General features: G+C 38.7%; 1 protein-coding gene across 2 annotated transcripts; it reads right to left on the bottom strand.

Moving 5' to 3' along the window:
* Positions 1–24,392: 24,392 nt before the first annotated feature.
* On the bottom strand, positions 24,393–100,127 carry CFAP20DC (CFAP20 domain containing). 2 transcript variants are annotated; one of them, XM_009955305.1, is made up of 16 exons: positions 100,107–100,127; positions 97,685–97,774; positions 97,096–97,189; positions 95,210–95,282; positions 79,942–80,056; positions 76,947–77,103; positions 74,094–74,258; positions 68,580–68,716; positions 67,218–67,398; positions 66,552–66,698; positions 60,226–60,557; positions 54,940–55,353; positions 49,303–49,506; positions 42,451–42,512; positions 28,322–28,410; positions 24,393–24,502 (listed from the first exon to the last, which is right to left on the bottom strand). In XM_009955305.1, exons 1-16 carry the CDS (start codon positions 100,125–100,127, stop codon positions 24,393–24,395), a joined length of 2,391 nt encoding a protein of 796 aa, XP_009953607.1. The 2 variants fall into 2 exon arrangements, with proteins under 2 accessions (XP_009953607.1, XP_086326416.1); XM_086470290.1 differs by lacking the exon at positions 66,552–66,698.
* Positions 100,128–144,179: the final 44,052 nt, after the last annotated feature.

Below are 144,179 nucleotides of genomic sequence, written 5' to 3'. Positions count from 1 at the left end.
CAGCAGCATCTCTCTTCTCCTCTCTACTGCTATTCCTCCCAGAGGAAGGTAACTGTGAGCAGGAATCTGTCTCTGCATGGGGGTCTGACACTCGCAGCCCTTCCCTGTGCCACCTTGTCCTGGCCCACCCCAGCCCCCTGGCATGGTATCCCTGAAATGGGTTTAAAACTCGTGTCGGAGCTGGCATGAACAAGCCCGTTTCACTGAGCTGGTGGAAAAGCCACATACCCGAATATGGACCGTTTAAAGGTTTTGGAGGACAAATGCTGCCTGTGGCTGGATCTGGCAGGACAGCACCGGGCTCTTGCCTTTTGGTCCTTTCAGAATGAAGTTTTGCTTTTTAAATGCAGGGAGCCTCTCCCATGCCTGGCCCCCCAGCCCAGTGCCTGATCTGTTGATGGGTGTGATGGGGGCAGAAGAACAGTCCTTGAAATCCCCCTTGGCAAATTGCAAAGTCCTCGAAATTGATATTGGTTTGCTTTTGGACCTTGTTGAGTTTCCCCCCAACCCCAAATACCGAGAGCAGAGCCTGGAGCTGGCAAGGGATCAGACCTGGGCTGTGATTCGGACACAATGAGCAGAGCAAAACTCCACTGGGTTCGCAAAACCGTCCCCATTTAGTCCCTGCCACTGTGGTGGACGCCGGCGTCACGTGGGCCCGTTGCACAGGGCTCTCCTTCACCGAATTAATGTTTTTTCTATGCACATATTGATTTCATTGCAGAGGAAGAGAAATGGAAAAATAAACCGATAAACACTAACACTTTAGGGAAGTCATGTATTTATTTGGGCTATTTGTCTTCACCTTAATCCCAGGTAAAATTTATTCGGTGAAGTCCCTGGGTGGTGAAATTCCTGGAACCTGACTGCATTATAAGAGGGTTGCCCTGTCCTGGGATTTCTATTATATTATCTTTTAATTGTTCGGATTTTTTTTCTTTTTGCTAAGGCTGTACTGGAAAAAAAGACAACTGTGCTCTGGCATCTGTCAGAGAGTGACTCGCAGGAGAGAGAGGGACAGGAAGGAACTGTGGTGGGTGATAAATAGAGTTTAATAAACCTGAAACATATTTGCTTAAAAACCATTCCAGGAACAAATATTGCAAATATGCTTTGTGCCTTTGTAAGGCAAAGGCTCCACCCCAAGACTGCTCAGGACTAAAGTGCCTCCTGGCAGTGCCAAGTTATTGCTGTCAAGGCAGATCCTTGCCCTCACAGGGAGGTTTTCTAGGATGCAGTGGGTGAATGTTCACCTTTCCTCCCAGTGCTGCAGAAAAGATTCACTTCTCTTCCCCTGAAACTACTGCCTTTGTCAGGTTTGTTTTTGTTTGTTTGTTTGTTTTTTTTTTTGACTGCTTTTGAGCCCCACACATCCCTCTCTCTCCCCGCAGGTCCCTGACCATGAACAAGACATTGTTATAGTGCAGGGTGGGGAGGCAGCTCCAACGAGGGGGGCTGCCAGATGTCACCTGTGCCCACACCCAGTGAGTCACCTCTCCAAAAGTCTGGGGTTTTCCTGCAAAACTGAATGGAAGGGCTGGTGTGGGATGGGTGCACATCCGCTATGTGTCCAGAGCTGGTCCCCCCACAGGAGAATGGAGGATGCTATAATGCCATTTGTAGTCTCAAAAGGAGTCAATCTGACTGAGTTTTGCTGAGTTACTCAATGGGAGAGTGCCGTTTGCCAGAGGGCTTATAAATTCCACAGTGCATAGAAATGCTTGGCCAGCTGCTGCACCTGCCAAAGGGCTGGAGAGGGTGTCTTGTGGTGAAACTGCCCCCAGCACAAGTCAATAGTTAACTGGGGTGAGGCCCTGATCCTGAAACAGAAGTCAAACAGGAAGCATGGCCGTGCTGGGCAGGGGTGTAGGGCTGGGGCCAGCCGTGGTGGCCGAGCCCGGTCTGGGAGCAGGATTGCAGCCAAGGTGGGATGTGACATGTGGAGATGCCACCAGGGAAGCTGGGCTGTGGGGCCGATGTGAAGGGCACAGGCTGGTTTCGGTGCCTGATGGAGTGCTATGGGGCAGGCACGGCCCCGTCCTGCGCTCAGCTGCCTGCGGCTGCTGGAGAAGCATCACCCAACCATGGCTGCCACTAGTTCCAACTCTTGGTCTTTTATTTGTCATTGATGGCCGCTTGTCTGGTTCTCTGTATGTGTCACTGAGCACGAAGCTAAATCACTATGAGCTCGCCTCTCCAGTGAGGTTTCCCCAGGCACTGAATCAAGAGCTGCAGCAGCAACAAGAGATAGAGTGGAGCGATTGCATCCCCTCCAGCACAGGAATAGCAGTTGGCAGCTCAGTGGGGATCCCCAGGATGTGGATTGCAGGTTGTACCAAACTGGCCTGTGCCAAAACCCCGGGGCAAAAGGAGGGAGACAAGTGATGGTGCTCAGGGCTGGCAGCAAGCTGTCTGCTGGGAAGAGGCACTTCTTGGGGATGAAAGCGCAGGGTGTGGGCCGTGCGGCAGTCCTTCCCCTGGGCAGCCACCATGAAAGGCTCTGTTTTTTAGTAATTGCACATGTGGGAGGACCTGAAATGCACCTTTAGCAGCTGCGTGCCAGCACCCTGAGGGCTCCTGGTCGGTGCCTGGGAGTTGTCTTGGCAGTTGGGGTTGTGCACTGGAGCGTTGTATAGCGAACACCCTGCAAGTTCATCCAAAGCCATGATGAATAGAGGGGTTTGACCCGGACAACACATCACACAGCTGATTCCACCACATATCACGTAATAGGTGGAAACATGGATTTAACCCTTGCTGTTAACACAGGTAATTCATTAATTCTGTCTATGAAACTGGCAGAGCTGCACCTTGCAGAAAGGATGCCAGTGTGTGGACTTCCACCTTTGCCTCCACACTACAAGAAGGAGGAACTAAAACCTTCCCTATGCAACCCCCTAACCTGCCAGCAAGTCAAAAGAAAAGTGCTGCAGAAAGGCATTATTACAGTCATGCTCTAGAAACCTCATTTCCGCGGTCAGGGATGGGACAAGCCTACTTACCGCTCAGTGTCCCAGGGGCACTGTCCTTCTCCACAGGCTGCTTGGGTGCTGGGGCATCCCGAGGACCTGGGGCACCATGTGCTCAGCAGCGTGGCAGTGTGGCTGCCCAGCCTGGCCCAGCCCTCTGTGACTCATGGCACCTCCCCAAGCCTTATTTTGCTGCCTGGCATGGGGCTGTGTGTCCTGATGTGCCACCTCACAGGGCACAGTGGCCGGCAGTTGCTGGGAGCAGCTGTCCTGTAGGAGAGAAAAAAAAAAAAGTCATTCCTGTGGCCACAAGCTCATGCATTTCCTTCTGAGATTTTCTCCACTTTGGCACTGGTTTTTCTTTGTTGTATTGGAAGAGGAAAACCTCTTCCAGGGTGGGCACCAGTCTGACCCTCTGCACTTGCACTAAACTGGCACATTGTGTTTGATGGGGCAGCATGGCTGGTGGGGGCCACAGCGACAGGAGTGGCTGGGTGTGAAGCCAGGATGAATGTCTCCCCACGTGGGGTAAATCTGGACTAACCCGATCTGTTGGGTTTCCCCGCTCTGGCTGCGCCGCACATGTGCAGGCTGGCTCCAAGTGCTGCTTTGCTGCCTCTCATTTGCAGGAGGCTGGAGGTTCCCTTTTCAAATAAGCATTTATTTATCCAGCAACAGTCCTGAACTCTGGAGTCCCGAGTTAACTGTGGATAGAGATTTAGGCCTTTTTCTTTTCAATCATTTATTGTTATAATTATGTTTCTGAAGGAAGAAATCACCCCTTGGAGACTCCAGCCCTGCAGTTAGCACTAGAGGCCCTATACATTTTCCAAAGCTGAACCTCATTTACCTGGCAGCCAAGAGCAAAAGTATTCCCATTCCTTTTTCCTTTTTCTTTTCCGTTGCCATCACTTAGAAGAAAGGAACAGCTTCTCTTGGAACTTTAAAACTTTCATCCACGAGCCAGTGGAGGAGGCACGGGGCCGGCAGCACCTTTGGGACTGCAGCTTGCAGAGGGATGGAGCAGAGCCCCAGTGGGACCAGCGCTGCTCCCTTGTCATTAGTTTAACCCCTGAGGGTGCTCTCTGCGTAGAACTATGCACTGAGCTTTTCTTCACTTCCCCGCTGCCGGCTCTGGTCTTCAGTGCTGGGCTGCGGCTCGGGTGCTGGGTGGCGTGCCAGAGGAAATCACAGCCTCTACACCAAAACCTTCCAGACAGGGAGCAGAAAAGCAAACACAGACCTGGGCTTCGCATTGGGATAATTATTGCCCTCGGAAGGAAATTTTAGCTGCAGTGAGAGTCTGGGCTTAAGCAGCGCAGTCTAAATCAGAAACCTCCTCCCTCTCTGGGGAAATATCCTTCCTATTAGTTTGCTTAGCTGCTGGCAATCACTGGCTCAGCTCAATAACGAAGTGCCCCAAGTGGCTCCACTCCGTCCCCCAGCTTCTCGCCTGCGCAGAAGCCGGCCCACAACGTGGGGCTTGTAGCACCCTGGGCAATGCCTGTTTCATGATGAATTTCTCCCCCTGCTTCAAGGGACCTGAGGCCCCCTGGGTCCTCTATGGAGATGGAGATGTTGCTACTGCTTGCAGAGGAAATGAGCAAAAAACTTCAGCAGCGCCAGAGGCCTCGTCATCCCAACAAAGAAACCTCGTGCAAAATGTTTCTGCTCTCTGGAACTGCACATTTCATCCCGGATGTTTCCCTGAAACCACAGGAAGGGTTGGGGAGCTGTGTGCTTTTCTCATGGGGCACGGCTGTGGCACAGCCCAAGCGCTGTTGCGGATGTGGGGAGTCCTTGTGTCCCGTCTCTGCATCTGGCTGTAGCCCAGGTTTTACCCATCCACTGTGGCACGCAGCAGAAAGGTGCTTTTAAAGCACACATAACATTAGTGAATACATCAAGTGCTGGGAACAGGGCACCAGCTTGGTCTTGACTCAGCAAATAATTAACTGGTGCATGCAATGGAATTACATCAGTCTTGTCTGCAGGCTCCCTCCAGGGAGATTTCTGCACGATACAGAGAAAGAGAAATTAAGAAAAGAATAATAGATGTGATATCAAAATCTGCCAGGCTGGGGAACGAATAATCTGTGGTGCAAAGTCACCACACTGTGAGGGGCATTGTGGTAGGATTGGCAGGAGTGAGCTGGCAGGCATGGAGCTGCTCTCTTCCTCCTCCTCCTTGTCCTCCTCCTCCTTGTCCTCCTCCTCCTCCTCCTTCTCCCTCCTTGTGCCAGCGCTGGCTGCACAGGCCCATGCAGGACCTCAGTGGGTGGTGGGGAGTGTTGGGGCACTGGTGGCTCCTGCCATAAAATGCCGGTGGCTGCAGGACTGTCCCTCTGAGGAGCTGTTTGCTACAAGAGCTCAGCACCAGGGGAAGGCTCCCCACTGAAGAGCCCTCCTCTGCGGGGCTCTGCAGTGCCTGCAGGGACAGCTTTGCAAGGTGCTTGCTGGGCAATTAATCACAAATTCTGTTGTTCTTAGGAAAGTTTTGGCCACTGCCACTTTGCAAACTTTGACCTGAAAAGTGCCACAGCTGTATGGTTTCAGATTGCTCATGCTGCGCCAAGCCACGTACCGCAGATGTTAAATCTAGCACCTTTAAAAGGAAACAGTCTTTTACTTCTCTGTGTACCTAGCATTTCTTCTCTGTGTACCTAGTGTTAAACACCACCTGCATTTTCTGCACGCCACATGCGAGAGGTGGATGACGGTGAGGGTTGCAGCTGCAGTCCACACATCCCCTGCTGTGCTGCCGCGGGGGGTTATTCACCCACCAATAAACCATCCCGCTCCTATACTCACCTCTCCCACTTTTGCATGGGTTAATAAACAGCAGTATTTCATCGAGGGAAAAGTAAATCACGCCAGCAAACTGACGGCACATCCCACAGGTTTCACCGGCATCCGGGTGACTGAGCACGGGGTGAGCAGCTGAGTGAAAGGCTGGTGGGGTTACCTGGTGGTGAATGGGCTGGAAGAAAAAACGTGTGAGGACCAAGTCTGATAGGAGGGATGATAGGACAATATTGGACATGAAGGTGGAAAAGCAGTTTCACAAGAGGAGAAGGGTGGGTGGTTGGCAAGGGGGTTTGCTGTGCTGGCGGGTCTCAGCGGGCAGCGTGGCGGTGCCGGCTATTGGGGGTGCTGTTGGGTAGCGCATCCCGCATCCCTGGAGCACAGCCCGCGGCTGCTGGCTTTGCCACTAGTAGAGGGAAATAAATAAGGGAAATCAGAACTGCTTTTACCATTAAAAGAGAAATTATCTCGTGCAGTGCTAAGCCCCCAGTCTGCGGGCCCAGCACAGCCAATCTGTTTTTATTGTTTTGCAGGACTCTGCAACCCAACGATGACAAATACCAGGAATTAGCAGAGTGTAATTACTCCGTATTAGCTGAATTCACAGATCATAAACAGCCATTGATTATTCCTAATTTCACATTTTTAGCTTTCTGAATTGCAGCAATTATGCCTGTCCAAGGGAATTATCTTCTCTTTCCACCCCTCTGGTCCCCAGTCACCGCCCTTCCTTTGAGATACTTTTTTACTGCTGAAAAAGAGGACATTTAACACAAATCCCTCCCTGCTTCTGCAACAAGATGCAGCTCCTCAGTCTCCAAATCCTTCTGGCCTTGCAGCCCAAAGGTCGCTGCTCTTGCTGCCAGCTGCCTCAAAACGCAGATAGGTGCCCAATGTGATCTGTAATCACTGGACCACACCTCATTTCACCCAAGTTCATTGCAGAGGCAATTAACAGCCCCGGTTGTCTCTTTGGGCACTGCAGAGATGCCCATGGGAAGGGGCCTGAGCAGGACAAAAGCTCACTGTTTATCCCCTGTTGCCTGTTGATGTTGTGCAAGCAGTGCTCCTGTTTTAAGCATCCTCTCTTTTTCAAAACATGCTTGCAGGCCAGGACATGATGTCCCAATGCTAACTTGCCTCTTCAGTGAAATTGTGCTGGGGGCCTCTGTCTCCAGCCTGGTAACGACTGCGCCCTCCCCAGGCAAGATCTGTGAGAGGGACTGGTAGAACTCAGCATTTCCTTGTTACAGACTACAAGCAGTATTGAAAAACTGAATGTACATATAAATTATTAATATTTGCATGGTAAATTTCTAACCCTATTAGTATCATATCATTAAATTTGTTGCTCATGCACAGGCAGTGATTTCATTACAAAGCGTAGTGGAGCATAATGCCAGCTCTGCAGCACTGATTCGGTCAATTAATGACAAGGGGAGGGGAGCGATCCTGTTGTTTACCGAAGGTGGAGCCTTTTGGTTTGCCCCTAGTAAATACTGAGGGATGGTGAGTGACCACCACTGGCCATGAGCTGTGCTTCTAGATGTGCTGGGGTGTTAGGCTGTGCGTCCTGTGGCTATGGGAAAGGAGGAGGAGAGTATGGGCTTGTTGGATCCCTGCCACAGGCCATGGACTCCTGAGTTATTGCAGACACTTTGGTCTGACCCACACAGCAATTCTGGCATTTTTATCTATTTTGACATGATTTGCCCACCTTGGGCTGCAGTGATGCAAACAGACGAGAGTCCGAGAAGCCTCTGGTCCGAAGCGCTTCCCGCTGCCAGCATTGGGCAGGGAGTAATTTATTCCAGGCAGTGGCTGCGGCCACCGAGCAGCAGCAGTAGAAGTTTTTTATTGCACCCATTCCTAGGACACTGAAGAAGGATTATGCACGCTTCCACCATGCCAGCTTTTTATTAGACTGCAGGCAGGGGTTAAACTGATCCTTGTCAGCACAAATATAATGCCCGGGGTGATGGGAGCAGCACAAATTGAGGACAAGAGGTGGCTGCTTTTACCACTGCTCTCAGAATGCTCTGCTGTTTTACTGCATCGTTTGCTATTTAATTGGGACATTTCCCTCTGGCCAGGGTATGTCTTTCCTTTTTTTTTTTGCCATTGAGGTGCAATAAATACATGGGTTAAGACACAGAATCTGAGAGGAGGTGAAGTGCAGAGGGCAGGTTAGTGGCTGGACCAAACCACTTTGAATCCCCCGAGTTTGTCACGATGGCACTGATTTTGGTATAGCTTCCCCAAGCTGGGGACACAGAGGCTGTCCTGTGGTGGCAAAGGGTCCACAGTAGTACAAATCACACAGGTTCTTCACCTATTAGTCACCTCCTTTTTCCAGAGTACTCATGTGTTAGCAGGAGGCGATGGTCCTCAGTGCTGGGTCGGTGGGATGAGTTTATTTGTGGCCAGTTCTGGTATGTCTGTGTCATTGAAAAGCAGTACTCAAAGGAGCATACGGTAATCCTGCGCGCTGGGCTGGACAGATTTGCTTATCAGTGACAACAGAGCAGGACTATGGGGATGCATCATCTGAATGCTCTAAAACTGCTTGCTATTTGCTGTAATTAGGCAGAGTGAGGCATTATGGGCTGCCTCATGCAGGGAACAGCAGTGGGAAACACGGTGACACCAGGCGTGTGAGCCTGCAGTTGGGGACATGGTTCGGGGGTGTCGGACACTGGCTGGGCCCTTGGCTGCTCTCCCAGCCCTGCAGGATCCCTCGCTGAGGTGATGTGGAGTGCCCCAGCACGCTGACTGGCTGTCGGAGGGGGCTTTGGGGGGTTCATTTGCTCCTTTATGTCTCCCCCAGGAAAAGCTCGTGCAGGCCAGGTCTTGCTGCGCGGGGGGCTGCTGGCACCTGGTGCTGGCAGTGGTGCCAGCAAATTGTAGTAAAATATATTGCAGTTATTGACAGATGTATCTTTTTGGATTTGGTGGATGATGTAGAGTGAAGCCCTCAGAGCCAACACATTGTCCTCCCAGGAACTCCTCTTTGGGAGAGAGTACTTCACCCTCATGAGTTTTTTGTAAGCAGCCCATGCTGGTTTGAACACCCTCCCTTGCTACAAAGTCTAGGTGGGGGATCCGATTTCCAGCTACAACACTATTAAAGAAGACAGCATGTACACACATCTTGGAGCAAACGAGAAAAGCCTTCTAGTTGCAGCTTCCAGGTACAGCTCTCTGGGACCGTGGTGAATTGCCACCTTCCTCATGTGAGTAAAGATGAGAGGGTAAGCAGGTAAACCCACCAGCCGCAGGTGGTAGGTAGCTTGGAGCAGCATAACAGCCCTTTTGCCTTTGGGAACTGTGGCACGGGCTTAAGATTTGCAGCCAGAACCAAACTGCGTTGATTGTAGTCTCTCTGAACCTGGTTTATGCTGAAGTGCAGCCTTAAAGCCTGTGGCTGCCAGACTGGGTCATGGGCAGCCCCCAAAACCCTGCATGCCGTGGGGGTCTGGCACACAGCCACCCCGGACAGGGACTGCAAGGCAGCTAGGGGATACATAAGGTACTTATTCAGCTTTCCTGTTATTTTTGTTTGCCTGCAGTAGTAGCTGATTAATTAGATATCTTCCACCCCCACTCCCCCAGCCTCCCTGTGCTTGCAGCAGAGGAAATCCTACCTTTGTGCTGGTAATGGACCTCACTGATCTAGTAAACCATTACAGTGCAGACAAAATGTCTCTTTAAAAAGTGCAATAGAAATTAAAACTCTCCACTGAGAGCAAAACCAGTGGGGCTTTTTGCATCTACTGTTTTTATTGTATTCTGTAACATTTGTAAAGTAGATCACTTTTATCAAGAGAGCCTGTCTTCTCTCACAAACTGTAATTCCTAGACTTCTTAAAGAAGGTTTCTGCTCACAAAGGAAATAAAGGATAGAAATATGATGCTCTCTGACATTTGAACACACTACTGAGATTCTGAATTAAAAGGAACAAACTCAGAAAGTATCATTTATATAGCAATCAACTTTAAAAAGTCACCATCTGCTACGAGTTACCACCCCGTGTAACTGTGTCTTTATTGCTAGGCAGAGAACAAGAAATAACTCAGGGAACTCTGCCGTGCCTGCTGGGTTTTTCTTGGTGCCGTACACACAGCGAACTGTGGTGGCCAGTGTGCCGCGGGGTGCCTATTGCAACTCTCCTTTTACTCCAACTCACTACAGAATATAAATCTGAATACAGGTGCCATTAGGAGGAATGATTTGGGGTTGTTAAAGTTATAGCATAGTGTCAGCTTTTTGAAAAGTCTAAAGGGCAAAAGAAATTACCAGAGCTGGAACAAGGGACCTGGCTTGGGTTTATATATAGAAACCTGATTTTTTTCTTGCTTGCTGCTCACCTCCTTGCTGCTACCCACCCCAATAACATTTCCTGGCCTTTCAGAGCCCTTTCTAGTTTTGTCTTCCTATTTCATCAGAATTGATCATAATATCATCAAATTCTTCACCCTGTGCAACTTGACTAGTGCTCACCTTGCAGGTTTTTTTGCCTCATTTTGGTCTTCCACTGCTCGTAGTCTCCTAGAAAGGTTGTGAACTTTTTGATACAAAAATTTCCCATCAAATTTTGTGTCCTCCATCAAGCCCACACTATTCAGGCGATGCTTAGTGTAATTGAATCCTCTCTGCTGCTACGGCCCAGTGTTGTGCTCTCTGTCTTGGCAGTTGTGACAGTTGCCCTCCTGCCTCTCCATGCACAAGGCTCAACTATGGCAATACAATTGCGTGCACCATTTCAAGTCTTTGGTTTCTTGGAGTGACCTGGGAACTGAGCTACGTTCGCGAGTCATATCAGCTGAAAAAGCATGGAAATACTTGTGCAAGTTATTTCTGCCCTGCCTGCCTTGAATTTTATACAACAGCACGAGATGCTGGGAAGCTGTAATGGCTTTTCCCCACCATGTTTCCCATCTTTCGCAACGTTTCGCAACGTTTGTCATGGAGTCTGGGTCAGAAGCAAGGCTGGGCCAGAGATGCAAATAATAAACACGATAGGAGAAGCAAACTGATGCCCAGTGGTTTGAAATGAGTATGGGAAAAAAACCTGTGTACTTGCAAGTTTCCCTTGTGTCTGTCCCATCACCGAGCCCCATTGCTGCCCACGCTGCTGAGGGGTGTGATCGTGTTTTGAGCTGATGCACCAACACAGACCATAGCAGGCAATTGTGGTTCTCTCCCCTTTTAAGCCTCTCATCCCCATCCCTCTGGCCACTGCATCCTGTCCCCTTCCCAAGGTCTTGTCCTGCTGCAGAGGCAGAGTCAGGCATGGTAGAAGTCTTTGATGCTGTGTTGCTTTGTGCCTAGGGGGGAAAAAGCCTCTTCTGCTGTCACCCTCAGTTACATGGTCCTGTGTGTGTTTGCAGCACTGTGCTGGGCTTTGGAAATCAGAGTGCTTGCAGTCCTTGTTGACTAGTTTTAAGTGTTTTAATTGCATTTAATCACAATAGTCTAATTAAAGTTTGGAGGCTTTATTTGAGGGCAGCTAATAGATAAATTAGTTTAATTAATTGTGGTTTGCTGTGTACAGACATACCCTTGATTTGGCAGAAGGGCAGCCAACACATGCTCTGATGACAGATATTTCCAACCCGACCTGTGGGTCTGGAGTGCCTGAACCTCTGGGGCTTGATGGCCAGTGTTGCAAGATGTGGACCTGCAAGTGTCTTCTGCTGGCTTTCTATCATCATCATCACTTGTCTGACCTCACTTACTGTGAAATGAAATAACACTTTAAAAGCTGAATGGGAATCTGGTGTGAAGCACATAATCAACCTGCACAAGGGCAATTGCCAAGTGCTGAAATGATCTGTTCAAGTTAAGTTTTACATTTTTAAGCTTCTTTTAAATAGAGGATAAACCTCAGGAAGTTTCAGAAATCTGTGTGACTCTGCCTTGAAGGACACCAAGTAACATCTCTATTTTTCCCTGTAAATCAGCTGCCTTGGGGACCCACATTACCATTTCACTGGTGACCTGCTTTGGATTTATCACCAGGAAAAATCGACATGCACTGAGTTGTCTATAATCCTTCCTCAGAAGGAGCAGGTTGAGTGAGCTGGGATTTTGTTTCTTTGTTGAGATGAAATGTAATTACTTTATAGGGTTTGCATGGTGTGTTAAATTCTGCCAGTATTAAAGCGTGATACAAGTTATAGAACTGTGCCAGTTGCTGGAGATTTATGGAATAAGAGGTATAATTTCGCACTTCACTGCATTTTATTTTGAAGTTGGATGTTGACGTGCTTTTTAGTTGTTTAGATGTGTTTATTTAGCCTTTACTTTTGGTTAAGACAAGTACACTGAGGGATTTGACGAGTGAGAGGCTAGAGTTGCCTTCCTCACTTTCTGAAGGAGATGCCTGAGAGACCATGAAGCCCCATTCTGGAGCCTTGGCCCAGCGTCCCTTATAGTGAAAAAACAGCAACAGGTCAAGCGTTATGGTCAAGTGGGTGAAAAGTCTTTCTTCTGCCTGCTACATTTCAATAGTCTATGTTTTCCCAATAGGCTTGCTGTACTCAAGAGGATGTTCATCAGCGATGCATTTCAAAGCCATCACAGCAGCAGTTTGGTCCCGGAGGGAATGGCCGATGTTACTAAAGGAAATGGTAAAATTTGCAAAGGTGCAAATTCCTTCAGAGGTTTTCAGGCCAGATTGGCCAAACACGAGGGGCACTTGTGTAACACATGTTAAAGAAATTCCCTTATGACTGAGGCAGTGTGAGATGCTGATCTCCCATCAATAAATGGCACTTCTAAAGCATCCAAAAGCTCACCGCTGAGTGTTTGACTCTAGCAGATTGGTGCCAAAGCTAATGGCTCTCCTTAATGAGCGAACACACACACACAATGTATAGTTGTGCCAAGCAGGTTGCAAACTGCCTGCACTTCTGTCTGGATTTCCTTGAAAACTGCATAGCTTTAATATCCATTAACTTCTATGTCGGGCAGCACCACGACCAGTTCATTTTTAGGAACGATTCCACGTGCCATCTGGTACTGCTGGCTAATTGCCTGAAAAACTCTATAAAGAAATTTTTTCATGCAGCTCCACAAGAAAAATTCAGCTTTCTTTTTCCCACCTCTGACAGTCACTGAGTAGCCATCCAGGACAAGTGGTGCAGCTCCTGAGGCAAACTGTCGTGCCAGGTGAGAGTCAAAGCCTTCAAGCTGCCAGGGGTCCCTCACCACAGCTCTGTCATCCTCGGGAGGGGAAAGGGCTAATCCAGACTAAAAAACTCATTTTTCTTCAGCTCATGAAATCGGAGCTGCTTACGCTGCATGCACTGTGGTGAGCTGCTGTTGTTAACACCTCAACAATTCTCTCCCAAATAATGTAACTTTTAAGACACTGTCAAGCTGCTGGTGAATAACTGATAGCCCAGCACATGCATGTTGGGGAGCACTGCTGTTTGCACCAACGTTGCCGTCTGTGGCTGCATGGGTGCATCAACACGCAGTGCACTGGTTTCAGACCAAACCATTTCCCTGGGGCTCGTCAGCGTCTTTGTCCTTTGACTGACTCTCCTAGATCTGGCTTTAAAGCACTCTTCCAGGAGGAACACCTGCTATTTCAAGAAAGACTCTGCTTTTGGACAGGGCTGACTGAAAAAAAGCCTACATCCAAGCCGTCGTTGGTGAGCATCCAACATGCCTCAGCCATAAAGCTCAAATGCGAAGAGACCGTTCCTGGAAGAGCTGTCTCGTAATGCGGCGCTGGAGGAGCGTTACAGGAAAGGGCCACCCTGTTCCTGGCTCTGTGTCCACAGGAGGACAGCAGGTTTAGGTGACAGCGAGCCGCTCCCTGGCCCTGCAAGAGCCTTGAATATGCCTTTGGATGGTGTTGTGGGGCTTTCTGCTGCTGCTGGGCTGTCAGCACTGCCACGCAGCCACCAACACCTCCTCTCTTGTGCTGCATGTGCAGCAGAGCAGATCCCGCAGAGCATCCCTGGGCTCTCCCGCCTGGCCCACCGGCACGCACACAGACCTAGCTGTGTAAGTATCTATATAGACACAAATCTATAGTCTCTCCTGGCAGTAACTGGGCCTGCCTTGGAAAAGTCCCTGAGCAAATCCAGCACTGAGTTAAGTTGAACTGAAGCTGCTTTAAAATAAGGCAAAGGGCTTCTGTGAAAAAGGCGCAGCGGCCATGGCTGAGCACTGTGCCTCTGTACTCGCCTATTAGGGCATTTAGTGCCTTGTTACAGGTAATAAACAACTATTATTAATATAATTTTAACTTCTTCCCCACTAATTCCCTGAACTCATCAGCCTTTTATGGTAATAAGATTGCTCCCTTGTGCCCTGTTTCACCTGATTTAGTATTATTTCACAGGGTTTGTTATCTCCTAGAAGACCTTAAACTTGGAAGGTATTGAAATGTACCAAAGCAATGTGGGGTAGAGCTCTATGGGGTATGTACACACACAGCCCACTGGTGTGCTTCTGCCAGAGTGATCCCTCCAAGCTGCCCCACGCGTGATGTGGTGATGCTGCGCTTCACAGCAGCATCTTGATTTTAAATGTTTAATAAAAAGGTCGCAACTTTGTCTATAATTATTTTCTTCACGAAGTCATTTTGTTTTCACAGGTAAATGCCAATCTCAGCAATTTCCACTTTTAATACACTATTTGATTTAGGACTAAACATCCTCTGCCTGCTAAATAGGTATTTATTACAACCAAGCCTGCCCAACACCCTTCCTCGCCATGCAGTTTTTTTCTCCCATATAATAATCATCGTTCAGGAAGAAAAAAAATGTTGTACCACATGCCTGAGGGGGCCTGAACACTTTAACAAGGCTTAATTACAACATTAGCAAAGTGGGTGAGGTAACCAAGTAAACAAGCCATAAATCAGCCCATAAAATGAGCAAAATAAGCCCCTTCCACACACACTGACTGCAGATTGCGCCAAAGAAATGGTGCCTGGGTGTTGCTATGTGCTGATTTGGGACACCCAGGAGGTTTGCGGGCATAGGTGCCATTGGGCTGGTTGCAACCACAAATGTCCCCAAGTGTTGGGTGTCACCTCCCGTCTCCCCAGGACCTGACCCTCCTGCTCGTGGGATGGGGCTCTCCCTCTCCCTCATCCCACACAAGGCTGAGGCTTTTCCCACGAGCTTGAGGGGTGCCAGCAGGACTAAGGGGCTTCCATCTGCTTGGCTGCGGGCTATTCCACTTATTAACCCACTGCAAACGGTGCGACCTCTCCGTCTTGGTTTTCCCATAGAATTGGTGACACAGACTGGTTTGTCAAGAGGAATTTTGGGAACTTCGATGGCGACGTGGTAGAAGGTGGCACACTGCCCACTGGAGGGAATTGACATCAGATGCGCATCCAGAATGATGTGGTCAATAAACCGTGAATTAGGAAGGATTTACATGATAGTCTGCAAGAGCTGCTTAAGAATTGTTAGAGTATGCTCAGTAATCCAGTTACAAAAATATGCCAATACATGTGCTTGATAAAGGACTGTAAGTGCTTTAAAATATACTTATGGGCTACTGCACAAAGGAGAAACAGTAACTTAACTATTCACAGGCATTGGATGTGCTTGACTTTATCATGTGTTACAGTGATTTATGCAAGACATAAAAAACAATTGTCAAAAACGTGGAAGAAAAATTCAAAGCCAAAAGCACAGCCATTCGTTCTGAATGGTAACATGTTAATGCAGGGGAAGAGAAACATCAGCGCTGCAAATGGAAAGGGACCATTCAGCAAATTAAACTCTTCATTGGGAAAAAAATGCCACAGAATAATAATTACCATTGGCTTTAAAATAACCTCCAAATTAATAGCATCACAATGTTGCACATTTTTCCAGAGAAAACAAATCTATCACTAAGTGCGTTTGTATCTCTTGTGCTTTTTGTGTTCATGATTGGGTCAAAATAAAACCTTGCTGTGGATAGGAAAAAAGATGTCTTACAAGAATAAAAGATTATAATTCAGTCAAGATTTCGTAATGGCAGTACATACCCACTGCAATTGAAAGAGAGCTCTGAGATTGAATTAGTGCCTGAAGACTTTGTGCAAAATCCTTCATTGTTAAGGGGCCTTGCCAGTTCATATTTATGTGGTTTATAAGGTGTCACATAGTTGTACATTTTAATCTTATGGCACTGAATTTACAGCTGACAGGACTGCAGAGCTGGAAGTATCAGAGGACTGGCAAGGGAAAGCAATTCATAAGTTAGCACCGTTATCCTTATTTCGCGGGGCTGCTCTGGGTGCAGTGGACCTGTTTGTGCAGGAACTTGCAAAAGCCCATGGCCGAGGCTTTCTGGGCTGTGGGTGCACACGGACAGTGTCAGGGCCAGCAGAGCCTGAGGAGGGGTACAGCCTGTCCCAGGGAACGAGGACGGGGCAGCAGCTCCCCTGGGCTGCCAGCCTTGCCAGGGCTGAGTGCGGCTTCCCTGCCACGGGTGATGGCAACGCTGCTGTGGTTCAGCACCGCCAGGACTATGCCTGGGGTTCAGTGTTACAGCTCCAGCTATAGAAACATCTCTTTCCCATTTAAACAATGCGTCATTAACTTGTAACAGTGGCAAAGCGTTCCCACGATTACAATGAACGTGATCAGTGCATGAAGCAACATCAAGCCCCATGTTTCAGCTGGAGGAAGGTATAAATACCTTCCGTCTGTGCGCGTGTAGCTTGCAGGTGGCTCTGGAGGGGAAGTCGCAGCAGGAGATGGAGTGATGGATTGATGTGAGCTGACATGCCCCTCTCGTGTCTCAGCACCTGGTGCGTGTTGGCTTTGCTCATGAGCTGGAAGTTAACAGCTGACGTCAGTAAAAGATGTGTCCTTTGAGCACCTTACAGACCGATTAGGTATTTCCCTCTATTGGCATGTGAGGATTTATAGATCATATTAAATAAGGTGTAATACGCTGCAAGAGATCAGGGCGCTGTAGAGTAATGTATCAATGGCACAATAGCTGCCAGGCGCTCACCTCCACCTCTGCATCCATGGCAGACACCCAGGGGCAGGATGAAGCTGTTTTGGTGCAGAGATGGAGGATGCTCGATGTTTTGCACGGGGTATAGTGTGGAGTCCCAACCTTGCTGTAAGTGTACACAGAGCAGGGGAAGGGTCTGTTGCGGTAAGAGACTCTTTGATGAAACATGTCCCTCTGAATAACATCTGTCATTTCTACTCCAGGTACAAAGCCCTGGGCTCATGTCTGGGTGCCTCACAGCAAGGCAAACGTTTAGCTCTGGCCCCTTGGGCATCATCACGCCAGAGAAGGCAGCTCTGGGGTGGGGTACCCTGGGACCCTTGATGCATGGGCACTGCAGGGGACCAGCAACTCACTGGGGATGGTGGGAACCCTTCATGGGTGTCCAGGCTCTCCCACACAGCCCCTGTCCATCCCTGTTTCCCTCTGCCCAGTCCCAGTAGCACAGTATGCCGGGGATGACAGGTGGCATGCCTGTGTTTTACCACACTAACACTTCACAGCAGGAACCTGCCCTCTCGGTTCACCACCGAGTATTGCAAATTAGTTGCAGAAGTGTAAGCAGCAGTAGTGGTTTGGCCCTGGCGGCATCAAGCACCGTCGGACTGTGACAGCGTAGGGTGGAGAGGCCCTGGGGTGCAGGGTGCGGGCCTGGCACAGGGTGGCTCTCCCTGCTCCAAGGGATTTACTGTTGCAAGTAGAACAGGTCTGAAAACTGAGCTGGGATGGAGCAAATGGCTGGATGGCACCTGGAAAAGCAGCGCTGTGTTTCTGAGAGGGCAGGTGGTGCCAAACCTCTCTCGCTGCTATGCCATGATCTGCGTGTCTCTGAGAACAAGGCACTTGCTTCAGCACTGAGAGTGATTTATATCATAGCTGTTGGTCTGATCCTGGCTCGTTCCCAGAAGACATGGGGATACGTTTGGGTAAAGACGCTTGGGCCACAAAGGGGCTGCAGCGGTGCCCAGGCTGCGGGCTGCACCGGGACTGGGCATGTGAGCACACCATGGAGACTCTCTGGTTACTAGAAAGGACAACAAGGACACCCCAAAGCTGGATCATCTTCTGGTATTCGTGTGAATGTCATGCAGCTTGCCCAGGCACTAATGCTATTTCAGAACTGGCTGTTTCTGAAAAGCTACTTGCTTTTTTTTTTTCCTTGGGAAAACAGCAGCTATTTTAATTTGGGCTTCACATGGGTACATGGGAAACGCTGTACAGGTATATGCCAGACCCTTCAGACAGAATCTGTCTTACTGAGGTTGTAATGACAAAATGCAGGGCCACCCAGCTGTGTGTTCAGTACAACAAACCTATTGACACGATGGGATTCCTTCTCAGAGGCCCCTCTTAAGCCCTGGTGAGAAAACAGCAGTCTAATGTAAAGGAAACTCTTGCACGGGATGTTTCCTGAGCTTTATGAACTCATTAGAAAATTACTCAGCACAATAACAAATGCATCCAGAGCTTTGATATTTTGCACATCAGGTGGTAAAACAGTAGCTGTGAATAGATTGCCTGTATCAAGATTTTTGCCTTGAGCGCTGCAGTAGCAGATGGCCTAATAAATATGCAGTGCTCTAAAACGACGTTTGTAATTTCTGTGACCTACAGTTTTTTGGTCTCCCATGCAGATAAAATGCACAATCATCCAATAACAAACTTTTTAATAGGTAAAAACCCTAAGCAGTGTAATGTAAACATTGTTTGAAGTACACTAGCACTACTGGTGTAGTAACAGTTACACTAGGAGCCTAGCTGGTTTTATGAAAAGTATTTTACCGTGGCTGTACCTGGTCAGCTTAGAGGACCTGCTATGTCAGTCCCCAGGAGCACTCCAGCCACACTGCAAAAGCAGAATTGCTTTTTATTTAATGGCTCTTGATAGTATTTTTCCTCTGTTGTTTTGCAACTGTGTATCTTTCAAACCTGTCCACTCTTCAAAACTCCTGGCTAAAGAACACGATAACAAAGAAAAAACCCTGAGGTCTGCTGAAGAGGTTACAGCTGCAAGGATGGATCACCAAATGTTCTGGCTTCAGCAAAATGCTCAGCCCCTCTGCAGACATGCCGGATCATTGTGCCTGATGGCTGGGACCTAACACCAGCTGTTCAGGTGTCAACACCTCCTTTTCTTTTCTAGTGATGAGGGTACTTCTGTGCAGAGAGGTTTGAGGACACCAGCACACGGGCTGCGTGAGCAGAGGGACGTATCTAGGCCACATTTTCACAGAGCTAGGAAAACAACCTTTATCACAAGCACCATTTTGGTGCCTTTAGAGCAAAACCAGAGGTGGAACTGCTGGGCAGCCATGCTCAGCTGGGGCACCTGGTGTTTGCATTGGCCTTGAACTCAGCTCCAACAATTTCTCTCAGGTCTCCAGCATCCCCAGCCCAAGTCCACTCTCATCTGCCGTGCAGACTGGATGGCACACACTCAGAAAGGGATTAAAAGCATCACAAGGCTGTTGGTTCACTGTCGACTTACCACAGGAACCTTCATAATAATTCTTACCACGTAGTTTAATGTCCACAGATTATTCTTCCTCTTGAAAACTGTCAAGCTTGGAAACAGAACTGCTTTTAGAGTGGCTTGATAAGAGCAAAATCCTGCTCAGGTCTTCGCATCGTGGGCAGCTGCATGTGACCCCTTGGGAGTTCATGGCTGTTTCTGGGGTTTCATCCAGGGTGTTTGCATTTGCGCTGGTTATAATGCCTGCAGCAGGATCCCAAAACATCACAGTCAGAACTGCCTGTACAGCTGCTAACAAGCAAGTTAAACACCGAATAAGAAAAAATGACAAGTACTGTTGTTACACTTACATACTCCCATAGGTGTCGTGAAGCCAAGCTTTCAGTTTATCAGGGAACTGAATTTAAATAGTTTTTTTCAAGGTGCCAAAAAAGGTGGCAGATAAGGATGCCAAGTTACTATAGTAACCATGAGAAAAGTGGTGATTATCAGCAATACCACATAGAAAAGACAGACTGGATTGTCTTTACATTTTACATGTAGCCCATTGCTTAAAAAAATAAGCCCTTTTCTAAAATAAAGAAATACCATGGAAAAATAACTTGAATAGGAAATGCATTGCGCAAAATTATTTTAAAGGATTTTTCAGCCTGTGCAAGCTCGCCATTTGACCCAAAGTTTGGAGCACGTGCCCCTAAACAGAATGCTTTATGGCTGAAGGATATGTGAATAATAAAGCATGACTTTTCATGCTTTCTCACCTAGTAACATGGCCGCAGAGGAGAAAAATCAATATTGATGTCCTACTGTAAGCTCCTTAGGACAGGGTATGTTCTTTGTTTGGCATAATGAAGGTCACACATAGAGACAGCACTTGGGTACAGGTGACAGTGCTGCAAGATCAAAGATTACAAAGTCCTAGGAGGAGTCCATGCTGGTGCTCACATGTACCAGGTTGTCTGGGAGCTGCAACTCAGTGCTGCTGCAGCCCACAGAGATCTAAAGGCTGAAACTTAGTTATTTGTTTGGGCTTTGGAGAAAACCTTGGTAGACGGACCTAAGGCAAAAAGAATGAGAAGTGGGGAGAATCATTCCATTGACATAGAAACACACTGCTCTGGGCTGTGGCTAAGAAATCTTTCAAAGTTTTCTTCTTCCTCCTGAACTATATGAAAGCTGGTTAATGGTTTTTAGCAAGTGAAAACAAAGCAGAAATGTCTGTCAAACCTCACATGTGTAAGGAACATAGAAAGGCCTGAGAGACCAATTGATTGACTTGCAATCTGCTGACTCCAGTAGCTCTACCAAGCTAACTTCTTTTCTTCTATATTCAATGCACATCCAAGAAACATTAATGAAGCCTTACTAAAATTTACTGCATTTCAAACTTTCTGTTCCCAAAAATCATAACTGATGTTGGGTCTGCAGAAATAAATCCCTGTAGTTTAATTAAGCTGAAACTTTATGCCCAGACACAGGTCTTTTTACCTATTGGAAAGCACAGTCTAGTGAGAACTATGTGATTCTCATGGACTATAACATCCCACATGACTGCTAGGAGCCAGTTCCTGTGTTCTTCATCACTTGCCATAAATGCTGGCTTTGACAAATTGGCTAAACAAAAAGCATGCTGCGTGCCAGTGGTGCTTTAGTTCTAGGTTCACAGGATGATGATTAAGAAAAACATTGTGAGCAAAACTTACAGTCCTTGTAGCTAAACCTTTCATGACGCTCACATGAGGTGGTGCTCACAGCATTATGGCAATCAATCCCCACGGATGTTGAAGACATAAAGCTGCTAACTAGAACACAAAGGGCAAGGATCCCAAACTGCTGATTTTGAAAAGCAGGACTTAACTATAAATACTACAGTGCTAATGACAGGAAAAGAGAGTGTACCTGGACTTGCCTATATATCTGTCAGGAACAACAGATTCACCCTGAACCTAACGTTGCTACCCACTTGCCTCCTTATCCCATTAAAGGTGGGGATAAGACCGTGGAATCTCCAAGGACTCCCTTTTTCCAAGCTTTGGGTCTCCATTGGTACAGTTTTGTACGTGACCCATTAGTGACTGCCTGCTGTGAAGCCAGGACAAGCATACCTACCCAGACAGGCACTGCCAGACAACCCATTGGACCTTTGCAGACCTATGCCTCATAAACAGAAGACACCCGTTTGCAGCCAGTATTTTTTATTTTCCCCAAAGTAAGCGGTTGTCTCTGTAGCATCAGTGATCCAGTCCAGATTCACAGTGGTGCCCTAGGACATCCAACCACTCCTGTGAGACATGCGGCTATGAAAGGAAAATTAACAGCACATTTTAAATAGCCCTTGCCACAGATACAGGGATGTCACAGGTTAGGGCTGGGCTGGCCACTAACGAATGCCAGACGCTCTCTATTAACTTCTCTCCCCTCCCTGAAGGGGAAAAGAGAGAGAATAAGGGAGAGACACTGATGGGCTGGAAAAGAAAACTAGAACAGCTTTAATGAAACAGTAACAATAAAAGATAACAAAAATAATGAGACACATACAAATATATACAAAACCAGTACTGAACCCAGACCCCTGATGACAATAGGTCACCACTGATGCTGCAGGGCTGGCACTGGACTCGGCAGCAGATGGAACCAGAGGCAGGAGTTGGATTCAGGCACTGGGATCAGGAATCCACAGATTGGGGTCACAGACAGAAGAATGGACAGAGTCCTCCTTGGACGTCGGCCACGAAGAAGAGACCTCGACCCTTGTCATCCCTCAGCTTTGTACCGAATATGACGTATATGGGACGGAATACTTAGCTGGTCGGTGTTGGGTCACCTGTCTGGCTCGCTCCTCCCCGCAGGTGCCACCCTTCATTTGTTATGGCCCCTTTTCACTTTCGGCACCCCAACACAGAGTACAAGGTTTAGCAGTGACCTTGGTTGCTACAGGAGCAAGTACAAGCACGGGCCCTTCTGCTTCCCATTCCTTGGCATTAACTATAAACATCAAGTGCTACCACTGCTAGAAGCAGCCGCTGTCTGGAAAAACATGCTGTTGATTTCAGAAAGTGCAGTTGCTTAGAAGAGACTTAACTGAAAAACAAAATCACTGAACAGAATTAGTTCTGGTTTAGCTCAAACCAGGACAAGGGAGCACGTTCCTGATTACTAAATGATGCTAAAAAGAAAGTGGTTAGATATGCACAAGCATGTACAAGCTAGCATTTGGTTTTTGAAGGTCAAAATTATGATTTAATTGAACTTTTAAACTGATTATGGCATTAGCAAGAAGAGGTACAAATCTTTCTGGGCGAAACAGGCTAAGGCAGGGTAAGTAAATTATCTCAACATAGTATTTGTCTTCCTGTGGATTTCACCGCTACTCTTACTCGAATCAATTTGTGATGATATGTTTGTATCTGTCACAGAAGCCAAATACACAATCTGATCTTATGCCAAGCCACTATTAACAACTGCATTTTCAATTGATTCTAGGATATTCATTAACTGGGATCCATAATTACATAAAATTTACAGACATATCATTTTAAATCACTTACCAGTGAGCTTACTAAGCTCACTTTATGACATTCAAATACATTATTCTTAAAAATTGACTGAGTAATCAGCCTGCAAATAATTACAGTGGAATAGCACTGGATATAATCAAGCAGAAACTTAGAACAAGAACCACCAGAAATGCCTATAGATCACTTGTGATTTTGACATTCTCTTCAGCTGTCTCCAGAAACTGTTCTGTACTGAACTAGTGGACTCCAGAGCTGCTCCACTAACTCCATTACAACACAACTCCTTGGACTTCTTGCTTCATGGGCAATCGCTGCCCAACACCTTCTCTTCAATACCAGGCAGCTGATTTTTTAATGATTTATTTACCCTTTGAGAAAGTGTCCTGTTGGTTGCAGGGGACACTAATGGCACGCAGCACCGCACAATGTTGCAGAATCTCCCTTGTTCTGCGGCTGGAAATGTTGGGCACCGCTTGGAGCCAAGTAGCAGCCATGGCAATGCAGAAACATCAGGATCAGGTTAACTGGTTTTTAGAGCAGACAAAGCTTGACATGTCTCCATACACAGTATTTTATTCATTTCGTATAATGATTTCATTTTCAAAGGTCATATATGGTCTGGTTTATATCTATAGTCTTTCTCCATGGTCAATAGGGATTTTTTATGTACCATAGAAAAAAAAATTGCACAGTGATGCAGGCAATTTAAATCTCTAAGTTGGAACTTCAGGATCTTCACTGAAAACTGCACTGAAACTCAGTACAAATAGGTTAAATAAATTACATTCTTTTATTGCAAGGTGTAATGGAAAAATGAACACAAATATGTAAGACCTGCACTCTGAGCAGCAGCTTCCCACATGAATCATACACACACCTTGCCTTACACAAAATAGGGGTCCAGCGTTTGAGTGTTGAAGCAATCACTCTTACTGCTCCTCAGTCCTACGTTAAATTACACAGTAAAGTAGACAGTAACTGGTACTCCCAGAGCCTGCCACATTTACCCTGTTGTGGTCTAGATTTATAAACCGCCCATGCACACACCTTGAAGTGCAAAGCACTGTGCACACTGTGCCACCCTACAGCTTTGACATCATCCCATTACTGTAATGTGCGACAGCAGAGAATTTCTCTAAGATGAGGAAAATACTGCGTTCTCTGGTGACTGAAGGAAGACAGCAAGCTTATGAAATGGAGGCCTTTGAACAACACAAGGTACATCTTAGAGTACATAGAATAAGATAGCTCAGAACCAATTAAAGTTACACAGTAAGCAAGTAATGAAAATATTTTTTTTTATTTGAGTAAAACAGTAATATACAGATACACACCACAAACCTTCTTGATTCAACTTCATTTGTTTCTATATAGAGCCTCTGAATGCTGGAAATAAATTAGACTAACAAATAAATGTCTTGGTCACAAGAAACTTGAGTGATTTTTCCACTGCATTACAACTTAATACAAAACTATAAAAATAAGACATTATTTACAAAATATATTCATTTCCAAAACTATCTGTTAATTCAAGTTTTAAGTTACGTGATAAATCATACAGCTCAGTCACACTTTACAAACAGTTAAAAGATAAACCTGCTCTGCATACAAAACTATATCCTCTCATGATCTGACTACGCCAATTCATAGTACTCCCCAGAATCTGGATCAAAGTAACAGTTCAGACATGGATCATACAAGAGAGTCAAAACTTCCTCATCTTCAGCACTGAGGTCCTCTTCACCTGTGTCAAAAGGGAAAAAGAATAAATCACTCTTACTCACACAATAACATGGAAATACCTTTCTGTCAGATGTGACAGAATTTTTCTTTAAAGTGTATAATTTTTTTACTTCTGTATTGTTTCTTTCCAGAGAACAACAATTCACATTTTTATTGTATTTCTGAGGACTTGTATTTAGTGAAGGTGAAATGATGTCAGTCAGAGTTTGCTTAACAACTGGACTTTACAAAGTCCAATGGAGCAGTTCACCAGGAGTACCTTTACTGAGAGTGGATCAAAGTATTCCTAAATGGTATTTTTCTCAATGACCTTCTTAAGCAATAATGTTTTAGCACTAACAAAATGTGTACTTAAGGCCTGTAAGAATGAAAGCATTTGAATGTCTGGTATCCAGTATGTCACCTAAATGTTCGGTATAGGTAAATCCATACAAAAGAGCTTTCACTATCAGAGAGGATTTTAGATCTAGCTCGCGTAAAGTTATGTAAAATGCAAGAACGTTTTCAGGTAACAGAAATGAATCCTTAGCCTAAAACACACTGATAAAACCATACAGACTTTTATTAGAGATGTTTTATATATTGTAGCTCCTTTACTAGACCTGTCTTTCATATAAGCTAAACCTAAGTTATATGATCTATAGCTTTTTGATAGGAAATAATTCACACTTGAATGCAATCCGTATCATGAATTTAATCATAAATGTTCATCTTGTTCTCAGACTGCTAATACAAACCAAATGCTTTGTATGCTCTAACACTTCATAATAAGTAATGGCCTGTTATGCTAACGGCAGCAGTTTCACAACGCTCAGAATCTATTTACAGCCAGGACCACACAACGATATACAGGTTATGTTTTCTGGAGACCAGCAAGTAGGTTGGTGCATTTAATGCATACAGAAGTGTGCACTGTGGTGTTTTGGAAGAGATTTCATTTCTCTTTCCTCAGTAGCATTAACAAATGCCATCAGAAAGAAACTCTTTTACTGCAACCAAAGGTAAAAAGGTAAAGCTAATTGTTGCCCTCCCTGCTGTGGGAACTTCATCAGGCCCGATAAGCTAAATGAGGTTAACTGAGATATTTCGTTTGGACAGCTCTTGGGAAAAATTACGCAATGCAGAAAGAAGGCATAGAACTGAACGTCTTTCTCTACACTTCTGATCGTAGTACACAAGCAAATGGTATTCACGCCTCACTCCCTCAAGTGGCCTTACATTTTCACCTGCAACGATGTTGTTATTTCCACTGAATTTTTCCTTTTATTATTTTGCTCTTCCCTGCCTATGTTTCTCTTTAAAAGTGACTCTCTTTTCTTCTCTAAGCTTAAATCTCCTTCCCTCTTTACCTTGGAACTGGCCTCTCAGTATAGTCCCTGGTTTGATTTAGGAATAAGAAATGCTTCATCAATCCAGGGCTAAACTGGAACAGTTGCTCTGTCACCCAGTGACCCCTCACCAGCCCAGAAGGGGAATCAGGAAAAGGAGAGCAGACCCGTGGGTTGAAGTGAAAACAGATTTAACGAAGTAGCACTAATACCGACAAAGGCGCACACAGTTAGACCCAGCCAAATGAACATGCAGCCGTCACAATCAATGGGAGAGCAGTCCTCAGGGGCAGGGAGAAGCCAGAGGAGGAGCAGGAGGGACCCCAGCAGGAATCCCCCAGGAGCTTCCCTTCCTCAGCAAACCTTCCCCCTTTACAGTGACCATGACATTATGGGATGGGCTATGCCTGTAGCTCACTCAGGTCAGCTACTCTGGCTGACCCAAAACTGCCAACAGCCTGCCCGGCACGGCTGGGCTGGGGTTCTGTCCCAGCAAACCAGGACATTTTGTCACACAAATAACTAACCTCAAGTCAAGTGATTAAGAAAAAAAAAAGGTTTTTTTCAAAGTGCTGGAGATATATCACAGAACATGACCTATTTAGCATCACTTTCAAAAATGATACTCCAAACCATCTAGTTACCATGGTCCATCAAGAGTTTTTTAAACAAAGATATTCAGGAAAACACATGGATTCTAATGTTCGATGGGTACGATCTAATCTGAGAGGCATGTATTACACTTTGTTTTCACATGTCACCTATTATGTCCAAACATCTGTGTTTCACCTAGGTGTATCTTTTAGGTGAGCAAAACCATGTCAGTTTTCTCTCAGTATAGTGCAAGGACACTCTTTTCCAAGGACTGTACACAATCAGAAAGGGAGGCTTTGAGTTGCTTGAAGATGCTGTGTATTGAAGATACCTCCTCAGTCTGCCAGTCGGGCCCTCCCTACCCACTCCTGTTACAATTACTCCGCTGCTTGTCTGCTACTTTTATAGGGAAGGGTGTTCAGCAGTTCAGAAAAAATCCAAACTGTCCAGTTTGGGGAGGGAAGGTCATGGAACAGCTTTGTTGTTCTCTCTTATTTCCTCCAAGTTCTTGGGGAAATAAAGCTTGACCACTTCAACACTACGGCAGGTTTTTTGAAGTATTTGGAGATAGGAAAGTTTCTATGTGAAGTTACCAAAACTACAAATACCATGCATATATGAGTCAGAATTTAATTTGATTGAATAAAGGCACAAAAATAAAAAGTCAAAATAAAAAGCTATGGTATATTGAGATTTTCTGTTCTCCAGATGTGCAATCACAGACACATGACGTAAAATATTTCAGCATAAAGGAAAATGAGTTTAGGAATGATTCACAAAACAGTTTGGGAATTCTAGGGTGAATAACAGAAGAAACCCAACAAATTCCCAAGTATACTTATTTTTAAAAAACTTTTTAAAGATAATAATACAATTTAAAAAATCTACAAAAATTTCTGCAGAAATTCTGGCTTTACTGCAGCAAGCCTTGGATTTCATAATACTAACATAAAAAAAAATTCTCAGAGACCTATCGCAAATTTATATCCAACATGTCTTTAACTCAAGGATTACTGTCCAATTCTCTTTGGTTTACTTAGGACCCTTAACAAAACATATTATTTGATTCTTCAAAGCAAGGTCCCTTCCTGACAGCAAAATTCTATTTTGCTGTCATAAACAATTCCAAATATACATCTATGAAAACATTCCCAATTTGAGGGGCATAATCTATTTTAGACAGTAAATCATTGAGACATCTTCATCCCTTGGGCTGCCAAAGCACACAGGTCAGATTTATGAGAGTTCATACTGAATTCCCCAGACTTGAAGAAAAATGTAGATATCTACCATGTTTCCTAAGAAACTGGTAAGAAAATAGGGCATTTGAAGAAAACAAGGAATTTGTTTTATTCTATTGTTGTTGACTTTCCAGTTTTAGCTAAGTTCTTTGTCATTCTCTAAGCAAACACCATTAATAAACAAAAACCTGTAACACTTTAGGTGGTGACAACAGTCTTTACTCAGGAAATCAGGCTTAGATTTCATTTAAGGCTAAATCTGAAATTTTTCTTCATAAGAGAAAGTATCGCTTACAGAAGCCTAATTGTGCTTTTGAATAAGATTGTTTGGTCTTTGTGTTCTTTCTTTCATAGGTCTGCCATCCCCACTAGCATAAATTCCTTGTTTTAAACAAGTAAGATACATTTTTTTATGAGTTAATTTGTACTGAGCCAGAACATTAGGAAACTGTAACTGCTAAGTTATTCTTCTATCAGAGGCAAATAATACTGCCTGGAAAACTCTGATAGCTTGAGCTGAGAATAGTAAATAGAAGAACTTGGAACCAAAGTGTAGCAATACAGAAAACTACAAAGAGGCAGCACCACCACTACAGAAACAGCATTTAGAAACATCTTTCTACCTAGGTCCTTTCCAATGTCTTCATAAATTCCTACCTGGAATACTCTGATTTGCTGAAGATTCAGTGTGCTCTACCAGTTGGCTTCCAGGAATGATGGGGGGACTGAACACATTCAACCAGTCCCTGAAAAACACAATCAAAATATCATTCATAAAAGCACAGTTTGGCTTCCTGATTGTTCTAATTCTTTTAATTATTGAAAAAAAAAAATCAAAGGAAATTGCAGGTTGTCAAGCATGATGAAATAAAATCAAGACATGAAATGGATGCCACCAACAGTTTGATACCAACCCAGTGGTCATGAACTGTGGGACAGCTGATTTGTATTAAATAATTCAATCTTTCCAGTTTAATTTAACTTCAAACTTTTTCAATAGAGGGACAGAATTAGTGATCAGAGCTAAGAATAATACACTAACAGTTTTTTAGTGTTTTTAAGAACACTGGATTAAGTCAGGATGTTATTGTTGATAGTATTGTTGATATTGGAAAAAAGCTTTGTTGGGCAAATACATTATCAACAATTGTTTCTAACAATTTTATTAAAAAATTCGTTATTGAGCATAACATGTAACATGATTTTAGCTACTGGCAAGACTATACTGAGGACTCTTCTCATCACAGCTGTTACATATCTATTTTCCTTCTGTAAAAAAAAACATAAATTGATGGGAACTTTATCATAGAGGAGGGAGTATAGACCTTCTTCACCAATTTAACAGGCAATTTATGTCTCTCCTGAACATGACTTTGTGACAGCTTTTAAAAAATATTTTCATGTTATCATACATTCATGCAAAGTTCAATGTTCATTTCACATACACCACTTCATGATACACAGTCTTTGATTGTTACAGCTCAGAGAAAGGAAAACAGAACAGTTGTTTTTATTGCTGTTGTTACTGCTCTTTATTGCAAAGTGAACTGCAGTTTTTTTCATTCAAAGTCACTCCTATTGTACTATCAATCAGAGAAAGATAGCCCCAGAAGGACACATCTGAGTCAGAAAGTTAAGACATTTCTTATGCAGGTGACCACGTCACGTAATTTTTTTCATATATGAAACTAATCTATGTACACAGATTAGAGTACACAGCTGATGTTTCCTTAAGTCCCCATCTCTCCTCTTCAACAGTAAAGAGCTATTACACATTAAATCTCCCATATAACCCTTAACTAGGCTAAATAATTACAAGTTAACACTTGAACAAAGATTCTGAGGGACCTCAGTAAATCATCTCATTTTGACAGAACCAGATCTATCATTTTGACCAAGCTATTTCACTGCAAGGGAAATGGAAGGGAAAAGGGGTCTTTAAATTCCCTTGTTTGCTTCATGCTGATAGGCATAGTACAGCTCTACAGACTAAATTAAACTCGGTTTCAGCTGATTCAACTTATGTCTCGCCATGGCTGTTCCAACAGCTGGCACAAAAGCATTAGGCTTGCAAACTTGCGCTAGAGGCCAGGGAGATCAGCCAGAGCTGTAGAGGTAACTTCAACATCCACGGCTTTGTCTAGAAGGGACAAATTTTTCCAAAGCTTGACAGATACCTTTACATTGCCAGACTGTAATTGTCTCAACTCAATTGGCCACACCAAGTAAACAGGTAATGTACTTCTACTTTCTGAAAAGCCTTGATGATCACATGTAAGATTTGCTTCTGACAGAGAACTCTGGCAAGGCTCAGTCATGTGTTGTAATTGCTAAAATATGCCAATTGCTTTTTTTTTTATTAGTTTATCTGCTACTTCTGGACTTGTTATTGATTCCACATCATCTCCTGTTGGCATGTACGCATAATCTGGGGTGAATCAGGGGACAACCACCTATCTGTTTGCAGTCAAAAACTAATTTTCTGCCTCAGAAAACAGAACTACTGGTGTAGAAATCCAGCAAGTAGTATAGCAGATTTAAAGGAAGAGATATTGGATTTTCCATCATTTCAATACGTAAAAAACACACTTCAAAATTTTTTTAGACCATCATATTATTTTCACATATATGGCCAACTTCACAACCAATCCTTCTCCTCTTCTGATGTTCAGCTAATGCCAGTGAGAACTGGCACAACTAATCCATGCAGCAATATGCTTGCCTAGACGTCTCATTATTAGCTCTCTCTGTCATTGCTCACCATATTTGCATTCCCCGAATGCAGTCAAAGACTCTTTTTTCACACCAAAAAGCTTCAAAATTTTTTAGGAATAACAGTTAAATACATGCTATGATATCCAGAGGCATGGTAGAATATATTTTCCATTTCTGCCACTTGCACACGTGGTGTGCGCTGCTGCAGAATTAGCCAACATAAGCCTAACACTAGAATCTGCCCATGCTCATAGGATGTGATCAGAGAGCATGCAGCGTTATCACTTACCTGATTCTCTAGAATTGCCCTGAAACACAATGTCAGCAAAGGCAATCTCTTCGAGAAACTTCGGCAATTTCAGAGAAGGTAAGGAAGAACTACTAGCGCTAATCTACATCTCCACTTCCCAAGCTACCCTTTCTTCCAAATTCACTACAGCTTTTTTAAAAGATGGTGATGTTCAAGATCCAGAGAAGAACTAAAATATTTCTGCTAGGAAGGTTGCTGAAGCAGACAGAGGATGGATAGCGCTTGCTTCTAAAGAAAATTATCTCAGTCAGACCAACAAATGTAGTTAGAAAAGTAAAGAAGTTTTAGAGTATATATGCAGTTCTACAGGTCTGGCACAAACTAGAAGTGTTTAAAGATATGTGCTTTTCATATGAAATATGTATCAGAGAATTTCTAAAGAAAATAGTTGGTACCCGGAAAGCATAGAAGATGTTAGTAAGAAGGAAAGAAAGATAAGGCAATTACCTCCAATGGAAAAGAGAGATAATTGATTTAGAGAACATCGAGGGAGCGAGGTAACCATGTGTCATTAAACCAGTATTTCTGTTAAATTAATAGTTCTTTTTACTCAGGAAATTTATGAATTTTAGTTTGAAGTCTCATCTCTGGAAGGTTCTCCTGAAAGAGTAAGTCTCTGAAATCAGAGATGGGATGATTTGTGAGTAGCTGATGAATTTGTCTTTGATTTTGTCCTTCATGTATCGGAGTCAATTCTTGTGTAAAGGAGTTGTTCAGTTTCATCTTTATATTTATTTTGATGTATCTGGTTCAGTAGATTAATTATTACTCTCTGTAGGAGGTGTAAGTGTAAGATCTAGGGATTTTGATGGTTCTAAAGGAAGGCAAGTTTGGATTTTTTTATTTATTTACGATAGAGGCAACAGAGATGTGTTGGCAAGTTTAATATTTCCTATTGAGACAGTGTAGATTCAGTTCATGCTTTTTTCTCTCCATGTCCAAGAAAAACTAATAGTTTTGCTATTCAGATCCCTCCGACCAAGACAAGTAATCAAGACACTACAGTATTAGGGATTCATTGTTGACTTAATATTATTTTTAAGGTTGAAACATTTTACACAATATATATCAAAAACTGGTTTATTACTTCTATAAGATGGTTGGTGCCTAAATCAACTTTTCATAAAATCTTGAAAAAAAAAATTAAAAAAAAAAAAATCCCACGCATGATGAAATCTTTTTGGCCTAACTGCAGTAGAGAGTAAATTCAGCAGTTGATTGATGAACTTCTGAAAAGTGGGTTTACAGTGGCAATTCTGATAGATGCTGTAGTCTAGGAGTCAAGACAGACTCTTCCACAATGAAATCTGCAGTTGCTTTTCGGAAGCAACTAAAACACGTGTGTGTGTGAGACAGAGTGGATGAGCTATTAATAAAAAAAAAAAATCCTGAAAAAATTTGTAGACCTCGCCTAAAAGCAGAGCTCAGCCTGGAGGCAACTGGCAATATTCTGAGAAATGCAGACTGTGGCCTGTGCTCCCATTTATTGTGTTTTTATTTGGACCGAAAAAAGAATATGTTGGAGGGGGAACTTCTTTAGGGAGCTAGTTTATCTGCTTAAAACAGAAAAGCTAATCAGACATTCAGACTAATTAAAGACACTCTATTTATGCTATCAATGCCTCCAGCTACAATGAATACAATCAACATGCAATAAACTACCTAGAGGTTTCCTGATAACAATGTGGAATGCTGAGTATTGTCTTTTGACATTGTGAGTTGCATGGTATGAAGGCTCAGAATAGCTTCCACACACATTCAAAGTATCACGCACCTTTAATGCTTTTAGTATGGTTTTGTCCAACAATCTATACAGGAATTAAAAGGAATATTCAAATTATTTGTTCAGCCTGGCAATATACTTAAAAAAATGTAAGGCAAGGGCTATATTATATGAAATTAGGGAATGAAAAAACAGCATCAGTTTTGTATCATTAACACATCAAATTGACAGAATATTAATCATCTGAAGAGTATCAATAAAGAACACAAAAGATTATATTTAACTGCATAAACTACTTAGTAAATCTTTATGAATAACAGAGAACAGGCTTGTGCCTGTGTGATAAAAAGAGAAGCATATTTGCTGAATTATTTTTTACAATGGATAATCTGAGTAACTTTGTGGAGGGCCACAGAATGCCAAAGTATGAATCAAGAATATAAAAATATTTTAAGGAAAAAAGGACCAACTTTTGACATCTTGTGCAACTAAAATCTCACCACATACTTCTGTTGTATTAGTAATACTTAATATCACGTGAAGCAAATTTTGCTGCAAATGCTCCAAGTGAATACGTAACACCTTACCATGATCCACTGAATGCAAAGTGCCAGCTCATATCAAAAGTATGGTTCAGTATAGCCTAAATATTCAACTCAGCTAAGGTGAAAACCTATTTTCCTCATTTGTTTGGATTTTTCATTACATCTATTTAACAAAGGTTGTTAGAGACTAACTCAGTTCTTAGATAAATCAATAAAAAGTCACCTAGCTTTGTAAGAGCCCTCGCTATTCCCTGACACATGTTTTGGAGCATGCATTACTTGTTAGGCAGATCTAAATTTTCAGTTATTTACATATCTGCTGGACTTCATGCATATGTGTAACTTAAATCAGATTACCTATACACACCTATTTGGGTTCTGCCTTGTGATATATTAATGACGTATGCATAATGGGAGGTTTTGGGTTTTTTTTTATAGAAGTATTTCCATAGAAATAAACCCTTCAATAATAGTTTCAGTAGTGAAGCAAGTACTTATGTAGGCTATTAACAATAAGATTTGGTTTTGTTATGTACAAAATGCAATCAAATTATTTGAAAAAATGTTGAAATAAAATTTCAGGTCCTGCCACTACATATGTCTGTAATAATTGTGAAGTCACCTGAGCCTTGAGTTGTCCATTATTGCACCTAAAATGCTTTAAGCAATTTCAATTTTGGAACATTCTTAAAGTTTTTACATAAATATGCCATAAACCAAGAAACATTCAATGTTAATTTATACATCAATAACTGTTCAGTGCTACTCAGCTCCAGGTGGGAAAAAGAATATCTTTCAAACGGAAAACTGAGGGAGTAGAAGATATATATAGAAGATATACTATCAAAAGAATACAGAGTGTACTTAAACACACAAATCAAGGATTTTTGAATGCACATTTTAATAAAAATATTAAAAAACCCATAAACATATATGTCTATATGACTTTGCATGAATTGAAAGCTCTATTTTATGAAGTATTTAAGGACAATCTAGCAATACACTGATGATCAAAAAAATTCCAGCCACGAGCTACATTGTATTATTCTCCTGGAGTGTTATTGTGGTTTCAAAATATCATTAAATCAGCACAAACCAACACTTACCATTTCCTGCACATTTTTCACAGTGAGCTGCATTCTGACTATGAGTAATCTGTTAATATGTTCTTTGCCTCACGATCCGTCAGAGTGACAGATTCATTCCATCCCTACATAATATCTTCATTTACTGTATGCCTTACTGGAACTTTCTTTTTTTGCTAGCACTAAGATTCAGAAAATCACAAACATATTTACAGAATGCCTTTTTCCTTCCTCCAAACCACTTCAGCAAGTCCAGCCTGCTAAATACCATAATGGAGGCAGGGAGACCTCCTTAAAAATGAAATGATTTAATTTTCAATGAATTAGTAACTAAAGAAGAGATCATAAAAAGTACCAGGGCAACTGTACTTGAATCTGCTTTTAAAGTCTTAAATCTGTTAATGAACTGGCTTATGCGTGCTAGATTAGATTCAAGGGTAACAAAGGGCATGTGAATTCTACTTATTAAAGAAGATACTTAGACAGTAAGGTGCTATCTACACTATGTGTACAGTATAATCACACTGACTAGCAAGTTTGACCTGTCAATGCTATCCCATTTTTCTTTCATTATCAAAGTTCAAAAGACAAATTTGTGCAGGTTATTAAAAACATACACAGCCATCTACATCAGTCTAAAAATACAAATGACCTGAATTTGGAGGTTTAACAGCTTAGTAATTACTATATTGTGCTATTTGGTCAATATTTTGTAGTTAAATACATAAAACTTCTATCATAGCTTCTGGTAAATGACAGTAACACTGGAATTTAGTTACAGACTAAACCTCTAGTTCATTACCATGTTTGCTTGCTGGCTAGATTATAGTCTTGATATTGACTAGCAATATAAATGACACCAGGAGAGAAAACCAGTGTTTTATAATCTAATTTAAGTAAAATACTAGCCCTTTCTTCTTTGCTAGTTTTGATTTGTTTATCAGAAGATCAGCTGTATAAATTTGAAGTAATGAATTTGCAAAGATTCGTTAAAATTCCTTCATGTTAATCTAACCTTAAGCAAGTAAATTCTAATAACTACATCAGATACTCATTGATCAGAGAATCAAATGGATTTGCAAATTTAATGAAGTGCCCATTAGGTAGGATGTGCTTCCTTCTTCGCATATTTTTAACAATTAAATAAACCATTCATTTTAAAAAATATATTTTAATATCCTACCACTTCAGGAAACACCTGAATCTGGTACCTAACAAGTCTTGTTGCAATTAAAGTAATTCCTTTTCTCCACAGCCAGCCACAACAGCATCTTACTATTTTGTGCATCCTGGGTGTAGACTGCATCCCAGTTAACTTTTGATGGATGACATGGAGCCAGAGGGCTTTTAAAAATCCATGGAGAGACATGACTCAACAGAGCACTAACTTTAATGTTATCAAACTTGTTAAAGGTGATGCTGTGGAATGTTCCCAGTCTGTGAAAACTACCTTTCTTTTTCAAAAAAGTAAAAAAAAACCCCAAAACTGTGCAAGAAAACGTTGACCTTTTGGTATATTAACGCAAGGAATGGCACAGCATGAAGTTGGAAACTTAATCATCACTACAAAGTGAGAATTATGCAACCTCAGTTTCATTCTTCAAAAACATCAAGTTTTGTCAATGACAACAAATGTAAAACAACCTAAAGGAATCAAAACCAACACACTTGCACCTATGATACTGGAATAGCAGGGAAGGAATGTGTGGGCATTTGTGCCCTTGAAACCCAGACAGTTTTGCTCTGTAAGAAAAAGTTGTAAGGATACGGGATGTCAGTCAAGGAGCCTGATTTGTCTGTATTTAAATAAGCTTCCAGTTCAAAAGGAGGATGGAGGAATATATATATAGTTCCATAGACAGGGGAGTTGGTTAGTGGTAGTAAGACTTTTCTCTCCAGAAAAGGGAACAATACAAATGCTACAAAGCCATCTGGAAGCTTGCCTGCCCTGTGAACTACCCTAAAATCCCAAGGCTCTAAGAGTTGTCTGAGGTTGGACTCAAACCTTAGATGTTGGCTTGTGGCTGGACTGAAGTGTCTTGTTGCCTGCAAACCCTGGAGATCCCCTGGAAGACGATGTGCTGGCAAAGGGCCCTAGCGACAGCTAAAAGGAGAGATTGCAACACTCTGTGAACAGGGAATCCTGGACTTGTTACACAGAAGACCTGTCTCTTCCTTTCAATGTAAGAGATCTTAAGAGGCATGTAAACTTCTACTGCTTCTTCTCCGTCTCTATATATAACCACAGTCAGACAACTCTGAATGGCCCAGGAATATTCAGAAAAAGGGTGGAACTAATAAAAACTATTCTCAGCAAGTCCTGAAGTAACCAAAAAAAAAAAAAAAAAAAAAAAAGAGAGATAAACTACCTTATATTAACACAGATACAACAGCATGTTTGAAAGCATTTGCCATGTTTTATATTCAAACCCTTAGTGTATATGCTCCCCCATTTTCATATTCTCAGATTCCCATACAACTGAAAGCCATTTTTGGATTATTTTAACAAGTTTTTATGCGTCAACCAATTGGTTCTCAACAAGCTTCCTGCAGCTAAGCCTACCACCATCACGATGAAAAAATTTGACCTTTTCAAGATGTTTCCTGTGCCATTTGCTTCTTTTGTCATGTTCTTTTTCATGCCTATTATAGCCTGACAAATGCAGCAGAACTTCGCTAATTCAGATTAACGACTGGGAGACCTATTGCAAATGACTCTGTTTTGTGGATGAGTAAAGTAACTGAACAATTACAATGAAAAACCAAAGTACATTTTGTGATACATTGTTATTGTTCGCTTATTTTGACAAGTGTGGTGTAGTTTTATAGGACTTCATAATGTAATATGGTCTGTTTTGCAGAAGTAATGGAGTTGTACAACTTTGATCTTGTAATGAATCATAAAAATAAAATAAGCTTCTTTGTTTGCAAGACTCAATCTTTAAACGTGCTTTAAGTTATTCTGCTGTTTAAGCCTTTGCTTGGAAATATGGGAGTCAAAGACCTTTTGTGTCTGAATTTCACAGCATGCATGTTGAAGAAGTTCTGGCGTAGTGCAAATAAATGTTATAGCTACAATCCTTCTTTTACTGCACCATTTTGCAGGTGAGTTTAATCTTCCCGACTCTCTCAATAGTATAACAACATATGCATCAGCTATTGGAACGTTTAGTTTTCATCTGGGACGGATGAGAGTACTTGAATAGTAGTCTCAAAGCTGAACATACTTTTAATACTTGAGAGTTTGCAGGGGATGCATTTTTGTGCTGGAATCATTGACATATTATGCAAATTTCAGGTGCCATGATAATGGCAATATTTATGGCAACAATAGGTTCTAAAAAAAGACTTCTCTAGCAGAAACGTTTAAAGAAAGTGAAGGAAATAATTTACTTCCTAAAATCAATAGTGGTCAGTTATGCATAGAAAGAGGTCTTCATTATATTTAATTAATATACCAGAATTTTACCAATAATCCAAGCTTGAAAAGGAGTTAAAAATGCATTTAGTTAAAGGAACATGTTTATCTATTTCATGACTCGCTATCTGAACTACTGTGCACGCATATCATTACAAAAATAAAAAAATCACATTGTTTGATAAAGTAGTAATTAAGGATATGAGTTCGGCTTTTGTTTTTTTTAAGGTAAAACCTCCAACTTTTTCTGGAAAGTTTATGGTTATTGTCCTCCTCAAACACACTAATCTCCATGTGAATGGAACACTTCTTTTGAGATGACAAATCTCAAATCTATAATATTTATCATCATTGGAGAGACAGTTTTTCCCAAAACAGGAAGGAAATGTTGTTAGCTTTTTTGGGGTTTGTTTTGTTTTGTTTCTGATTGTAGATGAAAGAAGAATGATGACATCTTGATCAGTCTAATGCACACAGGTAGGTTACACTGACAAGACAGCTTGCTTTAGTCAGCCTGCACCAGGCCCATGTGAAGTGACGTCAGTGAGTATTAGTCATCTGTCAAAGACTGCGGGCCCTTATCAGCCAATTATAGATACAACGAACTTTATATTACACCCACAAGTGGCAAAGCTACAAAGGACTTAAACCACAGTACAATGGTGATACTTTTTATAGACAAAACATAAAAGTAGACAAAATTCTGTCCTGAATTGCATCATATTTCCATTTAGCAATTCTAGTAAACACTTCATAACATCATTGGTTTTCCTTAAAATTTTAGGGACCTCATACGCTCCTTAGTTTTAAGAGGTTTCTTTTTTATTCACAACAAATCCACTGATGTAATCTAATTTAAACACATGAAATCCCATGGAAGCAACTGACATGCACATACAGAGCAGATAAATCTAGCTTATTTTACTGGACTGGCTTGAGGATGGTCCTGAATCCCACCACTTCAGTGCAACCGCAACACTTGCTTTTCATAGCAAAACCTATGGAGGTAATAATGTCCATGGATGGAGGTCAGAGGGTCATGGAGAATAAGACACTGGAGATGGTAAGATGGGAGCCTGATAAAATGACATCTCATTGCTTCTTCAGATTCCTGCCGGAATTTTAGGGCTGTCAATCTACAAGCTACCAAGGAGCCTTAAGACTCCCTTCCTGTCCCGATACCGAGTCATGATCATCCATCAGGTGGGGCAAACTCCAACACATAAGGTTGAATGGGTAGTGTACACTACATACCGATGCATACGCACACTTTCACATCCAGCTTGGCAAGCATGAGCTTCCAGCAGCGCAGAGGAGATAGAGGTGGAGCTAACAAGGGAGTACAGTTCTATCTACTCCTGGTAATTCTGTGCGGGGAACACCGAGCAAGCCCACAGCAGAGGCACAGACAATACTTCATAAGACAATTTTCATTGACTGATATACTAATTAACTTCTGCAGGTTCCAATCACCCTTGGAAAAGTTGTCAATCCCATATATATAGAGTAGTTTGGCAAGGTTGTTGATGTAGAGCTGTTAACATATGAAACGGGCCAGCCACTAATAAGAACAACAAGTTAAAATTCAGTTTAACAACTATTTTAATTTATGAATGAAAAACAGCTTGATCACTTATTCTTTAGTTTGAGATAATTGATCAATAGACTTTCTCATAGAGTGATGCTTGTGTTTCATGTGCAGATCTTGGCTATAGTCTAAATCCGGTAGACATTTACTATCACCAAATCTCTGTGCTCACAATTTACCATGTGAATAATCTTTTTTTTTTTTTAACATGTAGAGTTAAATGTCTTGGTAAAACCTAACAGAAAATTTCACTGTGTACATTCTATATGAAATTACTTAAGTAAAATATACTTCTTGTGAAAGGATGTCGAATGAAATGCTGAAATATTTGTGTCCTACTTGAGTGTGGTTCCTGGGGAACAGCTGTTTGAACTTCAGAGGAACAAATTTTATTTGGTAGCTTGTGAAGAGTTGAGTAGGATGCCAAGAGAGGATCTTGTGAGGCAATGCTTATAAAGACACGTTTCAACTTATTAAAAAACCCCTCTCTCAGAGATAGAAACATCAGCTTTTATCAGAAATATGTTTTCCGGAGCGCATCTGCAGAAGTTCAGAAAATCTATTCATAAGATTAGGCTCAAGTGATCTGTTTCAGAGAGCAGCTCTACATTTTGCAGTTCAGTATGGCTGAAATTCCTCGAGAACATTTACTTTCTTTCAGCAGTTCCTTTAACGAAACTTCCAAACCTTCTATGACACAAATATTTTGGAGGACTTACTAAGCAGATGCAGGGTACACAGTGATTTCTAGTCCCTGCATTGGAAGAAGAAGTATCATAGTCACGGCCTCCTATTTGGAGAGAAGAGAGCAATTCTGAAGTTCAGCTAGGACCGTACAGCACATCAGTCAGTGGGACGTGCATAGCTAAGGCTTGAAACACTGCACATCACCTTGCCCATGTGGCTCTGTAGCCTCTGCAGTCAGCCAGTCTCCTTTCATTAACTGGTTCTACGCCTTGCAAAGCAGCATGATGTGGAGGTGATTTGTATTGCAGTAGCAATATTCTTGGCAGACTTATGACCTTTACCCAGTGGAACCAGTGGAAAATGCATCTAGCTGAGTCTTCTTATTGACTGCATTTCCATTATCTTCACAGGTGCTTTCTTTCCTGGCTTGTTCTTTTATCTTATTATGGACAGAAGTTACATTTACTGGACAATAGCTTCCACATTGCTCTCTTTTTATTTCCCAGAAAATATCACTACTACACTTTTTAAAGTTACTTGAGACCTGTCAAATTCTTCATCACTCTTTACACCAAACTATTTGTTGTTTCAGTAAGTGCATCATGTATCTGCATGCCATGACATTTATATCCACTCATCTACATAGGATATATCAATTTTTCAGATACTCTGTGTCTTCCCTACACAGCTACAGTAGGCTTAAAGATTTAGACATTTTCCAGTTGCTACTACATTACTTGTTAAAATTGGCTTTAAAAACAGTTTAGGAACTATGTTGTAGAATTAACATTAATTTTATCTCCCTCTCATTTAGGTACACACCCTCTGTGAAAAACATTATAGAGTTTTCCATTATAAATGAAAGGTAACGATGTGAATAATGGTATTCAAGTCACATCATCTCCAGTTTTTATATCATGATGCAAACTGACCTCATAATTTTGTCATCTTCTGTATTTACAGCCCAATAATGCTTTTCTGGCAGTTCACAAGGGCTACTGAATTTATGAGGCACTTGCAAGTCAGGTATTTTACAAATACTTTGCCTGCATTTCTCGAAAATGATTTCTAGAGAAATTTAAGCCTACTGTGTGTACTAGATTAAAACAGCATAAGAACTAAGTTGTAATTGATACTATTTTGTTTTAAATTTTATTATATGAAAATACAAGTTTTCATTATTGATATTAACTTGATAGAACAAAACGCTTTATTTTTACAGATAACTCTGTTTATTCTGGTTTTCAGTATATAAAATGTACCCAGTACCAAATTCCTTTAGCATATGCATAAAAATAACTTAATAAAACCTGACTCAACCCATGTATTGGCAAAAAGGAGACAAACAATTTAGCTTGCACTAAAACATAGGCGATTCTAATGCCATCAGAATTATGAAATTGATTCTGGAATAAAGAGTCCAAAGTCAGTCACAAGGTACTTCACATCTTACTCTGTGGACTATAGTCAAGTGTCTCCATCCACTTCATCCATTGTAACAAAACAAGGATAGAGGCAGTTCCTTTGAGAACCAGCACCTAAGGCAGAGAGGTTTTCTACACCAACATAAGCACTTTGATTTACATGTGAAAGGGAACAGGAACCATGGATTATACTTTAACTCCACTAATATATTGCGTGCACTAGAAAACATATGGCTGCATGTTGCAGTAACGGATGCATCTGAGTGATCTTGCCCAGCAAGTTTCATAGTGTTCACTTCATAAAATCTAACAGGAAGATTTAAAATCCATAAAAATGTGGATGGCAAGTGAGACAAGTGACTGAAAACATCTGTATGAGGAGAAACGCATATTATCCTGCACAACTGACTGGCAGTGTGCTATCATAAAACATTTCAGATTGTTATAAAAGATAACAAAGTTGTATCTGAAATGTCCTCTCCCCTATCCTTCCCAACATACATACATTGTCCAGTTAAAACTTGGACAAGCAAAATCCACACTAATGACACCAAGTGAATGTGAAATAGGTACATCTCTTGTTCAGCTGTTAAAATCGACAAAATGATGTTAGGGTTTCACATGTACAAGGCAGTTCTGAAACTGGACAATTAACTTTGATTATCTCAATTTCACTATTTCTCCCTAGCCCCTCCCTCCCCTTGTCTTCATCTCACCCTATATTAAAGTCACAGTGCTTTTGTTGCTGATATCAAACAAAACAGATCAAGCTAAAAACTTGACAGCCAAAATATGTTGTAGACAGGATCCCTTTGAACTATCCGTCAGCGTTGTAACACCCTCTCCTGACTGGGCTACCTATTGAAAAATATCTGTCTAAATAAGTAACATTAAAACCTGGAACAAATGGATTCCCTGACACCTACAGTCACATAAAGAATTCTAGCTCTAAGCCTTCAAAGCAGAGAGGGAGAGAGGGAGAAAAGAACAGGTGAGAGTGTACGTATGTCCGATGAGGAAGATTTGCTGAATCACACAAAGCAGATGTAGGAGCAAGGCCTATGTCAGTTACTTTAAATACACAGTGGTACATCCAAAACATAAAGAATCCAGTTCTGCATTCCAGGACAACGCAGACATACTGCAGACAATGACTAAAACAAGCAATAGCAAAGCCCTCTGAGAGGAGGGCAATTGAAAAAAGATTAAAGATTAAATCAAAGAATGTTAACATTTAATATTCAGAACACTAACTGAATCCTTACTGCCTGGGCTATAAATAGAATCTTACCGTGGGTTGGAATGAGAAAGTAGGCTCATTTCTTTCTGATAGTGATGCTCCTGACTGATGGGCTATGGAAAACAAAAAATAATAGTGAGAAAATAACCTTGCAAATATTTTTTCAGAATGTTTAGAATTACGTAAGACATCTCTTATGAGCACACAGATTTGCAGCTTCAGATATTAGAATTTTAGTCTTTTTTCTTATCTGTGAAATTTAAAATGAATATTCAGATCCTACCTGTGCAAAAGTACAACTGAATAGATGATTATTGCCTGGGTGGAAAATACATATGAATTAAGGAGTCAACCACATGGGTCATTTCTCTGCTGCCTGTGAGTGTGTTGGGACAGAGTCAGGAAACTTCAGAAAGGGAAGGGTGGCAAAGTCTTGTCTGATGGAAAAGTCTGGACTGTACGTGTATAGGAAGCATGGTGCAGGAACTCTTGGTAGGATCTGTGCAGAACCAACCATTCTTAAGACTAGACAATACCGAGCCAGAGCTAATAGGGCTGGCAGGCAGGGTTCCTCTCTCCTCACAAGCACCACTAACAGTAATCTTAGCAGTCCCAAATGAGTTTGCTGAAGCACATATGATTCTCTAAGGCACTAACAGCGGACTGTATGAATATTCTTAGAAAAGATGGAAATTTTCCACAGTCTTCAAATCTTACCTATGCGTTGTAAGAATGTGCCCCAAAGGTTTCAAACTACATTAGGTTTATGGCATTAAAAAGTTATTTGAAAGAAAGATCAATATCCATAAACAGGTACAAAAATTCAATAATCCTAAAATTCAGAAATAATTTTCTCTCAGTACATAGGTAGCGCTTCCAGAAGAGACCGCCCTGCCATTACCACACAACTCAAAAGCAGTTCTAAACAAATCACTGAAGGAAATGCAAAAGAAGTAAAAATACAAGCATACATTAACAATACTTGTACAGTTTAGGACATGAAATGCTAAAAATAAATACTAAGCATTATGAAAGCCATGCTTTTTTTACAGAAATCAATATGAAAATGAGTATGTTCTCATGGTTTCAGGAAGTGAGGAGGGCCATTGTAAAATATATGTTCAGGATGAATGACATCCTAATTACTGCCAAATATGAGTCACTGCCTGGTGGTGGATAGTGCAATTCCTGAATGATGACTACTGGAAGACTGAGGATGAGACCGAAAGTGAATTCGTCAGCCTATGAACCAGAATATCTGTCTAAATAATTTTTCATAGTAAAGAATAGTCTGCCTCAGTTTTGCAATTTGACTTGATGTGAACAGATCCCTCCAGGCATTGTCAAACTGAGCTCTCAGTTGAAATAATTCTGGGTTTAAATATCACTCCTCTTGTCTGTCAGACTTCAGTTCTGCCAGACCATTTTAGTGTTAAGCGGCTTTCTTTTCTGAAAGCACCACAAACGAGGCCAGAAGACCTTCCACAAATTAGGTATGAACCTGAAAGTACTCTTTGAAATATTTTGCAGATCAAGGCTTATGTGACTGAATTTATATTTAGTAAGTTGCTTTGGGAATAAGTAATCTTTCTTCTCTGCAAATACTCCTTATTTGAAAGACAGGTCTTAGTAGTGAGCATATTTTGGAGTGTGCTAATGGAGCATTATACCTCTACAAGCTTCTAGGGTATATCAAGACCAATCTAGGAGACTCTTCCTTCTCCTTTGTATTTCTGACTAAGAATCAAGGACCATATGCAATAAGATATCCTGAATTCTCTTATAAATAATCTTTCTCCAGAACGTTTGTGTTACATTTGAAGTGTGGAAACAGCTATCCAAGAAGATGCATGAACCAATTCCCTGACAGGGCAGGAAGGTCTTACTGGATCTCGAGAATAAAGCAAGGCATTTAAGAAGAAATATTTTGTCAGCTTTACAAATTTTCTTGGATAATGCGTATGTGTGTGGGTATAAACTTCACATTATACTCTGCAATATATAGAGCTGCATCTTTCATATTGTTGCAAAGCTAACATGGAATTTCATAGACCTTATAATTAAGACAACATGCAGGTAAGACACGGTCAAATAAAGTCTTTTAAAATACTTAGTTCTACATAACACATATTACTGATTTGGAACTGTGCCCCACACACATTTTACAAAGGTTTCCAATTCTTCTTTGAAGTTAATCCGTTTTAAATTAGAAGTTTTTCGTATTTATAACTGATAGCTATGCTGGGTAATGTATAACACTCAAAGCTATTTTATTCCTTTTTGGCTGCCATAGTTTACAGCAGCTTCTAAACAACTTACATTTCAACAATTTCTCCTGATAGCATATATTCAGTTCTTGGTAAACTATCATAGGATATAAAAATACAGTTTTAGTATATCTGTTTTATAGTTGTTTAAAGACATCTGTTCTAACAGCAACTTTGCAATATGATTGATCTATGTGTCTCTACATTCAGAAGGGTTTCCTAGATTCATTCAAGTCAGTAACATGAGAATTTTCCATGAATGTGGAAATTAGACTGACAATGGCAAGTGTTGAAAAAAATATACTCACTTAAAATGTGTTTTATATATAAAATATTACTTTGATACATAGGCTCACCATCTAACCTGACTATATCCTGCCCTGCCTTGCAAAAACATCATAGGTATTTCAAAATGAAAGATGCACAAAAAGCTGCCTTCTGGTGGTGCTGTTGCCATAGATTCCACTAAGGGACAAAAATGTTGTATAAAATGAATGAAAATTTTGAATAAAAATACTCCTTACTTATCTTTGAGGAACATAAAAGAAAGCAATAGATACTACTGATTTAAATAATCAGAAAGATACAACCTGGAAACACATGTAAGCACGAAAGTTTAATCATGATAAGAATTTCAAGCTGTTCTTAATTTCTCAAACTACAATATGAAGATTATTTCTATTTCTTTTCTATATACTGCACAGCTAAAATAATTTGCCTATGCAACTGGAAGATGTCTACAGATATACATAAATTTTCTGCAGCTTGTACATCTGATTTTGGAAGAGTTGATCATTTGCAAATTCTCTTGACTCAACTCAAACGATGGTACTAAAGATCAGTGACAAAAACAAACTTGCTTTTATTCTACACATTTTTTACATAATATATGTAAGGAATAAATATACATAAGAGGAACACTTCTTGGTAAAAATTGGACGCTGAAGAAACAATGACTTTACTCAGGCTGATGGACGAAGGGATTGAGAGCAGTCCTGTGGAGAAGGACTTGGGGGTGCTGGTAGATGAAAAACTGAGTATGACTGAGCACTGGCACAGAAGGCCAACCATATCCTGGGCTGTATGAAAAGCAGCGTGGCCAGCAGATTGAGGGAGGTGATTCTCCCCCTCTACTCCCCTCTGGTGAGACCCCACCTGGAGTACTGTGCCCAGCTCTGGTGTCCTCAGTGCAGGAAAGATATGGACCTGTTGGAGCGAGTCCAGAAGAGGGCCATTAAAAGGATCAGTGGGATGGAACACCTCTCCTATGAGGACAGGCTGAGAGAGTTGGGGTTGTTCAGCCTGGAGAAGAGAAGGCTCCAGGGACACCTTATAGCGGCCTGCCAGTGCTTAAAGGGGTCCTATAAGAAAGATGGGGACAAACTTTTTAACAGGGTCTGTTGTGATAGGACAAGGAGTAACTGTTTTAAACTAAAAGAGGGTAGATTTAGACTATATATATGGAAGAAATTTTTTACAGTGAGGATGGTGAAACACTGGAACAGGCTGACCAGAGAGGTGGCAGATGCCCCACCCGTGGAAACATTCAAGATCAGGTTGGATGGGGCTCTGAGCAACCTGATTGCGTTGAAGATGTCCCTGCTCACTGCAGGGGGGTCGGACTAGATGATCTTTAAAGGTCCCTTCCAACCCAAACTATTCAATGATTCTACAGTTTTAGGTCTTACAGCAAGACTGAAATCCAGGAGAAGCAACCTTCAAACATGTTCTAATCGTTTCAACTAGGCTGTATTTTGATTTCTCAGTTATGCAGACTACCTATGCATACAGTAACACGTTTACTGCACATGTGAATGCTATGTGCGGGGACTCACTGAAAACAGCTATATGAAATTATCTGACAGATTTATAGATTTGAAAGCCAGAGGGAAGAACCAGATCAACTCATGATCATATGTATATCACGGGCTATTAAATAAAACACACTGAACGGCATCAGATCTAGAATGGAGTGAATCATGAAGTAAGTTCCTCTGAATATACTCTACTCACAGATAATTCCCTGCTGACTGCTTTTCATAGTTGTCAGTTGACCAGTTCTGAATTCGTTCAAGGTGTGCTTTATCAATATTGTATGGTGCTCATTTTTAAACAAGTATGTACAATGGTCTTAGCATGTTACATCTAAGCAGTTGCCTTATCAATTGTAGCTTTAACAATAAAATTAGATTTTTTGCACAGGACACACATTCTATAAAACGATCTTGTCTATCATTAACCATATTACCATCCTTTAAATCTCTGTTAACTGAATCCCACACAAGAGTTCTCACTGTTTTGACAAGGATATCAGACTAACTTGCCTACATTAACTTTTTCCTTTTAGCTACCCATTTGACTACTGTCACAGCATCACTACTTTCAAAGTCTTCTGAAATGTGGTAAGCATATAAAAATATACTAAAATCTAACACTAGCATACTGAAAATGACCCCAGCTACTGTTTTAAAAGCTTCTGCGTTAAAATAACTTGGAGTGATTAAATAATCACCTTCCCTAATGTTTATAAACATCTTAGATATTAAAGGTCTAGAAAATGAATTATCCCCCCCACATGAACACTTTGCATTTTCCCAAATATTGGAACAGAATTACATCAAACAGTGTTAAACAAGTTCATAATCCAAAAACTCAGACCACATCTATGAATAGCTGGTGCTGTGGCAGCTATCTTGGAAAGAAAAATATGAAGCGAATCAACAGATGCTGTGGACTAACCGACATTGTACTGGTAGAGAGTCTCTTTGCGTAAAGGCAGGGGTATAGAGGTACAGAAGACCATGGAAGCTGAATTTCATCAGTCTTCATTGTAGTGAGTGACTAAGTGGTTAGTCCTATCTGAGAAAGATCAAGTGTGCTTTCTAAATTATCACTTCCTAGAAACAAGGTTCTTGCCATTAAATCTTAAAAACTCAGTGCCCACCCCTGCAAAATGCAGAGGAGAAACCTGACAAGGCTGTATGTGTAGACACTTCAGTCAGCTGAATTAAATTTGAAAAACTTCTCTCTCAAAGACAAGTATGTTGCCTTTTACACTTGATTTATGTAAAGAAAGATGACCACAAAGGACTATTATGAGAAACTACAGCTATATTAAACTACAACTTAAATGACTAACCTGTTCTATCTAAACACTTTTTTAGACTGGTGCTATTAGTCTGAAGCTACAGAAGCTGAGCAAGGCAGTAAGATCAAAGAACTGTCTTTGCAATCACATTGTGCTTCACTGAATACTGGAGCAATATGTTTAACTTTAAAAGTTCATTTTGTTTTAGTCATGAAATTTGTATTAATCAAACCTGATGTGTCTAAATATTCTTACGATTTTCCTTATAATTAAACTACTCAAAAATTAATAAGACTGCTATTCTCTTTATTTAATTGAGTTCCATTCATCCAGTCCTGCAAATTTACACCATGTTTGAGTCTATTTAGTGAGCCCTGACAAAACACATTGGAAATATGCTGAAATCAACTAAATGTTTAATGTTGATGTATCTCAGTTAAAACCAACTGATGTTTCCCTGATATCCTGCAAAATATTACTCTGTAAACCAAGTTCCTGTTTCTACAATTACCTGCTTATTGATACATCTCTTCTCATTTAAAACCTTCACTTAGCAGCGTACCACAAAGTTCCAACGCTGTGTTGATCATCCACCACAGAAGACTGCTACTACAGGCCTCTATTTGGGCCTAACAGATCCCTGGAGGTAATTTGCCTAACATTTCAGAGCATTTACTCTACAATAGTTTATATTGGGGCAACACAGCAGTATTTACTCGCCTAATGTTGGATCTGCCTCAGAGTTGTGTTGTGTGCTTTACTTAAGCCACTTTCATTGTTTATTTTTGTTTCACCTACAGTAAAATAAGAACTATGTTACATAGACATAAATGGAGTATGAGATTATTCAGTTTTACAGCAGCTCCTGCAAGTACTTTTATATAGTTGCAGAAATGTTATTCTGTGATTTCATACATTCAATACTCTTCCATGGACTGTAACAAATACTCCTCTGCTTCTTATAACAGTACTTTGTCACACAGTGCAGCTGTGTGTGATTTTGTATCACTTTGTACCAGGACAAATAATGACACTAGGTGTGAAATACAGAAGGATCACACACTAAAGCACTCAGAACTACTGCAGCTTTTTGCTGCTGTTCTCCTGCGACAGTCCTTTAAACAGTTAGCTTTTCAGTAATGAGACTTTATCATTGTAAGAAGCAATTATTTTTCATTACTCACACTGTAATGCAGTTGCTGACTGGCATATCTAGGTTTCATTCATTTTGGAACTATTTTTAAGTACTATATCATACACCTGCAGGTTGTCAGCCACTATTGTCACAAGCTGTACAGCCTACATGATTATTCAGGATTCCAGGAAGGAATATATATAACAGATTTGTTCTTTGTCCATGGTAGTACTACAGAACCTGCTGGAAGCGCATGTGTTTTGGTTGCACATTTTACTTGATAAGTTCTAAAAAACGTTTGGTAATGATACCTTAAATTTCAAAGCTACTCAAAGAAATACAAATATTCAAGACCCCTGAGTGTCAGAATTGATAGAAACTATATAGAGAAAATACTGTGCGTTTAGACTTACTGGTGGGAAACCAGAGTTCCAGGTTGCTGTATCATCACTGCTTGTACTTATACTAACATTGCAGTTATCTATCTGAGATGCGCTCAGTCCATGTGAGATCCCAGTATCCTGTAATTCTTCATTTTGTTGTCTCTTCATGCTAGCCAGCATCTGTAGTTCAGATGAACTCAGTCTATCTGACTGGTAGTTTTTCCAGTCATATTCCTGTGAAATAACACAGAAAAGTCAACAATATAGGCAGGATCATGGAACAGAATATATGAATGAAACAGATACCTTGGAGAATCTCTTGGGGAATCTTCAAGAAGCTACAATACTAAAAGAGAAACAAAATGTTTACTAGAAAAGATTAGTTAACAGATTTCTGTTCAGCTATGAAGATCAAGCATTTACACACATAATTACAGGAAGGAAGAGGAACACACACACTGTTATGGACTGCACTTTGGATCCCGGGTGTTTGGTGAAGTTGCTGTTCCACTGCAATTAAAACCAGAAGATAAAAGCAGGCTTTCAGAAGCTCAAAAATCCAGCAGCTAAAATTTCTTAAGCATTAAATGCAAATCTTGAACAAAACCAAATCACAGTTATCGTGGTATCATAAACACCATCAATGTAACATTTAGTTACTTGTCAAGCACAGCACAAAATTTCTCTGGAAAGCTACACATGTCAGCACCGAATCTTAAAAGTTATTTTGGCAACTTGCTAATGTATACATTTTAAAATAAACATCACTATATTTTCATTTTTCTTTATACCCATTGGTTGAATTGTTAATATAACTCTAATTGTTATATCAAACTTGATCTACAGGCCAAAAGCTAAAAACATGTATTATCTATTTCACAAAGCTTGAACTTTGAAAATTTGAACTGCAGCTTTATCTGAGTAAGTGAAATAGTACAGCCACGTTCAATACCTTCAGGCTATGACAGCACACAAACATGACATTTGCTTTTAAAATCTCATGAACATATATGAGTGATTAGTAAAATATTCTATAGGTTCAACTATTCAGCTCCACAGAGGTAGGATGTACACAGCCCACAAAAGATTCATACATTGGACATTGATTTCCTTACTTTAAGGAAATCATGCAAGAAGATATGTATATAACCTAGATTTTCATGTATATTGCTTAGTATTTCACAGGCAAATTGCCCACTTTCACTAGAAAGATATGAAAACACTGCTGAAAAAGGATGTTGTTTTCAGTGACACACAGCACTTTTTTTTTTTTTTTTTTCTGTTTTAGATTTCCATATACCTTAATAAAACTGTATTTTCTGGGAATCAGAAAAACATTATTGTCCATCTGATCCTTGTTCCTGTCAGCTTTTCTTGTCCTTGGGATCAGAGCAAAGCCAGATAATGAAGGATACTACATTACTTATTTCCCCCTCAGAAGTTTAACTGGGGATATGTTCATAGATTCATTCGCAGTGCTGAACTCCAAGTATATGATGTGCAATACGATGCACACTGGACAGATGGAGAAACCTTTCCTTTTTAATAATGGCATCATGTAATGAACAGAACCTTGAATTCATGTCAAGCTCTAGAATATTATACTATGTATTTGCAAAAATAGTTTTAGAATAAAAATACGTAGCATATTTTTATTTCCTCATGGATGCCACAAAAGAAATCAGTTATTATTTCAATAATACGTAAAATAATACTTCTTATTTTAATTCTAGTTAAGAAATTAAGTACCATTCAGTAAAGATTGCTGCCCAACATTAAGTTTTTGGGACTAGCAACTCTATCATATTTTTGACGTCTCATTCTGACCAAGTGAAATCTAATATCCTGGTGAAGACATTTATTGCAAATAACTGGTCAAAAAGAAAATTAGCACTAAAATAACAAAGTAAACCACTTTCGATGGGAAGTGTGCCTGTAAGCTGACAATCAGCAGGTAAACATACAACACAGGATTTATGACGGAAGGGTGCTCACATGGAAACAGTTGCATGTGCAAGTATGCAAATCTCTGTCAAAAAGACAATTCTAAAGCCTACCGCAAACATTATTGCTGTTTTACTATGTATCTGAAATTCTTAAGTCAAATGTCTTTGCAAAGATTTTTCCTGTGGAATTGCCTCAAGCACTCAGAGACTACGTCTTGGCACAGATAAATGTAGTCTTCCATTTTGTACAAGGTATAAGAAGATGACAGAAGCTGTTAGCACAGCTGCCACCCTTTTTTTACCCCTGGCTTTTGAGGTCCAAGCTGCATTGCTGAATAGTGTGATTATTACTACCATTTTTAATCCTAAATTAATACATGACGTTTTCTCTAGACCCTTACTGAATGTATGCTATTAGCTCAGTTACTATTAGTTATTTGTTCACTTCATACGAAGCTTCCTATATTATGTGTGGAAAGTCTGCTTTGCTCTGATGTATTAGTATTCTACCAGATCTACAGCTGCTATAATTTCTATTGATCTTACTGAAGATTGTGATTTCCTGTTAATTTTCCTATATAGAAGCCTTCTGCATTTATGTGATTATTATAAGACAAGTTTCTGCTTATCTTTCTTACCTCATATAAGAAGCAATTGGCATGCAGTCATTAAAATGACAGCATGAACTAGGGCTATGCAGATTAAAAGCACTAAGCATTGAAAGAACATTTTTCTCATTCTCTTTTTAATAAGGGCAAAACATTGCCCAAACCTGCTAGTCTTTTCCTTTACACCTACGCAGAAAGATGCCTATATTTTTAGAATTTTTACAAAACAATTTAAAACATTTGTTGTCACATCCCCCCACCTTCCCCAGCTTATTTCAAATTGTCATTCTGTTCTCTTTTCTTGTAATGGTCTCACTCTAGAAATACCATACTCAGAAAGGCAAACAGATGTCATGACAATTTTCTGTGTTAAACATACTGTAAATAAACTCCTTGTAATAACAGAGAAATAGTTTGGTCTATTTATTCTGCAGCTTCAGACGACTACTATAAAAAAGCCCCTTCAGAAATTTGATATTGTCTTAAACAATTCTCAAAGACAGAATTTGAAAACTGAATTTGAAATTAAGTTCACTTTGTAATTTAGGAGAAACTTTTGATGTAAGAAGTAGTTCTGCAACACTTGTAAATTAATCTAAAATTAGTATTTAATTTAGTAATTGAAAGCTTATCTTGTCTTTTTGCATATCCTCCCCTTATGATAAAGTATTTTTTTAAGCGCTTAAAACTTGTGCTAGATTGACAAAACCTGTGGTTTAAAGGATTTTTTCATATATAATGACATTTGCATTCTTCTAGGTTCAAATGATTTACTCAGAATTGTTTGAATGTAGTTATACGTGCAGAAAACTTTTAATTACCAGCTATCTACATGTTCGCAATATTACCCAGAGGGCTGTACTTCTTTCTTAATTAAAAATATTTGAACTTAATAATAGAGAACTCTATTAAAACATGAATAAAACATTGCAAGCTACCAGGTCCTTAAAGTGTATTAAGTAGTTAGCAAATCGATTGCAGGAAGAGTTGGTTAAGCACTTTTTTTTTCTTTACCAGTCCTCTGTAGGAGCAGATTAAAAGGGACTGCTTCTCTGTAAACTCTCCTTCTAACTTTCATATTAAACTCTCTTTTCATACATAATTCTAAAAACAATGAACAGTGTTTCAAAATGGCAACAAAACAACTACATGCCCAAAAAGCTGACAAAAAGCCTCCCGTGTGGTCTCACTATACCCAACAATATTATATATCAGCATCTCTTTTCTTGAAATTTGTGGGGACCTAGAATACTAGTTTCTTCTTGCAAAACTGCTCCAGCAGATACAAAAAAGGCTTTACATATCCACGTGGTCAGAAAAAGGCCACATTCAAACAGCTTATTATATTATTTTTAAAATTATTGGAGATATTCTTAATAACAAGTAATAAAAATATATATTTGACTTCATAAATGCTAGGTGATAATATAAACAACGACTGTTTATAAGGCATCAACAAGTAACAGAATCGCTACAGACTAAAATTCCCATAGCACAATGACAGCAGATCCCCCTGACTGGAATGGTGACTGTGGTATCCTGTAGCAGATGAGACAAGCTACAAGGACAGAAAATACAATGATGGAAGATGACAATTTTCTTCATGCAAATGAGGTATATGTCACGTTGCAAGACATTACTGTACGTAAATTTTTCCAAAGAATACATAACTGCTTCATAGATGCACAAAAAAAGAGAAGAATCTATTCTTTTGGTCCTCAGCAGTGTGCAATACTTGGTTCAAGATATCACTATCCAAAGACCACTCTTACATTAATGATCACGCAGTAGCTAGATTCAACATCCTTGGGTAAAAATGACAAAAAAAATAATTCATGAAACAGCAGTCCTGCAACTAAATAGAATAAAACTCTTTGACCAGTAGAAGACACAACTGTGGGGGAGTACAATATACAGCCATCAAACAGCAGGTTGCAGAGGTAAGAATAATAATTAAAAAAAGATTATCCATTTTTTCTTATAATCAACACAAGAATGATAAAGCACCAGGAATGAGACAGTGCATTCAAAACAAACGAAAGCAGATAAATAGCAGTTAAACTCTGAAATTCCCTACCACAAGGCAAAGACTGCTTAAGGAAGCGTGCAGGGCATGCCGGCAAGGTATTGCTGGACGCTTGCTCTGTCCTTGCACTGTTTTTTTTCCCTGAGCCACCTACAACTGACCGTTGCTGGACAGAAGATGCTGCCTATGTAAGCCTTTGGTCTCCTAGGGTATTAGCTGATGTCTGAAAGAAAGATCTCTGAAGCCTGAGGAAGAAGCTTGGCCTGTTCTACTTTCTGATGCTCAGGAATAAATCTAATTACTCATAACACATTTCGAGAAGATGTCACATGTTAGAAGATACGGATCTGCAGTAAGTCTAAGCCCAAAAGTATTCTATCCAAAAACATGGAATAGTAACATACTGTCTCACTTGTGAGTTGCAGAATACAATTAATTCTTAAGCTCCAGTTCCTCATTCAAAGCACAATTCAAAGCACATCATTAAAAGCTGAAAAACCAAAAGTATTTAAGAACATAATTAGCTTCAGACAAACTTGTTCAAGTTACTGCGTGTTTGCATAAGGAGAACTGAGGAAGAAAAAACTGGGAATAAAACAACACTTTGGAGAATGTAACAATTCCTTTAGTAGCCTGGCAATTTGGCCTGTGACATAGCCTTACTGCTGGCCCTCAATTGCATAATTTAGTATTTTTCAGGGCTGTTGCAGAGAGGCTAGCCATGAAGTACCTAGATTAATGCACTTTCTATGGGCACTCATTAATATATCAATTCAGAGTCTGTCAATTTACCTTTTTAATCTTTTAGCCCCAAACTACTAACTCACATATTTCCAAAAGTGAGCTGCTCAATCACACCTCTTATCTACAAATCCCTCTGATTGCTATTTTATTTGGAGTTCTATTTTGTGTGCCACAAAAACCTAGGAAATCAACTTTCAACAGACTGAGCTCAGTAAATACTGTTACGATGAAACCAGAATATATCTGGATGAAAGATGTATTATTTCTCCCTTTGTGCAAATGGGTATATCTAATATAGCTTCTCTATACATTCTCTATCAATTTCAAAGTAAAAATCATCTACATAACTCTGGATTGTCAAACAGGAATCTTCCTTTGAGATTTTCTTGAGAGACTTTTTACTTACTGATCTTTTTAATTGACTAGGAACTCCTTCATATCTTTCAGCTTTTTCAGATCCATTTGGAATTACTTTAAAGAACTCAGATTTACTTCCAGTTGGAGAAAGAGAAAGGGTAGGCTTTAAGCTTCTCTGAGAGCTATCAGAATTGGTTTTTCTCACAGTGGAACTCTGTGGTTTTGATAAGATGGTCTCCTCAAGGTTATGTTTGCTGTGTCCCTTATTCTTCCAGTGTTCATTTCTCCATGACATCCTCTTTAATGGGGTCTCTTTAAAAACTGCTGAATCAGATGTTCCTTGCCTGCTGCAGCTGATCTCAAGGTTCTCAGTACTCTGGATGAATTCATAGTTGTCATCCTAAATTTAGGAAACAAAGTAAAAGCAATTCCCTCTCATCACACAATACAGTTTTACATACCCTTAGAATTTCAAAATGTCTCTTTAATCTCTTCTGCCTCATTCTAAACTTGCAAGGATTCTGAAAACTAGCGGCTCTTCCTGGCAACTACACTGAGCGTACCATAAACAAATTCTTACATCTCAAGTAGTGAAAAGTAGAAAGAACAGGAGAGGGAGACAAGATTATACTTTACAAAATGTGGCCCCAAATTTAGAATGCTGGTAACCTCCCATGTGTGTTACATGATAATCATCATTTCAATAACATTTATTACAACTGTAAACCAAAAGTAAGCAAAAGTGCACAACATTGATGTCTTTCCATTGATTAATATTTCATATTTTCACATCCCATCTTCAGCTTAAACATAGAAGACAACTCCTGCTGAGATCACTTTGCTCAAGTCTGGTAATGTCATTGAATATTGTATTCAGTACCATTTGAATATCATTTAAAACTTTTGGAGGTTAGTTTGTTAACCTTATATTCATGCTTCTAGCAACATCTCTGCAAAACATCCCATGAATCAAGTGTATGATGTTCACTCATACCCCCCCATCTCAACAACAAACAGCAAGTCCGAACACGTGGAAAGAAAAGTAACAGGGAAGCACATCTAGTGTTTGCCTCAATGTTCTTATTCTCAAGGAAGAAAGGATGAGAGAGTCCTCATCTTCACCTCATCATGCTGGTCCTCTGCCTTACGCTGCCACACTGGATGTAAGGCAGTATATATTACAAGATTCAGTAAGACACTGAGATATCATCTTCAGTGTGCCTCGTCATAGCCAAGGTGCAGTCCCACCGCAAATGAAAGTGATCCAAGTTTGCTACTGACTTCAGTGAGTCCAGGACTGGATTACACAGAATGAAATGCACATTCAAGAAAATAATCCCTCAATTTTATTGACAATACACTTTTGGGAAGTTCATAGTTTTATTCCCTCACTTAGTAATTTCCTTGAAACACAAATCTGTATTTCCCTCTTTTTCATGTATTTTTACTTGCCATAAGTTATCTTAATATCTGTGCTGGAAACCTGTATTAAGTTAGGGTAACTTAACATGGAAAATTACTAAAGAAAACATGTATTTTTTTCCCCACACATTAGAGACAAATGGATAACTCAGATTTCTCAGAAGCTTAAATCCCTCCCACCTTTCCATGTCTCTTCAGCCATGCATATTTAGGTTCATTTGTTAAATGCTAAATGGTGCCAGAAACATCAATCAAGTTTGCTTGATTAACTATAGTGCAGCACATGTAAACTGAAGAGATGAATGATTTTCCTGAGAAATAAGCACTTCCACTGGTGTATTGTATTCCTTGAAAGAACATGGAGATGGGCAGTTCTGGATACATAAAACTGATTGTTCTTCCTGGGTTGTAATTTGAAGAAGTCGTTCTAAGGACTCTAGAGGGACACCTACTAGGAGCAGATGGGATATAATCCCTTAGTACGCTGGGCCTTAATATTGAGGTATCAGAGTGAAATTATCTATCAGCCTTTGTAAGGGTACATTATCTTATTTAATCTTATTCCTTTATCCTTTGAATTGTATAAGGACAGAAAAAAAATTATCAATTTCTTCACTGAAGTCTTCATCAAAGAACGTGACTGTTAAACCAGCAGTTTTGATAGCATTATGTGACATGTGGTCACACCTGCCACAGTCACACAAGCCTTGCAATCGGCAAGAGTTCTTGGTTTTGCTCTGAGTTCGACAGAAACCGTAAATGCTGCCATGATAAGTTTAATTATACAAAGTCTCTGACAGAAATTTGAGCAGAAAGCATGGACATTCATATAATTATAAAGTAAGTCACTTGATGGTGAATAGTTCCAAGAGAAGAAGCAATTTTTATCCTTCACTGATTATTTGACTCTGATAATTGAATAACAGCACTGAACTATTTCAGTGACTAATTAGTAACCACTAAAGGGAATTAATAAATACTTGCTGTTTTCAGTTTGCAGGCTGAAACATTTCCGCCCCCAAAGCCTAAAGTTACATAAATCATACAATTCTAGCGGCGTTACTGTGCATACCTTATGGCTCTCTGTATATGCAACATAAAGAAAGTCAATGTTCACTTACCTGAAATTTATCCTGATGCATAACCTATCTATTTCACAAGTAAGTAAATATTTTTTGGACATAATACAGATTTTTCCACAGATTCAATAAAAAAGTACATAATTCTCCTTTGCAGCTCTACTAACTTCAAATATAGACTAGGGTGTAACTGGGATTTAGCCCCTCTAACTGTATTTTTTTTTTAACTCATGATGCAGCGACATAAACCCAGGGAAAACTTTTGGACTTTTTACCAGTCCAAGATATTTAAACGACAAAGATATGCAAAATCTTCCCCTTTTTTTTTAAATTAAAACTAAGTTTTACTCATATTTTCCAGAAGAAAGGCAACTTATGCTCACATGCAATTACTTAAATTGTAGGTTGAGACATCTGTCTTATTTGATACAGTTCAAGAGTGTGTATGTATCCATGTGTGTTATACAGAAACACAATGTATTTGAATTTCAAAGAAAGGTGTAACACAACGATCATAAGAAACAATAATAGTGTGAAAACCTCTAACAACGTAGCTTATTTCAGCAGGTTAAGAAAAACATCTATTTTTTAAAAGGATTGCAAGATTCAGCATCACTTAGTCAAGTATTTCGTCATGTAAGTGAAGAAAACTGGGAATCATGTTATGGTTGGGCTAAAGAATTTTGGTAATTTTGCAAAGATAACTTAAACCGTGCTAAAACAGATACTACTAGGTTAGCAGTTTCATGTTCAGCTACCACAACTTTTCCAGGATCCTCTTTCCTATATTTTCAGTGCTTGAAAAAAACCCAGGTTTTCTAGTTTACTACAATAATGCAAAGTAGAGCAATCTGATTATTAAATGGGTATCCAGACTATCAGTATAAAGCTGACTTCAAGAAGCAACACAGAATGTATCTGTACAAGGAAGAGGATGAATATGGGCGAAATATGACTGCTAAGTAATTTGTTGGTTCAGTGACTTCTTTCACATGAAAGAAAGGCTTAACTATGAATTACTAATGTAGTAGCTGGAGTGAGAAAAAAACCTCTTTGATAATTTGTTAGCATGCTGTAGATTTGTTTAATGTAATTATCTTCTAGCTTTCTAAGTCTAATGCATCTCCAGCTGCAGTACCGATACAATTTAATACAGTTTGCATCCAAAGATAATGAATGAAACAGGCTGTTCCCTAGCACACCTCTGGCACATAGTTATAGAGAAGTTTTTAGTTTATATATGTTAAATTTTTTAAAGTATAGGGTTCCTCTATCAGCCCTCTAGAATGGCCATTATGGTTGTGCCCCAATGTTCTTGTGCTGTAAAAGCAGGAGTACTTGGCCACTGCTTTCTCTTTGTGCGCTTGGCACTGGATCTCTGGGGTAGGACAATGGCACAGAAGGTTAGCTATCTTCTTCAATGAAGCACCAGCAAAATTTAATGAACTGATTGATAGTTTAATGATCGTCATGCCACATACACTGTGTTTTGAAAGACACTTTATTTTCACTCACTTACCATAGCATGGCCTTACCTCTTTAGTACCTCTTCAGAAATTTTTGTTTGCCATTTTTACACTGCATTGGAGACATATTTACAAAGGACTTTAATACCCCCACCCAAACAATCAAATTGGAAACTATTGAAGCTGAGTAAATGACAGTGCTGGAAAGCTTCCTTAATTCTTATGTTATGGAAATACCTTCTTAATCTAGCTTCTACAGTAACCTCTCTGGATTTTCATGAGCCTAACAGACAAAGAAATTCTTTGAAATCCAGAGTTCCATATCTCCAGAATGGTATCCCATATAGTACTGCTCACAAACTATTAGCTTGACTAAAACTGATTTAATTCTGAAATTGTGGAACTTTGTTTGACATAACACTGCCCCAGATAAAGGGAAAACACCCACAACTACAGGAAAAAAAATCTGAGAAAAATTTTATTTCTTATAATTTGCATCAGCATTTGGTTTCCGAGAAATGCAGAATACAGAGCAGTTAAGTTCAGTTCATCTTGCTGTTATGTAACTTGGTTGAGTTTTATTTCTCAGCTATGAGCAACAGATTAGAATGCTAAGAAAATAATTTCATAATTATAAATGAAATCACTAGAACATTCATAAAGGTAGAAACTTTTAGCAGTTACTGTAATGACACAATGCAACTATTCAGTGCATTGACAATTTGGTGAATTTCTACATAGTATCAGCTGATACATTTGTTAAAAATATGTTTCTTTTCTTTCATTGATTTTATGAAAGATTTCCACATTGCAGAAGCTGGTGATGCTGACACAGCTCAGACAGGATATAAAGCAGAAATACCCATCATCAAGTGACATTGAAAAGCTGAAATTTCTTAATTCACTTTTGATAATCTTGGTGAGCAAAACATTCCCTGCTTACAGTTTTAAAAGGTGCAATGAAGCCTTATTTACTGCACTCTTGCCCAACCATAATGGACTTACTCAAATCTATGATGCAGGCTTTCCAAAAATCATTTTTATTGTAATGATGCATTATACTCACATCTGTTAGCATAGGGGCTGACAGAGACTTAGGTTTCCTTTATCCACTTGTTACAGAGCGTATACCTGCACTTTTACTCCTGTATCCAGTTAGACACAGCAACCTGACAAAGACAAATCTACCCATAGGTACACGGGGAAAAGATGATTTATCTTCTCTGGCTTGAAGACAGAATCTCATCCTAGGAGTTTTAGGATGAAGGCTACTTTATCAAGAATTACACGTACAAAGTGTCCTACCTCTTCACTGCTGTCAGTTCCTTTAAAGTTATCTTCAATTTGGGTTTTCCCATGTACTCCGTTACTGTCTTGCTTCAAATCCAAAGGCAAAATGCAACATTCTGCTGACATATTTAGAGACTTCCCATGAGGAGCTGATTGAGGTCTTGATGAAAATGTGAAAATATCTTTATTGTTCACTTGGTGATCACCTGTTTCACTACTGTGATGTTCAACAGTGGCATTCTGTGGTGAGGTTAAATTATGGCAGGCTGAATCTTCAGTAGGTACGAACTGCTCACTCCTATCCAACTGAATACTCTCAGTGAAACTTTCTGGAAACACCCATTCATCTGAAATGTACAAGGTTTATTTTAATGCCAAATATGTAAATTGCATGTTACCCTGATCACTCTTGTTTTCTCTGGAAGTCGTACAGCAAAAGAAGTTTTTCTAATACAGAAACATTTTGCTTATCAGATTTATACACTTGGAAGAGTGACAAGGATGCGACAAAAAAGATCAGGCTGCTTTTTAAGTGAGGGGAGGTTAATCAAAGTATTTCCGGATCACAGCTCAAAAAATCTGCAGGCTGTGATATATGACATTCAAGCCTGCAATTTACAAATCTGAAACTATTTAGCTGCTAAGATTTGAAACTGTTCAACGGAATTTCATTCTAGGAAAACAATTTTATTAAATTTAGCTGTTAATCTTTTTCTATAGGCATTTTTTTTGTGGCTGACATTTTAAAAAAATAATCACACATAGTTGGTGGAAAGTTCATAATATTACAATCTGCTGCTGCTTTATTGCTGAAATTCTACGCTTTCTTTTATGTCCAGAACTTATGGTTTAAAACTCAATTTCAAACTCCAGCTCTGATGAAAAATAGCGTGACATGAAAAATGTATGAAGATATCTATTTCACCAAGTTTCCCTGAATACAGGCAGTACTAATCTGCCAATTTTAACAGTTTTATTTCAAACAAACAATAAATTACAGAAATGGATTGAAAGATTGAATGCACCAAATAAACATGAAAAGGCCATTTTTATACTCTTATTGTTAACTTATATTTTACTGTTTGGAATGATGGTATAGAAAAAAAACGTCAATTTGATTGATTAAAACCAATCTCAAATAGCATCTGAGAAAGGAGAGTTGCTCAAGTATGCAATACTCCCTTATCTTCATTAAAGGTAGTGTGGTGTGGATTATTCACTAGGTCTTGAAACTTTTTGGCTCCATAAAACAAAGTTACCACCAACTGTATTAGAAAAGCCTCAATAAAAAAAATACTAAAAACCTAACAATAAAGTAGCACTGCAATAATAAAATGCTTGCTGTCACAGAAGTCAGTAAATTTACTATGGTCTTCTATTATTTTTAGTTTTGTTAGAAATAATTATCACTTCAGGAAGATTTGGCAGCCTTGGAGGGAAAAAAACCCCAAACAACTGAACCACCACAAATGAAGGCAAAGGAAAGAAGAATGAGACATCAGGAGAAACAGCTGTCATCTTCCTGGGTTGCTGTGATTCTTCCAAGTTTACTGAAGATAGCTAGCAAAGCTACCAAACTCCAGTTAACACCCTAAACTAGTTTGTAAGAGGAACCAGTGAGAAGTAGGGACTTAACACATCTTGTCAAGTCATGGCTTGCACTTACTTGTTCCAGAAGAGAATATGTGAAGACCACCTATAATCAGAAGCCTCAAGGCTTTTCAAGTAAACTCTTTTTATATTACATAATCATGCTGGTTTAAAACAATCTAGTAGATCATTGTCTATTGTACATAATATATAGAAATCTCATCTTGCTTTTAATTAAAGACTTGAAAGATGAACATTAGTTATGCCATTTATTTTACAAATATTTTGGACTAGTTTTTTCAAGAGCCTCAAGAAATGCGTGGAACTATTCAAAACTTCTAAGAACCACCCTTCATTTGTGTAAGCCCAATGACCTTTCATTCTGTTCAATAACTACAAGTTTTTCAAAGGAGGATACTAGGGCAGAATTCTCCTGTCTGATCGCTCAAGATTGTGTCACGCTCCTCTGATAACATATTTTTCTCAGCCAGGCAATTGGAATTACCTGTGAAAGGTTGTACGTGAATAAAACAACAGAAATCATAAGAGAAAACACAGTATTAATCATGAACCCATATTTCGCAGTTTTTATGCTTCCACTGTATTTTAGTATCTACACAAAGTTGCATTTTAAAGTAATCATTTCCCCTACAAAAATGAAACAAAAGAGAGATCTCATTAACTTTTCACATGAAACTGAACACAGTATTAAGATGCTTGAGAACAAAGACTCAGGTGGTTTTCTTCCCAACTCATTTTGTGATGTAACACCATTAAAAAACTGTTGCACTAAATCCGTATTTTAAAGTACTTAACTTTTGGTCCAACAGGAATTTGGCCACCATTCCTGAAATTGTTTTGAATGGCTTTGGCCCTGGAAATGCTGCCACATCTGCAACTTCAGAAACTGCTACGCAGAAATACCACAAAAATGTGACTTACCCCTAACTTCAATTGGCTGGAGAACTTACGTATGTAAAGAAATCTTTTCCCCAGCTATTCTGGACGTTAAGTCTTAAATGCTGTTAAGCCTTTTTTCCTAAGGCAATGATATTACAATTTTTGACTTGCTGCATTTTTCAAACCAAAAAATATCTTCAAAACTTACCTAGCTAAGAAAATTTTTGGATTTTTTGCAGTTTTTCCTATCTCAGCACTCTGCAATCTTGTGACATGTCCAGCACCCACCCTTCCACAGCTTAATCTATACACGTTTCATAGGTTTCAATGGCAGTGGCTTTACTAAGACCAAGATGTATAACATATACTTGTTTAGTATTCAGAAGGCCTTTTCCCTTGTCATGAAATTAGATTTGACATGTATCATGCTGTCGTTGCAGTTTTCAAACATGCACTAATAGCTCAGACCACTGTAATGAGCCCTCTGTGGTATGGTCATACTTTTAGTGTACAACCCCCTTCATGAGAATCTGTTAATTTTTATGCACAAAGGACTGTGAATGAGCAGAGAGGAGTGGCTCAATTTTTATTATGCCCTACTGACTTGACGACAACCAGCTTCCCTAACTGCAGTCTAACCTGTCCTATTCTCATTCCAGAATGACTTCTAACGCAGTTGTTGCTGTTTAATTTGCAGAGGTCATTACAGATAAAATTTTATAATGAATTCTGAAGCAAAATGGTGTTAAACCACTTAGGTTCTGAGATGAAGTCAATTTTGAATGAAGTATCAAAATACGAAAAAAGTCTTAAATAACAATTTTTGTCAAGTGTTTAGAGAAGAGGAGGCAATTAGAAGCTTAAAACTCCCGATTCCTACTTCTGGCTCTGCCACAAACGTCCAAAAACTTCTTAGACATCATTTTACTCACCATTATAAAGTAATGTCTTTACCCAGATCAAAAGTACTTCAGAAATATAAAAAAACTAATTTAAAATATTTAGTGTCTGTACAATATTTAGCCTGAATACTCTGCTTTTTTAGCCTAACCTTCTCTGTAAAGTACAACATTCATCTCCACAGATGTTGAAGAAATATACTTGGGTTAGTACTAAGTTAAATGCAAATATCAGTTTGCATACCAAGGTATTTATTCTTTATGAAATATGCAGGGGGAAACCAGCAAAATCTGTAAGGCTTTAAGATGACATTTTCTGCTGGCTATGGAGTTCAGCAACTTCAGTAACCTGTAGTCAGTGTAGCATTTTGTTCAGAGACTACAAGTGAAAGATAGGCGGTGTTTTGGACCAAACCAAATCCTGCTATCTCCCCACCACAAACTATACTGGAATTTCTTTTTAACTCCACATTTCCATGTCAATTTGGAGTATCTTCTCAGCAAAATATGCAAATCACTATGTAATCACAACATTGCAGCAAACAAGAGAAATGCAAGAACGATCACCTGAACATCTAATTAGTTCTTCTACACAGTCAGACTTATGCTAAAGCTTCTAATTGCAGCCTAACATTTTAATGAAGGTTTCAGCATTGCACAAATAAGATTGGCAAACTATAAACAATGCTCACTCATTTTATTTTTCTCTTGCTTAAAACCAATTTACCTTGGTAAAGGTACTGCATACCTGCTACAGAAGACATGCTAATTTGAGGTGCATAATAAACCTAAAAGATACTGTTATAAACAGCAGTAAGTAACCTCTAAGGCAATAAGAACAATCACTTACGAAAGGTCTGCTCCCTCCATGAAATTTAAATTAATACTTACTCAAGCTAATGGCAGAACAAATGTTGTACTGCCCCAAGATCACCACAGGATGTGGTCGCCTAGGGCTCAAGAGACTAAATGCCTGGTGATAAAAAAAAGAATAGTGTATTGATAAAACTATTTTGACCACAGTATAAATGACCATGTAAGCTTCCACTTGCTTGGGGAATGTGGTTTTGTGCCAATGACCTGGCATGGTGTATGCACACCAATATTTTGTCAGAAGTGTCAGGACTACGCTTTTGGCTGGGTCATCACCACTGAACCAAGCTTGTGGTTGTTCACTATGGGGCAAGATCAGTTGCTGGGAGCTTCCTGACTAGAACGTTGATCTTGAGGTTTATGGGGTTACAATCCTGACAGTGTGCATGAACTGCAGCTACAACGTAAGTTATCACAGAAATCATAATTTCTTTGCTTTTATTAGAGAAGTATTTGTTTTTAAAATGTGAATGCAAATGTGAAACAGTCTGGGAACAAATGGGTAGAAGTGTTTTTGTTCTCCCATCTGACAATGTCAGTGTACACTTCAGATGTGTTTGTTGAATGGTGTATGTTTTTTTTTTTAAATTATTAGGTTCCTCATTTTTTGCTAGATGTTTCTGCTTTTGAATTTCCCCCTTCTCTGTGAACCCTTCCTCAAAGAATGCCTATCAAGTTTATCCACTTTGGAAGAAGTTCAGAACAAAGCATAGAAGAGGAATTTCCTTGACAAAGAGGTTGCCTATAGGGAGCTCTTCAACACAGATGAATCCAGTACCACAGGATAAAGGAACCATTAAGTCATCTACATACAGTTAGGCATCTTCATGTATTGAAAAGAAATTGAAATCTGCAGACTGAGCTACCAGTGCCAAGCAATTAAAACATGGAGAATAAAAAAGTTCTCACAAACTCACATCGTGCCTTTATCTTCCTGTATGCACAATTAAGACTATATAGAAACAGTTTTCATTCTCACAAACACAAACAGTAAAACAGCAGTGTTTACACACAGGTTTCTCTGCTTCTGAAATTACAACAGGGCATTTAGACATGCCAGCCTTCTGCCCCAAGTCTCTGTCTTTTCATATCACCTATATTTACTTAAAATAACAAGTGTTCATTCATTTTTTGGAAATTCTAGCACTAGATAGAGGCCCTAGTGTTCTAGATGAAGAACAAGACAGTGATTCCTGCCTCAGAATCCCCAGAATTCAGGTAAATAGGAAGTAATTTAAATGTTCTTCAGAAGGCTCTACTTGTCTTAGCATCTTGCATCTGTTTCAGTCAAATTATGAAACCCATAATAGCAACTATGGATTCCTGATATTGTCACAGTATATAATTGCTTCTAAACACCCCAAAGGTTAAACAAAATGGAAATAACTCATAATGTGAAGGAAAATTTCTTTGGTCAATTCTGAGCAGATTTGAGTAGTCTGCCCACTTCACAAGTTCATGGCTATGCCTTTTAACAGAAAGGACCACTGCTTTTTCATAGAGACATGGGTTATTTTTGCCACAATAACGTACTTTCCAGACATGTGCAAAGCAAGTTGATTGACACTGTATGATAAAAAAAATCAACACCTTTTGGCAGATAAGTGTGAAAGGGCAAAACCCATAAGCTGAGGTGTCTTTCTGTGAATAAGAAACAAAGAAAATTCACCACTGAACTTTAAAAATAAAACCAAAAAACCCTGTAATTATACGGGTTCGACAATTAATATCCTAAACTCTTTTCTGGGACAAGCAAAATTTCTCATATATTTGACATTTGGAGTGTTTAGTGTTAAATTTAATAGGGATTTAAAGAATAAATTATTTTTAGTTCTTTCCCTTTAATCATGAGAGCATGGAGTTTTTCTTCTTTTATTCATTCACTGCTCTGGTACTCTGCTTAATCCTGCAAATCTTTATCAATGCTCAAAAGCAATTCTGTTTGATTTCCATAATCCCCCACAACACAGACATTTATATTTTATGTGAACTGTTTTTGGGTCCTTTGACATTTACAACAGATAGTCCCCCACCCCGCACATAACTGAGATGTAAAATAACATAAAATGAGCACCATACCACTGGTTATCTCCCATGTGGTTTTGGCTGCATTTTTTAGAGATAATCTTCTATGACTATTCTTCTCTGCTGATGGTCCTTGTGGTGAGGTGAGCTGAAAATCTGCTCTTCCACTCTCAGAGGTTTTCTGAGCCTGTTTTGTAGGGTCTGAAATACAACCCAGAACCTTATGGAAAAACAGCATATGGAGCATTGTCCTGGGATACAAACATCTTCCAAACAGCACAGGTATCTTGTAGGGCAACAGGAATATGACAGTCACAAGAAAGTAAAAATTTAACACTAGGTACAGAAGAAGGGCAAACCACACAAGTTATAAAAAACAGGCTTGCAAAAATCTGCAAAATAATCAAGAACCGCTGCAGTAGCCCAGTTATATACACAGCATGAGGGAAAGTGGAATATGTGTATAACCTGTGGCTACTGCCAGCAGGTGGTGATCTGTGGTTCAAACACTTACAATATGAATACCTGCAGAGAGAATGAGCAGTTATTCAAGCTCATACAGGAAAATAAGCCATGTTTTAACACAAATGTCTTCAGTAATTAACAAGGTAGATAAAGGATTAGAAAACGAGAGAATTAAGTCTTACGTTGTGAAGTCAGAATCATGCAAAAATTCTGGCAGCTTGTGAACTCTACATACTCTTTGCTTTACGCTCTTACCATTTTGACAAACATCTTCAGTTGTTCGGTGAGTGTTTCTTTTACCTTCTTGATCTAAAGAATTGCTGCAGGGTGAGAACGATAGCTCCAGCCTCTCAATATCTTGTACAAATTCAGTTCCCTTTTCTGAACTTTGAAGTTGGCATGATCTATTACTTTTGCTACCCCAGGTCCTTGTTACCTTGAAAGACATTATTTTCTTAATGAAATACAGAAACATAACAGCTTTCAAAATACTCAAAGGTAAACACACATTTTGAATTAAGCTTATTTATCAACTAAATGCTTCCAAATCTGTTTTTTTTAAATATTATCTTTTCAGGAAACTTTATGGTAGGTACAGTTCTGTGTGGTATCTTCAATCTTTATAGTCCAGTAACAGGCAGGGTGTTTTTTTCCACTGAGTGAAAGGAAAACAAGGCAAAGAAAAGGAAAAAAAAACAAGAATCACTATCTGGACAAAAAGACAGTGAAACTTGTGGCTATTCTAGACCTCAGGAGGAGTCCCTTCTTTTTTGGAGAAAGGAATCTCATTTTACATCTTAGCTTTCAATTGACTTCCTACAGAAGAGTCTATTTCCTTTGGCTAGATCCTTTATTCATGGTGTTAAGCTGGGAACTGTAGTCCCGACCAGATTCCTAAAAATCTGCATATTGTTTGCTGGCAGAGTGCGACCAGCTGTTTTCCCTGGCATTGCAACTGACAGCATCACAGGAGCTACTGTATGGCTGACTATTATCCACTTAGAGCATACCGAAAGGCAGAGTCTCTGCTCTGCATCATAGCTCTCATCATAAGGAAAAATATTTACATGCACAAAAGTTTCAGCAGTCTAGAACAAAAGATTCAGAAAAATAACAATTATAAGAAATCACAGAGTAATTTCAGTAGGATGAGACCTCTATAGGCCTCATGCTGTTCCAGTCAAGTTTTGTTATCTTTAAGTTTTGGAATTCCACAGTCTCCCTGTGACCCTGTTACAGTACAGAACCACTTTACTTTATTGTTATAGCCAGTCAGAGCTTCCCTGCAATTCGGGCCTGCTGCCTCTTGAACTTTCAGCACACTTAGAAGAATCTTCTCTATAACCCTGCATTAGTTGAAAATAGCAACTAGATTCTCCCTTAGCCTTCTCGACTGCTGGCTGACAAACTCACGTCACGTGCAGTAACCACACAAGCATTTTACTTGCCCTCTGCTAGATGTTACAGCATCTCCTGCACTTGAGGTCCACAACCAAACACAATACTCCAGCCACAGCCTCACATCAGTTCAGAAAAAAACCTTTAGCCTGACTCTGCTAGTCAATCTCTTCCTTTGTAGAAGTGCCAGCAGTTTTGTTGTAATTTAAGCCTTTTTACCTCTCCAGATATCCTTGTACTGACTCTTCTGTTTGAAGACGGAGGTGGCCCAAGGATCTTTGATCCAAATGCAATATGTGACACATCCTGAGTTTTACTGCTGCGTATATTGCCTTGTCCTCTATTATCCAAGCTACCTAAGTTAAGAAAAATAATAGTTTTTAAAGTTTTATAAAAGTGCATCAACATACAGGCAAGAAACTTTTGGTCTATTATACAGATTTATTTCTAATCTCCTTGCTTTAAAGATTGATTTTAAAAGGAGCTATTTATAAACAAAAAAAAATTTGGTTTGCATGATTTCTTTAGAACTTCAATGAAAACCTAACTTCTTACAGGAAGAAAAAACAACTCTAATAAGTAAGAGAATAAATAAATAGTAACACAAGAAAACTGAGGTGAGACTGTCAAGGCATCACTCACAGCTCAGGAGAAGTATTTCTGTGAAGCATGTTTTTTGAAATTACTGAATCTACTATATTACCAGGGTGAAGTCCTAATATTGCAAACATAGTCTATACCTGTTAAAATGTTCTTCCCCCTTCATTATTTATTTTTTTACTGTTTAAAACGTAGATACATTTTTATAGTTCATTTCAAGCACAGAAAATGCCAACCAGTCTGCAAGACAAATAAAAAGTAAAGAGGGAATGCAGCTGAATGTTCTGAAAAAAATTTAAAAGGGAAGGACAGTAAAATGGTGGCGTATTAATTTTATCACCAGGGTTGCAGAACTGCATGTAATATTAATTTTCCTCTTTTTTAATTCTCCAAGACTGTCAGCGAATTCTCCTTTCCAGAGCTGATAAAAAAGCGTATCTTCACACTAATTTATAGTTAAAATTTACAATGTCTGAAGATTTTTTCTTGTTATGCACTGTTAAATCGCTATCTCACATTAGAGATCTGACATCTTTATAAAGCAGTAAAGTAGAAACAAAACATTTTGTTGATTCTTCTAAACATTTTTCATAGAATTATTTAATCTTATTTCAAGATCAGCTTTGTTTCAGTGTCATCAAGGACATGAAAAAAGATCATGCATTAGCCATCAAATACCATTATTTACTGTAGTAATAAGCACTTTCTGCCATTAACTTCTTCCCTTTTTCCTGATGTGACATTTGGTTGCTGTTAACAGCTGCCATTTCACAAGATTAGATGACCTGTCTTGGTTTAACATCAATTTTATTTAATTTCCTTATTACCTTGGGATGTTGTTAGCTCCAATTATAAAAGCTGATTTGCATGAAAATCTCTCTTTCTGAACACATTAATTGACTGCAATTAATTACCTACAGCTACACATAACAGTGTGTTGATGGCATAATGAAATAATATGTGTAATTAAAAGTGGATAGTACTAAAAATAATTTGGGATTTTGATTATCAAATAAACAAAAAGTTTATTGGATAAAAACAACATTTTCCAATTAAAATGTATTTAAACATACCAAAGCTTCCATTTTCAAGAAGGCCAACTTCTGAAATTTGAAAAGCATGTCTGGAAGAACACATGCTACACTCATAAAACGGGATTAAAAATAAAGACTAAACCTTAAACTGAAGGCATTTCATTTTCATGCAGGTCAGGAATGTTATCATTCATTATTTTACTATATATACCTAAGGGCACTATATATCTTTGTAGTCTGGATGGTAAAACCTGAGTCCTGTTTTAAACGAACATTCATTTTTCTGTTTAGATGTATCATTCACACTTTTGTACTCATTTAAGTTTTACAGTCCCTCATATTTTGACAATCCAGCCAGGAAGTATTAATTTTTGAATACAGTCACTGAGAAACTGAATTCCAGTCCGCTATTTCAAAAGCAAACTTATAACCAAACTTCACAACAGAACTTTGGCTTGACTACTTGTAGGGCGATAATACTCTAAAAATATTATTTGTCCTTTAATATTACAAAAACGGTATTTGCATGTAAAAAAAGCTGAATGTAATTTAGATAACCAAATGTTTGAAGGGTCTTACTCTAAGCAAAAATTTTAAACCCCTCCTATTCATTTCAGCTGCTGTAAGACAAAGACTTCCTTTACTAATGAGGTACACCAAGAGAGAGCAAAAGTTAACAACTTGAAAAAGCATCAGCATGGTAGCTTAGTGCGAATGATAAAATCTTTACAAGGCTTTTTTTTCATATACTGGTCAAAGCAGAAAAAAAGTTGTTTAAGAAGTATTTTCTTAAACCTTTCATCTTATCAAGATTGTTCTCAAAGAAACACTTCTTTCAACGTTTATTTTTCTTTAGAGTTTCATGAGATGCTACACCTTAAATACAATTGTTGGCCGTAATAGTCTTGTCTTTTATAGCATCAAACTTCACCAGCAGTTATCATTCCCTGTAATTCACCTTATTCCTTTAGCAATACTTTGCATTTCCAGAGCATTTTAACAGAAATGGTGGAAGTGATTATTCACTGAATTCAAACACTGAAGATGAAAATCCTCAAGACAGAAAGTACTAAAACCAGTGGAATAAAAACATATCTTCCTTACCTACAGCACCACTTCTAACATTGCCTACACTGATGAAGATGTATTAGAAATGGATTTTTTAATCTAATTTGCTTGTTCAGACCCACTTCTAAGCTACTTCAGACCTACTTCCTTCTCAAGAGATGTTCTACTACCCTGTTTTAGTATGATGAATCAATGACTCATAAAAGGTGGTACCGAGTAAGGGAATATGAAAAAACTTTAGTAAGACATTGCAGTTACTACATTGGCCAAATTAAAGGCTTAGTCTTGTGTCTGGTACAGAAGGCAATAATAACCTAACAAAAGAGTAAAGAGGGTGCCTATAGCGAGATGTCACCTATGTATTTTTCTAAGCTCTAGCAGTAAGAAGTTTAGGTACTTCTCAAGTTTAAGGTGAAAATAACAATCAAATCAACATTTTAAAATGAGCAAAATTATCAGTTTTTCATGAAGGGCAGGAATCAAAGCATACAAAATACTCTAATTTTAAAATCCATTATAACCCTCTTTTTTAAGAAGTGCTGCACACATTACAGGATATTTATTGTTGCAAACAGATCTACAGAATAACTTAAAAAAGGTACAGATTAGTTATGTGCAACTGGATTTACAAAAACAGTAATATCTGGGAGTGAGGAAACTATATTTTTACATGGTTAGAATTCTAATCAATGAAATGTACTACTAGTGAAAAACATGGGCTTTTTCCTACATTGATATATTTTCTCATTGGAAATGTAGCTGATGTCTTCAAAACTCAAGAAATGATTTTAAAAAATCTGATTTTCTTCAACCACAAAAAAACCTGTCAATAGCTGAAAATTTTATTTAATTCTTTAAATAGTTACCTTAAGACCAATACTGCTAATGAATAATTTTACAACTACAGAGTTCCATTAATGAGCACAATCTATATCTTTTATTCTATTGCTGTTATTTAATGACAGCCTATCTCATTAGAAAAATGTTTTAAAGAGATATTCATTATTTTGAATCAGAACATTAAGGACTGTAAAGACATCTGCCTTAGTGATGTTTTGCTATTGACTTTACACAGGTAGGAAGCAATATAGTTTTAAAGCAAAATAGCAGCTTTAGTAAAAAGCAGTCAATTGTCTGACCCAAGTCTATTTAAGCAATTTCACATTCAAATCCTTGAATATGCTTCTACAATTCAGTTTTTACTGATTCTTGGCTTACAAATCTTATGCGGACAGACATACCAATTTAAATACAAAATCCCAGGACGTGCTGTTCTAGAACTGGACAATAATCTAACAGCCAGTTTCAAACAATGGCCAAAAACAAATGCTTCAGAATTGGCACAAGAAAATTTCAGCATGGACTTAAGAGATAATCTGCCTTCAACACAACTCTTACAGTAAGGTTGGAAAAATTTAGAAGTACAAGATTAAATTTTCCCTTCACATTTTTACTGGTGCTAAATACATGCCATGGACATTACCCTTACCCATATAAATGGCTAACTGATTTTGGAGTCCAAATTTTTTCACTTCACCATCTTATTGTAGTAGTAGATTCCATATATTAACCATATTCTGTATAATATGATATTTTCTTTTATCAGTTTTTAATTTTCAACTGCACCTTCACAACAAATGATATCTTGGTTTTGCGCCATGACATGGGACAAGCAGCTTTTACTGAACTTCCTTTGTATCTCTAATTACTTTATAAATTCCCTTAAGGCAATTTTTAATGTTTTCAGCATATCTTCACATAAGAGCTTTTCATTCATGCTGCTTCTCTCAATCACTTGTCTATTAAATCTTTTCTGAGATGGTTTAACTGATAATGTATAAAATATTTCAGATAAAGCAAAACTGATTTATTTAAAGGTTTGATACCTTCTTCATTTCATATGAATTTGAACTTCCTGCTATCCAGTACCTTAGTTTTTTTCCAAATTGTAGCCATATATAAATCTGAGAATTCCATTCAGCTATATCTATGGTGATGATAACCTTCCTTCCTGGAGCCACTTAATATTGACACTTTAAAGCTTAACTGTAGTTAACATTTCTCCCCAGTGTACAATCCTTTGCATTTATCAAAGCTAGATTTTACACAGTATCATGTCACACACATGACATGGTCATGTACAGTGGTCCCTAGCTCATGATTTTTCAACACAGTGGCCAGAAGAAATAAAACCAGCAAACAAACCTTGTTTAGCAAAATAGGTGTCCTGCATGTTCCCTGCTCTCTAGTGTTTTTCATGAAAACGTACATAGGGGATTGCCCATTTTACAACTCTAAACTCTCTGAAGTCCCATTCTTTACTAAGCTAGTATCTGTATCATATGAAAATTTGCTCCCACATTATTCATTTCTCTTTTGAGATTATTCATAACTGTAATAAACAATACTGAGCCTAGAACAAAAAACTGTTGAGGCCTCCTGCTGTTAGCCTTCAGCTGTGACAGAAATTTCATCCTCCATTTGCTTTCTGTCTCTTAGTTTTTATCCGAGTCAATAGTTTGTATCTTGGCACAGGACTGCCTAGCTTCTTTAATAAAACTCTTCTATGCAATGCTGTCAAAGTCTAAATTACATGTTTTGTTATCTTCTAGCTTACAGAAATACTCAAATAACTCCAAGACACCAATAAGACAAGACTCCCTTTTTCAGATTATAAGCTGAGGATACTATGTGTGGTCGTACTGTTAGAAGAGTTTCATTAATGCAAACATACTTTAAAAAGAAGTGTAACAACTGAACAGTCACACTTCAAAGCACGTTAAGATGACATACCACAAATGTTGTTACTAGAAATCCCACACTTGAATTAGAATTGTTCATGCTGCAAACAAATCTCTGAAACTATAGAACAGGTATGTGTCTATGTGCTCTCAATATTACAGCTATGCAAGAGTTGTCATGTTTTGTTTTAAGACACTGGAACTCTTAACATGTACTTTCACAAAGAAATCCATTATTTGTTCACATTACATATAGATCGTATTCACAGTATTTTAATACAACAGAATACCTGTTTCTTGCACTGTTACTGGATATCTCCTGCATTTTATTTCTGGTTTGTGAATTTTAGTCAGGTTCAGCAATTGTGTAACTTGTGGCACATCTGAATTTAGCTGGCAGGATCGAGGAATAACATCTGTGGGCTCACAGGGCATACACGGAACAACACACATATCTAGAATCCAAAAACATGGGCTTTACTTCACTCAGGTGACACAATGGACTTAAATTCGATTTACAGTATTTGTTAGATTACATATACTTTAGTTCATATGGTTATAACAGTTTCATAGTTACAGTCATTTGCAATATTTGCTGCAATTATTCACTTTTAAGACAGTAAGAATGTAAATTTTAAAATAATTATATTGTGTATTTCTTTAGGCCAAAAATTTTGAATACATTTAAACTAAGAAATATGCACCAATGCCTGGAATAGCCATAGTAAATCAGCTTCTTTGATTTGGCAAGTGAACAAGAAAAACAGAATCACAAAACACATTTTGTTAATTTTTATTACAACTCAGCTTTAATTCTAATCTGATATACCGATTTTCAGACAAAATGAACATCTGAAAATGGTATTGCTATCAGTGGGACTGAAGTAGCAAATAAAGACCCGCATATGCAAATAACGAATTTGACAAGCTTTAATGCCAAACTTTGGACACCATTGCACTTCCATGATAAACTAAAAAGCTGCCAACCTATCCTTCTGACACCAGGCTCTAGTAGAATGTGACCTGATTGTCTCTGCTTTCCCTTTGATAACCAACATAGACTGAGTTTATGAAAGTTATTCTCCTTGAAGAAAGGTAGCCAGTCATAACCATTCCTGACGTTCTGACATGAATTCATTCCAAATTTTATAAGACTTAAATATAGAAAGCTAGTGAGTATTAGCCTCTTTTCCAAAGATAAGAAGAGGAAAACCCAAATAATGGATCAAGTATTTGGACCCTAATAGAAAAATTCAAGTGTTCCATGTTATACTTCAGTAGAGAATATATTTTTTCAACCATTTTTTCACCAAGCTAGTACATTATTTACTGCTGTAAGACAATTCTTAGTGATAAAAACCCCCATACGTAACCTCAGGATTACTATGGAAACCAGAAACTAGGTATATATCAAGCTCATATGCCTCAATATCATGGGGCAGAGAAGATTAATTCTTTCCTCTTCTATCTCAATGATCTCATACAGAACTAATTTCTTAGGATATGTGGCTTCTCCTTTCCACTTGCTACCATTTTAAGAATGCAAAACATACCGTGCATGAGCTACTAAGAAAGAATAACACACACATTGCACGTTGAAATTACTACTTCCACCACTAAGGAGGTTTAAGCAAAGAACTTGACCCTCATTACGGGTGGCAATGTCATTGCATTCAGTGGAGCTCAACTAACCGGTCCAATTATCTGAGAGGAAAAAGGCTTTATCAAATCATGATTGTTAACCGAAACTTAAATAACGACAAAAAACTACTACTGTTTTTCTGTAATTGGGTATGAAGTATGGAGTTATTTTAACACAGCCAAACCTTGGGCTGCAACATAATTTTAAGACCTGCCTAGATAAGGAAATTCATAAGCATACAGAAAATACTAATGCCCACCAGCTGTGTAATAATCATAGAATTGATAATCCAGTAATTAAAAGTGCAATATTTTACCATGCATACAGTTTATTAAAGCTGTCTACTCATTATGTTAACTACAGTTTGGAATTTTGGAACTCATTTAGAACACTTATGCACATTTCAAAACCTGTTTAAAATGGAGAGAAAACAATGCACCAATGGAATTAAATTAAGTTAAAGTCAGTGAGGCTTCTAACTGCCATTTCTGCTGAGAATTTACAACATTCTCTCTGTAATCATTTGGATTTTTTTTCCCCTCTAACCTCACCACCAAAAACAACAACAAAAAAGAAGAGTAATCACAATGATCACATACTCTTCCTTATTGGCTTAGGTTTTCCAAATGGAAGAGAGATTTCCTTATTGTCTATTTGCTATCTATTTTCTTACTATTGTGCTAACTATCCCTCCTTCAGAAACCAGAACCATTTTTTCAGATGTGTTCTTTAAAAGCCACAAAATGAAAATTTGCATGAAACTGAAGTTGAACTATACCCAGGAAAGCGTCAGCTGTGCTTTTTCAACTCCTCCACTATTACTGCAAATACTAGTGAGGAATGAAGTTCTCTCCCTTGGAAAAATAATGATTCAGGATTATGATGCTAGTTTGGAGACTGGCAAGTCTTTGACCAATTTTCTGCTCTATTACAAATATAATCTCATTTTCCAGCTCACCGTCAATATTACTTTCCCAATGAACAAGGACACATCAGGATAAATGGACTAAAGATCAGAGAGAGGTGTTTATGATAGTTTCATAGCTCTGTTTGACATTATACTGTTTTGTCACAGTTTTGCCTTGGATTATTTAAAGAAGAAATCTTTCATCAGTGGGTAATGTCCAAAATTAAGAAAATAAACATCAAATGTTGCTAAGTTTTAGAATTTATCTTTCCTTTCAGACACTCTCTTCTCAGCCAAAACTTCATTTCTATCAGCATAAGATACCCTCATTAAAACAAGCTCTCTACTTGATAAATCTTGCCAGAATTTCTTCAATAAAATATTTCTAAGGAAGTCAATGGTTAAAACAGAGGAATACACATATATTTAATTAGTTGCCTAAAGTCCAACACTAGCAGATTTAATACTCTGTACTACCACTTTAATTTTCATGAAATCATGTAATCTTTCAAATTGGCACTCTGATGACTAAGAAGCTTTTGATTTTATAATATGAACAGTTATGATTAAGACTACATAGTAACTATTACACACCGTCTTCCTCAGCTGTATCTTGAGGCTTGGATTTTAAAGTGAAGATCTTTCTCAGTTTACAGTTAGCCGAAATAATAATTCCATCCAAAGACTGGAACATAGCTCCTCTGAATATTTCACTGGTGAATGCTACCAAGTCAATACACATATTGCACCACTAGAAAAGAGAAACAATACTCTTTAATAAAACCCAAATACTAATCATTGCAGAAGAGTATTAGTGTATAGTGAATTATCAATTAGTTCTCTGTGGAGTATTATATTCTCACAGGCTGTGATTCACAATGCATAACACTGATATAAAAAAAGATATTGCTGTATTTGCACTTACAACACTTATTTATACAAACAAATCAGTACATATCACCCAGTGACTGTCAGCCCCAGTGAGTTCTGTTACCTAGCATATCCACAACATGCTTTGCAGCTAACTTGTGAGAACGTATATTTATTGAAGGTTTTCTTGGGGAAAAGAAAAATTGTTATTCAGTATTACTTCATAAATTAAAGTTACAGCAGCTTAAGTGCTCCAGAGGCTACATCTGGAGATTCTTTGACAATTTCTTTCTGAGATTCATAAAAAAAGGACCTTTCCAAAGCTTGCATCCCTTCCACACTGAAAACTGTCAGGCAAATTTCTAGACCCTAGTGTATCATAACATCTTAAAACTACTTGTTTATAATAAATGTTATCTATTACCTGTAAGACATTTCCAAAAGACAAATCAGCTAGTGTCGGCTGCCTAGGTTGCTAAAGATCCTACTTAAATACTTGTTTTAGTTCCCATTAGATGGTTATTCCATTTGTTTCAGGAAACACTGTTAGAACACTAACCATCAATGTGCCAAACTCTCCTGCACTAATCCAGCAGCTTTTTTAATTCTCTCAGTTTCAAGTTTTTTCCACTTAATTCAACACTTGTATATTGCTGGGTTTTTGTAATATGGAAACGAGCAGTTACAGGTATCTATTTTGCATGTGAACCACAGACACTACAATTCTATTGCCCTCCTAGAAAAAACACAAATTTCATATAAAACAAGTAATACCACAAACAGAAGAACTAATAAAATATGATTTCTTGAGGCTTTATGTTTTCCATCGAGAGCCTCTGATGTTTAAAAACACATAAGCTCATTGTTCTGGTGTTCCTAACAATTCTTTTCCTCATTGATTCTGATATCTAGTGAGGGATGAGCTGATGCTAACACATCTTCTATAACCAGGAAATAAACAGAGATGGCCTTGAGCAGAAATGCAACCATTTCCATGAAATTTGCAGAACTGTAATATATCTGATATGATTACTCATGTGCAAAATTTATTTGACCAATGGGCTGAAGTTTTATTTAGGGAGAATACCAAGACATAATGATTGTATACGCCTCATTTCCTTATAAAGTCAAGGTGAAACTACTAGTTTCTGAATGCCGAACAGTAAATATTTTTTGAGGAAAAATTCAGGTGCATGCATTACTATTCAGCTTCTAAGTCTGAAATTTTGGAAGGAAAGGAATACTTGTTTTGAAGACACCAAGCAATGGAATGGAAAAAGCAGTATTTAATGCTAACTGATATTTCTATTGATGAGGTTGAAAAATAGCATCATCTGTAAGACTACAATACAGGAAGCTAGCATCTGAAAAACTACATTCTACTGATGGAACAAGCAACATATTATATCCTTATTCACAGCCAATCATAATGATAATAATGATCAGCTTGTGTATACAATAAGTTAAACCAGAGCCATGCAAAAGATCTAATCAGTGAAAGCAGCATACTCCCTCCTTCAAGTAAAAGGAACAATAAAAAGGCAGATAACCATTTAAAACAAGACAGACACGTATTCAGATACAATAAGAAATACAGACCTACTCTAAGACTGGTCAAGCGTTAAGGTTATTAAAATATTTTGTCATTATAACTGATCAGAGTATTTAGACAGATCTCTGATTAATGCTTTATTATCTAAATTAAAATACATAACTGAAGTTCATGCTCTGATTGAATTTAACTTGGTGTACATTAATGCATGCTTTAATCCTGAAATATTTGTGCTAGCCTGACACCAAGACGAACAAACCGAAATTATACTGGAGAAAAAGAATTCAATTTCAGTGGATCTTGAATTAACAGCAACTTCAGGGGTATGATCTGATGCATATTCATTTGAAAAAAATCCAACCACTTCTTCCCACAAAGCAGAAAACTCCTGAAATCTAAAATTATCACAGCTGCCTTCACCTAAATTATCTTAAAAGAAGTCATAGCTTGAGGTTTTTGTATAATAATCTCATGACCAGCCTTAAATCCACAGCTGCTCAGCATGCTAAGTGTTATCTACTTCTCTTGGTGCATCCTTGTATTTTAAAATACTTGAAATGTAACTATTCTCATCTCCAAATGATTTTCTAAATAGCATTTGAGACTTGAGTCTTTACAAGGTTATACAGTAACCATCTGGTTTTGTACTATTACAGCTATTACCATACGTTGTGGCTGGGTGTGGGAGAGGGGAACAGGGAGACAATGATGGCTATTGTTCTATTTTCATCGGTTTGACATGTACGCAGTTTTATCTATGCCAGAATCTGGAAGAACCTGAAACATGTGGAAGTACCCATCAGCCACAGTCTATTTAGAGCTCCAGTGAATGTAATAGAAGGTCACTACAGGAGAAAATACACATGAACAGGAGCACTGTCTCTGTAGGGACACAGAGAGCTGTACAGAGGCTGAATAGATAGCAGAAGTGACACGTCACAAACAGCATTAATCTTGGAAAATGGGAATGAACTCCTAAAGTTAGAAGAAGGGTATTAAGTGGTTCTGATACCATCCAATAAAGGGGACATACACACGTATCTTGAACCAGCAGGAACCGAATTCTAAACAAACAGTAATTTCAGCAGGTCTATAAACTTACATAAAACATTTCTGATAAAAAAGCATGCTCAACCACAGTTCAAGGAATATTCCCAAGGTACCTACTATTTTGCGCTTGATCATAAACAGAGGAATTTTTGCATGCAGAGGGGTTACAGACAACTCCCTGTGGACTGTTGATAAATACAATCTTCTTCTAATATTTCCTAAATCAGTTATCCTATAAGAGAAAAAGCAGGAGAGAATGGAACAGATCTTTGTCAATTCAATAACCCAGTATCTTTAGGCAATCACAAAAAAACTATTCATATGCAGAACCTTTGTGTCAGTGATAGCAAACACGGGTTTTAAGAATTACTTCTTTTACAAGATGAGTAATGAGATTTCTTTCTCAAATTCAAACTTGGTGGCTATAAGCCTGCATATAAAAAAACACTTTACATGCTAATTTTATTTCAACAGTCTAGACTTTGCTAGATTTCCATAGCCCTTCAGACTACTGAAAGAATTCAATTTGTACAAACTGAGAACCCAGTAGCCTTTAATAATCACACTTGTTTCTGCCCCTTAAGCTCGTGTTATCTTGGGACACACTGTCACCTGCTAACTAGAAAAACATTATTTGCTTGCTTTTCCTAAAAATGCCTCTGTCATTCTATATAGATTCTTTGTCCACTTGAAGACAGACACAAGACACTGTCTGTCTGTTTTACTTACTAAACACATATCTTCAAATGCAAATTATAATACAGAAGTTTATTGCTTACTATTCAGGTCATCTCACAACGACACCAAGGACACTGAATTTGAACATTTATAATAGCTTCAGACCACAGCCATGATCACAAAGATTAGGTTTCCTCTAAGCTGAAAGCAGCTCATTTTTATGTTCTGTTTCCTTCAAGTCTTTTGAGCAGCTGTACTGATTCTGGCTGAAATAGAGTTAAATTTCTTCAGAGTAGCTTGTATAGTGCTGTTTTAGATCTGTGATGAAAATGGCATTTGTAACATAGGGGTGTTTTAGTTATTGCTGGGCAGTGCTTACACAGAGTCAAGGTCTCTTCTGCTTCTCACCCCACCCTACCAACAAGTAGGCTTGGGGTACACAAGGAGCCGGGAGGGGACACAGCAGGGACAGCTGACCGCAGCTGACCTAAGGGATATTCCATACCATATAACAGCACGCGCAGCAATAAAAGCTGGGTGAAAGAAGGAGGAAGGGGGGAAATTCAGAGTTACAGTGTTTGTCTTCCCAAGTAACAGTTCTGTGTTATGAAGCGCTGCGTTCCTGGAGATGGCTAAACACCTGCCTGCCAACGGGAAGTAGCAGAGTAGCCTTATTGAGCTTTGGTCCCATGGGCAGCTTTTGCTTTACCTATTAAACTGACTATCTCAACCAACAAGTTTTTGTACTTTTACCCTTGTGATTCTCTCCCCACTGCAGGGGGAGTGAGAGAGCAGCTGTGTGTGGCTTAGCTGCCTACTGGGATTAAACCACAATGGCAGCACAACCTTGACATCCCCCAGCAGTCCTGCCTTGTTACACCAGAGAATAGACATGACTTTAAAGTCTACAATCTGTATGGGAAATAATGATTAATTTACCTATTATTTTTGAACAAGCCTATTTTTAAAAGATGAGTATTTCTCTGTAATTAACAGCCCCTACGAGAAGATGACAAATAATTACAAAAACAACTTTCTGTCACTAGTTAGCGTTGCTAAAAATAATTACTGATAATCATTACATTTTAATGCTGGGTTTTACTTTGAAATTTTGAGACTGCCCTGTAGATATTTTTTTTGTTACTGAAAACACTTTTTCATTAGTAAGGACTACAGGTAGCTTAACTAATGAAATGTCACCCAAAATTTGCACCCTGAAATGTTCTTAGGTTTCCTTAGGTCAACTTAGGAAGGCATTAACTCTGGAGCAAGTTACATACTTTAGTTATTTTTGGCAATTCAAGAGTTCAACCAAGGACAACATAAAATACACTGCAACTATGTAAACATCAAAGGTTCTACTAGTACAGGTGATAAAAACACAGAAGCATCTTCTTGTTTCCCCCCAAGTCATTAGACCATCATGCAAAGCAAACAAAGTCATCAGCTTTCCAGAACTTGCTGAGTCTTTCCTCTCCCTTGTAGACAATCTGATCTTTAATCTATTCATCCTCATAACATGGGTGGGCAAATCAAAACAAAGTGTAACAGTCTACTAGCTGTTTCATTTCTAAAGACTAGCAGTTCCTCTCATAAATCACATGCACTTTCAAAGGCAGAAATTTCACCTCTGTGCTGGGGGGGGGGGGGGGGGGGGAAGAACATTATATCCTAACCACTGCTATGATTTCTCATAGCAAGTTTCAGTATCAGCTACACATATATTTATGGATGGATGAATAACACCATCATGTCATTGAAAAGTGATTTTACCAGAAGACCCCAAAGTGTCTTACAATGCTAGCATTCTGGGTGTGATCTTACTCTTGAAGAAATTTAAGCAAGATGTGAAATAATTTTAAGCAAGATGTGAAATAATTTTAAGCAAGATGTGAAATAATTTTAAGCAAGATGTGAAATAATTTTAAGCAAGATGTGAAATAATTTTAAGCAAGATGTGAAATAATTCACCTAAGATCATTAACAAGTTGGCTACGTAGCTAAGCTTGTGCCCCAGATCTAGGCTTAGATCCATCCATCACTTTGCTTCTCATATAGCCTTTGAGGAAAGACCTATAGATGCAGTTTTCAGAAACTCTCAACTCTGTTCTAAATCTTGACATTCAGAAGTGCTAAGAAATTGAAGAACCAAAGGACTTCAAAGAATTGGAGTAGTAGTTGCTCGAAATTCCCCTAGATCTCCTGGTTACATGTAGAGCCGAGCAACTGTGCTGAGGAACCAGGTAGTTGCAGTAATCCGAGTGCTGAAACAAAAATACTATTCCTGCTGAAACTCAAACTGTGTAATTCTCAACAGAGAATGTTGCTTTAAATGATGTTACGACAAAGCACTTAGAAGCCTAGACTTAACTCATGTATATCTCCAAACAACTTGCAATAAAAACCGTAAGTTCACTTACAATATTAGTTCAATATGTTTAAATTTTACCATTTATTTTTTTATGAATAGTTTTATCTTTCTCCCTCCTGAAAAATATTAGGTACCTTAGGAATAAAAAGGCCATTAGTAAATGTACAGCTCAGTTACATTCCAAAGTGCAATACTACATGCATTCATTTAGATAAAAATAAACACATTTATATCAGACTCTGTCATATAAGTCTAAGATAGGATTTTTTTTGGTGATTGTATGTGTGCTGCAAAAAAGCAGCAAACCTTAGAGATACAGTTCTACCCACAGCTAAAGGAGTTTAAATTTATTTCAGCAAATAAATTTAAAACAATAAAAGTATTTATATTCTGCAGGCAGAAGTAGGTGAAACATTTTAAGAACATGCAAAATTGGAGAAAGAAGGTAAGTCTTAAAATTCTGTAAAATAATTTGTTTCCTGGCAGAAGAAATATAATTATTTGAGAGTTGGTGTAACTTTCAGACTTTCCAGTTACATTGCTCCTTGGAAAATAAAAATAAAACAATAATTCAGATAATAGGAGCTAGAACATTAGAACTCCCACGAAATCACTCGAGTACTTCTGGTGAAACACACCTGTCATCAAAAAGCATGACCTATGTTAAACCTAGAAAGGCAAGAAACATCTGCAGCACACATCTTGATTTTCAAAGATGCATAGAAAAAACTACAGGAGTTAATGTATTTTTATTATGTCTGTGCTTGAGTATTTATATCTAAGGGTCAGACATGTGATAGAAAAGTAATGAGACCAGGTTGAGAAAAATGAGGTAGTCAACAGGAAAATCAACCTCATTTATAATAATATTCCTGTGATAAGCAGGTGCATAACTCTCCCAGCTATGGTCATTAACTGCATTCATTTCACACTTAACATCTACATTTGCAAACCATTTGAAAGTAAAATTACCTTCCAATTCAATTTTCAATTTTATATCTTCAACTTTGATTGACTATTCTCCTCACAATGGTAACTATGGTGAGATTGCAAGTAAATGGCAGCAACTACCCAAGAGTACAGATAAACTCATCTTCTCAGATTACCTATTCACTTTGCTTTTTTATGTATAATAATTTATAACCATTTGTTAATGTTCGATTCAAGGATTAAAACGAACTTAGAAAAAATGATGCTGGACTGCTGAAGGGAGGCTTCATTTATCAGGCTCACTTGTTCCTAAAATGAAAGTGTTTTTTTCCTTAAAAAAGACTTAAACTGGAAGTTTACCAAACATGAAAGCAGGTATTTCATTGATGTTGCTAAGCAAAGAGCAACTCCCATACAATTTATTATTAATGGAAATCTCTTTGCATCCTGGTCACAATCCAGACAGAATCCTCTGCTAAAGCTTGACTATTAGTATGTTAGTATATTAGTACTTCGCAACTGTAGTGCCATTTTCTCCATAAAAAGTATGTGCTTCAGAGACACCAGGTAGTATCAGCATCACCTCCATTTTAAAGACAGAAAACCAAAAGGATAGCAATGGTCAGCTGATTTGCCATGCTTACAGATTCTCAAGTTTCCTTATTCAGGAGTAGCCTGTACTTCACATATGTTTTATTTTACGCGCTACTTGTAAATTGGTCTCCCAGGAGATACTACATTATTGAGCTGGCTGCCTGATCATCTGAAATCCAGAGCACTGTATTCTGCCCTCATAAAAACAGCTATGTTTAAAATAAATCAAATCTCTACAAAAGAAGAGATCAGGAAGATTGATACGCCACCTAGATGTAGACAACAAGTTGTGAAGTACTAGATTTATTTTTATATACTGGAATTTTCTGTTGATAACGTCTTTCTGGAGAGAATTAACAAAAAACCCACAAACTCCCCTTAAAAGGGCAGTATCAATAAGAAGGCAGTAATGCAGGTGGCAGGTACAAAAAGAGAATCATCAAATCTGATTGCTAGAGTAGAAAAACTTTCCAAATATGAGCAATTACAAAGAACTGGTGATTCCTGAGCTCTCCCTACAAGATATTGACATATTTGCAATTAATTCTCCAATTTAAAGAATGACTTGGTATTTTCACTGATTAAGAATAATTTGTTGTGGAAGTTTCATTACTCTTAGAATTTCATGTTTCAAAAATAATTCTGGAAGTGGTCATTAATATTCATAACATTCTATAAACTTCTATCAATATTTTAACATCCTTGGTTTTGAAATGAGCTCACCTTTCTCTTATTTTCAAGTATTTAGTAAATTCAATTTTAAGGCATGGTGGTATGTTCTTCTGAAGATGGCTAACTGTACTAAATAGTTTTGAAAACCATAATTCTAGAAAATAGTTCTTAATTTGTTCAGTACAAAGTACTCTAATGAGTATTAATATGTGGAAAGCTTAGTACCTACTTCTTTTCAAGAATCTAAACAAATTACCCTTACAATGCAGTTATTTATGCCTGGAACTAATGCTGTTGGCTATATTCTTTAGTTTATTGGCTGTTATTCTTCATGCTTTGTTTTTCTTTCCATGAATTTATCTACTCTAAAGAGACAATCTGTCCTTCCATGTTTACAAAGACAAAGAAAAGGTTATGTTTGCACCTGCTATATGTAACAGTTCTCTTAAGTACAGCTATATTTCTCACATTTAAACCATTTATTCTAATTACCAAGAATTGCTAAGTCACCTGCCCATTTAAAAGGCAAGATTTTTCTTGCTAACATTGGATCATGCATTTACTTTATTTGGCTTATGAAAATCCTGACTAACAGACCCTACCAACCAAACATAAACAAGATTCAGTTTACATTATGTTACTTAAATCATCTACCAACCAAAATATACATAATTACTACTTTTCGTCTTTCTGAAGTCCTAGAAGACAGTAATTTATTCTGTAATATCACCAGGAAATCATCTAACACAATGACACGATTTACTTCATTTAATATCATATCGTATGATATGTTAAAACAGACTCACTACCCAGCAACTTAATAAAACTCCACAAAACAAAGCACCTCTCTGATCAGATATATTTAAATATATCAAAATATATATTTAAACAAGGATAATGGGATATTGGTTAAAATTACTTTTAGGGCATTTTGAAACTTATGCAGAAATACCACAACACAGAAAGATAATGTTCTTGATCCTGGACTGAAGTGACTAGTGGAAAAAGGGGGAACTCTGCAGACTGCACAACATTTCATCAGCCTACTAAGCTACAAGTATTGCGCTATACTAAATTAAGACTGCCTGTAACTGCACTTACAAAAAAAGAAATTACACTATCTATTCATTTGCAGACACTACAACTGCAACACAAATCCTGTAACATCAGCCTCTGAGGATACAGCAGCCTGATGAAGGAAATATCCCTTTTTGTGACAGCTGTTGACTTCACTGTACAACTTGCATCTAATTTGAGCTTGGCAGACTGAAGAGTATGCTCTGGTCTGACGGTAAAGCAATATGCTACTTCTGAAACAAGTCTGAGAAATGTAGTTTTGTTCATCTTTCTGTTTCTCTGCTCTTTACATAAGTGGTAATGCTGGATAACCTGTCCATTAGCAGGCCCAAAGGGATCAGCCAAAAGGAGACTGATACATGGAAAGAGGGCCCCTTCCTCCACTCTCCTCTCCTTGCCAAAATGACCTCTACTTCCCCTACCATTCTTAATGCCCTATACAGCAGTCCTCCTCTGCTTTCATGCTGTTCTGCCTTCCAACATTGACTCCTCCTGCCTTGGCTCCTGGTCTGCAGATAAAAACAGTTGCTGAATACTACCTGGAAGACTTTACTGTATCACCAGAAGGATACACACTGGAAAATACTGATTTAAGGCATTAATTCTGGCAATCAGATCTCATCCAGATTTAGGATGTTTTAAAAGAAGTCACAAACTTCAAGGCACACCATGGACAAATATTAATTACATTTTTTTTTTAATTTATTTTTTTTTTTAGCAGTCAAGAACCTGAAGTCAGTAGCACTGTAATTTACCTGGTCCAGAACCTAACTCAAACCATCTCCTTTCTAGTTTGAAACTAAATATGTTACTTGGATTATCATAATCTGTGATTAACTATTTCTTCCCAGACCTCAATTTACTTGTCACTAAACATTCAGAAGAATGTAGTAGTTTTATCTAAAATTAGAATTCTATTTCATCTTTACAGTGAAAAAGCTTGTAACTTTTCTAACCCCATCCTTCAGTTTCCTGTATGATGTTACAAAATCATCCTCATCAAGGTCTATGCCATTAGACTCCCACTGCACTCTCCCTTTAAGAAACAGATTGATAGTGTTCCAATAAGTTATTTTATCGCTTGTTTTGCTCTGATCCCTTTTTCAAAGTAGTAAGAGAATGAAGGCATCTCAGGGTCAGAACAGCAAGTGAATGGTTTTGCCTACCAATTTAAAATAAAACAAAATATCTAAATGTTAGTGGCAAGATTTAGGAAAGGATCATCAACTGTACTGAACTCATAGTGAAAGCCTGTCAAGAAAGACCTGACTGAAAAGAATACAAAAAAATCATCTGTCCTACTTTTGACCAACTATATGGGAATTTTTTCTCCTTAAAAGGATCACTTCCAGTTCAGGTATGGAAAATAGTTCCCATTTATTTAGACCTGAAGAGTCACATTAAGGCAAACATAATATCTTGTCTTCCAGTCAAGGGGTCTGGATACTCTGAAGGGTCGACTCAAGCAGATTTTCATACCACAGTGACAGTCTCCTTAAACCCTCAATGTTTCACCTACTTCCTTATTTTTTACTGTCTCTTACTGAAGCATTAACTTGGCAGAAAGTTCATGGTTTGCTTTGCCACTGGAGTTTGAAAAGACAGGCCTCAATAACATTCAAAGAAGTGTGATCTCTACTTACATTGTTCACAAATCAAAACTTCTCTTGTTCTCCTTCAAGAAGTTCACAACCTTTATAGGCTATTCAGAATCTAAAAGTTTATGTATTGGGCAGAGTTAGATATCATGCCAGTCTTCTCTGTTTTAACTGTAGTAGGATGTGATGGGTTTTTTGGTGGTTTTTTGTTTGTTTGTTTGTTTTTTTTAACTTAAACTTTCTCACACAACACTATAGAAGAGATTATGATGAAAATAACTGAAGATGACAACATTCAACTTTAACCACCTGGACTTCCAGGTGTGAGCAATTTTCTCAGTGTTTCAGGATGCTTATTCAGCCCCACCATAATTTCTTTCTTTTTTGCCTTGGTAAATGTGTCCATTGACAAATTTTGAACCTACGGTTTTTAACAGAAGCTTTTTTCTTAAAAAAATACGAGAAACTTATTCTGACTTCTCCCCTTCAGTAACGGAAGAAACAAGAAATTACCCTCTTGAGAATATTCTTGTTCACAGCTACAAAATACTGGGGGGTGGGGAGGGAAATCCAACAAAAGAGCCTTCTGCAAAGACAAATTAAGCACAGTCTATAGCCATTGAAGAGTTTCAATATCTGAGAAAGTTCTGGTGGAGCACATATTCAAGTCTTCAGACAAAAGAAAATCTGTATCTGTTCAGTCAACACTAAAAATCTCAAATTCCTTGATTGATACCTTTCAGAAACACAAATGATTCACACTATGCACAGAGAGGGTACACATTCAAATGCATTCAAACACATTCAAATACTGCAAGAAACTGCTGGAAAGAAAGATCCACTACTACCCCTCAAATGGTACTCATACCTACAGGACTCAAGAAGGGCAGAGAAAAGAGCACTTTCTGAAATTCCAGATGGTCTAAGGGTGAATTGATAATTAAACCGTTAAGGGGCACTGAGAACAAAAACTTCTAGGTAGTAGTTAAGAGATCTTGATAACTGTGGAGGAAAACAAACAAGAAGCATACACTTCTGAAGTTCTGGGGCTAAGGGAAAAAAAAAAAAAAAGATTCCTTCAATAAGCAGAAAGTAAATATGGATGTGTGCAAGCTCTAGCATAGAAGATCAACAGTGGAAAAAGTCTTTCTCCATGCCTGATGTTTTATACTGACCAACTGAATAAGTAACGAAATTATTGATATAAGACTTTGAACAGTTTTACAGCTGCAGAAGCAATGAAAGTCATCAAATGTGAGACATTAGAAATATTTGCAGAATAAGGGTAACAGATTTATCCTGACTAGGGGGAAAGACATATCTTTTCAGATCAAGTGGCTAACCTTACTAGCAACATAATTGTAAACTAGGACTGTGTATTTTGTTATCAGTTCTATAATAATTGCATGAATCCTTTTTTTATATCTGGAAGCAGGACCACCTGTTCATGGGATATTGTTCTTTGGATATCTGTTTCCTGAATTACCACCCATGCTGTGTCGGTAGTCTAGCGAAAGTGACGACTGGAAGAGTTATTAAAAATGTTTACTTTCAAATATGAGTTAATCTTCATAAGTTATGGAATTTAACATACCGTTATAGTTTGAAGAATGTTTCTGTATTTCACTCCTGCTTCACAAAAAGAAAAAAAAATTCAAGGAGCAAATCTCATGGTACTACACATTAGAATTTCAAATAATCTCTCCAGCTGTTCAATAAAGTTTACCTTCAGTCTCTATCTAAAATCTCAAAATACTGTCAGAAGTACACAACAGAATTAGCATCTATGTCCTGCTTCTAATTTTAAAAGGTTGATCTAAGTTTTGCAAGACTAAACAAGATCGGGTCTTTAGATTAACATGAATAATTTATCATATCTCTGTCAGTAAAGCTAAAATGATGACTAATTATCCCAGCATGTAATTCACACAAATTCAAGCTATTATGGTGTCTATGAATAAATTAGCTAGGCATGTAAAATCTAGTATGTTCTGGCTACTAGAAATCTGAAATTAAACTTGTATTTACAGAAACAACTTTGAAAAAAGGAAATACAGTACAACAATCTATATTCTACTGCACTGTTCACAAGCCTTGCAATAAGATTTCTTATCAACACATACAACTACTTTAGGATGGTGGACATTTTAAGCCCTTTCCCGCTGCAGATTCCTCTACACAACTAGCTAAAGTTTGACAGAACACTTCTTAAACCTTATCAGGTATGTTTCCGAGTTTGGAACTCTAAGAGTTCTCATTTATTCAATAAATCAAGAGTATCTCTGTTAAACAACCACTAAGCTTCTATGTATGATCAAAACAAACACCCCTCAGAGTGAAAATAAACTACAACTGTGGTTTCAGGCCATGCTAATTCCGAGATGTCACTCCAAAGAGTAAATAAAGGTTATAAACTAGTCCATCTCTGACAAAATAACTGACTACAGTACATACTGTAAGATTAGTCTCTTTACCAGAAAGATAATTCCTTATTAATATAAACATTTCTAAAATGTTGTGTGCTCCCCTCAGAATATAACAAATGTTGATGCCTTCTGGAGCTGTCGAAGGCTAGCTGCAAGCAAAGCTAATCTATGAACAGTGGGATATTAACTGAGCAAAGCTGTTCTTAAGTACTTTGTCAGCTGAGACTTCAAAAAAGCTTGAAACATTATGAAGAATAGATATAGTTACCCTTAAAGTGAATGAGCAACCACGCTGTGATCCTCAGCACAGGGAGTGGCAGAGTCCCATGGCACACTGATATTGGGCACCAAGTTCTGGGCTACAGAAGCAGGACTCTGTGACTGAGAAGCAGCTATCACTGATGGTGTGTATTTTTGCTGTGCGGGTTCCATGCCACAGAGGTGAGGGGATCTTACGTGAGACGTCAAACCTCCCCACCTTTACAAAGTAGGCCATATGTGATTTACAGCTGTCTAAATCCAAAGATTTAAACAAGTAGTTTGAAGCACCATGAAGCTGCAGCAGTGGATCAGTAAGTAACATACCTGGTTCTGCCACTAACCTTGTTGGATCACTTTACATATTTGTTTGAACACATTTTGTGGTTACTATCTTCTGTACTGTCTCAATGTGCCAATACAAAACTGGGAAGTTTCTCTTTTTCATCAAAAATGCTCTCTCCCTAAACTGGCCTCTATGCAGTGATAGGATAATACATGAAATATTAAATCTGTACTATCAGCACACATTAGCCTGCATATCAATGAAGCCTACTTGATCAACCACCAAATTTGAAAATTGACCATAATCCCTATTTTTATCACTTCATATATTTGAAAGTATCATACGAGTTAGTTAACTCTATATAATATATTTTCAAAATAAATTGGTAAATATTATCCCCTAATTTGTATGAGAGAACTAGGGGAAAAAAGGCCGAGCAACCTACAGGAACTCATAAAAGTCCACATATTTTAGGACATGACCAGAAACAGAAGTTCTGATCCTTGTTCATACCTAGACCACTCTATTTTTTTCTTTTGGAGGCTATGGTACAGGTCTATTTTCTCACATCAACAGCTCTACTCATTTGATGTAAAACTTACTACAACATGATGTACTAATTTAATGTGATACTTAACATAGAAAATCGATGTATCAGAAATAAAGTACGACAGTGACTGGGATTACAGTATTTTAAGAGGAATGAATGTTTGTGTGCTTGTCAAAATGCCAAGCAGAAGTGCTAGCACCTGCCCGTGTCCATATATTGGGAATTAAACCAAGAATGCCAACACAAGCCATATGCTGTTTTCTTTTACATACAAATATTTTTTCAAACATTGAGTTACTTTTGTTTTTTCAGAAAGGTAGCGAAATCCGTAGCACTGAAGATTTAACAACTGGCTGCTACATTTACAACAGACAGCTATATTCAGCATTACTAATAGCTTTGCTATTATTTGCATCAAAAAGGCTGCATAAATGACATGCTCTCTGCCTTAGTTGTGATTTGATTACAATTTGTTTTGCACATTCTTTAGACAGATCAATAGATTATTAATGTGGTAATACTCATCTAATCATGCCACGTAACAAGGTATTTAAAATTGTACTTAAATTTCTTTCAAAAAAAAGTCAAACCAGCTAATTTAAACAGTTGTTAGCACATTCAGTATTTATGACAGGAATTTCGCATGACTGGTCGACAGCAGCAAGTTAGAAGGTTTAGCTCAGCTGATGCCAGCAGTGATGGATGTCCTTGAAGAAATTCTTGTTTGCTGATCAGATCAATCACTAAACAGAATGCAAGAGAGAGGATAAAGAGAGGATGAGGCTCAAACTAAAGTCATATTTCCATTTCTATGCAGAATGCAAGAGGAAGAAATGTACCATAAAGCATCATGTGCAGCTATTACGAAACTTGCCAAAGTGGTTTTTTACATAAAGTAAATCTGATGGCTTTGTATCCTATCAATTTTCACTTGAAGCTACTCAAACATGCAATAGTAAGTAGTCAGATTATGTAAGAAACCATCTTTGAACATTAAATTCCAGGAAGCAACAGCACAATCAATATTCTGTCCACAAACAAGCCAGAGATTCCTTTCAAAATGTCTGAAATGAAAAGAATTGAACAGCAGTCATGTCAAGCAATAAGGACTTGTCTTCATTATTTACTGGATTATGAGTCTGATAGGATGAAATACACTATTTTGCAAGTCCTGAAGGAGCTTATAGGTACATCAGGAAGTTACAGCTGATTTCTAACACAAAATTTAAAACTTCTTTAAAAATAAGTTTAATACTAACTTCTGCATACACTTAGTTGCACTAAGTGGGGAACATAATTTTTAGGCATATACACCTTTAAGTATATCCAGTTACTTTGAATGCATTGATGAACTTACACGATTATCAGAATAAGCATGATTTGATTATAACATAAGTAATTAAGCAATGAAACAGTTACAGTGAATTAAACTTCTATTCTTCTGTAAAAAGCATATGGAAATCTATTAAGTGAGATTACTTCATCGACAGACACTGAAATCACTGCACATCAGAGAAGGCAAGAGAATCAGGATTTGTATCAGGCTCTCTGATAATACTAATTTAGAATCAGGAAAGCTGACAAAAAGAAAAAGTTTAAAATAACAGTTATAACTATTTCGATATAGTAAATTTATATAGTAAACGTAGTCACATAGTATATGTTTACACAAACTACATATACAGCAAATACAAAATACACGTATTTAAATTTATAGAAGTACATAATAATATCATAAAGTAAATATATATATTGTTATAATAGGGACATAGTAATGGCAGGAACGGGAAGTAGTGAGAAGGGGTGAAGAAAATGTAAAGTCTAGCTATGAGCTGGAAAGAGAAAGGGCAAAGGAAGGTGAGAGGTGGTAGAAAATCAGAGCTCTCAGTTACCAAAAAAAAAAGTGATGAAAAAATAAAATTAGTACAAGAAAAGTGGAGGTTCTTGTTAAGAGGTACAGGTGGGTGCCAAGTACCCAAAAGAACCAAACTCAATATGACACTATAGAAAATCTGAATTCCAGTATCTGTCCCCAAGTCGCTAACATCTGTCTACAGAATGCCTGTAAGAAGCAAATCTATGTACTCGGTTCTGTTCACTTCATGACATATCCTGTTTGTTTTGTCCCTTTTGTTACACGCTTTTAGAAGCAATGCAGCAATTAAAACCATAGCAGCAGAAAGCATAACCAGAACTACACTCAGGAAATTCATCAAAGAACAGGAAAGTCAGTGTGATTTGACACACAAAGCAGCTCTTTGTGTTGCAGGAAAAAAATAAAGGATAGCTTTAAAGTTGTGTACGCTTATGTTAAAGATACTTCAATATCTAAAAAAAAATATTCAAAATGAGGTAAGAAATAGAGAACTACCTTGAAAGGAAAACATAACAGAAAATGTATAAGGAAGTAGGAAGTAGTAGGAAGAGAAATTAAAGAGAAAGGAAAGTTGCTTGAAAACTCAGCTTTCTGGCTTATTCAAAAATTACCAGCTTCCCTACCAACAGTTTCTCACTTTAAATTAGTAAAATGTTAGTATTTTCTGCACCAAGATCCTGATGCATAGAGGCAAACATATCTTTAAAACAAGTATTTTGAGTCCAGTGTTCTCTCTCAGATTTCCACGCTCCATGGAGAAGCAAAAATGTTCTCTGGTGACAATCTGTGCTAAATAAGTTAATTCATCCTTTGAAGATGTTCTCAGTGTTCAGACTATAAAATCATGTTAGAAATTAAGCACGCCACAGAGGAATGTATAATGTTACCAACATGATGTAGGTTATAAGTGCCCACTAACTCACAAACCACCAAGACTAAAATACCTGCATGGATCGTTATAAATCCACTGAAGAACAGTGGATAAGTAGAGGAATAACTATGATTCAATTCACACTAGCATATTCTCTGTTAAAGTAACAAAATATTCCAAGATGACTCTACTTACACAAAGGCATGGCAGATAACAGAATTACCCAGGAACATAAAATAGCACACCATCATAATTTCATGAAATAGATTAGTCACTATAATGAACACTGTTTCTCTACTACAGTGTAGCTGGAATGATATTTTCTGAGCATCTCATTTTGTCCTCTGACTTAAACCTGTAAGAGTTGTTCCCCCTTAATCCAGTCCCAAGAGACTCCAGGCAATTAAGAAAAGCTGACACCTGCATGTACATACAGGTACATATGAACACAAAGTTACAGAAAGACAAACAACAATAAAATTCGGCATTGTCTACTCAGTTTAATTGCATATCATTCAACCCATCTTTTCTTGCAAGGTTTCTAATGCCATAATATTTCTTTTGTTAATCCAAATCTTAGGTGTTCTACTGGCTACAAAGCTGAGTGGGTTGTGCTGGTTATAGAAAGCTGGTACCACTAGGGCGGAAGTGTTGTCCAAAGACTGACAAGTTGCCCAAGTTTAAAATTCTATTAAATCATTCTACATTGAACTAATGAGAAAAAAGCCTGTTCCAGTACTTCTCTTTCCTCATAGTATGGACGTAATCACACCAGTTGAGCACTCCATTCGTTGTTCTAGCTTTTTACCATTTATTTGGTTGGGTTTTTTCTCCACCAATTATTAGATTATGTATTTCTTTATGCCCTGAACCAAAGGGCTTTGGAATAGTTATTTAAAAATCTCTTACAAATTTTCAGGAAACCCTCACGAGCCAGTATTTTCATGTGTTTGACAAATTCAGGTCTCATTTCTTCAGATTTTTCACCATCTTCATTCATGATTTTTAGAGTTTGTCCTGTCTTCAGAGGAGTGCCAGCATTTAAAATATCCAAGAAATAATGACCTTTTTAGCTTAATTACTTCTTATTGACTTGATAAGTCACCACGCTTTAATGCAAAATCTGCCACCACAATTAAGAGCTGCAATCAGGCATTTACTTTACGTTAAGCATTCAAGGAAATTTTATGCATCTTACAGTAACTCAGTGGAGAAGTCTTGTCCTGACAGCACAAAAATCTGAAGTGTCAGAAACCGCTGGATCAGTCCCACTAGAAACAAGAAAAAAAAATAAATACATGTGCTGTGTTTGTGCAGATGTACACTTCACCATCAAGCATTTCAATTTGGTACCATACAGCTACGCTCCTGCAACACTATTTCCCAAGGTTCACACAACATATGAACATGAGAAAAAGCTTTACAATTCTACATTGTGTTCCAAGAGCATGTAGACACCAAATATCCCAGAGGAACTATACATTAAAGTAATACTTTCCTACCAAGGCTACCTTGTTGTCGTATGAAACTTGTGCTCATGTTTGTGACAATGTACACCTTATTAAACAACTTCAAAAAGCACTTGGGTAAAAATGCAGCCCAGATCATGACAACAATGCTCAGTGGAGGATTCCGATTTTAAGAACAACAGCAAAGGAGCTTAACTGAGGGAACAAACACAAGAAAACTTTCTGGATTCAGGTACCTCCCTATCAAGGGAAAACAGAGAGTACAAAACTGTCTGAATTGAACTGTATGTTGTTTTCTTATGTATTTCATCAGGGAGGGTATGGGCTGCTCTTCATTGACTTAAGACTCAACAGCAACATTAGCTCTTCTTCTAAAGAATATGAATCCAGAATTTCCTTCTTTTGTGGGTCAAATAACAGCTCATAATTTCAAATTATATTCGTATATATAATGACTTATTTTGGAAAAGTATCTAAAGATTACAGTACAATTGGGAGATTGTATACTTGACATAAACGAAGTACTTGAGGTATATACACCTCAAGAGAGGAAGAGACAGCATGGTAACAGATGGAACTTTAACTGTAGTATTGCAGCAACAGCAAAAGTAAATTTAAAACCTAGCTGTTCTTCACAATGATAACCTACAACACTAATTCTCAATCCTCATTCTAGGCTGTAATAGTTTATTGTAACATTGGCAATAAAAAAATTAAAGTTGGATTTCTCAAAAAGATACATTAGACTACTATTTACAATACTGAAGATAACAGTAAATTTCTTTTATAAAAAACAGATTAATCTTCAAGGACTTAGGGCATGGCCAGCCTATATGATTTCTTATTTGTTTTTTGTGCTTTTTCAGAAAAACTAATTTGTAATTATATACATTGCTTGAGAAATACACCAGAAGATTCCTGTTTCATTTGACTAAAATTCCCATCACAGTTTTTCTTCAAAAGCAAATCAGTTAATTCTAAACCATCTCAATTCATTACTACAAGCCCTATAAGGTACAATACCCGGAGTGGAGTTTAAGGCATAAATTATGATGATTGCTGTATGCCCCAAGACAGAGACTGCTTTGATTCTAGTTTATTCTGGTGCAAGTAATAGACCACCTGGGGAAACACTCCATACTACCCATCAGAGGCTGATTACACAAACACAGCTGAAACTTGGGCATAACTTCCTTGAACTGCTAGTGCTTATTCGATACACAAAAGTAAAAATACTTTAAAAAAGTAAAATCAGAAAGGGGACAGGAACCTATTTCACACTCTGTAATGCCAATAGAATTGACTTTAGTAAGTCTGAATGGAGTCAGAAGTTATTTGTCAGACATCAGTCTATAGCAGAATCAGGTACAGAAGCGAACCTAGCAGCACTAGGAGAACGCGTATCAAGGCTCCTCCCTACAGCACTTACTTTAATATGGCATTTCTAAACCTTTTACTTATTTGTAACCGACCTGCCAAAAAGTTAAGCTAAACCAGTTTGCTAATGCTGAATCACAGCCAAAGTAAGGGAGAATAACATAAGTTTTACATTCCAATGTAAAACTGATTTAATGATCAGAACAACATCACAGACATTTAATCCTTTGATACTTACAAGTTTGTCTGTTTTCCTTTGGTAGCTGCATTTTGTTGATTTGACTGCTTCCTTTAAGTATGAAAACAAAGCCTTTTACTTCTTTATCATATTCCTACAAAAAGGAACAATAAACAAACACAAGTATCTTGATAGCATTCTTCTCTTCACAGCCAACCATGCCACTAACATGCAAAGCTACTACGTTTTTTTTTTAAATAACAAACGGAAGACAGCACTGCAAGTATGACAGCAGTTCAAATACGATGGTAATAATATAGTCCACAGAAAGATGCCCTTGCATGTTTTATGGACAAATAATGCTGACAAACAGGACACATGATCCAAGGGGCCCAAATCAATCCACTAGTTATCAGAACAGCAAAATTACTTTCTAAATATTTAAACTGTAATATTATGCTACAACCAACCTAGTCTGCAAGCAGGCATAAAGAACTAATTTAAGTAGTCATTTAGTCTGTCATAATGACAGAACTGCAAGTGACAACTCCACTGTCAGGTCAAAGCCCTCATTACCCTCTAATTTTAAGCTTCATTCACATTTTTCTGTTTCATACTCTAGGTTTTATAAGTTTCTTTAAAAACTTACTTTCCATATAGCTGATGGATTGCCAAAAATCTTCCATTTTGCTCCTGGGTTCTCGCCTTGAGCACTGAATATTTCAACAAATGGGCCACCCTATGACAAAATGGTTTAGGGATACATCATCCAACCAAGTGTTCAGTGCCGAATCATCAGTGGTCGAGATGAGTACATAAGAACAATCCCTCCCCACACCAGGCTGTTACCACACTCAGTATTACTGGACAGTCAGACAGCAGAATATTATTAACAGCTTCTAGACTATTATAATATTATCAACCATATAGTCAATACTTGGCTTCACCAGAAGATCAGAAGATAAAATTGAAGGAATACCATGGAATATTCTAAATTATTTTATTTATAATGTCATTCTCTAAAAGGCAAAATTATTTTAAGAATTCTAAAAACATGCAGGAGATTAGTAATTTATACTTGGATGTGGTTTATTTCTACAACTCAGCTAGTGAAGTGAGTTTTAAAACACACTGCTAAAAATATAATAACTGTTGTAAATTGGAGGTTTAGTCTGATTTCCTATGGAAATGAAGTTTACACAATCTGTCTACATATGTGAATACATTTGGCTCTGTCTACATATGCGAGTATGTCAAAAGACATTTCCCATTAACTTTTCTACTAGTTACCAAATTCCAGCCTGATTTGACCAAACAGTCTGGTAAATTCACAAAAATTTACTATCTTTCCTAAGTCAACTTAAGTGAACTACAACAACTTGTAGTAAACCTGATCCTACCAGTACCACCATAAAAAGGTAAGGGATGTACTCATGCTGCCGCCTGCACGAGGCATCTGAGAACACTGGAAAAAGACCGTGAATGCCCCTGCCAGCTAAAAACTGCTTACACAGAGCACGTGCCCTATTAGACATCAAAGAATCTAACATTAGGCTCTTGGGGAGGTAGGCTTTATCATCTCTGCTTAGGGAATTATTTGCTTCAATATTTTTCCCATTTGGAGTCACATTTTTTGTGACATCTGATCTACTCAGCCTATAGTTCGGTCAGCATTTTTTCAGCAGCATGGTTGACCTAATCAATCATTACAGCCCTGCCGCGCCCTTCTCATTCCTAGTTGCCTGCACTCCCCAATTCTCTTTATGCTCAGCTGCCCAAACAATTGTACACAAGTCAGAATGAGCAAGAAGGGTGAGCAGTCTTGCCAGCAAAATAAATGCTCTTCAAATTACTCTTTCAGAGAACATCAACTCTGCACCGTATATGAATTAGGTATTTTCCTCTGCCCACCCACACCTGGCAGCTTTCGGCCACATGGCTAACCTCAGTGACTAGACTTACAAAGTTCTAAGGGGATTCAAAAGGGCATTCCATAAATTGCACTTGTAAACTGTTTTTTAAATTTATAATGGATACAAAAATTTTAAAATAATCACACTATCAATTTGAAAGTTATCTGACATATTTAAGGACTACAGGATCAAGGTCTTTGAAAGTCAAAAAAGATTCTTAACTGCCAGGTTGTATGTACTTGTAGCAAATCTTAGCAAAGAAGTGGCTTTTTCTCCCATATTTACAAATACATTTTGTTAATACAGCAGCCCTTGAGCAGGCCCTGATTTGAGGCTAAACTAACCCAACAGGACATGGAAAAGTACTGGACAGGACATGAGAAAATACTGAACAAATATCTGATCTGAGAAGCTCACAAAAGTTATTTAGTGCCATGGAGAATGACTGGATCTCATGGGTGGCCAAGGGGAAGTCAAGCAAGAAACTGTCAAACTCCACAATCAATTGAAGGGGCATATGGGGCATCTTTTGGGGAGCACAATCCTGCAAAGCCACCAGCACCGAGGCAATGGTATCGGAAATACCATATAAAGCTGAGATAGTCTAGGTAACAGCATCAGAAATACCAATTTCAGGTACAGAGGTAGCACATCTGGGACCAATGGGTAAAAAGTAATTAGAGGTTGTTTGCTCCCTCAGAAGGGGACTGGTACACAGAAAGAGAGGCAAAGCGTGGTGAAAAGGAAGGCCAGGAAACAGTACAAAGGATAATAAGGTTTGTAAATTATGCAATTAGTGTTGTCACAACCCTGTGCTGGACCAAGAGAATAAACTAGCCACTGTTTTCTGATTATAGCTTAAGAGTTGGACCTGTTCCCATGACTGGGTGGGAGGAGATGGTGTGCCTTCCCTGGACTACAAGGGTAAAGACAGACAAAAAGCCATTGGTAACACCATATTGGTGTCCATTCGAGACCTGACAGCATCAGCAGCTACCCACAGATTTCATAACATTTCTATAAAAATACTAAATAATGAAACATTCCAAAACATTTCTTATCTGGATTTTTTGCCCCCCGCCAGAATAAGCCATTTCAATTGAGTTCTCTCTGAGGTGAAATGAACACAGGTAAAAAATAAAACTATTTCTGTTTTACCTGATAGTGATTTTTGAACATTTTCCAGCTTTCACAGGCAAAAAATAATTTCAGCTTCTCGATCAGTAAAGTCACTTACAGACTACACTGAAAAACAAAAACAAAACACACACATAAAACTTGATAAAGGATTTGACACGAAAGAATCCTATAATGAAACCCAACCATTTTTTAAAGATCCGAATACTATTATGAAATATTTTTCATGAGTACAAAATGTATACCAACTGAATCAGAGTGCTAACATAAAGGAATTAAGATCAAAAAGTATTAATATTGATGCTGTCTTGGAAAATGTTCTCTTTATGCATCAACTACACAGGGCATTCCTTATATTCCAAGTAAATGTAGTAATTTTATGTCAGCCTTTATTTTTAAAGATGAGGGCTTTCTCATTCTTTAAAAATTACTGAAAATCATATTTAATATACACTTTTTTATTATTCTTTGTTATCGAGTGCCCACTGGCAAACAACAGACTCCATTAAAGAGGAGCTTAATGTAATGTAATATAGAAAAAGAAACATATGGAACAGCTGCAATAGAAACCACTCCATCTAGAGATACTTGGCAGAGACTTCTGAGACAAGTTATCTTTCTTCACATACAGCATTCTTCTTTGAGGATGATTAGTATAAGACTCAAACCAAGCACTTCAGTTATTTGAGGGCTGCTCAAGTCAATGTGAATTAAGAGATGTCTGCACTTGGAGAATCAGAGCAGTAGAAAGTGAATGGACTGATACTAGAAGCCTCCCACGTTTGTCTTTGATCACACTGAGTGTCTGCAGTTTCACATGAAGTCAACAGAAAGTGAAGGGACCCTGAACATAAAAGGTAGTTGTCAATCTCCAAAGATGGGTAGAACTAGTCAAAAGAGACAACATGCACCTTCACTGAAAACTGAAAGTGTTTGTCAACCCACAGAAGAATCGTTTCACAAGACTGTCTCTCTCATTTATTTCATATACTTTGTTTATGTTCATTGCTTCAGTTCAGGCACAGAGCATTGAAAGAATGAAACCATTTTTAATTACCATATTTTTGAGCCTGAAACCATTTTCTGAACAGATAAAAACAATATGCTGACCAGAAGAATATAAATATAGCTTCTCATACAGAACAGTTTAGTTCTCACAAAGAGAAGGTGACAAAAAGTTTAAAAAAATTTATAAGAAGATATGACTGTAAATGAACTAAAATTCAGTGACAATATGCATGAGTTCATAAAGAATGTACACATTTAAAGGACTACAGCAGCAATCTATTTTTAAAAGTATATAACCACTCCTTTAGGAAAATGTGATGAAATCTGTTGATGTTTAACCACAATTATTTTAATCAGCAACAAGTATTTTTAAGTCTTAAAGATGTCTGTAAACAAAATAAAAGTGGAAAAAAATCAGATATTAGAAAGTTATCCCATGTTGTTGCCAGAAACATTATTTCATTTAAAACTTTTTAATTATAAGAAAAACAGAATTTAGAAATCATAGCATTTGTAACAGGCCTATCAAAACCCATAATTAGTATTTTGCTCATATTACTTTAATACTGCCACTGCACATCTAACATACCAGTTGCAGTATTCTTATTCTTAGAGCATTTTCTATACAAATTTCCCACTTGTTCACTTGGCATAATTGGGGATTTTTTTGTTTGTTCAGTTGGGTTGGGTTTTTTTTTAGGAATGACTACATTAACAGATATATTGAACTACTCTAAATTATAAGCTAGATGTTTTAGAAATGCCTTTAAAAAGAAAGCACTTCTACAGCAAGTGTATTATTTCTTCCTTCTGTATATATTCACTTTAGTTACAGTAATCTACGCTTAAAAACAAAAGAGAGAAAGGCCTGGAAAACTGATAATTGTAATATTTTCCCCCTTATCATCTTTCTTTCTCCTAGCCTCTCCAGAAACTCTAAAAGTTAAGAGTGCTTAAAATCCAGAGGGATTATTTCAGAAAAATCAACAGCATCTTGAAATGCAAGTCCTCAATTTTTTCATATCGGTCAAATAGATATTTTATGATATCTTTATAGAATGCCATAAAGTAGCAGTTCTCTCATTTTTTCAGTCACAGATCAAACTTATTTTTTTATTGCCCTGAACCATATACTTTAGTACACCTGTCCAACGGAAAATACAGGCTTAAATTGTCAGTCAATGAGAATACAGTTTATAAAGTTAAGTGACAATGAAAGATATTTATCTTTGGAAGAACAGATTCCTATCAGGAGTTACATTTCGAAGTCTTGATCTGTGCACCAACTTTGATCATTAGTTTCACATTTCCTACACCAAAAACAAAGTAGCAGCAGCCCAAAGGGACCCCTAACCACTTCGGACCCTGCAAAAATATCTCTATCATATGTCATCTTCTCATGTATATTTTTTCTTCAAACTAGAGTGTTTCACATTCAAGTATTTCAATAATATTTTGTGTTTATGTAGCCCCACAATTCAAACAATTGGTCCCTAGTAAGTTACAAGCAAAAGAGTATTTTACAAACAGTGAACACAAACAGACCTTCATGCCTCTTTAAATTACTTAACACGAAGCACTGTTCTAACCCCAAGGGAGACAGGGACGGACTCATGCAGTAAAACCTTCGTAGTCGTGGTTAGTCCCTTGAAAGGGACTGTTTACGTTAGTATATGAATATTTTTCTGATCAACATTCCAGTGTTGAAAAAGCTGTGTTTATTTAAGATTTTCTACTGCAAAGTTAAAAGTGTGAAGCAACATAAAGTGAATTTGCACCTACTACTAATTTGCATTGAAAAATGACACAAATACAGTATTTTTGGCAGGGAACATAGGCTTAGACCCAAGACTGTTAATACATGTAGCTCACCATCACGGGCCCAAAGCCAGTGCTGATTTATGGCAGGCTGAGACACACCAGAGAAAGCAGTTCATCACTGATGAAGGGTTTTAGTATCTTCTAGACAAATGAATTCCACATATTGAATATTTAAAGCTAGGTTTGTAACGCTGCTATATATTTTCTCAAAACACAAGTTAACATAATAAATGGGCAGAAAGACCATTAATAAACTATACCAAGACTACTGTTGTTCCTATGTGAAGAGCAGCACGGCCAGCCTTTACACACAACTCGTAGAATTAAGAAGGAAAAAACCAAACAAACGACCTTTTCACTTTTATAAAAATTCGACTATTAAACGTTTTGACACAAAGCCCGCGATTCAAGCGCCAGCATCCCCGCAAACCCGGTTGCCTGCGCAAGCGACAAGGCCGCGTCCCCCCGCGCCGGGCCGGCTCCCCCGCCCTTCCACCGCCCGGGTTCGGCTGAGCTGGGCTGGGCTGGGCTGGGCGCCGAGGTTCTCCCGCTCCGCCACCACCCCACCGCTCGCCACAGCGGACCGACACTGCTCCGCCCGGGGAGCTCGGCCCCCGCCAGCTCTCACCTGGCCGAGGGTGGCTGGGGACGAGGCCGCACCTACGGAGGGGGCGGGCCCCGCGCTCCCGTGAGGCGAAGGGGAGGCGTGGGCGGGCGGCGGGAACCGCTTAAAATGGCGGCGCGGGGGCTGTGGCTCGATCGATCGATCGATCATGGCGGGCGGCAGTTACCTGCCTGGAGCTGCGCCCTCGTGAGTCAATTCGGGTTCCACCGCCGGCGGCTTTTCGGAGGCTGAGGGGGGTGCTGGTGTCCTGGTGGTGGCTGGGCTGCCCGCGCTGCCCACGGGCCTCCCTGACCTTCACTAAGTGAATAAAACCTGGCCAAAGCTGGCCCGCTCGCAGGGTGTCCCTTGGGGCACCCAAGGTGGGGGTGGCCGTATGAAATGGTGCTGTGTCACCCAGGGCCTGTGGAGATCTTTTAAGTGCAAATGTTGCCACGAGCTCAACTTCTGAAACACGTTTGCCGTTTACTATTTAAGGCTTCATTGTGTAAAGTGTGATTTTGAGAAGGATGTAGGAAGCTTAGAGCCAGAGCAGCCACATCCAAGTCCTTGGTTTTTAAGGAATTAGAATGGACTTGCAGATCTAGCATTTTTCTTTAAGAGAAGGAAATGAGAAGGATGGCCCCATTAGTTTAACATCCCTGTCAAGGCTAGGCAAACACCTCCTGATGGCCTCAAAAACCTCTGGGAGGAAGGTCTCAGGGAACCAATTTGATCCTGGTGTTTATAATGAGATATTGGTCAAAGAAGATCGTTCCTTGAAGTGGCAGCGTTTCTCATCACAGCATTTCTTTGTGAAGACTTGTAGCTTTTCACACAAAAATGATTGAACACTTTTTTTCTTCCTCAAAGTGCATCTTCATGTTTCTACATTAGAACAATCATTAAGAAGCCTGTAACCCATCACAGCATGATGAAGTACAGGAACTGATTGTGCTGAGCCATTGGTGGGTCCTGCTGTGTCTCAGCCCACCATCACCCTGTTCTCTTTCCTTGCTTTTGCTCCTGAAAGGTACTGTCCTGGTTTTGCCAAGGAAGGGAACGGGTTAAAACAATTGTAAGATTTATTTAGCTTTCTCGTTTTACCATGGGATTTTCAAAGAAATCGCATCCAGTGTGGTTTTATCATACACTGGATTACACTGATTAGAGTTCTTGGGTACTGGAGATAAGGAAAACAATAATACTAAAACTGAGCTACAGGTTATTAAATAAAAACAGTTAATAGAACAAGGAGAAAAGAAAGATGATGATAGCGAAGGAAAGGTTAAAAAGCTATTGAGGAGTTCTGTAGCCAACAGGAACTACATAGTTCATTATACAAGGTTTAACCTCAAGTCATCTTGAAATTCGTTACACATAACTGTGTATCTAAAAAGCTGGAATCCTTTGTTACAGGAGTTATGCTAAGGCCTGAGGAGTTAAGAAATTCCAGTTAAAAACCAAGATTCAGGCTGAAGAGCCTAAAGTTTTAGAGGTATATGAAGCAGCCAGCTGTGAGCATAATGTGTGGAAGCAGCTACTTGCCTGCTCAGGGCAAAACTGGGCTGCACAAGTCCCCTTTGCCAGCTGCTGGAGAAAACTGGTTTTAGACATCCTGTGAGGGAAAATTTTTTTCGTCTGTTTCTTCTAGTTTTAGAGAAAAAAATGTATCATTTGTTGTAGACACTAAAACTTAGAAATTGAAGGTAATGTAAACTAGCAAGGAAACGTGTCGTTAAATTTGACCCATCTATGGCCCGAGCCCATCATACTTCGAAGGTCTGGTTTGGAATTATGGTAACGTGGGAAACACTGTAAAAGTAGTAAACAGACAATGAAGATGTTTGTTATACTGCCTTCTTTAAGGTTGTATCTGCAGATCGGCTGCTGTTGGTAGCTGAGCTGCTGGGCTTTGTATTTTTCTTTGTCTAAATGTTTTAGTCCGCTATGCAGTGTACATCTACTAAAGCCCTGGAAAGTTATGATGAGTATTCAGCAAGTGCTTTGTTAATGATTTGGGGAAAACTGTGAGAACTCATATACGTTTATCTTCTAATACAACTCTTCTATGTTCTGAAGGTAGCCCCTTATCTGTTACAACATATTCCAGTGAAGAGATTTTTACTGTATCTTGGAGTAGGAAATTAGAACATATGGACATCCGTTTGTCTTGTAAATGCCCGAAGCCCAAGGTGTGGTCAGGTCTTCTGTCTTAAATTAAAATACCAAGATATTAGTAGCGTCATGCTGGGAACTGAATTGATTCAGTTTAGGAGAGTATTCAATGTGCACTAGATATTTGATGTGTGATATTAAACCCCGTCATTTTTAAAGGACCCCCACTGACATAGCTTGGGTTTATATCCGTAGGAATAGTACTGTAATTTCCTTCATCCGTTCCTGACTTTGCCTTATTTCATACCATTGCTCACGCTTGGAGTGGTCTGCCAGTTGATGTATGGCAAGTGGCCTCCCTTCCCTCCTGTGTAAAGCTCCATTTCAGCTCTAACGACCATTTGCCAGTCTGTTCTGTATTGTATTGTTCTGAATTGGTTTAGTTTATGCCTTTTTAGACTGTAAGTTCATGTAGTCTGGAAATCTCTTGTCTTTTAGTTCATACTGCCTTTCATGAAATGCCACATTATGTTTTGAGAGCTATATGAATTATAAATACTAGTTAAGCTAGGAAAGGAGACACCCAGGCATCCTACTAAATTTTCTGTAGATCCTACTTGCGATTCTTGACTTATGGGGAAGGGAGACATGGCATGCCTCGCTTCTGCTTCTCTTTTGCTTTGTAAGAGCTGCCATGGAGCTGAGGCATGTTTGCCCCAGTGCCAGGCCGATCTTAATTTCCTTTGAACATTCCTCCTCAGCCAGTGACCTTCCTGTGAGTGTGTTTGCCAAGATTACATCATGCAGAGTAATTTGACTGTGTGGTCACCATTGTATCCCCTACCGTTTGTGGATCTCTGAAAATTTTCCAGCAGAATGCTTCCTCCTTCAGCCGTGTACATGAACTCTGAATTTTTTTCTCATTTTTGTTTGTATGTCTTCCAATACAAATACGGTTCAAATAATAGTTGAATTCATTAGTTATCCTGGCTGTCTCTATTTGATCTTCTAGAACAGAATAATTTCTCTGAGAGATGCATATAATCTCTCCATCAGCTTAAGGCTTTTCTTTCAAAAGCATGGAATAACACCTTCGATTCAGAAAACGCAGCTATTTGGAGAAGACAGTTCTTGCGTAAATATGTTAAAATTGAGATTCAGTTCACAACCTATTTTCCTAAGCTCCACAAACATTTCATTGACAGAGATTCTGTAAGAATCCATATTTGAGGATTGTGGATAATTATGAAAGACATAGTTGGGCCAATTTCTGTGGTGTATGCTTCCAAGATTAGGCATTCATCAAGCTTCCTCTCACTGCTATGCAGTCTTGTTGCATAAATTTGGAAGGGAACTCCAGGGAAGGCCATGGTCAAAGGGGCTGCACACAGCTGCAGTAGGGATGGGAAAGCTGTGGAGACATTCCTTCTGCCTCTGTCTTTTCTTTACATCATACTGGACAGTACTGAGATGAGAGCAGGGACATTAGTATCCCTATATCACCAGACTAATTCTGTTCATGAAGCGTGCAAAAAATCATATTATTTCTGTGAAATGAATGCACTGCACCACTCCAGAAAGCATTGAGTGCTCAGGCAGTGATACTTGAAACTGGAAAATTGGCTACTTATGTCTTGTCAGGCTTTATAGGAAACGACCCATGTGATCAGTTGGCCAAATTTTGGTTCAGAGCAGGCATTTAAACCTGAAAATCGTGAAGATGTACTTAATGAGAATGCCTAACTAGTTAGCCAGTATTCTTGGATGTAGACAGACAACCGGCATAGAGCTAAAAGCAATATTGATTTGTTCCATTTTTTTGCTTTGTTTGGTTTAATATGGGGCAATGTTATCTGTTTACAGATAAAATAAATGTGATAAGGTCTGTAAAAAAGGCAATAAATTTCTTTAACTGAAAGACCCATCAACCTCACACAGTGTATGTGCTAATGCCCTTCATTCCTTCAGAGTTCATTAAAGCGACGTAATAACAAGGGAAGTTTACAGGAAAAGTGAAAATCTGCCATGGTTTGCTGTGGTATTGAAGCAATCTGTGCTTAAGTCTGGCAAGTTGTATTAAAGTGGAAAAAATTTCTCTTTGCAGCTGCTATGGTGTGTTGTAGTACTTATAGTCTCCAAACACCTCAAACTGTACCAACTTACTGGTTGTTTTGTTTCAGCTTTACAGTGTAGAAGGAGATTTTGTCTAATGTCTTTTATAATTTGTTCATGCTTCTCTGATCCAGAGAATTTTTGAAAAGGATTAGAGAAAAACAGCCTCTGGATGACCAGTGGGAACTTTAAATAGCATAGCCACTCTTCTCTGTCCCGTAAAGCCTTTAAATGATAAACTATTGATTTTTATAATACAATTAAGTTGCCAATGGTTTCTTATGAAAACATTCTACATTTTCTGTATTAGGCAGTCAGCACATTATCTGTTGTAAATTGGATGATAGTGTTCTCAGTCTGGAATGAAACCATCTTCATGCTATTCTCAGAATGAAACTGTCTCCACACTAGTCTCAGTACTGCAGAGGATTTTGCCTCTGAAACGGACCAATGGCCTTTATCAGTTTGATTGTGGTGTGCATGTATACAATAAAATTTTAACTACTGTAATTTGCTATTTTTGGGACATTAATAAGGCAGAGAATTTATCATGCCTAAAAAGTTTTAGTAACTTGCATAGACAAGAATAAAAATTGCAATTTCACAAGCAGCCTCATGATTCAGGGTTAAAATGGATGGCTAACTGGACTCACAGAGGAATTTCTTCATCTCTCAGTCACACAGATTGTATGATGAAGGAGAATGCTATAGAGTATTTCCTCTGAAGAAGCATGAAGTATTAGAGGGCAAGATATTGGTTGTGATGGGTCAAAATGGTCTCTTCTATTCTGACATTTCCTGTGTTCTTTTGTGCTGAGACAGGACAAACAGAACCTTTATTCATTCTGATTACTGTGGGTGGGCTTTTCTTTCTTTCCACTGTTTATTTTATTTTTACTGACAAGATAGGAAAATAAGTTATTACATAGTTTGACGTTGCTCATCCAACTTGTCAGATTTTTTTTAGTGTTTTGATACTGTTTTTTATTTATTTGTTGTTTGTGTTGTTATAGTTTAAGATTTTTCACAGTATGCACTGCATATGAATGCCTCTGTTGTGATATCTCTAATGTTTTTTAATTAGTGTTGCATTTTGCAGAAATACAACTGCTTTAAAAGAAAAGTCTTTGCACATTTGGAATACAGATAAACCTACAAACCCAGAGAAATGAAGAACTTCTGCAGTTTTCAATGATTTCCTTTGGGCTGAGACACCGGATTCCCTACAGTGTTCAACATTTTGGCTTTATGAAATTGTTCTGTGAATGAAAGTCCTCACAAAAGCAGATTTCATGCAGATTCATGCCCTAAGTTCCTCTAGTCTAACAACCTGTGATTCCCTTAAAACAACAAAGCCACTTGTGTTTCCTTTTTCTTCTATAACACTTTCCTACATCTCTTGTCACTTATCCTGTATCTCGTCCAGCTTCTGTTTTCCTAAAATTCTTCTTCCCCCAGTGCAGAGCTCACAGACATCCTAAGTCTGCTATGTGCTTTTTCTGCTCAGCAGACAGAAAAAAGTGTGCTGTGGTTTGTCCAGTGCAGTAGGTGTGCTGCTGAGGGGACAGCCAATAAGTGTGTATTATCCTGGCTGCTGCCAAAGGAAATGAATAGTGGCTTAATTCTTCCCACCTTTCACTAATGGCAGCATTAATAGCATCTGTTCTCCGTTCTGCTGTTGATTTTCATAAAACTTGCAGGAACTTAATATCTTAGGATATTCCATATGAAGAAAGGCTACAAAATGTCACAAATTTTGAGAGGAAGACTTTGAGTACTTGCAGGGAGTACTTAACCTAATGTCTTATGTTTCTATGTAATGCAGCGTATTCTGGAAGTTAACTATGGCCTTTTGTTCATATCTTTGACCTGAATTAGAAGTCAATATTTACTGTGTTACGACTGAGTAGCTGATTACCCAAAACCCCAGCATGGGTAAGATTAAAGTTGTGTTCCTCTTTCAGATACTGTCAGCTCCATTTTCTGTTGTAAGCACAGTGGAAAGGACAAGGGCCATGTCTTAGAAAATTTACTAGATTTGTGTTAAACAAGTTAAAGCAAATGTTTCTATACATTTCTAAGAGGGAGCTGACAAATTCTTGTCACAAGGAGAGCATGAACAAACCCAAACCTGCTGAAATGAATGTGACATGCCTTTTGTAAGTTTATATGCTCACTTGCAGAGACTTTGTAGTGGGAAATGTGACATAAATACATTGCTCTCTTCCAAAGCATAAATTCTGTATGACTTTCACTGATTCATCTTAAAGAAAAAAAGCAGCATAACTTGAATTAGTCTAACTTTCATTTTAAATTAATGAACTAAGTGCTGTGGGTTAGGAGCAGCCACCATCATACAGGATAGTTTGTGGAGACGTACTTTTATTCACTTCTTACCAGTATGCATTGCTAAGGTGAAAGGACACCATGCTTCTGTGTGTGCTGAGGATTTGAGCTTTCACACAGTTTTAGCACAACTCTGCTAGTATAGTTTGTATGCTTTCATCATTAGGTGTTATGAATAAAGCCAAATTCATCGTAACTGTAGATAAATAGGAATTAGGGAGTTACTAAAGTAGCGGAAGTTTTTCGGTCTCTTCCACTTCTGTTAGCCCTGGCTTGTGTAGAAGCTTAGGATACAGACCAGAGTGATTTCAGAGATGGAGCATCTTCTTGGCTCAGGAGGCTGTGCCACAGAGTAGAACAATCACAGTATACAGTAATACTACATTTCATTATCACCTCCTTCCACCATATTTCCAAATTCTTCCCAAGAATATATATCCCAAAGAAACAACTGTACCTAGGACAAATCAAACTGGTGTAGTTCAGGAGGTAACTTTCAAATGTTCATGGGAGTCCTGCACACCAGCAACATCATGATGATATGAAACTGTGTTTGTTGGCTCAGTTCTTCACGAATGTCATTATGAACCTGGGAAAAGAGATCATGTTTTTACCTTGTCCCTTCCCTGACTGAACATTTTGTGCTTTTCAAACCTTACTGCTAAAGACTTAGTTTTCTGACTACTGCAGAATACGCTGCACCTTGATACAGTGTGAATCTAAAGACAAGGAAGATGGGGAGGTTCTCTGCCCCTGGTAGGGTTACTCAGGTCCAAGTGATGATGGGATTTGGTTTAGCTTGGCAGTGGCAAACACTGGCACTGATGTCACATTTGCCACTAACAGAGGTTTGGATTATGTGCAGTGAAGGTGAACTGGGCTGGATAAAAAATATAGCACCTGGTGTTTTTGCAGTCTTTCAGCAACTTGGCTTTTTGGCCACTACTCAGCATTGATTTGATGGAATACATTGAGGATAAATCCACGGGGACATCCTTGATAGGATAACTCATTTTCTATATAACAAAATGCAATTGGACTCCTCTAGCTGGACTGTAGTTGTGTGTGTGATTTGGCATCTCTTAGGGAAATTAGGGATGATGCTCATCAGAAAGAAAGTTGCGAGGTGCATAAAGAATGCTGTAAAGGTCTGAGAACTACAGGAGAAACTGGAAGGTTTTAGTTGAAGGGGGAGGTTACAGGACATTTTTTTAAGGACTGATCTTCCGACTAATCTTTTTGTGGTGTTTTTGTTAATATCATTTTCCCAGAATGGAGATGTGTACTCGTAAAATATACAGACAACAGAACTCTGAATAGAAGCAGCCTGTCAGATAGGAGGAACTGGATGAACTTAGAGCCTGGAGTAGTCCAAATGAAATTAAATTCACTGCTGTGTGGTGCAAGGTCATGCATTTGGAGATAGTTAAGTTGCAAGCTTATGTATGGGAAATGACTGAGGAAATAAAAGAAGTGCTGAAGCTAAAGAGCAATGCTGGCAAAAGGACGAATGAGTATAAAGCAATCATGAATGCAATTAAATTTGGAAACTAGAAGGATATTTTTAGTTTGAATGAACTAAAATTCTGGAACAGCTTTCCCATGAGAGATGTGGGGGCAAAAATAATTCTAATGCCTTTTAAGACAAAGCTATGTAAAGGGGTTATTGTAATACGGTGGCTTGAATGAGAGGTAGACTAGACACCAAGAGGTTCTGCCTTCTTTTTTTTCTTAAGACTGAAGTTGTATATCAATTCAATTTCTCACATATTTGTCTCTTCGTTTCTTAGGACTAACACCGCAAGACCTGATAAGCCCCTGATTTTGGATAGATATAAAAAACAAAAGGGAAAGTATTAAAGCATATATAAATCTTTTGATTAAAGATGCCTGGTAAATTATTTTTACCTAAAGGTACCAAGTCCTGCTTATTCATCGAACCTTACATGTAGCTTGTACTGCTAGTTCTTTATTTAATGTAAGTAAAAGCAACTAAACAACTTTCTTTGCAAAGACATCCTGCCACATGCAGTGACAAGTCTGTGGGACATCTGTTTGCTCTGAGGAGGAGTTAGATATTTGAGAGTAATTGATTAATACATTTGCAGTGTTTCCTGTAGTGTGTGCCGCCACTGCAAAATGAGAGTGAAGGAACAAAAAATTCTTTGCATCTGTCAAGGACAGCATGCCACTGTGTGGAGATCACAGCGGGGAGAACAGGACAAGCCAGTACAAAATGCTTCTTTGCTCTTGTATCCTTTTAAAACATTATTTTTATGTTTCAGTCCTGTGCAAAAAGCCAGACCCTCATTTGTGGCTGCATATGAAGGTGACTTAAAGGCTTTCTTTTATGCCACAAGTACGCTGAAGCCATCCAACTTCTGCTGCAATTCCTAGTGAAAGCTCGCCTCCCATGAGTTGTCTGCCAGTGTCTATAGAGGCTGTGCTGACAGCTCGGGACTGCACCGCATTCAGGGTGCACTGGAAATGTCCCGTTTCCTGGGGTAGTGTAAAATCTGCAAGGAAGGCTGCTTGCCAGGGCCTGGCTAACAGGCTTTAGGGCTGCTTGAAGCCATTAGAGTAGTGAACGGCAGCTGGCTGCAAAGTGGGATCAGGCTCAATGGGTGTGAGAGGGTTTTTCTGCGTAGAGATAGCCTTAGGTGGTTGAGGGGAGAACAGGCCTCTGTCTCCTGTGGCTTCTGTTCAAGATGCTGCAAATCTGTCAGCATTTCCTCCTAAGGATGAGCAGCAATGCTTTGGGGAATACTCTGAGGGTCAGTCAACAAAGTCAATTGCCTTTCAGGCTGTATTTTGAATGGCTATGTGAGGCCATTGGCACTGGGCTGAAATGTGAGAGAGATCTCTGTAAAGAGCTACAAAACCAAGAGGCATTTTGCACTGGCTTTTCCTGCTGTGATCTCTGTACACTGACACTCCAGCCATGGCAGATGTAAAGCATTTTTTCCCCTCATTTTCAGTCTGTGGCCGTGATATCCACTACATCAGACACTGAGCACGTATTACTGTCTCAAATCCACTCAGTTCCTTCTCCAAGTAAATATATTGTACATGTTCTGGCTTGTTTTGGATTTGTTTGTTTATAAAATTATATTCAGGATATCTAACTTTGCATTGTTTAAATTACTGACAATTAAGTTAATCCTCAAATTTATATGCTCCTTTTTTTTTGCTTCCGTGGTGCATGTTGGATGTTCCATGGCTTCAGTCTTCCTCACATCAAGATTGTGCATCTGCCCAGAAGAAAGCAGCCTTTCAAACTGCATTTTAAAATATAATGTTGCATGTTGTGGCTGTGCCACTCTGGGTCTGATTTTTTCTGCATACAGCTTTTCCAGATTCAGCCCTGGTGAGGTCACTGAGTAGCTAATAGGGCCTGCAGGACATGTTCTCCTTTGGGGCTGGTCCCAAAGGTGGGGTCCAATTCTACTGCCAGCTTCCCAGCTTCCTAGCTCCTAGAGTTGTGGATGCCCATCATTCAGTCTCCTTGTCAGACTGAAGCACTTGCCGTGAATAACAAGATCTTGAGGAGACCTTAACAGTACCCTGAGGATTAGGAGAGTTATACAAATGTAAATAATAATTAGAAAAATTTGGAGAGGATGGGGTCAAATGTCTTAAATAGATGAGAGTTGAATATTCTACCAGAAGAACTATTTGAATATCTGGGGTGAAGTTCTGTAAAACCCAAGAAGGAAAGGTTGTAATACTGAATAATCTTAACCAACAAGTGGAATTCAGCAAGGATCTTATTTTTTTGATGCTTTGTCTAGAACAGTAGCATTCCTTAGCATCAGCAGCCCTAGGATATATAATCAAGGTTCTTTTCTGTTTAAAATTTCTTTTTTTAACTTATAATTCTTCATGATGCAAAATTAAGTATTCCTGGTACAAAGCAATGATTAAAATAATGAATAATTGCATGAAAATTCCTACAATGGTGTATTGTAAATGCATGGGGCTGATTGAAATCAATATGTCTGGCATGTTGTAGCAACATTACTCAAATTTCTATCTAGCAAGTGCCTACAACATGGTAATCCTCCTGCTATGTGACACTAAAGAAAGCATACTTCAGCAGTTTTAGAAAAGAAGCTAAGGATCTGAGCTGGCAGCAGATGCAAAGTGCTCCCCCCGCTCTACCCTTGAAGTTGTCGATGTAGGTGAAGTCTGAAAAACTTGAGAAGAAAAGAGTGTGATGCCGATATTGCTGTTCCTGCTGCTGCTTTGTATCTGTCCAACAGATCACTCTTCTCCCACCCCTGCAATCTGCCTTTGGTGAACATATCAATATTCACAGCCTTCCTAATGTGCAGGGGGAGGATCCTTTTCCCTTTGCACTCTAGTTCACAACAAAGAAGGACTCAAAATAAATGTGAATTTGTGTCTCACTAGCTCCTGGATTGCTTACTGTGGTTGTCCCAAATTCTGCTCTCAGCAGCGCTTATAACCTACACCATTGTTTTGATGTATGCACCTACTATTCTCCAAGAGATAATGCCATCGTTATGTTCATGCTCTATAGCTGTTTGTTTTCTAGAGTCTGTAACAACTCATTTGCTTCCTATTTATACATGATAATGATTTTGCTGGCTGTTCTCAAAAAAATTTTCTATCTTAGTTTCTAAGTATTGTCTACATTTTAAAATCGTAAATTGCAAAGGTAACAGGTAGATGCAGTGAAAATTTTTTACTTTTTTAAAAAAAACTTCCACCTTTACAGTATTGTTGACATCACCTGTTTTCCAGATGTATGCTGATGATTGCAGATGCCTCAGTTTTCATGGCTGATACATCTGACTGGGTATCAGTTCATGAATTACTCATTTCGTGTAGTGGTGATGTATTAATATCACACTAGAATCTGTAAAGACATTATATTTACAGATAAAGCATAATTTCTCACACTTCCAGAAATGAACATTAATTCGTTTCACCTCAGAAGGAATCTGAAAGGACTTGTTGCATTTCATAAGAAGAAATATAAATCTGGCACCTATTTGGAAGATGAAGTCCATTAACATACCAGTAAAGTTTTACAATTTTTTTCATCATTTTATATTAATAGAGAACTCTGAAATGTGAGGTGATTCTCTACAGAAATATGCAATGTATTTACTTAAAGAAACCCTGTCCCAGAGCCCTCCAATACTTCACACCATCCCTTTAGATTGGGTTCTTCCAGGTGAAAATAATTGCATAACTGTAAAATATTCTGATATTTCATCATTTGTCTCAAGTTGAGAATGAACTGTAATTCATCTTGTTTGATGAGAAGTTTCATGAGAAGGATGCATTTACATAAATATACCATTGCCATTTTACTACATCACGCTAAGTTTTTTCCCTTTTCTTAGGCAATGAGCTCTGCCATTACAGAAGTGATGTACATATTAAATAGCATGCCATGATAACACATGACACATTTCTGACACTTGAATCATTCCTTAAGCCACTAGTCGTATAATCTGACTATGAATGTGTGCTGGTCAAATGGCTTCCCCAGTGTTCTGCATTTTTAAATGCTAGACGTTTTGCTTTCAGCTTTTAAGCACCTCTGCTCTCCGCTGTAATAAGTAGCACTGCCTTGCAACTGTTTAGCTGGTATGGCTAATCAACTATTAACAACATTGATTTGAAGTTATTTTGGTAAGTAGAAGCTTTGAGTTTGATTTATATTCATTTTGGGGACATAAAATTCCCAATGTGTACACTCTGGACAGCTCCCAGAAGTCTGTGAATTCCCAGACAAATTTTAAAATATAATGAATTTCAGTACAAATTGAAAGTATCCAGACGTTCAGAATGGATATGTTTGTGTGCTATTTATCACTTTCTAGGTTCAATAATCCAGTTAGGCATCAGAACAGTAGCAATACCTTGTGATTTAAGTCATTAGTGACGTCTGTGAATGTCCAGTACGGGATTCCTGAAGTGGACAAGTTGACACGATCCAGACAAAAGATTGATTTTTTTTTTTTTTTTTTTTTAACATCTGATGACTGTGGAAATTGGGATTGGTTGGTCAAAGAGAAGAGTTCATGCTCATAGCTGAAATTATTTGTAAAAATACCTCACTTGCAAACAGGTAAATTCGTCTCTGTCCTTGCAAGTTGTGATACTTGGTTGTAGAAAGCATCCATCGTATCTTTGCTACAACTGGAAATGTGTGCTTTTTTGAATGGTAGACTAAGCCTAGTAGACCTTTATACTTTCTCTTTGGCTAAATTAGCCAGCAAATTTCATTATCAAATATACATTTCAGTAATACCTCTTAGAATCCCTTACTTCCCTGTCTCTTGTAAGTGTTGACACATTTATAAGTACATAAAGACCTTTCAGTAAGTCTGAATCATTTCAGGGAAATGGAATTTACTTAATGGGACCGTTACAGAAGCATAGATAGAGCGCTCCGTGTATTAATCAGTTCATTGCTTCTGTTGCTTCAAAAATAATTAATCTGTCAGATGAATGTTTTCTACTCATGTAATCAAATGCTACCTTTTCTGTTGAGAAGTATCTGTCCCTAATATAAACACAGCTATTATTTTGTACAGTACTTGACAAGGAAACCCTCTTTCTTATTATGTACTTTTGGTATATCACTTCTTAGATATTTGCACTTGCCTTTTGGTTTGAAGAAATCATACTTCTTAATCTTCCTTTCTCTCAGCAAAAGCTTTAAGATAAAGGGCTGCTCTAGCTCCACCTCTTACAAAGAAACCGCAGTTTATGCAGAAAGCTGTTTTCAAGTGTATAACAATTTTCTTGGCCCTGTTAATTTTGGTGTAATAGTATCTGTTTTTCCACATTCTGTGATTTCCAGAAGCACTAGTGGTGATTTTATAGTTAGGGTTAGCACTTGAGTTTAAATGAAGAATTCAGCCTTTACCTTATGCAGAAAATGCAGTAAATTTTTGAGTGTGATAATTTATCTGGAAATCCATTAAAATAAATCCATTATTATTTTAGGAATTAACATGAAATGAAAATGGATTTTGAATAAAATTTAGTGCCCATTTTTAGACTTTTTGCCAGACAGAACAGAATAACACTTTGAACTTCTCAAGCTGCATAAACTTAGTGACTTCTTACTTCTTGGGTACATTTGAATTTTTCTTTAGAATGAATTACGATTTTCCACATTGTTTGTTGTGCTTGTTGAAGTTGAAAGTGGTTGAGGATATTATTCAGTGCTATAAAGAAGCTTTGTCTTTCCTCATGGCTGCTGACTTACTGCTCTTGCTGGCATTGAAGTAGGAGGTGGCCCTCAGCTGTTTTTTTGGGAAAGGAAGTGTCTATATGATGAGTGATAATGGGAAGGACAGGTGAAGAAGGCATGGTTGTCCCTTAAAAATGAGGAAAAAAATTAGTTTGTCTTTTGTAGACTTGTGATCAGGAGACACTGGAAAAGTGGCAGACAGCTTCTCTGGGGAAGGTGGGTACAGCTGGAAAAGAACTCAACAATCTATTGATTAAGTAGGTATTAAATACAGGGCAGAACAGATACTTCTTATCATGCTTTGATGTTTCTAATACAGAGATATAGTGATCTGCTGGAGGTCTCTGTCAAAGTAGTAGAAGCATACAGTAGTGTCTATCAGAAAAGGTAGTGGCTGAGTGGAGAAATGCACGTATATAGGTAGGTTAAAGAAATGAAAAAAGTTAAAGATTTTAATTTTCACTTGGGCGACATTTTGTAAACCATTCTCTACACATGTATTTAAGCATGCGGAAAAAAAAATACGTGAAATGAAACAAAAAGAAAGTATATTTTTTTTACATCAACAAATTTTCTCTGGTCATATACTTTTAAAACACCTATGACCTAAATCAGATTTAATATTCAAAGGTATTTTGTACAGTTCGATTGCTCACTGGCTTTAATTATTCCATCGCTATTCTGTGTAAAATAAGTGGTAGTGTTCTCATTTAATTTATATTCATAATACTAATTATATTAGCGTAAATGTGTGTATATTAAAATGATCCAGGAGTCTGTGTCGGAGTCAGTAGGTTTTTGTTGGATGAAATTAAAAAATACTATAGAATTAGTTTCATTGGAGTTAGGTCATGGCACCTAAGTTAAAGGTGCAGCACCAACCAATTCCTAGGTGATGCATAGGTGAAGTACTCAACAGTTTTGAGGAAAAGAGTGGCCTGGAAATCTCACTGAAGGTCCAAGATAGTTAGAGAAGATAAGCCCTGTGAAAGTACAATGCCTCTGACAGTAGGTAAAGCGTTGCTCACGTTTTAGATTGATGAATTACATGTGCATGAATCCGGTTCCCCCAGCTCAGAAACGCTGTTACATAGAGCGCCCCTTTCATTCTTCAATGCTTAAAACACTACCCCTTTGGGTGGTTCTTGCCTCAATACATCTTAACTTTGATACATGACAGCTGTTTTATGTAGCTAAAAATCTGGCTCCAGAGATTTTTTATTCAACTGCCTTGCCTTACCAGCCTGTTTTCCCTTCCTGAGTGTTTAAGAAGAGTTTTTCCTTTTGTGGGCAAGAGGAGGGAGTCTGAAATAACTGGCAGTTTTGCTGGCTGTGTATTGTGGTAATGGTAATCATGTATGACTGTGCCTGTCTTCCCTGGCATCAATTCTGTTTGGTCACCACGTTCTCATGGCTGTTTGTCGGCACTTGGCCATATGGATGAACTTTGCGCAATTACTAAAATGAAGAATGCAAATATTCTGTATAATTCAGGATCCAGTCTTGCTTCCATGGCTATCAATGGGAAATTTCCTACTGGAAGGAATCTAGATGGCTGTACACGCAACATTTCCTGGACTCTGGAAATGCTGAGCTTTAATGGGAAATAGTTTTATAACTATATTTTTTAATATTTTTTAATAATTTGTTTCTGTGGATTTGGTTTTGTGCCAAATAGATATTTTTGCCACATGTAGTCCAAAGAAGTGTGAGGATGTGGAGAAATAGTCCAAAACACACTTTCCATCACTTGCATTTACCACTACTAGGACTTTGTAATGAGTAGTACTTTGGCATTTTTACTCAATGTGTTTTTACCTGTATTTTTAAAAATCTTGAAGTGAATACATAAATTAATCAGATCCTGCAATCCATTCATGTGTAGCTGCTAAGTTCAGTGAAGGCTCTGTGGGAAAACTGAATCACATTCTGCAGCATTCAATGCTACCTTAGATAGCAGTAATTCTAGAATGTTTTACTCTCAAATTGTCCTCTCAGCAGTGAGTGTTCACCATTCTCACTCTTTCTTGCTGTCACTAAAGTGTGCACATCCTGGGTCCCATATTTGAGAATAGTAGCTGACATAAAAAGTATAAAGGATTGTTTCTGTCAGTCATCATTTTTGCAGATTGAGTTGCCTGCAATGCTTTGCAAAAGAACTTTATGATTTGTCTGCTAAAATTCTGCTCTTTGAGCAATCCAACATAGAATCTCATTTTTCTTAGATATGTGATTACTTGTAGATTGCTTTATGAGCCATCTTCCTGGCCGCTCCATTGCCTCCCAACTGATCCTCAAGTTGTTCCAAATCTTTCTCCCTGCAAGATGGAAAGCTGAACCGAGTACAAGTGGGTCTAGCAGGAAGTCATATTGCATCGTGCCAGGAGCAGGGCAATTCACATAGCAAAAATTTTGTATTTTGCATGTTGGATAATTGACATACGGTACAGCTGCAGAGTTGTGGGGTCTACCTGGCTGTCATGGAGAAAAGTAGAGCGGCTCACACCACTAGAGCTTTATTCAAACTGTCCACGTACACTGACAGGTAACTGTGAGATATGCTTTGTTGCTGTCTGAATTCAAGCTTAGCTCTACAATAATAATGATAAAAAAAGGTATATTTTACATTCAGATTCTGGATGCCAATTCTATGATCCAGTGTGGCAAGTGTGAGGTGAAGATCAATAAGAGTTTGACTTTTGTTTACTATCACTTCTCCAGGAGATGATTTATTTAGATGTCATAAGCTCAAATTCTGCGTCCACAGATAATCTACCCATGTCTTTAGAGATGAAAAATAGAACTAAGCTACATGTCCTCTTTGCTCTACTAGAAACTGATGAAATAAAATTACAGAATAACCCTCATCACTAGCAGAGAAATTATTAATAACTGGTTAGGCCATGAGCAGAGTTGTGATTGGATAGCAAAGAATTCAAATTTTGTTCTCAGGCTCCAGGGTTAATATTAATTCATTAGGGTTGCACATTTTTGCTGAAATTTGGGAGTTCTGACACTGATAAAGGTTTAAATAGTTTTTTACTCATTACAACTGTAATTTTAATATTCTTTTATTAATTGAATTGCTAAATGCAGTGGTATTAATTCCTCATGACACCTGTTCTGCAGAAACTGAAATTAAAGTTAACATCAGAAAAGTGTTATTAGGTTTAATTCTTATTAAAGTGCCAGGCATAGAAATAGGGATGGATGAGGGTGTAATAAGAGGGTATGAAGTTGAAACTAAAGGACACGAGGTGATGTTCTTAGCTGCTGTGGGGAAGCAGACGGTTCTGGCCTGGAAGACTTACAAAAAGAGTATAAAGTTACTCCCACCTGCCACCCAGAGACCTCAGGGCTGTTCCAACATGCAGCTGCTAGCACTCCCAAGCAGCTAAGAAAACCCTGCTGCAGTAACACTTTTCCTATTTTCCTCTAGTCTCATGTTTTGTGGTTACAATGCAGACAAAAATCTTTCTACGTATTCTCTAATTTAGTAAATGGAGTGGGCTTCTAGGGAACTTTCCATGCCTTTTGGTAGCTGTGATCAGGAGATACTGCAGCAAGATAGGCTGCACCCAATTAAAAGTTCTAGTCCTGCTTTTTTCATAATAATAATTTTTGTGGTTATTAATGACAACGAATTTATAGTAGTGCAAGTGTTTGTTAATGTTGCAGTACTTAGCACCTGGTATGCCTTGAACTCAAAGTGTTTACGAAGGAGACCCAACATTTTCTTTCACAGGTTACTGATGGGCCAAGTGGGGTAAAGGAAGATTAAAAACGTATTGTGAGGATGTTTTGTTTATAAAATGTTTTCAAACCAGTTTGCCCTGCTTGCTTATAAGCATTTAGGACAATTTGTTATCTCCCGTGAGTATGAGGTCTTTAAAACCAAGTGCATACTGGAGTTGGCAGCCCTTACCTGCCACCGTGGTGCATTTGCAAATCCTTCTTAACTCGCTGTGAGCTGCACCTGCATACAGCGACAGAAGAAGGGTTTATCTAGTTGCAATAAAAGTAACAGCTTGCTTCATAGCATAAATAAGGTTTGTACGGTTTCATTACCTGCACATCATGGTTCAGAGCTTGTAATGTCATACATATGGGCATTTGTTTAGTTATAAATTATAATCATGGCCTTCAGCTATGTTAGCAGAGGGAACATCCTGTATATCTTTGTTTAAAAGGCACTGCTTCGATTGCATTTAATTGCTTTCCCCTGCAGCTTTGCTTAAAGGTGCGTATGGTAAAGGAGCAAATATTGTACTAAACAAGAGCAGCTAATGAATGAAGGCAAAGTCTATTACAAACTGCTGTAAGTAGGCAGCTACTAAATTGAGATGGGTACTAATCAAGGCTATTTCTGTGCCTAATGTTGTAGTCTGTAAATCAGATATGCTTAGCCCAAATCTGCCTGTGCCACTTTATTTATGAGCCAGCTCTAATTTCAAGTGGTCATGGATTGTAATAAATACTTCAGCAACATGGCCCTGTTTCTTTATGCCAGTGCAAGACTGAAGTCAGAAAGGAAATCAAGTGTGGAAAGGAAGAGGTGGCTTTAGGCCATATTTGCACTGCTTTTTATTGAGAAAGCTCAATACTTATGCGACTTGCAATGAGCCAGAGAGATTTCAAGTCTGCCTCAGCTTGCATTCAGGATTTCTGTAACTTCCATGAGGTTTACCAGTGGTAAAAGATACAGTAAGCAGTGCATCTCAGTATTTTGCTCTCTGTCTCTATCAAGCCCTTGGCCATCGCCCTGTGCTAGAACCTGAAAGGGAGCTAGGAAAGGGGCAGACAACAGATCTGTTATTTCCTTTGCTAGCTGGAAGAAGTTTCTTGCAGTGAAAACACATCTCAGAGGCCTGTGAGTGACCACAGCAGCTACCTTCCAGAGCTGAAAGATGTATAACTTTGTTAGCATGGAGCTATACCTAAGCTAACTGGACCGATAGTATGCTATAAAGTTGTTAAGGGGCAAGGATGCTGAGCAAAATAGTCTGGGAATGGCAATGACAAGTCAGTTCCCAAGACACTGGTCCTAGGATCCAAATTTCCAGTATCTTCAAGTATTCAGGTTTGCCCACAGCAGGAGTATTTTATGACCTATTTGACACAGATCTACAAAGTTCAAGCATACTTACTCCTGCTGCTCATAGGTGAATTTGTTCATATTCTCTCCCCCACCGGCCATAAACCCATTTAAACCTTCACAGCTCCTGAATGTAAGTGCTCTCTCATTGCAACAGGAAAAGCTTGCACTCCATTTATATCAATGTGTGGTTGGGACTAGTGAATATTGATTGGTAGGTCAAAGGTTTTGTGAACACAAACTTTCCCTCTTAATAGGCATCTATTAATACAGTTTAATTCCCTACTTCTTACAAAAGCAAAATGTGTACAAAGCATATACAAGTTAACTAAACAGGAGTTAATGTTTCTCTTTCCCAACCACTGTACCATTAAGAAATCTCTCATTTTTCTGACAGAGCTACACAAACCTCGACTGTTTTCATTATTAACTTAATTGCTTTTCACTTACAGGTACATGCCCCTTTCCTGTTGAAGGCTAATGCACATTTTCTTGACAGGTAGAATAACCAGAAAGATTTGAAAAATGATGGAATAGCCAATGCAAAGTGAAACATGAAACCAAGGTAATACAGGAGAAGGACAGACCTTGAAAGGTCCAGAATTCTGGTTCAATGTCCTTTGGGCTGGAGTGAGCTGCTTACAAATGTGTGTAAAGGCTAGCACAGCACAGCTCTGTTTGAATGTAGCCTATAAATATTACCATGGCATCACAATTTAGTAGCGATTAGCAATAATAATAACAATAACTACAGTAACAACAGCAGCCATTATTATTATTATTATTATTATTAATAATAATAATAGTAGTAGTAGTAGTAGTAGTAGTAGTAGTAGTAGTAGTAATAATAATACACACACTAGGAAACTTAACTAAAGATTTAGTAAGCTGCATAACTTGCCAAGCTTGACTGTCTGTTTGCTTTGTACCTTTTGAATTCATATGTGAAGTGTGGTAGAGTCTGTGGGTATGCATGGATGTGACTGCACAAAATCAACTTGAGAGTCACCTGGAGCACATGAGCTTGAAATTATTTTGTGGGAATGCTATAAAATTAAGATTTGCCATAGGACTTCTTTCTTTGACTCCTCTTGGATATACCATGGCCATGGCTTTATGGTAACGTTGTAGCCACAGTAAGAACAAGTAAAGAATTGACAAGCAATGTTAAAAATTAAAAACTACATTTGAAGAAGGGTACCAAATTTAAAACTGGCCAGTAAGAGGTATAGTTTGAATTTTGGGTTGGTCCTTATCTTAAGGGCTGATTTCAATTATTTGTTGTTGGATCTCTCTTCTGCTACATGTTTCTCATATAGAATTGCTGCCTTTCTTTTCTAGACTTTCAGTATCATCAAATACCCTTTCTCACATTGCTGGTTGATACAGTCATATTAGATTCATGACACTGATTAGGGCAGATTATACCTCAATTAACAGATAATTTTCTATTTGACTCAGTAGCCTGATATGTGCAATCCATATTGCTGGAGTGTTAGATATAGATGTCAGAATCCTTGTTTCTCCCATTGGTGACTGCAGTTCTAGGCCAGATGAACAGGTCAGCAAGAGGGAACTGTGGGCCCTGAAAAAGTCATCACCATTGCTATGAAAACAATCTGTGGAAATAGGACAACTGTCAATTGATTTTAATAATGAAGGTCCTACTCCCATAGAACTCAGTAGTATTTGAGAGATTCCATTCCAGGGCTGCTGTACGTGCAATGTTTAGAGTAGATAACATAATTATATAAGATTCCTTTATCCCAGCGATGCCTCTTAATTTAGATTGTAAATTGCTATTGTCTAAAATGTGAGTGTACAGAGTCTCACACAAGTGCAGACACACAAGGACTAGATTCTAAGAGACATAATGCTACTTACTATGTAAATTTTGATTTATAATTTCTAAATTTTTAAGAACAGTAGCTGACTGTGCAGCCCAATGTGACAGTTGTGTAGCACTGAAAAGGAAGAAGTGTGTTCACAGCTGCTGTTGGTTGACAGAACTGACAGCTGAGACAAAGAAATAGATTCCTAAACTGAGAATGCATCCCTCCATTAATCCCTGTATCTTGGTTTTGTGTCTGATAGTCAAACTACAGGTTTCACAAGTCAACCTTTTTTCTTCTCTAAATCAAATTTACATTTCATTGAAAAAATATGTAGGTTATGCAGCGGTACATAGTATATCTGAGAATTTTCTTCTGTGATCTGGGATGCCAGGTTAGTGTGTGTCTGGGAAAAATAAAAGCTTGCTGATAAGGATGCACTGCAGAATTGTTGCGGGAGCTTATCAACTACAGACATGCTGAGTGGGGAGAGAACATCTAGTTTTTTTAATCAGTTTCTTGCACTATATCCACACAAGATACAATACTCTTGAAGTTCTAATCTAAGGGGTATCTTTAACAACATTGAGGCTATTTGTAAACTTTTTTCAAAGCATTTCTTTGGTTAACAAGGCTCGTTATTTGAAGCATTCTGGTTTTGATGCTGTGTGTCTTTTATTTTACACCTTTTTTCTGGCCAAGGACATGTCCTTTCTTTTCAAACATCCTATGCCTTTTCTCATATTACTACTCCTTTGCTACCGATTTGCAGTTATGATCTTGAGAGGGTTAGCCAGTAAGTGGCACTTGCGCAAGTGTACCTTTTGTATGTATTTGCTCCATTTTCTTAGGCAAAAATTCTTCCTCTTTCCATGCCGAATACGATCTATAAAAGAGGTAGTAAGGCATTCACATCTGGAGAATGTGCCTGACCCATCAGTTATATCTTCAATAATACTGCTTTCGTGAGCATAGAATCAACATGTTGCAAGAAATTGTCACTCAGTTGTGAATATTCCTTGAGCTGGAGTAGAATTTTTCCAGCTGATAAATTGGTCTCTAAAACAACACCACGACTTACAATGCGGTAGGCAAAACAGTTCTTTACACCTCTAGTGGAAAACCTGGTCTGGATGCAATAGACTTTCAGGATTGACACAGTTGTTCAAAAGTCTCACAAGAAAACTGAACAGTTAAGCAGGCAGATGTTTAGATCTGCATATGAGAGTGTTAAAAAAGGGGTTTGCTATGTGGCAAGTACTGAGCATCAGTTCTCCACCAGATGAGCATTGTGCTAACCTGATAGATTAAACAAACTTATGGCAGTTCAAAAGCAAATCCTGATATTCATCATAAGGTTTATGTCACTTTGATCCAGCTCTGCCATATAAAATAATAGGATAGGGCTTAAATGATACATCCTTGTTTAACCTTGCTTGTCACAGGGAGAAGGTGAGACACGTTTTCTGCTGTGCGGTACATTTGATTGATAGAGTTGTCTTAAAGCTGATTGAAAGTTGCTTGCATAGTCATAGAAGTGCTGCTGAGCTCCCCTTTTTAGATTAATTAAAACTTGAACACTTCTCCTTCATTTGATGAGCCGCAAAATACGGGTAAAATGTTTTGTGGTTTCCTTAGGCTACCGTGCAGTTCAGAACTTTCCTCTTTGTCAGATGGAAGGACAAATGACTGCAGAGAATCTGAGAAAGATACTGGCTAGTGAAGGCCGGTGGTGAGATTGCTGTCTGTGAAGTTTCTCTTCTTCCATCTCTATATGAGGTATCTATCTTTGGAATATTGTTGAGTGATACCTGCATCCCAAATCTGATTAAAAAAAGATGATGCAATCATTTAGGCAGAGCCTAGCAGCTCACAGTCTACGTTTCAAGAAATTATGTTGTTAACTATCTTGCATTGTTGCTATTGTATTGCCAATTTAGCTATAACTGGTAGCTCAACCCAGCCTCCTCAAATGAGTCCAACACATTCCTACTGGTGGTTGTGCTTTTGCTAAACAAATACTGAAAGTATTGGGCCCTTATGCCTCGGCAATCTGTAATCAGCGCATTTTTCTCCCTGGTTATGATCAGCATTGTCGTGTTCTGTCTTGGTCCATAAACCCCCTTGAGCCCATCATAAAACAAGCACATATGGTGCTTGTCAGCATTTGCCTGCCGTTCATCAGCCTTGGCTTTCCACCACTGACCCTTTGTCTGACATAACTGATTTGGACTTCATAGTGAGTCTTCCTGGAAGCCAGCTTGTCCATAATTGAATCTGGGTGAGCCAGCACAATCTGACAAGTGCTCTGAGCAGAAGTTGAATTGCAGTATGATATCTATTCATCCTGTTTTGGTGTTCCCCACATAGAAAGTTGACAGTTTGCTTGCAATCCAGCACATGTCCTGTATGGTCTACTGTACCTTCTGGAGAGGGTTTCTGCAGAAGAGGGAGCAGTAATCAGCTCATACACAGCTTTTCACATTTGGTCTTTCCATGTTGTTTTTCCACATTAACCTGAATAGCTTCTTAGCTGCTATGGTACAACATCTAGGAGGCTCTTTGTGGAGTAGTTTTTTTATACTATGTGGTTGACCATCTGTCAGTCAGAAGCATATATTGATTCAAGCCCTTCCAGTGCTCAGTGGTGTACCTGTCAATCTCTCATAGACAAAATTGTAGATGCATGCAAAAGAACTTGAACTTAGTTCTTGAGACATGGCTCTGGTGATTTTTAATTTCATGCCTGATACACAGAAGAAAAAGCAAACTGTTTTGGCTGAAAATCACTTCTTCTATGTCTGCTTTCCATGCAAGATCAGAAAGTGTTGTTCCGTCTCATGTGTGCATTTACATCTCTCAGGTTAAGAATGCCAGAATTGGTAAATATATAGGGAGTGTTGGTTCAGATTCAGTCAGTTTGCTATACGATTCTAGCAATAAACTAGACCTTCTGTTTGCTTCAGACGTTTCTATCGATGCAGTATGAAACAATGGTAACTAGAAAAGTAGGTGGACTTGAAATGAAACTCAAATGGAGAGCAGATAAAGGAGCGTGTGTAAGATAGAGAATGCAAGCAATCATCTTTTGTGATGAAAAGTGAGGTTTGTATTGACTACAATTAAACTAGTACATACATACATGCTTACTATATATGTTTGTATGTATATGTCTGTATCTGTATATAATAATAGAAGGAGAAAGATAATGTGGAGCCTGCAAGTGAGTAAACAGATAGGTGCATGTATTTCAGGTTGGGTTTTAGGAAAGCACATAGCATGCATGTTAACAGAGAACTGCGAAAATCAAGATGATGTGATCCTAGAGGGTATAGACAAGATTCTGCTGTCTTGTTACAAATTTTCTTCTCGTCAGTATTATTGTGCCCCCGCATGCTTAATGTTACGTATAAAAATGGTGATTTTTTTTTCCCCTTGGTGTTTCTCCATTCTCCTCCCTCTTCAGCATTTGGCAGAATCAGTGCATTGATATTTCACATAGTTGCATTGTGTGCTCATGGATTCAGAAGGTGCATATGCATGAAACTGTCATCTCTGTCCCTGAAGACTGTCCAAGCCCTTTCGCCGTTAGTAGGTTAACCCTACAAAAAGATGACACGGCTGTTTTCCTCAGCCAGCTGACTTTCACTCATTGGTGCTACGCTGAGCCCGATCATAGTCACTTCCCTGCTCCTAGCACTACTCTTTGTTCTGGGCAGCTGGCGTTGATGATATAGTGGTGTTTGGATATGTGCAAGTTGCACGAATAGGTGTTAAAAGTAGCAATAGTGATCAACTCTAAAACTTCCTTTTTGCTGTCATTAAGTGGTAACTATAGTAACTTTTCGCTACAGTGACTTTGTCTGGGTGATAAAGATAGACAATTTTTGGGCACCTCATCCCTTCTATTTTTGGGATGATTTGCAGAGTCCAATGCAGGACCGCTGAGTCATTAAAAAATCATTGAGAGGATGTTCTAGTTTTGCATCAGCAGCTGCCTTTCAGGCTGCACACATTCAAGCTTGTCATTCTAGCTTCTAGTGCTATTACTGATTGCTCCCTGTATCGTTTCTCCCTGTAGTTTGTGATTCACTGTTTAGTTACAGGGGAGATTTTATTAAAGGCTGTTTTTCTTGCCCCCTTTAAAGGAAAGTCTTCCCAAAGACATAACTGTCCCCTTCCCAATAACTGTGTTGGCACATATGAATTGTCTAATGCTGAACTGATAGATGAGCTGTCATCAGGGTACAAACCTGTGACTGTTAGAACAAAGGCTGGAAAATTCAAATGGGAAACAAAGTGCAAATTTTTTAACAGCAAGGGAAATTAATAATTGAAGCAACTCACCTATGGATCCAGTCAGGAACAGATGTCTTCCTAAAAGACGTGCCCCAGTTCAACAAGAAGTTATTGAGCTCTATGCAGGAATCCACTGGTGAAATTCTCTGGGCTACATTTGGCAGAAGTCCAGAGCAGAGGATCCAATGGTATCTGCTGAATCACTAAAGCAAAACCAAGCTGCCTCAGAAGGAACAGCAAACAGCTTTCTTCTGCAGATCAGACATCAAAGCAGGGAAATGTAGCATTTGACAAGTGTGCTGTATATGGTAATTAAATTGCTTCTATGCTCATTTACAACTTTCTTTTTCCTCCACTCAACTGCATTCTTCATCCTATATTCCCCCCTTTTTTTTTTCTCTGCTGTTTTATCACTTTCTACTCCAAAGCATTTAAATTGTAGCTGAACTTTTGAACCACATGTGGAGTTTATCTTTTATGACCAACATACACTGTAGTATTCCACCACGTCGCGATTTTAATGTAGGCACCCCAAAACTGCAGTATAAGGAGGGAATCAACTCAGTCCAGCTGAGATTCAACTTATGAGTGATGTCTTCACCTCCTGCAGGCAATGGGAACTGTTATCTTCTACTGGAGCCTTGGCTTCTACTGTCCAAAACGCAGCTGTTCAGCCTGCATGAGTGCAGACTAATACAGGTTCTCAAGCAGTATCCCCTCATTTACATTTGCTACCATTTTGCTAATATTCCTGGGCGTTAGGGCTTATTTGCTATAGGTCACTGGTATATGAACAGAACTATGTTGCTTGCTCTTAGATAGGTCATCTTTTGCTTCCAAAATCTTGGATGTGGATGATTTGGGAAGTGTAATGTTTATCTGACATTTTGGGGCATATGGAAGCACTGTCCCAGTGAGAGCGTGGGATATACTGTGCATGTGCACTTTGAAAGTGTAAAGAACATTCAGTGAATCAATGTGATTAAGTTGCTGCCTTCCCATATGTGCGATGCCCAGTACACATGTACTGCGGACAGATCTGGGAACACCCAGCTGGAAGGATCATAGCCCTTCTGCTAGACCTGGAGTTGGGTTCATTTTCTCATGTGAACTTACCAACAAACTTTGGTTTCTCTGCAGAACATTCTGCTGTAAGCTTTGCACATTTTCGGTGTGTGTTTTTTCCTGCTTATTTGTATCCATTCCTCTGTTGTCTCACATAATAAGCTAGGCTGTAAGCTTTTCACAGTAGGTACTATCTTTCTGTTCTGTCTTTCTAGTGTCTAATATCAAGGACTTGTAATGCCTGTGAGTCCTAAGTGTTATGATTATAATTTTAATAACTTTTCAGTTACTTTAAGAGTGATTAGCCGTGCCATGTTGATACCAAGTGGTTGATACCAAGTTAACCGTATTTGCATCCTGAATCTTTCAAACATCAAGCTGTGACATAATGACCTGAAGTTTCCCCATCTGAAAATAGTTTCTCAGCATTTAATGTGTTAATTAAATGTGAGCAGCAAACTTCTTGTTTTGATTGTCAAACCAGTGGAGAATTTGGCTGATTGTCTTTCTCATAGGAGTCTTTTATGATAATGAGGCAACACAGGAAGTTCCTCTTCAGCTATTACATGATAGCCATGAAAAGTTTCAGAGAAAAATAAAAGATCAAAAGAAGTGCTATATTTGTGTGCTGGAAGGACCTTGGAATTTCTACAAGTTAAAAAGAAGTATGGGATTTTTTGAACCCGAGTTTTCAGCTGCACAAAGAATCAGAATAATTGTCTAGATCTTACCTTTACACTTGTCAATGTTGACTATACTTCTTTCCTTCAGGAAGACCAAAGACTGGATAAGCAGAGATTTTTCTGGATGAAAACAAATTACAGGGGTATTCTGATTTTGCTTGGTAGCAATGGACAAATCTCAACACGAGTTACTGTTGACCAGCCAAGAAGCCATTCTTTTGTTCTGTTTTACTGACAGTGTTCTCCTTACTTCATCGCTTACCTTTCACCTGCATAATTCCATCTATACTGGTCTTCAGTAAAAAAACTAGACCATGTTATAACACAACTGTGAAGAACAGTTTAACTAATAGTTTATTAAGTGTGGTTTTGTGGGATGAGGCTTTTGCGAAAGTAAGACTATCTGTCGGTAGAGCTCTGATTCTTGCAGGATTTGCTTCTGATCAGCTGGCCCATTGTTAAACAGTTTTGTCCACCTACATTCAAGTCTAAGTTATATTAAACATTGTTCTTGAGGGCTGAGTTCTTTTTCCAAAATACCTGAGAGTACCTGGTAATATTAGGGCTCTCTGTTGGGCTCCTAATGCTCTGATAGCATCATCTCTCCTGCCTGTATGCTAACAATATGCACTTACCGGCAGCTCCACAAGAGCTACTGCAAAGTTGGTCCTGCTCATCATTCAGCAAAGTCAGGTAGGTACCTAACTGTGACACAGGAAGAGATCAGTTAAAGTCATTAGGCTAGAGATGTAGCTTAGTGAGTGTAAGTGCTTTCTAAAGGAACTGTTCTTGGTATGGATGAACGAGAGTCTTATAATTTGGCTAATGGCCAGTACCCAGAGACCAGGGAGCCAGAAGAGTTTGCCTCCAACATCTGTTTGTAGTGTGCCTATCTAACTCTCGTATTATCAACGCTTCACATTGTCAAGTTAAAAAATGCATAAAATAATTGGATTATATATTAAGACTCTTGAGACAGTCGCTTATTGACCTTCTTCTACTCCAGTGAACTTAGCTGTGAAAAACTGGGTAAGAAGCAGGGCCTTGCTGAAAGCGAGATATTACATCTGAGCAGTGCACTCTTGGATAAACAGAAATTACTAAGTAAATAATAAAATGTGAAGAAATAAGATCCAAATTGAAGTGTCGAAATTGTGGACTGTAGAAGTGATTGCTTTCATAAATACTTTTAAATGTGTATTTGCTCTCTGAGTTTCACTATAAATTGTAATGAAGTGCCTCTAGGTTCAGATGTGAATAGGGCCAAACCTTGCAGTTGCTATTTGGGGGGAAAAAAACCCAACAAACCTCTGAAAAAACAATCATCCAACTGAAAATAACTGTGTTTTGCCTCACTAAGGATAGCAGGATTGGGTCAGAATACCATTGTATTGTGCTGTTCATTTATTGTGCTAAGCATTTGCTATAACCTTTTGGACCTTCCTTGTCATTCACGCTTGTTATAAACTAAAACTACTCAAAAATAGTGGATTTATAAAATCTCATACATTCTGTCTGTAATTATCCTAGCGGCATGGTGTGACCTGCTGATTCAATTCTTATTGAGATGAATATAAGCTGTTAGTAGACCAAGGTTCAGTGAATACATTAAATCTTGAGGCCCAAATCAATTACCCGTTTCCTCACGGCAGTGTCTAGGGTGTCTGGAAAATAAGAAGTATCAGAGGTGATTACAAGAGTCCTCCTTGCATGCAAAAAGTCTCTGAAAAGTTAAACATCAATTTTGGATTCACTTTTCCTGGTGATTTACTAAGTTTGACTTGTTTTTTGCCATTACAGAGACACAAAAGAAGGCAGAGTCTTTCACTCACTGTTTTCCATTAAGCCACTATGCTAAGCAGGGACTGGCTAAGATGTGACACTGATACAGCCTGCTTTGGCTGCTGTTCGGGGTCACTAACACATAGCAGCCTTGTGCAAATAGGAGCTGAGCACCTTTATTTCCTGCCAGAATCCACTTTGCAAGTGGGGCTCAGGATGAGGGTGAGGAAGCTGTCACTTCCCAGTAAGCAGCTTCAGAAGAGAGACAGAAAAGGAATAGTAGTCACTTTGGACCAAATTTTAAAGGCAACGCGTTTACCCTTCCCAGGGAATTGGTCAAGTGGCTCTTGTGCTGTTTCCTCTCCCTGAGGTGTCTGACCCAATGATAGACAGGGTTTTCTTAGAATGTAAAGATACTGCTTCCACCGTGTGCACTCCAGTGGCCATCATGATTGATGCTTTTAGGAAGCAGAAGGGTACACAGTGACATAGGAATGGTAGTGTACTCCTTGTGTTGTTTCAGTCATTTCAATAATTTTTTTCACATCAACTTCTCTTGTAGTTTTCTGTATATGTATAGTACATGCAGTCTTTCTCTATTCACACCCACTTTTCCTTCACTCCTGGTGGGAGTCATTCCGCTGATACATCAGGGAATTCTGTGGAGACAAAGGGTGAAATCTGCTTCATCTGCTGAGCCTGTTTAACTCTAAATGTCCCATTTCACTACATCTCTATGGTTGCGTTGGAAGAGCAAAGGACTATTCCCATCCCCAGGGACCTACTGACCTCTTAGTAAGGTCTGTGGTAAGCATGTATAGGGAAATTTCTGTTACTAATGGGGGTGCAAGCCTACAAAGGCACATGGAGGTAGACAAATTTTGACTGGGAGCTGTGGATTTTGTTTCTGAGAGTTTGTGTGTTTTGTTAACCAGAGTGGGTAATTATTTCAGCAATTCACTGATTCTTTCACGCTAGAACAAATACCAGGTCCCTTTTATTTTGTGATCTCACTAAACTTAACAGATGTTTCATGTCTTGTAGATTTTGAAGTCACAGAAGTCTGTTGTAGTACTGTGAAGACCATAGCATTTTAACAGGACAAGAGTCATGGCTGGGATCATTTGGCAAAATTTGGTACAGAACTTGTTTTCTAACTTTCAGCATGATGCTCTGTCCATGACAGCCTCTGAAAGACCAGTGAGCTGCACAGACAAAGGTTGGATTCGATGATCTTGAAGGTCTCTTCCAACTGAAACTGTTCTATGATTCTATGAATTCATGCTTTTCAGGCCCATACCTCAGTGCACCTTCCCCTAATCTAATAGGAATTCTGATAAACAATCAAATAATTCTTTTCTGCTTTTATGGGATAAATAATCAGTATCTGCTTTATGCAATAAGATAGGAGAAGCTACTCTCATACACAGTGCTTTCATTAGAAATATTTACATTCTGAAGTGATTGCTTGTTCAGTTTTCAGAGTATAATTTACGAAGATGCAATGAAACTGCCTTTCTTCTGGAAAACGTTTTATCTGGCTGTACTATGCTAATATGATCAGTCACATGCTGTACATCTCTTCTTCATCTTTTCCTACCTATAAATTATTCAGAAGTATTATAGATAAAACTGTGAGTAGATGATTTTATTTCTGTATTCTGAAATGCTAGAAAGGATTTGGTTTGGAATGAAGTGGATGACATCCTTGTGAGGCACTGGGAAATCAGGAATCAATTGTGACTGGCAGGCTTGCTCCTGGAGAAATGGGAAAGATGGTTAAAAATATCTCCGTTAGTTAAAAATGTTAGAAGACTTAATATAAAATATTTAAGTCTACACAGCTGTCTGTAGAACTTCCTATCAAATATAACAATAAGCACGTCAAAGTTTATGGAACCATTTGCTAAGATGACTCTATCTCAACTCCCTTACCTGAGCTGAGGCTAATTTGGCTTTGTAGGAGAAATTTAACCTCTTACAATGATTCAAAGATTTAAGTCTTTTCACCTGAAAACACTTGATTTAATCTTCTGTAACACAAGCAATCAAGTAATTCATGACTTCTCTTGCATACAAATAAAAAATCCTGTGAGATCACATTCTGTAATTCACTCTGATCCATGGGCTTTGTCACTTAACTACCTTGAACTACACTTCCCAGGAGCACATGGGCTGAGGGTGGGAGGTTAAACTCCCTTTATCAACCAAATGCCTTCAAGTGTTTTGCCGCCTGCACAGGGGCAGGGGTGTTTGTGTCTCAGGATGAATTTTGAAGCTGTTGTTGTTGAGCCGCTTTGTGCAAGCTTTCACCTTTGTTCTAGTGCAGCACAAGGTTAAGGTAAGTTTATCATTTATTTGTTTTTCTTCCAAGCAACCTATAACAAGCTTTACCATCTTTTACATGGAAAAATAGTCCTTCTTTTCTACACAAGTTGACTTGTGCACCTTGCAGCCCCCACACAGAGCTTGCTTTCTGGGGTTGTTTTCTCACTGGAAGAGTACAACTCTACAGAGGTATGGGCCATTTTGTCTTCGTTTAACTGTATGGTCTGGGCTGCAAGACATGTAATTTTTTTCGCTCAGTGATCCTGAGGAAGCCTGCTAGCTGTAAAATGCTTGTGTAATTCTTGTTTTGACCCTGAGGCATAAGCTTTGTCCTCCATAAGGAGTCGTATGCGCTTCATGTGACGCATGGTTACGTGGCCAGTGGTATTCCCAATTCCTACTCTAAATACCATATACTTAACATTTTCTAGATAAATTTAAAAAATCTCTGGAAGTTTAGCTCTCAGTCCTAGCAATCCTGCCTGGAAGGTACTGAGTGCAATATAAATATGGTATACTAGTAACATAGCTGGTATTAAAGTGATAAACAGAATAATCCAAAACTGCATCACTGCAGCCTTGGGATATGTGCTATATATCTAATTTGCATCTAGGATCTCTCATTACTGGTTTGCCATATTGTTTTGATTTAGTTAACGGTTTTTCAGATACATGACTAGTTCTGTAATCTGTTCTTTCACCAAAGCATAGAGAGTTTCCTCTACCTGCTACTAGCGTTAATGGCAGCAAGCTAGTGTGGTTGCCTGGCTGATAAGCTTAGAAAATAATGTATGTAATAGCATCTTGTTATACTCCAGTAACACTCAAGCACCTTTATATTGGGCCACAGTCCTGCTGTGGTTGGTATTGAAATGCAAAGGGACTGGTTCAAAAGGTAACAGGAATAGTATAGAGGAGGCAACAGCTGGATGTGGGCAGATGGGGAGCACCTGAGGTTAGTGAGACAGTCCTGATTAGTATGATAGGCAGCTGTCAGACTGTGCCAGCAGCCTGCTTGTTAAGTCCTTTGTGTGCATCGCAGTAAGAGGAAGGTGGGTTATTCACTGGGAATTTCTCTGAGCTTTATGGGACACTGAGGTAGAAAAAGAAGAAAAATACTGTGAGGTGGTGGAAGCCAGCAGTATTGGCTGGACAGATATCAGTAGCATTATTAGAGACACTGCGGGGGTTGGCTGTGGCAGGCCCAGTGGGAGAGATGAGGTTTTGTGACTAATATAAAATGGATTACAGGAAGTGGTAGTGATAAAGTCAGAAAGAAATAAGACAGGGATGTTGTTTTGCGGTGCTGATTTGAATGACTCTGAGTTAGCATTTGTCAAGCCAGCAAAGAGCAGCCTATGAACTTTAGGAAGAGTATTCAATTAAAATCTAATAGCTTAAGGTGATAGTCTGTGATACCGTAGGATGGCCATCCTAACTAGTGATGATCCTGGTCACAAAGTTTGTGTTTGGATTCAGTGCACCCTGAGCTTCAGAACTCCTTAATTTTCATATGAATCCGTATTTTTGTGATAACATGGGGCACTTGCAGAATCATGTATGGGTGTGAATTTCTATTTCTTTTTGTTCTTTCTTTTCAAAGTCTGGATGTATTTGAATCCAAATCTTCTAGTCATTGCCTTTGCCCCATCTTTGTATGCTCTTATGCTGAACCAAAGAGCTGAAAACAGAAGTGCTGTTTCTAGCAAAAAATGACAAGTTTTTACAAAGTTGTATCTGCAAGAAGTTTCCTCCTGTTATTTTGCTCAGTGCAAAGAAAGAAATTAATCCCATAGTGACATATAATTTGTCCTCATTAGCAGGAAACAGCATTTATATAGGCTCAAAAGCTATTTGTTAGTCGAACATACCAGCTTAAAATTTTAGCCACCACTGATTGTGCATTGTTGACTTGACAGCAGAAGTAACCATAACTTAGACTTAATGAATGCTTTCATGCAGTATGCACAGTCCTCCAAGAGTCCTTATTTCATACTATTTAATGCTGTCTGAACAGTTGAATTTGATAAAGGCTGAAACAGTCAGAATTATGCTTTCATTTGAATTTTAATTTTTAAAGGGGGAAGGCAGATGGTATTGTTTTACAAGGAGAATAGCCCAGCATGTCCTGCCATACTAAAAGTCTCTTTGAGACCACCTGACACTGGTCTCTGAGTTTTCTCTGCTGGTTTCCTTAGCTTACATACTGCCTTCAGATTGCATATATTAATTTCCTATCAGAATAACTCACAGGCATGGAAATCAGCCATGTCCTGTGAAGATTACTGGAATCTTGGTGATGGAGAATTCATTCCTAGATAGGCAGCTTCTGTATAGCACTGCTGCTGCTCTTAGTGCCAAACACTTAACTTTACAAATGGGCCTGAGTTCAAAAGGCAAATACTAAGTCAAAGCAGTAGGCGTGTCTTTGGAAGTACAGTTTTCCTTGACTAGTATCCAGGAAGAAATTATATTTAAATTGTTCCTACTGTAGGTTGATAACTTGTCTCTGCAGTTCATACACAGAGGCCTGAGTTCCTCTCAGTTCCATTTATTCTTGCATGGAAATAAGAATGGAATAGAATAGACTATTTCAGTTGGAAGGGACCCACATGATCATCTAGTTCAACTGCTTGACCAATTCAGGGCTGGCCAAAAGTTAAAGCATGTTGTTAAGGGCATTGTCCAAATGCTTCTTAAACACTGACAGGCTTGGGGCATCAACCACATCTCCAGGAAGCTTGTTCCAGTGTTTGACAACCCACTTCATAAAGAAATAAGCATGTCCCCAAGAAAAACTGAACAATCCAATAATTACTTTTTTCTTTGATAATTTCCTCAAATTTTTCCAACATGGCGCATGCCAGGGAGGTCCCTTGCTTTGGTGTCTGCAATGGATACCAGTCTGCCTTTTATAGATTTTTCTCTTCTGATTTCCTTTAGCTTTCATAGGAGGATGTTATCTGACCCTTCCCACCTGTGGTTTCCTGGTTCAAACATCTGTTCTACAAGCTGGTTTAATCGCAGTAGAGATTTGCCTCAAAATGGATAAAACTGGTCTCTCATAAATCTTTCCTGATGCTTCCATATCCTTGCCTTTCCCCAAAAGCTTAGACAGCAGTATCTATTGTTATTTGCTCAGCTCAGCCTCCTAGGTAGAAGTTCAAAGCTTTTGATGCTGGTACAATTCAGTTTGAACAGTATGATTCAAAAAATAAAAATTAAAAAAGGAAAAGCTAATTTGTTTCAAGTCTGTTGAACTCTATGCAAGTAGATATAAAAAAGAGAAGCTAGATCTGATTCAAAACTTTGGCTATACCATTGGCTGTGCAGCAAAACTGCATGGATTCAGAATCTCATTCCTCGCAATACTAGCAACAGTGGTAAAGAATCGGTTCTTTAAACTGAAGTAACATTTTTTAAAATTATTGGGAAGAGTTTATGGACAGTCAGTAGTGGACCCAACTATGCTGTGGAAAGTGGATTGGGAGCAGGCCAGTAACTAAATCTGTCATGACAGGAGAAGTGGGTGAGTGAGAGAGATCTCAGAAAACAAGGCTGGAGCCTAGAGACCAGCTTTCTGCCTTCAAGGCTAGTTCCAATGCTGCTGTGTGCTGGGAGGTCCCTGGTGATCTTAGAGTAGACTAGAGAGTGACGGATGTGCCAAAACAGTAGACAAGTTATTTTCTTTGCTATTAGAAGGTTTCTCCTAATTAACTCTTCCTTGTTGAGGATCTACAAATCAGTGCATCTCCTTTTAGGTCATCTAGCGGTGGGAGTAGTTATGATAGAGGGCACAGAGACAAGCAGCAGCAATAGCGAAAGGAAATATCTTCTGACATCTATTTGATCTGGACTGCACTTAACCCAGAAAAAATACAAGGGCAGGAGAAAAGGGTAGAGTTCAAGCAGTATACCCAAATTTCTTACACTGTTAACAAAGTAGACCTGCTGGTGCTCGCATAGAGAAAGTGTACCAATCTCAGTACAATAAAGAAACATTCAGTATAAGAAACAGCATTGGGTACTCAACCATTGTTTTTTTTTTCATAATTGCTAGTGAATATTGTGAGCATCATTGATGTGAAGGTTTTGTCCCTCAGGAATTTTTGTGAATTAACTCTGTTGGAAGCTGAGTAATACAGATGTGGGCTGTATTCAAAGTGATGTGAGATTTATTTATATGTGCACCTTGTTCCTGAAACAGAAAGGGTTTTAAAGTTAAATGTATCATGTCTCCCAGTGTTTCCGATGTACGCCTCAACTTCTGCTTCAACTGCTGACTCCTGTGAGAGAGATTAAAGTGGAGAGATAACCTCTTACACTTTGGAAGAGCTGTTCTTCTCTCTTTCCTGCTCTACAGAAAGAAACTTCACTGGGAAAACTAACAAAGGCATAACCCATCTCCAAATCAAAAAGTATATGTATTCTCTAAAAAAAAAGTATTAAATTATGTGTAACAGTGCCACCTGCTGAATCCCATCCTAACACCTTTCTTCTCAAAGGGAATATATGTCTTAATGATACGGAGTTGGTCTTGATTAAGGCATAAGCAAACATCCTGGCTATTTCTCATGTAGAACACAGGGTACAACATGGTTTAAAATACTAAATTAAATATTTAGCTTTGACGCATAAGATTGATTTGATTAAGTGTATCATCATGCAAATATGAAATACAGCCCTTGGAAATCATATCAAAAATAATTTTGTCTGCTGTTAAATAGGCCTGATGCATTTTCCACTATTATTAGTACTGAGCTGTACAAAAATAAATTCGAATTGCACTTCTAGTACAAACTTGTCTAGAAGGTGCCGATGTTCTAAAGTTGCAAAGTGAGATTCCCTGCTGAATTTCTGAATTTAGAAGTATTTTATTCTACCAAGAACACTGTCAAGTGAGTCTAAAATGACTAAGACAGGCAGTCATTTTGTGGAAGTGAGTGAATGCCTTTACTGCATTCAGCAGTTTGATACAACAGCCCCCATGCTGCCTAAAAATAATTAATGTTTTTTGAAGTTATGTTGAGCTGAATTTTGCCTGCCTTATTAATATTTATTTCTGTCTTTAGGTGGTCCTGTTCACTTTAACAGAATGCTGATGCAGGACAGTGCTGTTACGAGTCTATGTAGCTGACCTGGGCTTCCACTCTGAAGGACCATCCTATGTGATAGCAGGTATCGGTGAACCAGCAGATGGTGGTTTGAGCAAGCTCGATGACACCACCTGGGTTAGGCTGGTGTATGCAGTCCTGCATCCCTTGCATGATATCAGACTGGTTTTTGCATCATATCATGTATGGAAAGACCTTTCTGTTGTGTTTAAATCATATATGTGCCCTCACCTCACCCATTTTATACCTTGTGCAATTTTACCCTGAAGGGGCTAGCTTGCTTGATTTCAGGTGACGATCCTCTGCTACACACACAGTTTTGTGAATACTGATACCAGTGTCCCCTCTGGTCACGAGTATAGCTCTAACATCTTTGGGAACTAAATCCAACCTGTAAAACTGTAACATACTGTGTTTCTGACACTAGTTGGCAGAAAATTTTATGCCAAAGAGGACTTGCTGTGAAGCTGTCTTTATTAGGAAAGTAGAAGACAGAATGAAGTGGCTAGAACTCATGTAGTAGATCCAGCAGTAAAATGCAGGGTGCATACCTTCCCTTTTCCTCGTCCTTATATCTGTCTCAAGAACAAAAAAAGCTCTCAGTGCATGCCAAAGACTGTGTTGTTTATTTAGAAAACGAAATCTGCATATTTTTGGCACCAAATTCAGAAAAGCCAGTACTTAAGTGTCTGTCATAGCTAAAATGCATGGATATTTTTCTTCTGGCTGCCCCCTGGCACTGACATTAGGGCTGTGAGTGCATAAATAGAGAGATGCATTTTTGTGTTTCCATTTCCAGTGTGAGCTCTGTGGTATCAGCCTCAGTGTTTTTAAGCAAGGGAAAAGGGATGTTGACAGGCATGTAAATGAAGCTGGACACATACTTAACAAAAAGCGACAGCAAAGTAAAACCAGTGACTGTTCCATCAAAAGATACAAATTTCCCGTCCTCTAGCATAACATTCAAAGTGCCAGCGTTCTCTGAGCTGTTTTCACAGTGGATGTTCTCTAATGGTCAATTTGTTTAAAGGGAAAAAGGATGGCATTGCAAATATAGCAAATAAAATCTAGCAATGCTGCAGCATGGAATTCTAGCAGATATCCTACTGCTGGAGTCAGACTTTTGAAAAACAGCCATTCGTACTGGCTCTGGATGGCAGCAGTGGCACAGAACAGGGAACCTGTTTTCTTCCATCAAGGAGTGCAGATGGAGATGGAAGTACTCTTCTATTTTGGCACCTGTGCTCGATAACTGTGCTGAAATATCTGATAAAAGCTTCAGAGGCATCTTAAGAACCCTATACCATGAAAAAGATGCTGTTGGTTTCAGCTTGGGCTCTGCTCAAAACCGTAGATGAACGCAAAGGATTTTCCTGTCTTTATTATAGCAAAGATGGTCCCTAGCATCTCTGCATTCACAACTGCAATAAAGCCATAAGCTCCTGTGCATTTAATAGTCACGCTAGCATGTTAAACTATTTTTAAACCCAAACTGATTCCAGTGGGTTCCTCAGACAAGTCTTTCGCCTACACATCTCTAGAAAGAAGCTCTGGAGTTTGTACTGAGCAGTAACCATGTTAATCAAACTGCTGACAGCAATACTGGGATCATTGCTTATCTGAAGAACAGGGCAATGCAGTTTCTATACCTTCTTTTTCACTTACAAAATAGTCAGCCTGAATGATAATTGGAGAGTAAGACTGGGCAGTAGATCAGCATATTGTCGTCTAGATTTAATTGTAAGGAGAATTGTCTAAGGGTACATTGATGAATATGTGGAGGGTGTTGTATTGCTGTGTGAGACACCTGGTTAGTTTCTTGCCCGATAGTTCCCTGGGACAGTAAGACAGGCCAAGGTATTCTGTAAGAGAGAAGGAAGGGTCCTGTAATTCTGTTCTGAACACGATGACTACAAGGATGCCAGGGCTTGGGTGAAACAGAACTGAGAGAAGGGGGAGAGAACAACTTCTTCAGCACCTTCCCTTTAAGGAGATTCCCAGAACATGCCTGTTGAGCAGGATAGTACCACTGACCTGTTGTTAAGGCTTGGCAGCTTCTGCCTATTTGCTGTGAGTGAGGATGAGGAATGGAGGGAGCAGTTCCTCTGGCAGGAGAAACAAGTGCTGAGAAGACCTGGGTTGAAGCCTGGGGAACAACCAACCAAAGGCTGAGGCACAGGTGCTCTTGTTTCTGAGATACCAATAAAACCACACTCTGGGAAGAAAGGTGAATGCTGATGTTTATTAAGAGATCCATGACCTGAGTTAGATCTAAAAAATCTATGTACAATGATGAAGCCTGTCCTCATCCGATAAGCAAAACCATTTCATGCGTTGTGGTTGGCAATCGCCATCGGAAGCAGTAAGAGCAAACCACTTCTGGCTGATGAATTTGAAAAGTGTGTATTGAAGAATGAATGGCTGGAATCCACTGTAATCCTTCAGTAGAGCTGGTGTGAGTCTAAAGGCACAGGGCTCAGCAGGAGCATAAACCCCTTTAAAACACAACTTCAAATCTGTTTGCTAGGCACACTTTTCTAGAGGACACTTATGGAAGAAGCAAATGCTATGCTTCTCAGAATAAAAAGTTGAAATTCTTCCCACTCTGCCACTGAACAGCTTCTTCTGGCTCTGCTAAATCATTAGGTATTGGGTCTTAAATCTGTCCTGTCTCCTGAGGGGAAAAATTCCATGTTTTACAGAGAGAAGGACTTATTTCTCTGATAGATTTACTTTAAAAAGGGATGAGGGAGAGACTTGCAACAGATTTGAGGTGCTAAAAATAACCATGGATAGGATGTAGGTGATGTCAGTTATGTAGCTTTTCTTAACGCAGGTACTGAACAAAGAGGGATGAGGTAGTGCAGGAGCAAAATACTATGGAGGGCATCATGAGATTAAGAGGTGTTTTCAACCCTCACCATTTGTTGAGTTATTTGACCTCTGGCTTGATTACGAGTACTTTGTCTGCAAAACTGATATCATGTTTGGAGCTGAACTTGGCAGGTGTACTTGGTGAAAATGGAACTTATGGTGACAAAGACTATTTGCAAATCCATCAGTTTCCATTTAAAGGACTTTTTTGAGGCGAAAATTAAATGAAATTTTGGGTGTTTGTGAGTATTTCTCTTATAATTAGCAGAATCTAATCTTCAAGCAAATTACCAAGAAAATAAGTGGAAAATTACTATTACCACAGTGTAGAGAAAATTCCTCTGTCTGTCAAAGGAAATCACTGCTCATCTTGCTGTTGTTTAGATTCATTGCATGAGAATAGGGAACAGAGGTTCCAGCTGAGCTCATGACACCCTGGGATGGAGAAGTGGGGACATGTATACTGGGAGACTGTTCCTTCTTGGTGGAACTCCTGATGAAGCCAGCAAGAGATGAGAAAAGGAATGGCACTGGCTGGGGAAAGTTGCTGGACCTGTGTCACAGAGCCGATCAATGTTAGGGAGAAAAGTATGTTGCTTTTAAAGCCTGTTAGCTCACCCCTATGCATATAAGGCCAAACTGCTTTACACTCCTGTGTTGATGCCCTTTTCTCTATTTTCAGTTCTCTTCTCCCAGCTAGGTGAAAAGTCACCTTCATAGCTTTTGCTCTCTGTACCAGTCTTATCTACTGTCTCTCTGGGACTTCCCAGGTCTCATGGTTTCCTTCATCAGTCTCTGCCGTGTTTTTATAAGCTGTGCATCCAGTTCAGGACAGCAAGTGAAGGGCCAATGCCTTATGAACTGAGCCCAGATCCCAGCCAGACTTGTGGGAACATTGCTGAAGTTGGAAGCTGTTAATTGCACACAGAGTGTGTAGGTCTGGTGTGCAGAGCTGCATTTTGGGTTATCATCTAACTGGAAGAATGATAGCTTTGTCCCTTGTGCTGGGACAGAGCACTGTTCTTGGTCCTTCTTGGCTGTTCAGACCCAGAGTGAGGGGGGGCAGAGTTATTGGACAGGCAAGACGAACACTTCAGAGAAATGGCTAGGCATGCCTTGGGATAGGAAACAGGTTTGATGACCCTGGAGCCTTTCCCTGCCCTTTCTTATGAGACTTTTAGGTTAGGGCTTCCAGGGCTATTGTAACACAGACTGATAACAGTCACTGTAGCTTGAGGCTGAAATTTATAGTTCGTTTGTTGTTCTCCTATGTTGTCTAGCTGTATCTAGGATTTTCATTATTGTGTGAAAAGCTTTCTAAAGGCACCAGCAGTGCTGCCCATGAGTTATTCTCGGCTTTTGCTCATAGACTGTGATTTGTATTTGTTCTTTTTAGCAGCTATAAGGGTAACCCACAGTAGCCACAGGTATGTGCTGGTCGTTCACCTTTCTGATCTTTTGTCAAAATATATTTAGTGAGAACAGTGGGGTGGGAGGAGGACATCAGGAGCATTCCAGCCGATTAGTGTCAAAGGGGAAAGAGACCATTGCTAAAGTCCTCCATCATAGTCAGTGTAAAAGGGAGAAAGAACAGCATACCAAGAAACTATCATATTAGACCTCAAGAGCTGAGCTGAGAGTCTGCAAAATTCTCTAACTGAATTGATAAAATAGTAAATGAAAAGGGAAGCAAAATTTTATTGAAATTAACATAAAGTCCCTTTAATCATCAAGCTTAATCCTCAGTAGAAAAAGACTCCAAGATTGATTTAAAAT

This window comes from Leptosomus discolor, chromosome 9 (genome assembly GCF_034619465.1).
Source record: "Leptosomus discolor isolate bLepDis1 chromosome 9, bLepDis1.hap2, whole genome shotgun sequence".
NCBI classification, from domain to species: Eukaryota; Metazoa; Chordata; class Aves; order Leptosomiformes; family Leptosomidae; genus Leptosomus; species Leptosomus discolor.
Note: the sequence above shows the minus strand (reverse complement) of the source record. Positions and strands in the feature narration are given on the sequence as shown.

Bases quoted from the DNA above. Each gene is read 5' to 3' on its own strand.
- CFAP20DC (XM_009955305.1), bottom strand. From the start codon at position 100,127: ATGTTCAAAAATCACTATCAG. The intron at 97,775-100,106 runs GTAAAACAGAAA...ATTTTGTCATAG, and splicing joins TGTTCAAAAATCACTATCAG to GGTGGCCCATTTGTTGAAAT. The intron at 49,507-54,939 runs GTAGATGATTTT...GTTATTTCACAG, and splicing joins GTTTGACAATCCAGAGTTAT to GAATATGACTGGAAAAACTA.